Source organism: Alexandromys fortis, unplaced genomic scaffold (genome assembly GCF_014885135.2).
Source record: "Alexandromys fortis isolate MF-2015 unplaced genomic scaffold, M_Fortis_MF-2015_v1.1 scaffold_29, whole genome shotgun sequence".
Taxonomy (NCBI): domain Eukaryota; kingdom Metazoa; phylum Chordata; class Mammalia; order Rodentia; family Cricetidae; genus Alexandromys; species Alexandromys fortis.
Genome location: NW_026067891.1, coordinates 1,476,192 through 1,590,889, shown reverse-complemented (window position 1 = coordinate 1,590,889; position 114,698 = coordinate 1,476,192). Strand labels below are relative to the sequence as shown.

At 43.5% G+C, this 114,698-nt stretch overlaps 2 protein-coding genes across 6 annotated transcripts; both read right to left on the bottom strand.

The window, feature by feature from the left end:
• Nucleotides 1–24,042: 24,042 nt before the first annotated feature.
• Bnip1 (BCL2 interacting protein 1) lies at nt 24,043–36,186 on the bottom strand. The gene is made up of 6 exons (XM_050165045.1): nt 36,038–36,186; nt 33,794–33,886; nt 29,778–29,869; nt 26,959–27,060; nt 25,537–25,655; nt 24,043–24,614 (listed from the first exon to the last, which is right to left on the bottom strand). The coding sequence occupies exons 1-6, from the start codon at nt 36,119–36,121 to the stop codon at nt 24,418–24,420; spliced, it is 687 nt and encodes a 228-aa protein (XP_050021002.1). The 5' UTR covers nt 36,122–36,186; the 3' UTR covers nt 24,043–24,417.
• Nucleotides 36,180–108,232, bottom strand: Crebrf (CREB3 regulatory factor). 5 transcript variants are annotated; one of them, XM_050164777.1, is made up of 10 exons: nt 102,958–108,231; nt 79,347–79,541; nt 76,980–77,105; nt 73,642–74,737; nt 59,607–59,804; nt 57,471–57,660; nt 55,324–55,397; nt 54,202–54,324; nt 45,918–46,053; nt 36,180–36,303 (listed from the first exon to the last, which is right to left on the bottom strand). In XM_050164777.1, the coding sequence occupies exons 2-9, from the start codon at nt 79,353–79,355 to the stop codon at nt 45,938–45,940; spliced, it is 1,932 nt and encodes a 643-aa protein (XP_050020734.1). In that variant the 5' UTR covers nt 79,356–79,541; nt 102,958–108,231; the 3' UTR covers nt 36,180–36,303; nt 45,918–45,937. The 5 variants fall into 5 exon arrangements, with proteins under 5 accessions (XP_050020734.1, XP_050020575.1, XP_050020660.1 ...); XM_050164618.1 differs by lacking the exon at nt 36,180–36,303 and having other exon boundaries at nt 40,697–46,053; nt 102,958–108,229; XM_050164703.1 differs by lacking the exons at nt 36,180–36,303; nt 102,958–108,231 and adding an exon at nt 101,652–101,998 and having other exon boundaries at nt 40,697–46,053.
• Between the last annotated feature and the right edge of the window lie 6,466 nt (nt 108,233–114,698).

The window sequence follows — 114,698 nt, the reverse complement described above, 5'->3', positions numbered from 1 at the left end:
GCTTAACCGGATATAATAATAATAATAATAATAATAATAATAATAATAATAATAATAATAAGAAGAAGAAGAAGAAGAAGAAGAAGAAGAAGAAGAATTAACACTCAGAATACATAGTAAAATCCTGTAACTCTTTCCTGTCATTGACCTCTAGTCATTGCCTTCCTTGACATTAGCCCCATGAGCTGCCCCCATCCCCAAATAAATACTAGGATTGCCCTTCTCTATAGAGCTGCCTGCTGAATGTCTCCCCTTTTCACAGCTTTACTCCAATGTTACCTTATCAGAAGGTCCATCCTGGGCATTTCATCTATTTATTTTGTTTTATTTCATTTTATTTGAGACAGGGTCTATTATTATTTAGCTCTGGCTGTTCTAGATCTCACTCTGAGATCAGGCTGCCATCGAACTTACAGAGATCCACCTGCCTCAGTCTCCAAAGTGCTGGGATTAAAGGAGTGTGACACCATGCCTAGCCTTCTGGGTATTCCATTTAAAATAGCAATCTATACACGTCCTGGTAACCTCTGCTATTTTTTTCTTTATTAGCTTTTATGGCATTTGTATATTTGTATGCTGGAGATTAAGGCTTCACCACAGAGCTTAGCTTCAGTTCCTCCACCACCTTCTGACGTACTCTTTGTCCAGTGATGTAATCTAGCACCAAGAAGGTCTGGATGTGATTGATGGATGGATGGATGGATGGATGGATGGATGGATGGATGGATTGGATGGATATGATGGATGGATGGATATGATGGATGGTGGGTGAATGAGATGGATGGATGTGATGGATGGCTAGATGGATGGATATAGGAATGGATATGATGGATGGATGGATGGATGGGATGGACAGATGAATACGATGGCTGGATGGATAGGATGGATGGTGGGTGGATGTGATGGATGGATATGATGAATGGATAGATGTGATGTATGTATGTATGTATGATATGATGGATGGATGGATGGATATGATGGATGGATGGATGGATGGATGGATGGATATGATGGATGGATGGATGGATATGATGGATGGATGGATGGATGGATATGATGGATGGATGGATGGATGGATGGATGGATGGATATATGGGATGAATGGAATGGGTAGATGGGTGGCTGGGTGGCTGGGTGGGTGGGATGGATGGGTGGATGGGTGTGTGAGTTGGTGGATACATACACACAAATATTTCATACCATCATGGATATATGGGATGGATGGATGGATAGATGGATGGGTGGATGGATGGATGGATGGTGAGTGGGCAGATACATGCACACAAATATTTCATACCATCTAAGAACCACTCTTGTAGTTATCAAATGTCGCCTTTCCAACATGTGCCCATTCCTGGCTCATAATATCTGCAGGACGGATCCAGCTGCTGCTTAAACAGAAAATGGAAATGATATGGGCCAGCTGAGTCAAGGAGTTTGCAGGGCCCAGGTGAGAACTCTCTGCCTCTCTGAATTATGTCAGTCCATCACTCCAAATCAGCCTGGGGGAGAGGGCTAATTGGAGAGGCAGAGGGGAAAATCACCACATGGGCTGCTCAGTGGTAACCTCCAGCACTTCACCAGGAGAATATCCTTTAGACCTCACTTGAGTTGCCACAGGATCATATGCGAAGTTACCTCAATGCCAAGTTTATAGTACTGGCCGATGGCTGCTTTGAACCTCACTCCTTTAAATGTACATGACTCAAACCTTATACAGTGTAAATGGGCATGGTGGCACAGGCCTGGAATCCAGCACCCAGGAAGAGAAGGCAGATGGACCTTAAGATCAAGGTCGTCTAGGTTGCCTAATGAGACTTTGCCCTCAAAAAACATCATATATTACTAGGCAGTGGTAGCACATTCCTTTAATCTCAGCACTTTGGGAAGCAGAGGCAAGTGGATCTCTATGAGTTTGAGGCCAGCCTGGTCTACAGAGAGAGTTCCAGGACAGCCAGAGCTATACAGAGAAACAATGTCTCAAAAAAAATAAACAAACAAACTTCAAATAAAAGCTCCTCCTTGCTGTGGGACAATGCGTTTGTACACTGTAAAGATTTGTCACTCATATTGGTTTAATAAAACACTGATTTGCCAGTATCCAGGCAGGAAGTATAGGCAGGACAACAAGACTAGGAGAATTATGGGAAGAGGGAAGGCAGAGATGCAGTCACCAGCCAGACACAGAGGAAGCAAGATGAGCATGCCTCACTGAGAAAAGGTACCAAGCCACATGGCTAAACATAGATAAGAATTATGAATCAATTTAAGTTGTAAGAGCTAGTTAATAATAAGCCTGAGCTAATAGGACAAACAGTTTATAATTACTATAAGCCTCTGTGTGTTTGTTTGGGACTGAAGGGCTGTGGGACTGGGTGGCACAGAAACTTTCCTCCCTTATATATCTTCTACAATGTACGCCATAAACAAGATAAAGTCTTAAATGTAAGTAAGTATACAGAGCAGCATGTTTGAGAGAGACTGGGCACTATGGGCCAAGACCAGAGGAAGTGACACACTTCCTTCTCCCCAGGCCCCTGGTGCTGGTCTATGTAGCTACAGCAGAAGCTCCACACAAAGCTGCTTTGTTTGGAATCCCCAGAGCCTAGATCATTCCTGCAGAATCCAGATCAAATACTGACGACCTGACGACTTAGCACTTTATACTAATTTTTAAAAATGTGTTGTGCATGTGTGTGTGCTTGTATGTGAATGTCTATGTGTGTGCACGTGTATGTTCATGTGTGCAGTACACATTCATTTCTGCACCTGTGTGTGGAGGTCAGGAGACAACATGGGTGTCCTCCTCAAAAACACCATCTACCTTCTTTGGGACGGGTTCTCTCACTGGTCTGGACCTCAGCCGAGTGGGCTGCACTGGCTGGTCAGAGAGTCCAGGATCTACCTGTTTCTGCCACCCATCTGGATCACAACTGTGGGCCACCTCTCATGACTGCTTTTAATTTTTCCCATGGGTCTGGGATCGAATGCAGGTCCTCATGCTTACCAACTGAGCTATCTTGCCGGCCCCTGCCCTCCTTCTCAGCTTCCTAAATGTAACCACCACCCTGAGACAGCCAGCAGGATGACGGCTCTCGGCGCCTTCCTCAGGACTTGCTCATCTGGCTTCTGGGCAAGGACTCTGAAAATTAGGTTGATGAGCTGAGCCTGGGCAACACCGCGGATGAACACACCGCGGATGAACACACCGCGGATGAACACACCGCGAATGAACACACCGCGAATGAACTGCCGTCTAGGAGAATTTGGGGGGCACAACTTCTGTTCCCAGGTACTCCAGGCTTAACTCTCCTAGATGCAGGAGCTGCTCAGCCTTTGGGTTAGGGGAGCATACATTTAGCAGGTGCAAAGTGACAGTTTAGAGGGACAAAGTGCAAAAGAATGAGGCCGCCTCTCTTACAAGGCAGTTCCCTGTCTAAGCAGCCGCCCTGGAGAAATTCTCACCAGTGTGCTTCAAAGATCCCTCTAACCACAGGTGTTTGTTTGGAGCGGGCTTTCGTGGGTCTCTCAGCAGGAGTGGCCCTCCAGCACCTCTCTCAACTGTAAAACCAAAACCCAGAGAAATGCCAGGTTGGAATCTGGCAATGGGTGAGGACCGGAGGGGACGTTTCTCCAAAGAACACATACAAAGCAGCTCTCACTTTGCACATTGACTCTGGGGCAGGGGGATTGCTCTAGTGACTGGCTCCTCTCTGGGCCCACAGTGCTGCTGAGCAGGTGCTGCGTGCTGGATGGGTGACTAGAAAAAGGAGGAACCATACAGCTGCCGCCCTGGGCAAGTCCCCTTGCTGTAAGGTGCTGTGCTTGTCAACCCTATTTTGTTAGTACCTGTTGCTAAGCCATGAGCTCTGAGGGACAAAGACAGAGTGAGCATGCTCACCTCACAGAGCTGCTCATGGACTCTCTTCTCCACAAAGCGATGGTTTCTTTTCTGTACTAAAAAGTTTTGCTGGGTGGCGGTGGTGCATTCCTTTAATCCCAGCACTCGGGAGGCAGAGGCAGGTAGATCTCTGTGAGTTTGAGGCCAGCCTGGTCTACAAAGTGAGTTTCAGAAGAGCCAGGACTGTTACACAGAGAAACCCTGTCTTGAAAAACAAAATAAGCCGGGCGATGGTGGCGCACGCCTTTAATCCCAGCACTCGGGAGGCAGAGGAAGGCGGATCTCTGTGAGTTCGAGACCAGCCTGGTCTACAGAGCTAGTGCCAGGACAGGCTCCAAAGCCACAGAGAAACCCTGTCTCGAAAAACCAAAAATAAAAAATAAAAAAATAAAAGTTTCTATTTATTTATTTTCCAGACAAGGTTTCTCTTTGTAAACTTGGATGTTCCAGAACTTACTCTGTAGACCAGGCTGGCCTCAAACTCAGAGGCCCACTTGCCTCTACCTCCTGAGTGCTGGGATTAAAGGCATGTGTCACCACCACCCTGACTAAAAAATGCTTCAACTTATCATTATTGCTGTGTGCTCATATGTTCAGTGGGCACACATGTTCCTGGCATATTTTGGGGATAATTTTGTGGAGTTCAGTCTCTCCTCTAGCTTTAAATATGTTCTGGGGATCAGGTCTAGGCCCCTGGGGCAGTACTTTATCTACTAAGCCACACACTGCCCAAGAATGGGTTCGAAGTGAAAGAAACAGACTTCTATTGGTGGTAATCTAGGACTCAGGAGGCAAAAATGTAAGTTCAAGGCCTGAACTATATGGTGAGCCTCTGTCTCAAAAAGAAAGGGGAGTCGGGGAGGCACCCTTCTGGGAATGGTTTTTTTTTTATTATTTTAGTATGTGTATGCATGTGCATCTATGTACGGGTATGTACAAATGGGCGCAAGCGTCTCTGGAGGCCAGAAGGCACTGGAACTCCTACAGCTGGAGTTGCAGGTGGTTGTGAGCTACCTGATGTGGGTGCTGGGAACAGAACTCAGGCCCCCAACAAGTGCATTAACTGTCCTATTTGTTTGTTTGCTTTTGGATACAGGTTTTCTCTGTGTAGTTTTGGAGCATGTCCAGGGGCTCACCCTGTAGCCCAGGCTGGCCTTGAATTCACAGAGATCCGCCTGCCTCTGCCTCCTGAGTGCTGGTATTAAAGGTGTGCTCCACTTTCTTTAACTATACAGTTGGCTCCTCCCGCTTTGCATATTCTCTCCTCTCCTCTGCCCTGGAATTTGTTCAGCACACACTTCCCGGGCACTGCAAAGGGCATGGAGGGCCCTGTGTTTTCACTGGGGACTTCATAAGAGAGAAAAAGTTTAGAGTCAGAGATGGGTGTGACTATGAGAGCTGGGGTTGGAGTGACACAGCTGGGAGCCGTGACCTCACAGAGTGGGGAAAGTGGAAAAGGTCAAGGCAGCTTGGGACACCTGAATTTGGGCTTTCTCACTTCCAGGACTGTTAAAATCATGCATCATGATCGTTCACAGTAAGAGAAAGCAAAACCTCCCTTCCCATCTGTTCTCTGCAGGGCAGCCTGGGTGATCTGTCCAAAGTCAGCATCAGCCAGGTGTCATCTGGGGCTTGGGTGGCCAAGGCAGGAAAATCGCTATCCTGGGCTATGAGTGAGACCTAGCCTCAAAAAACAAAACCATAACAACTCCACATGAGGACCCCAGCCTGTGCACCCCAACCTCCCCATCCCCACCTCCATCCCCACCCCTGCTTCCCACTTGCAGGACCCATCGCTAGCTCACTCCTAGCCATCACCCACACCTCAGAGATCCTTTTGTTCCGAATATCCCTTCCTCCCACTTGGCCTGTATCCCTCCAGGACTCAAATGCCACTTCCTCAGGAGAAAGGTACCTGAGCCCTGTCTGACTGGGTTCTGAGTCCCGAGAGCTGCTGCCTGCTGCTGGGGACAGCAGGGACAACACGTGTCCTCAGAGCACACGCTGTTTGCAGTTACAAAGGACCAGGCTGCACCTGCCACAGTGCAGTGAGTGCTCGCAGTCACCCTGCACAGAGACACTGTCACCCTCTTCTGTTTTTACAGATGTGGCTTGAGTCTCACCCACAGGACCCAGAGAAGAGGCAGGGGCAGCAGGGATCTGACGGGGGGGGGGGGTGCTGTCTCCGAAGCCTGTGCCTTTTTGCATACAGGCCGTGGCCTCCAAGCGTTCACTGTTGCTGGGCACACAGCAGTTGTGCAATAAATACGCAGGAATGTGAGTTAGAGCTGCCCTGGGGTTTAGATGGAGTCTGTGTGAACCCCAAGTGCCACAGTCGTGCTGCCATGGTCGCAGTATTAAGAGGCAACAGTACCGTTAAATGATGGAGCCGACAGAGAGGGCGGTTTTGGGGTCGTTGAGGACATACCTTTGGAAGGGAATAACATAGTGTATGGAACCCCGGTTGCCCACTGGCATCCAGCCTCACTGCATAACCAAGCTCTTGCCATCTGCCATGACCTGATATAGCTGGGGGAAGCCTCACCAGGACCTGTGCCACGTGGTTTAGGCTTTCAGTCTCTAAAAACACTAGATAAATAAACCTATTAAGCCTATTTTCCTCATTAATTGCCAACTATGTTGTTAATTTGTTCGTTTTCAGACAGGGTCTCACTGTGTAGTCCTAACTAGGCTGAAACATTTTATGCAGATGAGACTGGCCTTGAACTCGCATATCTACCTGCCTCTGCCTCTTGGTTGTTGGATTAAAGACTTGGTCAGTCACACCTGACCCAACTGTGGTATTTTATTACACTACAACAGATGAAAAAAAAAAAGTGCCGTCTTTTTTTTTCTTTCTTTTTCTTTCCTTTTCTTTCTTTTTTCTTTTTCTTTTTCTTTCTTTCTTTCTTTCTTTCTTTTTTTTTTTTTTTTTTTTCTTGATTTCTCTGTGTAGCCCTGGCTGTTCTGGAACTTGCTTTGCAGACAAGGCTGCCCTCAAACGCACAAAGATCTGTTTGCCTCTGCTTCCCAAGTGCTGGGATTAAAGGCGTGCACCACCACCGCCTGGCTGGAAGGCGCAGTCTTAAGGTTGAGGATTTGACATATTCTATGGGGAGAGTAAGATGGGACAGGCATAGCAGCAGCTTCCGTGGAAATGAAATGCCCGGTGAAGCTCCAAAGATAGCAGCACCGAACTGTGCGGAGCCACCTGTGGCCCAACTGCCCGCCCCATGCCACTTTGTCTTCATTAAGTGCAAAGCCCAAAGAGTCTCATCTTGCTGCAACTGAAACCGCGTCCCTGAGTGGCGGTATTCCCAGACAGGGCCGAGCCACCTGGAGAAGGAGGGTTTTACCCTGACAGTCACCCTCCAGGAAATTAGCGCCCTGGCCATGCAGGAATCATCTTCAAAGCCAGAGAATCGAGTTTAAGTACACGTGAAGGTGAAGAATGGCTGATGGAGCCCCAGCCAGATGGCTGGACTGCCCATTCTCTTGTGAGACAAGGGGCCTTTTCCATGCAGCTGTCTAAGCTGTGGCCTGAAATCAAGACCTGGAATTTATCTGCTCTTTCATCCGCAGCCTCTGGGGTCTGCGGTCTGGAGTCAAGTGCAGGTTGAGCCGCTGGGACTGTGGCAGGTGAGACCCCGCAAGCAATTAGCCTCCGTGCCCTGCTACTTGCTCCTCTTTCTGCCCCTAATCATTTTAGCAGCAGCATTGCTGTCTTCCCTGAGCTATGCTAGCTGGAGCATCGTTCTCCCTAAAGGACTAGAAAGGGAGCATTTTCAAAAGCAAGGTCCCTGCTGGACTAACAAGGTCTCCCCCACTCTGTACTAACAAGTCTCCAAAACACCGCTGGGATGCCAAGAAAATGGACCTGAGCAGGGTAACAAAGAGGACTTGTAAAGAAAGAACTGGGGCAACCCCACCGCAACACAAACACGCATAGATTGGCTGCATGGAAACACATGTTTTGCATGTCAAAGGACACTGCAACAGAAAGAAGGGTCTGCGGACAGCACAGCACATCAGCTATGGATCTCAATCCAGAATATGCAGCAGCAACTCAATAGCAACCAAAAAAAACAAGCACCCGAGTTGAACAGACACCTTCCCCAAGAAGCCCGTTAAAGCTGATGCGAACATAGGAAGCTGTCCCAGCATCACTAGTCAGGGAAGGAAGGGCGGAGCCAGAGCTAGATGCCCCTCCCTCCTGTAGGATGTCTGTAGTTACAAAACCGAGAAAGACTGAGCGAGCCGGAGGATGCAGGGGAATGTGCATTCCTGTGCATTCCTGACGGAGGGACTCTAAAATGCTGCAGCTTCTCGGACAGACAGCACAAGCTTCGGACCATAAGACAGAGGTTAATCATAAGTTACAGCAAGTCCACTCACAGGTACGTGACCAAAAGAAATGGGGGGGGGGGACCAGAACAGGTGTGGGGAGACCTGGTTCACAGCAGAGTTGAAATCTCCATCAGTGATGAGAGAGAAAAGAACAGCCTAGGACTCACAGAGGATGCTCGCCACATGAAGAGGACACACGCTGTGCTACACACAGATGCACACGGCACACTCACTGCAGGCCTCACAGGCACTGTGGATGCTCACCTCATGCTCCGCATGTTGTTCTGCTGTAAAGAAAAAGAATGGAGGCTGGAGAGATGGCTCAGAGGTTAAGAGCACTGACTGTTCTTCCAAAGGTCCTGAGTTCAATTCCTAGCAACCATATGGTGTCTCACAACCATCTGTAATGAGATCTGGCGCCCTCTTCTGGCCTGCAGGCATACATGGAAGGAATGCTGTATACAAAATAAATAAATAAATAAATAAATATTTAAAAAAAAGAAAAGAAAAGAAAAAGAATGGACCTGCAACTTCCCAGGCCTGGAACCAGGGTTAAGTGTTGACCCACCCCAGCATCCACCACATCTGTGATTTGCTGGGACACAGGTGGGGAGGGGGTTGGTCCTGGGGACCTAGGGCTATGGGATCTCCATGACACAGGGCAGCAATGGGATGTTCAGGAAGAGTCCCTGAGAGGACCCACTGTAGATGGTACAGCAGAGACCAGGGTCTCAAACCAAACCCGTGATTCTTCGCATGTAAAGATGTTCTGGATAAAGGGGTTATTGTGTGACTCACTGTGTCACACTGTAACTTCTGTAACGAGATTTCCCCTTTCTTCCTCCTTTCTCCCCTTTTTTATCTCAAATTTTATTTTGATTTATTGGGGGGTTTCGGGGGCACAGGGCAGATGCGAGGGGACAGGATATGGGTGGGATTGGTAGGTATGATGTGAATGACACAAAGACTAAAAAAAAAATTTAGCCGGGCAGTGGTGGCACACGCCTTTAATCCCAGCACTCGGGAGGCAGAGGCAGGCGGATCTCTGTGAGTTCGAGGCCAGCCTGGTCTACAGAGCTAGTTCCAGGACAGGCTCCAAAGCCACATAGAAACCCTGTCTCGAAAATAAAAAAAAAAAAAAAAGAACATGACCCCGAATTCTCATTCGTGTTCTGTCATCTGAATGTGGTCACTACACTGTAACTAGTTAGCTGCAAAAAGACACCCCCAAAATGTAAGCTTAGCCTGATAGCCATATCAGGACCTGCACTCATCTGCTTTTTGTGACTTTAACAAAACACTCATGGCTGGTTACTTTTGAAAGATTTATTTGATCTCATTTCAGAGGCTTAAAGTCCAAACAGCATAGTGCAAGTCCTGGTGAGGAGGCCTCTGCCCTGGGTGTGTCACCTCACGGTGGGCGTCGCAAGGGTTGCTGTGAACTGCAGCTCTCTATAGTGACCAGCTCCTGCACATACGAACTCATAGCAACTATGGTCACCTGCACAGCATCAAGTCCGGGGTGGCAGCACTTCTACCTGATGGGCCATTTTGCCACCCTCCTCTTCAACTTCTGCAGGCATAAAACACATCACCGGCTGTGGTAGTTGGAATGTAACTGGCCCCCATAATCTCATAAGGAGTGACACTATTAGGAGGTGTGGCCTCGTTGAAGTAGGTGTGGCCTTGTTGGAGGAAGTGTGTCACTGTGAGGGTGGGCTTTGTGATCTCCTATGCTCAGGCTCTGCCTAGTTCAGACCACTTCCTGTTACCTGCTGGATCAAGATGTAGTGCCTTCTCCACTCTCGGCTCCTTCTCCAGCACCATGTCTGTCTGCATGCCACCATGACCTGCCGTGATGATAATGGACTAAACCTCTGAAAATGTAAGCTACCCAATTAAATGTTTTCCTTTATAAGAGTTCTACATCTTGATCTGGAGGCATCAGGAAGCAACTACATGCCACTCTGAGCATCGCTGGAGCACAGGAGAACTTAAAGTCTGTCCCCCACAGTGACACACTTTCTGCAGCCAGTGCATTTTCTTTCAGACCACCACAGGGATGGCAGAGTGATTGCTGCCCATGCCAGGCAGCCCTCATTCCCGCTTCCTAGCTGTGTGATCTTGATCAAGGCTCTTTACCAGTAAGCTCCCCACCCCCTCCACGGGACTGCTAGTGGTCACCCGGGGCCCACAAGCATGTCCATAGTGGCTGGTCAAGTTCTGGAAAACCACAAAATGGGTTCAGATTACAGCTGATCAGAACGATGAGGTCAGAGACTCCACCGCTGCTTCTGGACAGCAATTGGCAGTGTGAACAATTCTTACAGTGAGATCCGACTTTCTGTTCACTCCTCTGTTGATGCCCCTGGGGTACCTTGGCCACCTTTAACACACCAGAAACGAAAGGTGGAGTGGACCCATGTGGGCTGGAAGGAGTGGGTGGCAGTCCCAGGTCTGTCATATGACTGCCACACGCTGGAAGAGGGCTGGGGCCTCACTGTGGCTTTTATGTTCTATATTTACCACTACTGGTCCATCTGATCCCTGCCCAGCGCCTGACTGGCTCCCGGGGCATGGTTATCACAGGGCTGGATGCCTTATCTCCCAGCGAGGCGCAGGAGGCATTCTGCTTTCACTTTGGGACCTCCACAAATCAGACTTCAAATGCTTTCGACATGACAGCCTATGCCCGGCAGTCTTCCTGGACTTCTCACCTTGGTCTCTGCTCCTCCACTGTAGTCTGCTAATGTTGGTCTCAGCCGCTCTACAGTGGTCTCCTAATGTTGGTCTCAGCCCCTCCACTGTGCCCCCCTCATCTTGGTCTCAGCCCCTCCACTGTGGCCCCCTCACCTTGGTCTCAGCCCCTCCACAGGGGCTTCCTCATCTTGGTCTCTGCCCCTCCACAGTGTCTCAGAGGGGGCTTCCCACTCAAGCCACTCTCAATCCACTCCTTCACTCTCTGAACTTTCCCCCCAAAGTGATCAAATACAGTCAAAAGGTGTTACTACTAGTGCCATGATGAGCCATCCAAGGACTATTCTTCTGGAAGCCCATACCTCCTCTAAGAGCCACTGCAGACCCTCCCCAAGTTGAAGGATGCCCCCTCGTCCTCTGCAGATCCTCCCCAAGCTGATGGGTGCTCTTTGATTGTCCTAGACCCTCCTCAAGCTTAAGAATGTCCTGTGGTCCACTAAAGACCTTTCTCAAGCTGAAGGATGCTCTCTGACCCACTGAAGACCTTTCCCAAGATGAAGGATGCTCCCTGACCCTCTGCAGACTACTCCAGCATCTGCTATCCCTCCCAGAACTCTGAGTCCTGCCCAATAGTAACTCCTCACAGATCTCAGCAATGGAGCATACGGCTCCATCAAAAGGGCTGCCTTTGAAGCCTGTGGTAGGACTTCAAAGGAGCAGGGAGCACAGAAGATCTTGGGAGGGTCCATTAAAAGGATCCAAGCTCAGAACTAGGAAGAAGACAGAAGCAATGAGAAGGTCACACTTCTGCTAGCCAAGGACCTTGGCTCCCCACCAGCTGCAGGGCTGTGGGTCTGGAGGAGATGGCCAGGAGCAAAGGTCCAGAAACAGAGCCCTTTCCTTGCAGCTAACAGGCTGCAGCCCCTTCTTCATCCACCCCTTTCCTGTGCTTTCAGTCAAAGGATTCATGGAGGATGGGGGATGTGGCCAAGTTGGCAGTGTGTCTGTCTGGTATGAATGAAGCCCTGGGTTCAATCCTACATCCATAAAACTTGGTGTTGTGGTTCATAGCTATGAGCTCAGCACTCAGGAGTAGAGGCAGGAGGGTCAGAGAGCCAAAGTCATTCTCATCTACACAGAGACTTAGAGGCTAGCTTGGGCTACAAGAGACCCTTATCTTAAAAGAAAGCAACCCGTAGGGGGCTCACCCTGGCTCTGCTGGTGAGGTTCTGGGTGACTGGTACAAAGCTCCTCTGAGCCTCCTCCTCTGCAGACTGTCAGACCAGCCTGAGTTCACATCCTGCCTTAGCCAAACCTAAGGGTGGGAGGGGTGAATTGTGCTCCCCAAATATCTGTCTGTGTCAAATTTCTAGACCCTGTGGATGTGGCCTTCTTTTGAAAAGGTTAAGAGCGCTGGCTGCTCATCCGGAGGACCTAGGTTCAATTCCCAGCAACCACATGGTGGCTCACAACCATCTATAGTAGGATCTGGTGTCCTCTTCTGGCCTGCAGGTATACACACAGAGCATGCACGCATGCACACAGACAAACACACATGCACACACATGCACACACAGATATATATATATCTGAGATGAGATCCTCCTGCTACCCAGGGATGCTAAAGCCAATGTCCAGCATCCTTATGAAGGGTACACAGAGGGAGCCATGAGGCAGGAGACACTCACAAGTAGACTATGTAATGACGGAACAGATCAGTGAGGCAGGCATCAGAGGCTGAAAAGGCAGGAGGGCCCTCCCTCAGACCCTGCACACACCTTTCCTCCTCCTGCCTCCAGAGCTGGGAGAGCGTCATGTCGCCATTTTGTGACCCTCGGTTACAAGAACCCAGCAAACTAACACACTGAGCTAGACATCCCACCTCCCTACAGAGGGAACTTGGGACAACTCAGACACACGACCTATCACTGGATGGCTCATGCATGCCTAGCCTGGCATGGGACAGGGCTTCAGGAAAGGCAGGCCCTCCCTGCTGGAAGCAAGGCTACTCTGTAATGGGGTCCCGAAACATGAAGACATAAAGCCCTGCTCATCTACCCCCATCCTTCAAGACCACCTGTGGGGTCCTGTCAAAGGCCTTTGGGCTCCTGGACAAGAACGAATTGTAAGAGGGTGAACATCACATCCCAACATGTAAGACAAGTGACACTGGTCTGCACTTGGGCATGTGCCCTGAGCAACATATGGTGGACCTGCCTGTGGAAGCCAGCTGGGAATTTTACTTTAAAAAAAATATTTTTTTATGTGTATTGGTGTTTGGCCTGCATGTATGTCTGTGTATGGGTGCCGGGTCCCCTGGAATGGGAGTTATAGACATGTGTTGGGAATTGAATTCCTCTGAAGAACAGCCAGTGCTCCCAACTGCTGAGCCATCTCTCTAGCCCCCTGCTTTTAAATTTTATATTCGTCTGAAGTAACTGCTGCAATAAAATGACCCCTAATGACATAGTGTTATGCCCGTAGATTGGCGTCTCACTCAGCTGTTGTCAGAGAAGCTTCTCCTGGCAATGGATGGGAACTAACACATAGACCTCCAATTGGTCAGTGAGCAGAGAGTGAGAGACTTTGGAGCAATGGTCCTGAGTGGGATGTCTCTCTATCAAACTCCTCCCCTCAGGGCAGGATCTGTGCAGAAGAGGAGGCAGAAAGAGTGTAAGAGCCAGAGATGATGGCTGCCACCAAGAAATGGTCTTCCAGACACAACAGGGCAGAATCACATACGGACTCACAGAGACTGTAGCAACATGCACAAGGCCCACAGAGGGTCAAGACAGATGGAGGAAGTGGATACAGGCTCCCCACCTCATCAAGAAACTTAATGCAACTGATATCTTCTAGCAAAGGAAAAACATCAGTTTTCTCCAATGGAGCCTCACTGGGTATATCGCCATATCTCAGGGCAAGCCCCGTGCCCAAGAGTAGCTGACAAACTCGAAATGAACTCAATGGCATTTTTGTAGATGTTTTGTCACATTTTGTTCTGTTTGGACATTTTTTTTTGTCTTACCAGTTTGTTTACTTTTATTTTCATTTTTATGCTTTTATGTGTGGGAGGTGGGGAGGATCTGGGAGAACTGCGGGGTGGAAACATGATCAAAGTATATTGTATGAAAAATATTTAATAAAAAAGTTTTTAAAAGATTTTTTATTTTTCGCCAGGCAGTGGTGGCACACACCTTTAATTCCAGCACTCGGGAGGCTGAAGCAGGAGAATCTCTGTGAGTTCGAGGCCAGCCTGGTCTACAAGAACTAGTTCCAGGACAGGTTCCAAAGCTACAGAGAAACCCTGTCTCAAAAAATAAAAAAAAAAAGATTTTTATTTTTAATTATATATATGGGGGTGCATGTGAGCGCAGGTGCCCCCAGAGGACAGAGATATCAGATCCCTGCAGCTGGAGTTACTGGGGTGTGACAGATGCTGGTGCTGGGTCCTCCGCAAGAACTGCGTTCTAGTCTGCCTTCTGATAAATGCTATGACTTAGTAGAGGAAAAGTTTATTTGGTTTACAACTTACAGTTTATCATCAAAGAAGCCACCACAGGACTCGATGCAGGCACCTAGAGAACGGAGAGGCAGAAACTGAAGCAGAGACCGTGGAGGAATCCCCTTATTGGCTTGCTCTCCGTAAATCACTCAGTGACCTTTCTTATGTAATCCAGGACCGTCTGCACACAGTGGGTGGAGCCCTCCCACAATCGTTAATCAAGAAAATGTCCCATAGAAATGCCCCAGGCCACGCTGATGGGGACAAATCCTCAGCTGAGGTTCTCTCTTCCAGGTGCCTCTTGTTTGTGCAAGGTGACAATACTAACCAGGATAAGCAGTAAGCCCTCTTAACCACCTAACCAGGATAAGCAGTAAGCCCTCTTAACCACCGAGCAATCTTTCCACCCCCTGAAAAGTCATTCTACCCAAAAATGACTGTAGACTCTTAGCAAGCTGCAAAATCAGCTCATAGGAGTTTGTGTGTCCTTTACCCAGATTCCCCCAATGTCATTGTCTTAGTTACTATTCTGTTGCTACTGTGAGGAGCCACCATGAGCAAGCAAGGCAACTCCTGTAAAAGAGAGCATTTAATTGGGGGCTGGCTTACAGTTTCAGAGGGTTAGTCCATGACCACCATGGAAGGAAGCAGGCAAGTGTGGCACTGGAGCAGTAATTGAGAGCTTTACAACCTGATCTGCGAGCAACAGAGAGACAGAGAGAGAGAGACAGAGAGAGAGACAGAGAGATGGAGGAGGGGAGAGAGAGACACGGAGGGAGAGAGAGAGAGAGAGAAAGAGAGAGAGGAAAGCAAGCAGCAGGGAGAGAGAGAGACAGAGAGAGATGGAGGGAGGGAGGGAGAGAGATGGAAGGGAGAGAGAGACATGGAGGGAGAGAGAAAGACAGAGAGAGACAGAGTTAGAGAGAGAGAGAGAGAGAGAGAGAGAGAGAGAGAGAGGAGGAGGAGGAGGAGGAAGAGAAAAAGACTGGACCTGATGTGGGCTTTTGAAAGCTCAAAACCCATCCGTTGAGACATACCACCTCCAACAAGGTCACAGCTCCTAATCTTTCCCACATATTTCTACTCTCTGGTGACTAAGCATTCAAATATATGAGCCTGTTGGAGCCATTTTCTCATGGTGCCCTCTCCAGCTTTATGTCCTATACCCCCGCACCACCACACACATATACATACATATAAAAGTTAAAATCTAGGACTTGCATATGAGAGAAATCATGCAGTATCTGTTTGAGTCTGGTTTATTTTGTTTAACACAGTAACTTCTGGCTCTGTCCACTCTCTTTCTATTTATCTTTCTGTGTGGCTAAATAAAATTCCTTATTTTTTCTTATCTAGTCATCTCAGTGGACATATTGGTTAGTTTCATATACTGACTGAGGTGAACACTGTAGAAATAAACATGCCCTCTCTGTGTCAGGATTTAACATCCTTTGGGTGCATATCCAGGAGAAGTATAGCAGGATGATATGGCCATTCTTTTATTTATTTTTATGCTTATATATGTGTGTCTGTGTGAATGTATACCACATGTCAGGTGCCAAGGGAAGCCATTGGAGCTGGAGTTACAGGCTGTTGTGAGCCACTTACTACAGATGCTAGGAACTAGGTTGAGGCCTCTGCAAAAGCAGCAAGTGCTTCGAATCACTCAGCAATCTCTTCAGTTCCAGGTCATTCTATTTTTAGTATTTATTTATTTATTTTAGTTCTTTGATACGGGGTTTCTCTGTGTAGTAACTCCCTCTGTAGACCAGACCTTGAACTCTGAGATCCGCCTGCCTCTGCCTGGGACCTGCTGGAATTAAAGACACGAGCCATCACCACCTAGTATTTTTTTAGTTTTTTTGAGAGATGTCCACATTGATTTGTACCGTGATGTTCACACTCCCCCAGCAATAAGAACTCTTCTTTCTCTGCATCTTTGCCAACATTAGTTTTATTTTTGCTGTTGTCGCTTTTTCTTTTCTCTCTTTTTTAAATTTTATGTGTTTGGATGTTGTGTATGGTGTGTATGTGTTGACTGCATGTGTCTGGTGTCCACGGAGGCCAGAAAATGGAGTTAGATTTACAGATGTTTGTATGTGAGTAGCTGTGTGCCGGGAATGGTGCAGGTCTTCTGGAAGAGCAGCCAGTGCCTTTAACTCCTGAGACATTTACGTCTCCAGCTCTCGTTTGTTTTCTTGATGCTAGTCATTCTGATTTTTATCTGCATTTCCCTGATGGCTAAGGATGTTGGGCACCTTACAGAACCTTTACTGACCATCTGTGGAAGTTCGAATGTAATTGGCCCCCATAAGCTCATAGAGAGTAGCAATATGAGGAGACCTGACCTTGTTAGAGTAGCCACGGCCTTGCTGGAGGGAGTGTCTCGCTGTGGGGGCAGGCCCCTCCTCTTCTCAAGCTTTGTGCAGTGTAGAGTCAGTCACTTCCTGTTGCCTATGAGACGGGATGTAGGATGCTAATATTGCACCATGATGACAATGGACTAAACATCTGAAAATGTAAGTCACCCAAATTAAATGTTTTCCTTTGTAAGAGTTGCTGTGGTCATGGTGTCTCTTCACAGCAATAAAACCCTAACTAAGACACTGTCTATGATTCTCTTTCGAGAATCGTCTATTCAGGTTATTAGATTCTATACTGACTGGATGATTTGGGTTTTCTTCTGATGTTTAGTTTTTGAAGCTCTGTACATATTCTAGCAACTCACCTCTGTGTAAAGCAGAATCGCCGAAGGCTTCCTGTGGCTCTGCAGGCTTCTCTTTGCTCAGGCAGTTGTTCCCTTAGCTGCACGAAAGTTCTCTGTACTCTCACCTGCCAGTTCTGGGAGTCAGTTCCCATGCTGCTGGGATCTTCCAGAAAGTTCCTGCCTGTCTTGAAATGTTTTCTCCTAGAAGTTTTGGCACTTGAAGCCTTTATTAATGGCTCTGGTCCATTTTTAATTTTTTTTTTTTTTTGTGGTGGGTGAGAGATATGGACTCAGCCTCCATGGCTTTGGCTATTTGGGTGTCTTTTGTGTTTCCATATAAATTTTAGGATTTTTTTTTCTAGCTCTGTGAAAAATGTCCCTGGAATTCTGGTGGGGTTTGTTGATTCAGTAGGCCACTTTCAGTAATATAGACATTTTCATAATTTTCTGCCAACCCATGGCTGCTCATTCCTTTTGACTGCCACTTACATTTTCTAAGTGGGACAAAGATTATCCCTTTACACTCACTAGAGTCCTAGGACCCTGTAGGGCGCTTCCTACCTTCTAATGTATTTGTCTGTCTAAAAAGTCAGCAAGTCTGTTCGTCCTGAAAAGCAAGTGTGATTGTCCTCTTCCTCCTTCAGGACCCAGCAATGTTCCCCAGCTGCACACCCGTCAAGAGCAGCATGGAATGAGAGGAGTCCTTTAGGAGCCCAGTGGGTCCGCAATCACACTCTAACCCCTCTAACCCACCCACCTTCTCACCCTTCAGGGTGGAGGGAGAGGTGGCAGAGGCGATGGCTACTCCTTTTGTTTTTGTTTTTACAGTGGCAATGCTGATGACTACAGACTGTGGGCTTGAGCCAAGACAGATATGGCTGACATCTTTAAGTACTCTTTTCTTTGTTTTTTGGAGACGGGTTCTCTGTGTAGCCCTGGATGTCCTGGAACATATTCTGTAGACCAGGCTGGCCTCAAATTCAGAGATCTGCTTGCTTCTGCCTCCCAAGTGCTGGGATTAAAGTCGTGCACCACCGCTCAGCTGAGACGACATATTCTTTTTTTTTGGGGGGGGGGCGTGTTGTATACAGGCCGGCCTCAAACTCATAGAGATTCACCTGTCTATGCCTCCCAAGTACTGGGATTAAAGGTGTGTGTCACCAATACCTGAAAGGTTATTCTTGGTTATCAACTTGACTATATCTGAATTAATTAAAGCCCTGAACTGGAGCACACCTGTGAGAGGTTTTTGCTTAATTTGAAAGGGGAAGATCCACTTCCAATCCAGATCTTTGAGGTGGGATAACACACCTTTAATCCAGACTCTTGAGGTGGGAAGACTCGCCTCTAATCTAGGCCAGGCCTCCTGATGGAAGTTTATGTAAGGATACGGAAGAAGGAAGCTGCTGCTCTCTGCCTGCTAGCTTTCCCCTCAGTTGTGTGGGAAGGAGGCCGCTTGTTTGTCCCGGCCGCCTAGACTCGAAATAATTGCACAGAAAACTATATTAATTAAACCACTGCTTGGCCCATTAGCTCTAGCTTCTTATTGGTTAACTCTAGATATTAATTTAACCCATTTCTTTTAATCCGTATATCGCCACGAGGCTGTGACTTACCAGGAAAAGTTCCAGCGTCTATTTCTGGTGGGGCTACATGGCTTCTCTTTGACCCCACCCTCCTTTCTCCCAGCATTCAGTTCCATCTTCCCTGCCTACCTAAGTTCTGCCCTGCTATAGGTCCAAAGCAGTTTCTTTATTCATTAAATAATCACAGCATAGAGGGAAATCCCACATCACAGCAGCAAGTCTACTCCCTTTATCTAGGGATACCCTGGCGGCAAGAAAGATCACCAGGGAGGGAGTTATAGATTTTACCCTCCCCCTCCCATACAACAAGAAGGCTGGCAGACATTGGGCTGCTCTGGTTGGGCCCCTTCCTACCCTACCCAGGGGTATCAGTCAGGGTCTCCAGAGGAACAGAAGCAGTAGGTCGAATGCATATTCTAAAGGGCCTTTATCAGACTGGATTCTATGATACAGCCTGTGTAGTCTAGCAATGGCTACCCGCACACTGGAGAGGCTGAGAATTTGGTAGTGGCTCAGTCCACAAGGCTGGGTAGTTTAGCCATGCCTTTCCAGTGCTGAAGGCCTGGAGGATTCCTGGAGAGTCACTGGTCTTCAGTGCATGTAGGAAACTAAAGAAACTGGGCTCTGATGCCAGCGATGGAATGCAGCAGCGGCAGCAACAGGGTAGATGCACTCACCAGCAAGCAGGACAGGGGGTAGGCAAAAGAGCACAGCATTTCCCTGGTATTTCTTCAAATCTGAGCAACCTTTAAAAGGTTCTGCTCACACTGTGCCCCCACCTCAGTTAATCCTTCCCCAGGAATTTTCCTCACAGACTCACCCAGAGGTATCTTAGTTGATCTCAGATCCAGCTGACAGCCAAGATTAACCATCACAACTGGTCCTGAGTCCTCTCCAATTCCAGAAACTTCCTCTGTATGTAAGCACACTTTCCTCCAGTTGAGAAAGCAGAAGGAAGCCATTTGCTTTTGCTTGGTGGCACACAGTGACGTGAGCTGCTGGCATGTGAGCGGCTGCTGTGGTTTTTCTGTGGTCCTCCCCGGCCCCCTGAGAAACTTTTCTGCGCAGAGGGGCTCTAGTCACAGAAAAGGAAACCACAGCACAGAGGGTGATGCCTGTGACCCCTGGGGACACAGGTCAGGGAGAGCACAAATAGGACTTAAGTCTCCCTGACCACATTACCATGCCCATTTAAAGAGCCAAATGCATAAACATTATGCCCAGCACTCTGGGCCCCTGGATGCCTTGTGTAGCCTGAGCCCACTGCTGGAGGCTGCAAGGACAATGGGGTGATAACACCCCCCAGCCCCAGGCTGCAGCCCTTCATCCCTGACAGCACCGCCAGACCGTCTATCTCTTAGATAGCTACAGCTATTTTTATTCTGTCCTTGTTCAGGCGCAGCTTGGACAAAGCTGTGAGTAGGGCCCAGGGAAGACCACCATTGGCCCAGGGAAAACCATTGTAAACCCAGCAAGAAAAAATAATTTGTATTGCTGTCTTAAACACACACACACACACAACTTTAAGCCGGGGGTGAGGGTATACACCTTTAATGCCAGCACTCAGGAGGCAGAGGCAGGTAGATCTCTGAATTTAAAGCCAACCTGGTCTACAGAGCGAGTTCCAGGACAGCTAGTGCTGTGTAGAGACACCCCTGTCTCAAACCAAACAAAAATATTATCAAGATTTATGTGTACGAATGTCTGGCTTGTATGTATGTCTGTGCCTGAGCCCACAGAGGTCAGAAGAGGACTTCGGATTCCTGGAACTGAAGTTCCGGATAGCTTGAGGAGTCACGTGAGGTTGGGAACCGAACCCAGGTCCTCTGCGAGAGGACCTTAAATCTTCATTCTCCAGGAAGGAGTCTGTCTTGAGCAGCACTGGTCTCACACACTCGGATTTGGGATGACATATCCTTAGCCCTAACCAGATCCAGGAAGAAGTGTTAGGGAGAACAGAGCTGGGGAAAGGGGGCAGGGGGTGGGGTGTGGACAGAGGCACAGGTGCCTGCGGGTTCTGAGCTCCTGCGAAGGCTGCCTTGCCCTAGAACTCGGGGACTGTTGATGCTCTTCCTATAAACGACTAAGGCTGCGGGTCCATGGACCCTGGCTTTGAGACAGTACAGGACAAGGCAGAGGCAGCGAGATCTAAGTGGGCATTTAGGGTGTTCAGAAAATAAACAACAAAAGGAGTGAGAGCCGCCAGAGAAGTGGGAAAAAACAAGACGGTGTGCCATCTGGGGGCTGGTCCGGCTTCCCCAGGCCTGCTGGGCTGCTGGCCCTCATCTATCAGCTGCGTACTTCTTTCTTTTTTTTCTATTTATTTATTTATTAAAGATTTCTGTCTCTTCCCCTCCACCGCCTCCCATTTCCCTCCCACTCCCTCAACCAAGTCCCCCTCCCTCGTCAGCCCAAAGAACAATCAGGGTTCCCTGCCCTGTGGGAAGTCCAAGGACCACTCACCTCCATCCAGGTCTAGTAAGGTGAGCATCCAAACTGCCTAGGCTCCCACAAAGCCAGTACGTGCAGTAGGATCAAAAACCCATTGCCATTGTTCTTGAGGTCTCAGTAGTCCTCATTAGACAGACTTTCACCTTAACGCTCTGCCTGGAAGGGCACTCGGCATGTAGACCAGGCTGACCTGCCTCTGCCTCCTGAGCGCCGAGACTAAAAGTGTGTGCCACCACACCCGGCCCTGACCACTGCACATCTGGCCTCTCTCCTCCACCCCAGACACTGAGGCTGAGCCACTTTCCCCTGCACACTCAGTTCTTCCTTGCTATCCTGAGCAGTGTAATTGCTAGAAAAGTACTTGTTACATTGCACCATCCAGGGGATAATGGCAAGTAAAGTCTATACATATGATTTTTCTTTTTTAAATGTGAAGCTGATTGAACCTGCTTCGTTTTCTGACATAATGACATATTTAGTAAATGCATCATTTATCATCTGTTTGCCCTCGCCACACACTACAGCTCCCTGACACATTATGGGTATAGAATAGGGGCTCAGCAAATGCCTCTTGAATGAGCGTTCCCTTGAATATTCCGTTCTGGATTTTTAACACCATTACCATCTGTCAATCAAAATATAGTATATGAGCTTGCCTTATTGTTTAATTAAATATTAAAGGAACTTATGGAACATATCTCAACCTAATCACAGGGAGGTCTTACATATTTAGTTTTATTCACCCCGTCCCCCATTTTAAAAGAGGGGTATTGGAGTATTCCAGTCTGTGGAAATTATCACAACACCTACAGGAATGCAGAGTAAGTGTGGACACTGCCCCCTCCTGGCTGAGTGGGGAAGGCCGCTTTCTGCTCAGCTAAGCGGGTGAGGAAGACTCAGGCTGCTGATGGGGTTCAAGATGCATTCCAGATGACCCTCCTACAAGGCAAACCAGACTGTCTTCAGGAGGCAAATAAAAGGCATAAAGTGTAGAAGCGAGGATTTCTAGGGAGTGCGGAGCCTACATGTTTCCACATCGCGAGGATGCTGACAATTAGTGGGAAGAGTAAAGAGCAATGTTCGGGCAAGAAAACCCTTGATAACCTCCATCTGCCGCACTACAGCCGGAATCCGAGTGGGGGCTGCCCCTCAGTGCTGCGTGCTTAGCTGCATCTGACTATTTGTGTGCATAATTTGCACTAAGCGCCTTTGGAGGCCAAGAATTGTGTGTGTGTGTGTGTGAGAGAGAGAGACGAGAGAGAGAGAGAGAGAGAGAGAGAGAGAGAGAGAGAGAGATTCCTCCTATACATACCTTATCTATGATTTTGCTTTTCATGACTTTAGCTATCTATGGCCAACCACAGATGAAAATATAAAACGGAAAATTCCAGAACTGAGCAGTTCATGGGTTTTTAGTTGTATATCTTCCTTAATAGAAAATCTCACTGTTCTGCTCCAGTAGTTGACCCAGCATGTGCTCTCTGTATAGGCGACCGGCCACCACTCCCCGAGGAGCCTTCCCAGTGCCAGTGTGTAGGAGTCGGTACTATGGGGTGGCAGTTCCCATCACTCTCTGTGACACAGACACAAACGCCTTTCCATTTACAGTGGACTCAGCACGTCAGTCTAGTGCACACAGCCGGTGGCACATACTCGGTCCCAAGATGATCTGTCCCTTCGCAGCGGGTTTAACGCTGGTACCCGCTGCTCAAAGGGGTCTAAACAGAGCTGTTCCCCCCCTCCCCCCCCCGGCAGCTCCTCAAGGAAGGCTTTCTGCTGCGGCTGTCGGACCCTCAGGGTTCAGAGTCCCCAGCATTTGTGAACTGGATGAGGGCTCAGCAATGAGGGAGCCACAGCCACTACTTTGCCTCTCCCTTTCGTTCAGACTGGCCCTATGTGGACCACCACTCCCACTGTGGGTGTGGAAACCGACAGCAGCATAAGGCAGTCTGCTTGGGCCAGGTGCCTCAGTTACTCTCTGCCTCCAGGTCCTCCAGGGCTGTGAGCAGTACAGGAAAAACTTCAAGAACAAGACCGGCCAAGGTGGGGAATGCTGGCATCTGCAGGGCTGGTCTAGCTGGGAACATGTATCTGGCATGGACAGAAGTGGGCACAGCTGGGCATCAGCAGTACTGGCTTCTCTCTCTGCCACATTTAGTCTGAACCTCAAAGAGAAGGGAGCCAGCAAGCCCCTCAGTCACGATGCCCCAGGCCCTGCCAGGCTGGTGGGCTGCTCCAATGGCGGCTGTTTGTAGTCTCCCATGCTGACATCTCACTTCTGTTGCTGCTGGAGGGAGTGTGTCAGCTTAACAAGTGTGTGTGCAATGTCTGGCAATGTCGAGGAATCAGCGTGTGGCAGCTGTTCCACACTTCTTTTTCTTTTAGTTATTTGTGTATATGCAGGAACACACACACACACACCCCACAGCTGCACAGCTTCCTGCAGCTGGTTTTCTCCTTCCACCTGTGGGGCCTGTGGATGGAGCGTGAGGATGGAACCCAGGTCATCAGATTTATTGGCAAGTGCCTCTACCAGCTGCACTGTCTCACCCTCAATAAATTAAACAAAAAGTTAATGTATCTGAGTGTTTGCTTGTATGTTTGTAAGCACGCTATGTGATACCTGGGGCCTATAAGGAGCATCAGATCCCCGGGAATTGGAGTTAGAGGTGGCTGTGAATCCCCAAGAGGTACTGGGAATTGGACACTTGAGCAGCAAATGTTCTTTCTGGCCTCAGTAATTCCTTGTTGAATGAATAATCTAAGCTCATGTCCTAGGAATAGGGACACGATTAAGTAAGGGCATTCCTAGAGAGATACCTTGTAAAATTAAACATTTATCACTTCATTAAATAAATGAGGTTTATTCAGGAAACATCCATGAGCTCTCATCACCTTCTCTCCACTGATCTAGCATTTATGCCTTAGGACGCGGAGGGAGGAGGTGCATCAAACCCCAGAGTTGAGATGCTCCCTGTGGCAGCACCATGCTTGGGAGCTGAGTAACGTGGAGTGCCTCCACCCAAAGGCTTCCTTTTCCTCTAGTGCATTCGCCCTTTCCAAGCAGCTTCTTGCAGGAAACTGGAAACGGCTGTGCTTCCTCGGCTGGGTGTACTTAGCACAGGGAAAACCGCAGGGAAGGAGCAGCCCAGTTAGGCGGCCAGTCCTCGAGAGCCCTGACCTGCAATCAGGAGTATAAAGGGCCATAGCTGGCATCCCTCCCTTACAAAAATGGAAAGAGGCGCTTCTTTAAAATATAGAGCACTGTAGCAAGGAACAGGGCCAGGGCAAGGAAGATGAGAAGTTTGTCCGTCAGTTCGCGGCGGTTGTATTTTGTGATGAGCTTCCGGCCCAGCTGGATGGTCCCCGACATGGATTTAAACTCTTCATTTGCATCTAGGAGAGTCCGTGAAGAGCTGGCTGCAACAGAAGGAAAGGGGTCTGATTCAGACTGTGCCACCCAGATAAAGAGGAGCTCAATACGCTGTCTGTCTGTCTGTCAACAAGGCCAGCGCCTGAGTCAGGCAGGTAGGATTTATTTTTACTATTGCTAGGTATGTGCGTATCTGTGTGGGTATAGGTGCATGAGTTGGCAGCTGGCTGATGTGGGTGTGGTTGGGTCCTCTTCAGGAGCAGTGCTTGCTTTCAACCACTGAGCCATCTCTCCAGCCCCTCATCATTAGCTTTTAGATGTGCTGAGCTATTTTCATGGATGATGTCTCGACTAGAGGATGAAGTAAGGGTAGAAATGAAACACAGCCATGATGAAAGCAAAGTGGTAGGTTTGAGAATTTACCAAACTTCACTGTCTACTTCGGCTGCCACGTGAAATCTTGCAAAGAGCAAACTCCTTTCCTGTTTCCCACAACTGAAGGGCCCTAGAAAGACAAATTCTCTACGAAGGAGCTAAGGTGGGAAGACACTTGGCAAGAATGTGCCGGTCTCCAACAGCCTCCTCTGTGGCCTCTGGTACATTTAAAAGAAATTCACAGTAATGGTTTTGCCAGTGGTCCTAACCTGTCTGGCAATACTAAGCCCATGAGCCCACGCTAAAAACCAGATTCCCAGACCTCTTGCAAGCACTGCTGACAGACACCATCTCCAAAGAGGCCAGCCATTTCTGCTTTTCACATGAGCCTAGCAATGCTTCCTCAGGGAGGAATGATGGCACAGGGCGTGTCTAACACAGCTGCACAGCTGAAGGAGAGGAAAACAGCATCCTGCCCCGCCCCCCACAAGACCGGACAGTCTCGTCATGTCCTAAGGCACAGTTTGGGTGGGGAGAGCCGGGGGCTCCACAGAGGTGCCAGGCGTGCGTTCTGGAGCAGCATCTACTCCTTACCTAGAGTCTGAATGTTCTCTTCACTCTGCTGCACCTGCTGTGACATCATCCTGCTGATCCCCATGAGGCTCTCTGTGATGGTGCTGGATGTCTGCGCCAAACTCTCTTTGGTAGTTTTCCTGAAAGTCCAGAGGAATGAACAATAGCAACAAAAGCCGAGCTTGTGAAAAGCACCATTTTCAACCTACCACATTAGTACTTTTTCTGTTTGTGCTTTGAAACAAGGTCTCAAAATGTAGCTCAGCTTGGCCCAGAGGGCAGACTGTCATCACCTCAGCCCATCCCCCACCTGTGAGTACTAGGATTACAGATATGTACCACACAGACAGTTAGCATACATTTCTTCCTTCTTTTGTTTTTTCAAGAGAAGGTCTCACTATGAAGCCCTGGTTGTCCTGGAACTGGCTCTGTAAACCAGGCTGGACTTGACACAGAGATCCACCTGCCTCTGACTCCTGAGTGCTGGGATTAAAGGCGTGCACCACCACCACTGGGTTTGCACGTTTCTGAAACATCAGTCAGTGTGGCTAAGGCTGTATCCTGAGCCCATGTCCTCGAGTCCTGCTGGGAGGAATGGAAACCGTGCTGCCGTCTGTAAGCCAATCTGCACTATGGACCAAGAGACTCAGAAATGCCCACTCATTCCCAGAGAACTTGCTCAAAGGAACCGGACAAAAACCTGCCTTGACGCATCATACGATACTAAAAAGGTGGAAATGCAAACACGGCAACAGGACTGGTTAATAACGGACACTATGCATGTGCAGTTAAAAGAGGGGTCTTAAAAACTGTCAGGGAGGGGCTGGAGAGATGGCTCAGAGGTTAAGGACACTGACCGTTCTTCCAGGGGTCCTGAGTTCAATTCCCAGCAACCACATGGTGGCTCACAGCCATCTTAAATGAGATCTGGTGCCCTCTTCTGGCATGCAGGCATACATGGCGGCAGAACACTGTATTGTATATGTAATAAATAAAATCTTTAAAAAAAAAAAAAACTGTCAGGGAGGACCGGGAGTTAGCTCAGTGGTACAGTATTTGCCCTTCATGCATGAGGCCCTAGGTTCAACCCCATTACGACGAACAAACAAACAAACAAAATCCCTAAACCAAAAACCAATTTTAGTCAATTGGGTGTACTTGGTTGGTGGAGTGCTTGACTAGTATGCACGAAGCCTTGGTTGGATCTCCCGAACCGCATAAACTCGGTGTGGAGGTCACACCTGTGAGATCCGAAGTTCAAGGCTATCCTCAGCTACTTATAAAGTTTGAGACCAGATTGGGATGTATGAGACCCAGTTCTCAAAATAAAAAAAAAACAAAACTTATGTACTACATAAAGTACAAATGTTATGAAATCAAAAAGCCACCTCACATGGTGTTTAGATGTTATGTTATCAGAGCCAAGGGGACAAAAAAAGATACCTTTGCCTCAAGGAGTCTCCTCCCTGCAGAAGTTCTGCTTTTTCCAGGTTGTCGATGGCAATTTTGCAGGTGAGATTGGCTTTCCGCCATGAGGTCTGGTTGCTGGAAAAAGAAGGGTCACACATGAGGTCCTGGTGGCTCCACCAGGCTGCCCAGCCTAAACAGTGTGGCTCAGAGTTCAACATCACCTCCCTCCACTTCCTCCTCTTGGTAGCCCTGATAGCTACTTTAGCATAGGTCTTAACATCTTTCCTCTGAACCTCCAGAAGACGTTTCCAGAACATTCTGTCGCTATCCCTCTCCTGCTAGGCAGCTGGGAGACCAGGGACAAGGCACTCTACGAGACACAGACCCACAGTGGCTTTACTGTCTGACAAGTATCTGGGTGTTATCCTCGAGAGCCATGACCTAGCATTCCTCCTTCATCCCTAGTAATGGAATCACCATTTATCCGCCCAAAGCGGCTGTTAGAGGGGGGAACCAACATTCCTCCAAGGCTTGCTACTCTTGCTAACTCTTGTCTATTTGAACCAGTTGCAGGCACTACATATATCACAGGGCACCCTGGCTGGCATGATTGATTCACAGGGCACTGGCATGATCTATTCACATTCTTTACTTGGCAAGTGATGGCTCAAAGGTAAGCAGCACTTGAGATTAGCAATCCACCCTTCACTGACAAACAGAAAAGGCCAACCATAGCCCTCTGACAACCAAAGCCATGCGCTGGAACTCTCATGCAGCCAGTTCAAATCAACTGCGCTAAGCCCTGAACAGAGCCCTTAACCAATAGGGTGGCTTTCTTTAAATTAAAACAAAAATTTATGTGTGTATGCTTGGGGTGGAGATGCATGCCACAGTGCACACGTGGAGGTCACAGGACAATCCGGAGTCGACTTTCTCCTTTTGTTTGTTTGCTTGTTGTTTTTTTTTTTTAAAGACAGGGTTTCTCTGTGTAGCCCTGGCTGTCCTGGAACTCACTCTGTAGACCAGGCTGGCCTGAACTCACAGAGATCTGCCTGCTTCTGCCTCCCAAGTGCTGGGACTACAGGCAATCTTCAGATGGGCTCTCAGATACTGCACGCCTACCAGCCCATTCCATACCTGCCATTTCAAACAATCAACTACATCTGCAAGGCCCAGGGGTGCAGAGCTGAGAGCCTGTCTTCAGGGAGCTCACATGTATTAGGGAGGGAAGAAAGCAAGTACTAAACAGAATGATGAACCTGACAACCTGAGAAATGTAACTGCTGCTGCAACAGTAATTCCGTGCTTTCTTTCCTCAAACCTTTAACGTCACGTCACGCCAGGACAGCCAAGCTTTAAGACCCCACTAAGCTGACGGTGTTTGGTGCAGCTTACTACACTGCACGCGTGCACTCCTCGTGAGTTCATGCTTACAATCTGAGAACCCTTGTGGCATAAAAAGCCACCGTCAATGGGCCAGGCACACTTGCACCACTCACTCCCATGTCTTGGTCAGTCTCTCTTGCCAGCTGAGCCAGAGAGGAAACCACGAGCATATAGCCGTGACAAAGGAAGACCTACGGGGATTCTGATGCAGCAAAGACTACTGAGCGGGCCTTCAACACCACGGGGCTGGGAAAGGCGTGTTTGCAGTAACAAGGCCCTTTGGGTTATAGCACAAAGTCCAACCTGGAGGGAGAAACAGTGATTCATGTTCCCAGACACTGTTAAAAAAAAAAAAAGTTATAGTCCCTAATTAAGAGACTAAGAAATGGCTTTATGATCAAAGATTAGCACACAGCTGCAGTGTCACCAAAATCTCAATTCTAATATAAACTCACATTTCTGTGCATCATTCATTTCAATAATGCCACACTGGAAGCTATATTTTGGTCTATCTTGAGTATGTTCACTTTCAGTGAGCTTTCCACATACCAATTATTCTTGAATAAAATTTACCCTGTATTACAAAAGTAATCAAGTTTTTAGAAGTTTAATTTTTATTATTTTAATCGTGTGTGTGTGTGTGTGTGTGTGTGTGTGTGTGCACATAACTGCCTATTGAGGTGAGGGGCATCAGGACCCACTGGAGTTGGAGTTACAGGCAGTTGGAAGCTGTCTGATGTGGGTGCTAGGAATTGAACTTGGGTCCTCTAGAAGAGCAGTATACATTTGAAACTGCTGAGCCATCTCTCTAGCCTCCAAAAGTAATTACATTTTTGTTTTCAAATATACAAAAGATGGGTTTGGGGTGTGGTTCCATTGGTGCGGTGCTTGCCCTAGCATGCACAAAACCCTGGCTTTGATTCTCAGTACCACATAAATATGTGGGGAGCCATGCCTGTATCCCCAGCACCTGGGAAGTAGGAACAAGGGGATCAGACATCCAAGGTCATCCTAGCTACATGTTGAGTTTGAGGACAACTTGAATACAAGAGACCCTGTCTCAAAAAATAAAAGACAGAACAAGGGCCATTGAGAGGCTCAGAGGACAGAGGTGCATGTCTGCAGGCCTGACAAATGGCAGGAGAGAACCGACTCCACACACAGCTCCCACACCCACAGTATTTTAAAAACATGAATATATACAGTGCAGTGTGAGGCCAACTGTGCAAACATATCAACACTGTGAACACTTTACACACACAGCTCCAAATGTCCGTGCAGACTCCACTTATCCCCTTAGCTCCTCAGACTTGTGGTTTGAGACTGACTGATCTAGAGAACTTTCAGCCTGTGTGTTAATGATACCACTGCATCACCATTAAGCTGGGCTTATTAGATAAACACATGGACAAGCTTCACAGTCAGCATGCGACCCAGCAGAGGTGGTTGTAGGCTATCCCGCCTACCTGAGCATCTGCTTTTTGTGGTTCTCCACTTCCTGAAGTAGAAGCTGCTTCTCTGACTCCTTGTCTTGCTCCCTTGCTGATTGCTCAAGCTCCTTGGAGAGGAAAACAGCTGTTAGCCAGAGTGCTTCTGTTTCCAATAGAGACACACAAAAACAACTAAGTATCTTTTACAACAGACACTTGGGAGTGGGAGGGAGCATGTCCAAAACAATCAAATATCCTTTTAAACATATAGGCAAATCTTTAAGAAAGAGAAGGAAAAATTGGCAGCTCAAAGGTGAACAGGAAGCAGGGTGCTGGTGTGGTCAGCTCTAGAAAGGCTGCCCTCACTGGAGCAAGGGTTGCCACTCCTACAACCTTGACACTGCCTGAACTAAAGGAAAAAACCAGACACAACAAAACAAGATCCCAGCACAATGCCAGAAGGATACCACACTATTACGTGTTTCCAAACACTGCCCATGGGTTTTGACTTATTTGTGAACATAACCCTGATGCCTAAGGCCACCTGAGGCTGAAGCTGAACTGAAACTGTCACAAACCCAGGACCCACAGAAGCTTCCAGCAGCTGTACAACAGTCTGGGACGTCTACTCAACAGTAGAGCTGGTGGACACTTGTCTGGTTTATTTTATTTTGGTTGTGAAGTGAATGGCAGGGGGTACACTATGGACTTTGGGTAGGGGGATGATTTATCTTTCCTGAGTGATTTGAGAACTGCAGAGAAGAGAAATTAACAGAAACAGTATCCCTAGACTTGTGATACTCCCTGGAGACTGAGAGGTATGACCAGGCTGCAGAGGCTCCAGGAAAGGCATACAGAAATTAAGCACACATGATTCAGAATACCAAATACCAGGGAAAGAGTCTGGTGTGGGAAGTCCTTATGTATATGTGTTGCTTTTATTGTTTAATGAATAAAGAAGCTGCTTTTGACCAATGGCTTAACAGAATATAGCCAGGCTGGAAAAGATATAGAGAGAGTAGGCAGAGTCAGGGAGGTGCCATGTAGCCGCCAGCGGAGGAGACATGCCGAAACTTTGCTGGTAGGCCACAACCTCGTGGTGATGCACAGCTTAACGGAGATGGGTTAGTAGCTAAAAATATGCGTAAGCGTTGGCCAAACAGAACCACAAATAACATAGTTTCTGTGTGATCATTTTGGGTCTGAGTGGCTGGGAATGAACGAGCAGCCTCCCCAACAAGAGTCTACCATGAGCAAGGGAGAGCAGACATGATCAACAGCATCAGACCAAGAACTTGAGCTGCAGGAGCTGTCACACACACTGTAAAGAAGCCTCAGGTCCTAGCTTTAATTTACAAATCACAAGTTTCACTTTCAAGCAAGCCATAGGGCTAAAACATCAACATATTAGTTTATCTAGAGAACAATCTACTCATTCCTATATAAATTTGCACATGCTGGTTTGGAACAAGCATGTGTATCTTTGTATCATTTCAACAGCTCAGAAAGTACTTCTGAAAGTTTATTCTGCCCACCCTCCCATACTGCTAAAGAAGAAAAAAGAATAATTGACTGTGAATTAAAACAAGTATAACTAGGCATGGTGGCGCACGCCTTTAATCCCAGTACTTGAGGCAGAGGCGGTGGGATTTCAGTGAGTTTGAGGCCAGGCTGATCTACATAGTGACTTTCAGTATAGCCAGAGCTTCATAGCAAGACCCTGTCTCAAGGGGAAAAAAAATGGGGAGAAGTGCAAATATTACCAGTAATAAGACGTAATTTTTTTTAAATATTTATTTATTTATTTATTATGTATACAATAATTCTGTCTGTGTGTATGTCTGCAGGCCAGAAGAGGGCACCAGACCTCATTACAGATGGTTGTGAGCCACCATGTGGTTGCCGGGAATTGAACTCAGGACCTTTGGAAGAGCAGGCAATGCTCTTAACCACTGAGACATCTCTCCAGCCCAAGACGTAATTTTTTTTGTCTAGAATTCTCATTCCTGACAATGCAGTCACTGCCCAAAGAGCCCTGTGTTCTATTTTTTGCTACACTGATCTCAGTGAAGAATGGGTGAACAGGAAGAAGGGAGACAGGAAGAAGGAGAAATGCACAATTTCCTTAGAAGAGGCTGCTTGGAAGTTGTCACAGAAAACCTGATATCTCCGGAGAGATGAAAGGTGCACTGTTATTCTCCAGTTCCAGCTGAAGAAACACAAATGCGCAGATGGACATCTGCACACAGCCACGCCAATACCAACTGTGTAGGAACTAGCATATTCAGAAGACACAGGCCAGTTCTCCTCTGCTCACAGGCACCCTTGTTGAAATACACAAAAGAGACATTCACTCATGTGCTTTTGTGTTTTCAGGAATATACATAGCATGCAAAAGCTGAGGAAATGCAGATGAGAGCTAGGATGGTGCTAGTCACTCGCTGGCCTACACCTTGCTAGATGCTGTCTATGCTTAAGGAGAGGCTGTAACCAGCGGTTAGAGCATAACAAATATGTAAATGTATTGATGAGGATAATTACTTAAAATTAGAGGAGGAAATAAACACCAGGTAAACATGCAGGTACTTATACAACAGTAGTAGTTAAGAATTGAAGAGTTGAAGAAAGACATTAAGAAAACAAATTAGCTCTAAGAATTAAAACATGGAAGCAGTCCAGATGAATGCCTGTTGGTAGAGAAATGGTTAGAAGAGAACTACAACTTTATAAGAAGGCGGGGAGGCTGTTCAAGAGAAGGTAGGTCATCCAGACACAGGTAGGCTTAGAGACTCAATGCTGTGGCATGTCCATCCCCAGAAGGGGAAACAGTGCAAAAAATATCTGTAATCTTGAGACAAACTCTGAGAAGACATGAGAGTAATGAAACAGTGCATTTGAAAGAGGCACAGAGAACAGAGGACATTAGCAAGACACATAACCGAGACTAACAGCTGTGGGTACACACACGCACACACACAAATATAACACACAAGAAGCAGTATTTTTCAAAAGTTCAGATGTAGGAAGCCGTGCTGGAGATGGTGATCACCTAGGTACAGCCACAGTGCTGAAATTCTAAAGTCATCTCCAAAGGCAGGAATCACCTGCCCTGGAAACCCCTTCAGGAAGGGAACAAGAAGCCCTCTCAAGCTGTCAACCTGCTGACTTCCCAGTGGCTCTGCAAGAGACTTCTATCTGCTAAGCAACTCAAGAGCTAAGGACAGCTTTGGGACAAGGTCATTTACCACATGCAGCAAAACCAGGGGGTCCTCAACTAGGCCCTCTGAATGTGGGTGACAATTGTGTGGCTTAGGCAGTGAGACCAGGATTTATCCCTAGTGCATGAGTTGGCTTTTTGGAGCCTATTCTCTATGGTGAAATACTTTGCTCAGCCTAGATATAGTAGGGGAGGGCCTTGGTCCTACCTCAAAGTGATGTGTCAGACTTTATTGACTCCCCATGGGAAGCCTTACCCTCTCTAAGGACTGGCTGGGAGGTGGAGTTGGGGGGGAGGAGGTGAGGGGAGCGGGAGGAGGGGAAGGAATGGAAACTGGGATTGGTATGTAAAATGAGCAAAGATTGCTTTAAAAAGATACATAAATAAACAGAAAAAAACAAAACTCAGGTGGTCCTAGCCCCACCCAGTGATGGGCAGATTCCTAGTAGCCTTCCCGAGAGCGAGCGCAGCAGTGGACGGCTCTGCTACTCACAGGTCCCTTCCTACTCTGTGTTCTGAGACAGCACGTGCACCATGGGAAAGTCGGGTGTGATGAGCACAAGATGGAAGCTGTGACTGCAGAAACTGCAAGGCGGTGACTGAAAAAATGACAGCATGGAGAACACCCAGGACATGTTGGTGACGGACTCAGGCAGGGAACAAGTGCACAGGCTCCAATCGTTGACAGTCCAGTCACCCTAACGTAACAATGTTTACTACTATCTCCATGTGGTATGTGAGGAACCTGGTCAACTCTCACGCAAAGGCTATCCGAGGTCTGAGCTCTCACCCCAATACCCGCCCTTAGTGAAGAGCGGTGTGGAGCCTCACATACCTGTATCCTGTGTCGTAGCTGTTGAAACTTTTCCTTCACCTTAGTATTCAGTTCAGTGAGCTTGCTTAAGGGTCCAGGACAATCTCGAATATCCTAGAAGACAACGGAGAGATGAGGGGCCTTTCTCCAGGAATGACATGCACAGGGGAAAAGCTGATTCAGCCCACAGCTAAGGTTGGCCTAGCTCCACCTTGTCTTGCTCACTGCTGCTCTCCTCTGCACAAAAGCAAAAACATCATTTTCAGTTTCCTCATCCCTCTTAAGATTAACACTGAACAGAATATACAAAAGCAGACTGGACGTGCAGTTCAGTGGTACAGCATTTGCGCAACATGCTTGAGGCCCTGGGTTCCATCACCAGCAAGACACACACACACACATGATATGTATTATGTGTGTAGATAAGTAAGTAGCTAGATAAACTCAACCTTGACTTAAAAGTTTAGCAAACTGTTATCCAGCCACCATGAAAGTCTTAAGCAGCTTACATGTTCAACAAGAATGGGCATCTAAGAGATACTGTGACTTCAGATCCTTCAACTCTAAAAGTCAAGGGCCGAAATCTCTGGTAACATGTAACAAAATTAACTTAGTCTGATTTTACAAGCCTTCTATCTGTTACAAGTCATATGACATGCACAGGGGATTTGACATACTGAGGATTTGCTTCTGGAAAGAAATCCAGAATCTTCAGAGCTAAGATTTAGGAGCAGGCTCTAGACTTAGGCTACTATATTCAAATCCTGTAACATATTAGTGCAATCTTGAAAAAAACCAAAGCCTCCAATTCTTCATCTAATCTACCTCAAAGTCATATTTCTCAGCATAAAACACTTAGCAGAAGAGCTGGGAGACTATAAGAATGCAATTTTGGGGTTAAGCTTACTCCATAGTAACCACAAAACCCAAAAAAGACCTAGCCAACCAGAGAATATGAAAACGTAACTTTTCTGTTTTTAAATTTTGGATGTAGTCTGCTTTTTGTTTTTGAGGCAGGATCACTCTATGTAGCCCAGGTTAGCCTCAAATGCATGATTTTCCTACCCCTGCTTTCTAAGTGCTGGCACCAACACACTAGCCAGTTTGTTTCCTGTATGTATATGAACGTATTGTTGCATTCTGAGGACTGAAACCAGGGCCCGGAGCATGGCTAAACTTTAACTCTACACTGAGCTACGCTATCCTGGCCCCTAGTAATTTCACGTGGCATAGAATAAACGACCACTGTGGTCCGGTGTGCATCTGGCTTGTCAGAGAGCACTACTCCCCCGCCCCTTTTCCACGGGGGCTCATGTATCCCTGCAACCACAGCCCACTTCTGCAACACTGGGGATGGAACCCAGACAAGCTAGGCAAGCATTCACCAGCAGAGCTACACCCCATCCTCTCCTCCCTTGTTGTCACAGATTGTGTTCAGTCTCTTGAGATTTTTGGTTTTGTTTTCTAAACTCAGGAGCCATTTCTACATTCCCCACTGCTGCCTATGTTAATTTTCTTTTTTTCTTTGTTGTTGTTCATACAAAAACAAATGTTTTGTTGTGAGGTTTTTTGTTTGTTTTCAAGACAGGATTTCTCTGTAGCTTTGGGGCCTATTCTGAAACTCTAGATCAGGTTGGCCTCGAACTGAAAACGCTTATCTCTGCCTCCCGAGTGATGGGATTAAAGCCTTGTGCCACCATCGCCCGGCTCCCTTGTAAACTTTCTTGCACTTCTGTTTCTACTTACACCTGCTTCTAGACAAGCGCCTCACTTCCCCGTCGGCTGAACCGGGTATGGAAGATCTAAAATGCCTTTCCCAGGCTGGTTTTCCCTATCCAGTCCTAGGATAGTCAAAGGCCTTGGAACTTTGATTTTTTTCATTCAAAAAATACCCACGGTCCAGGTTTCCTGAGCTTCGGTCCGGTGACTGCCTTATCAGGTGGCCCTGGGTTCCGTGCCCCTAACACAGGGAAGTAGGTGTGCGAGGCGATGGGGGAGGTGGCAGGGCGGGGCTACTGACGAGACAGGAACAGGCTAGCCCCAACCTTTGCGGTAAAGTCAGGGAGCAGGAGAGGGGCGTGAGGGTAGCTGAGAGACGGGTGAACCAACTGTGTGCATATGAAAAGCGCTTAAGGTTCTGCGGTTCCGGAGACCCGACCGAATGGCGCCTGAGGGCCGCCTGCCTGGGAAGCTGGGCGGGTGCGAAGATTTTGGAAAATGCCGAGGCGGCTAGAGAGAGCCCGGCGGGGGCCTAAGAATCTGTACCTGGATAAGCGCCTTCACCTCCAGGTCGAATTTGACAATCTCCTGGTTACAGATCCGGACGTGGACATCCTGGGGAGCCGCCATGTTGGAGCCCGGCTATGGCGAGCGGCGGCGGCCAAACTTGAGCGCGCTCGCGTGGCGCCGGCCCGCCTTCCGTACTTCTGAATGTGGTGCCTGGAGACGCGGTACAGAGCGAACAAGGTTGCCAGCCCAGACCTGGGATTTTCCTTGACATGCCGAACACTCACAGCCTCTCTGGGCGGCTCCTACTAAACGGAAAAGTGAAAGTGACTATGAAGAACCATTAGGGTTGAAGGACACAGCTCATTTGGTGATGGGCTTGTCTGGCATACCGCATAACCTTGGGGTTCTGACCCCACTACTAGAGAAACAACAAAAAATCCGCTCAACAGTGGTCACTTTCCATCTTTCAGGCACCAGCTATTATAGTGACTTTTTGCATAGGAACAAAAAAGTACCGAATAGGATGCCACCAAAGCTGCATTTCTTTTTTAAAACTTAAAACAAAATTTCTCTGTTAAGTATGAATTATGGAGTAAGACACAAAAAAATTTGTAAAGGGGTAGAATTCAATGCAGGTCACTGGGGCACCTCCATCAGTACAAACAAGATCCTAGGGCTTTCTCTTATACAGAACTACATTGCCTTATGTGTTTCTATGGCTCTGATGTTGCCCTTTGTGTAGAATTAGATTACAAGCATCGCAGGAATTGTTCTTTCTGACTGTGTCGTGTGGTTTTGATAGAAACAATATCAGTGCTACTCATAGAAGGGTAGCGCTTTTAGGAGTACTATTTAATTATTATTATTTCTTAGTAATAATACTTTCCCTTTTCCCGGCACTCAGGCATTCTCCAGGCCCTGTAGCCTTGGGATATGGGGTTCCCTCTTTTTTAAATGGTTTTTCTCAAACTTCACACATAGCCCCTTAGTCTCCACAGTTGCCTACATTCCTAGGGCAGTTTGCATCACTTCTGAAAAGGTAGGTGCACCTCACTGCAAGTAACAAAGGCCTGGACTCCAGGCGTACACATCACCAACCCCACTCCAGTTTTCTCAAAGGCTAATGTGATCATCAGTAACATCATTCCTAAGGTTGCCTAGAGGGTGAAATGAGGTAATACATGAAGCCTTAGGTTACGTGGTATTGAACCCAATGCCTCGTTGCTATTCGTGTATTCCCAAGCAACATTCTGGAGTATGGAAGTACAGGCATTTTCTACTCGGTGCTTCGCCTGTATAATCACACTCATTAGTTTGGCGACAGGAAGTGGGAAGAGGAGGACAGAACAAATGGAATAGGTGGATATATGTGTTTTATCTTGGCTTTTCAGAGGCAGGGTTTCAGATAGGCCACGCTGGTTTCCGACTGCCTGTGTAGACAAGGACGACCTTGAACTCCTGGTCTTCTTGCCTCAAACTCCCAAGTGCTAGAATTACAGGTGTTCAACGTGAAGCTGTCAGACATGCATTTTAACTTCACACAAGCTTTCATATTTCTTTTCTCTCTAGGTATGGTGGCGCACACCTTTATCCCAGCAGATAAAGAGAACATGGTCAGTTCCAGCCTAGCCAGGACTAAACAAAAAATCTCTTCATAGTGGTCTTATCAGCTTAAGTGGCTCCAGCAAAATAGAAGAAATGCCCATTTCCTTTAGCCTACCAGCATGGTGAGCTGACATTGGGAATCTTACCATTCAGTGTTTCTTTTCTTTTTCTTCTTCTTCTTCTTTTTTTTTTTTTTTTTTTTTTTTTTTTTTTTTTTTTTTTTTTTTTTTTTTTTTCAAAACAAGGTTTCTCTGTAGTGTCCTGGAACTAGCTCTTGTAGACCAGGCTGGCCTCAAACTCACAGAGTCTGCCTGCTTCTGCCTCCTGAGTGCTGGGATTAAAGGCGTGCGCCACCACTGCCCGGCCCCATTCAGTGTTTCTTAAAAGGCCTTTAGCTTGCATCTCTTATAATGAATGAGACTGAGAATGTCTCAAAGCTACCATATTCATTTTGTGCACTTTTCTACTGGATTTGTTTTCAGGAGCCCTTTCTGTTATTAGTATTCTCACTGTAAAATCGGCAGAATTCTGACTTTGTTTATGGTAACTTTTTATCTCAAAGATGATTTAAAATTTCAGTTTCACATTGGTGAATCTTTATTTATGACTCCTGGACTTGAGTCTATGTTAAAAAAAATCCTTCCCAATCCCATAGGATTTAAGATTGTACATATTTCCTTCTGGTGCTTATGGGTTATGGGTTTTTGTTTTTGCTTTAAAAAAAAAACCTGTATCTTTGCCCATTTTGAAGTACATATTGGCTCATAGTGTGAGATGCAGAACCAACTTGACATTTTCTAGGTTTCTCGGTGACTCCAATACTAGAGAAGGGCCCAACTCATTTTACCTTGGTTCTGGATGCCACAGTAACCATGCTACCGTTTTCATCTATTTGTGTCTATTTCTAAATTCACTATTCTAATCTCCTTGCCTGTCCATTCATGCACTCAATGGCAGTTTTTATAGAGTCTTCTACAGTAGGATTAAAATACTTAATTTATCCTCTCCCCACCCCAACATGTTTCAGCTATTTTCTTCTCACAACTTGACATCCCCTTGGTTTATTTTGCTAAGATGGTATCACATTTTTAGCATGACAGCACCAGTAGCTTTTCGCTGACAGGCCCTGTTCTGGAGCCTGGTGTGTATTCTCTCATTCATTCAAGTTTCTTCTGCGCTTTTCGCTGTAAACTCTTCTTTCAAATTTGTATATTTCTGGTTTTTATTCTAAGCAGCATTTTAGGATGAAAAATGTTTAAAGAAACAGATTGACATTCAAATCACTGTTGTGTCCCGAGTAAAGTTCTCCATTTAGGACACTGGAGGACCCCAAAGGCAGTACTGGATTTTTAGCCTTTGGACCCTCACTTATCATCCTTGCTGGAAATTCCTACACAATCGGCAGTCTGCAGCAACCAGAGCAGGCAGCTTCCCATGTCTCTACTCTCCAACATGACAACCCAACCCTGCCCCCTGGCTACAGGCTAGCTTGAAGGGTGCACAGCCTGGGACCCAGAGGCCCTCATGATTCTTCCAACTCTGTCTCGCTCCTTTTGTTTAGGAACTGCCTTTGTTGGCTGCACTGAGTGGGCTTTGGATCTTTTGGACCTTCTGATTCTAAGCACCTTACTTCCCTCTGATGTGGACATTCTTCTAAATATTGCTCAAGATCTGGCCTGATTATCTGAGTAGGAATTGTCCTCAGAGTCTATCAAGCAGACTAGAGTGTGAACTGAACCTCTGCTACAATAGGCTGGAAGTAGTCCTTCATCTGAGTGCTGCTGCAGAAAGACAAGGCCACAAACCTCACTGGGCCTGATAGTAGCAGGACAACTAGATGGCTTACAGGATGCCATCCCCATACCTAAGGACATCTACTACCTTCTAATGCTCTATCTTTTAGCTGAATCAGGACATTTTCTAATTAATTAGGAATTAACTAAAAATGTTTTCTTTTTTTTTAAAGATTTATTTATTATGTATACAGTGTTCTGGCTGTATGTATGCTTGCTGGCCAGAAGAGGGCACCAGATCTCACTACAGATGGCTGTGAGCCACCATGTGGTTGCTGGGAATTGAACTCAGGACCTCAGGAAGAGCAGTCAGTGCTCTTAACCTCTGAGCCATCTCTCCAGCCCAATGTTTCTCTTTCAAATGCTTCATTGTGCTATAGCTGCACTGGCCCTGCTCCCCTGACTCCTACTTTGCCTTTTTTAAAAATGGCCTCAGTATCACTCAAATAGAGAAAAAAAAGAGTCAAGTTGTATGTGTCTATATGTAGACCAGAGGTCAACTTCAGTTGTCATCCCTTAGGTGCTGTCCTGTTTGGGGAATGGGGTCTCTCATTACTTCCCAGGTAGGCCATGCTGTGCTGGGGGCCTCAGGGATCTACGTCTGCGTCCCTGGCTGCAGACACAAGTGCCCACACCACATACTGCTGTTCATCTGAGTGCTGGGGATTGATGCTTGCTTGGCACTTTAACCTTTATCTCCCTGGCCCTCATCCTTTCTTTAGCATCCCCACAGGATGTCATACCTTCAACTTCTCTTGTGTTTTCTGCCATCCTGCCCACGTGCCACTCCCCGTGGTAGACTGATTTTGTGGCATTCTCTTCAATCCCTCTGTAACCCAGCACCTACCTAACTACACATTGTGGCAGAGTAGGTTCTCGACAGACACTTGCTGCTGAAAAACACCCACTCCTATGCCCCCTTCGCCTAGTGTGGTCCCCTTGGCAGAGGCCTTCTGTACACAGCTCCCCTAGCCTGAAGACTGTTTTGATACTTTTTCTTGAAGAAATTTCTTGTTCAAATTATCAAAGGATAAATTAAATACAAACTATTGTTTACAAACAAAGCAAATGTTTCTATCAAGTAATTTTATGGTATAGCTAAATTTCACTGAAATACTAGAAGCCCAGTTTACAATGTCAATAATCCTTAGCACTCTGTATGCCCAAAGAGGCAGTACAGTTGGCTCCCTCGCTCTGTGAAGATGGAGACTGCTTAGGAACAGTTTGTCTTGAGAAATGGATGGCTGCCGTGTCGCAGGCAACAGAAAGGAGAAAAGACAAAATATGAGGCAAACGATTCAAAACCTTTTCTTTTCATATTTTTATTTTAAATTACAACGGGTGCTGCATACACTGATGATTCTGTGTCTGACTACAGTGCTGACAGGTTAGAGGGTGACAGAAAACAAAGCGACCTGTGCATGGCCTTCTCCTGAAAGGAAAACTGCACAACTATTTACCAACGTTGAGTCATTTTTAAACAGCTCATGCGTGAACAAGATACAATTCTTTCTAGACAAGAGACAAGACTGAATCCAATAAAGTGTCACAGCTCCAGCTGGAGGTGAGGGAATAAACAAAACTACGGAGTATTTATGATCATATCACAGACAGGATCCTAGGCACAACTATTTGAAGAGGCTGCCAAAACACTGGAACAAACACTTTGTATTCTTGTCCTTCTGTGTTGGCAGCTCCGGAGTCACTGAACCACAAATGCTACGCTAAAGGACAGACTCTAGGGCAAGAAGACAATAGCAGGCAGTGAAGTACAGTGTCGTTAAACATGTGGTGGAAAGGCCAATACAGTACACGTACACAGTTTTGTTATTTAGTTCGAAAAAAACAAAGGGCAAAAGGCAAGACACAGAATCAGTCCCACTCCTGGCACCCGGAACTGAGTCAGCTACACCAGATGTTTACATTGTTGTGGAAGAGGCAAAGCCCTGTTCCCACTTGGCACGCGGAGATCTAAACCTGGGTGCTCTTCACTAGCCACTGAGTCTTCAACTCCAAAATACTATCTGGAAGTAGCTGTGAGGTTCAGTTACCTTCACCTCCTCCAAAAGTCTCTTCAAAACAAAACGGCAATTTGGCATAGTGCAGTTCCTAGGTGTCCTTTCTATTTCAGTTTACTAAGCACGGGGACTATGCTTCAACACATAATCCCACTTGCCTATGGAAGTGTGTATGTAACTCTCAGTAGTACATTTGCATCACATTCCCCCAACATGCTTATTCCTTAGGACGAAACCACCATCCCTACAGCTGACATTCAGTGTTACATCCCACTGTGTTTGAAATGTTAAAAAAAGACAAAAACAAAAACCATGAAGTCATCTTCTCATAATGCCCTTATTAAGATGACTAAGATCACGAAAGAATCCACAAGTATTACAGCACTGTGTGAGACTCGTTTGTCACGATCCAGGGAAGAACAAGACTGCAGTTCTGTGCAAAGTTGTGCAAGTGGTTGCAGTTCCATGGGAAATGGCATTCCACAAAAGACTCCACTAGAAACATAGTCGAGACCTTTTCCATTAACACTGAAATTCAATGCATTCTCAAAATTCAAGTTTCAAGATTTGGAGAGATGCTAACATTCTGTCACATAATTAATTAGAAAGTAGTTGAACAGAATTTTAGGAAGACTATGTAAAGAAAGGGAACATGAGTTTTGTTAATTCTTGCTGAAGGCAACTTGAATTCATGTCTTAGGAAATTAACTAAATCTTAGCAGCTAAAGTATTATTTAAATATGTGGAATAAAGAAGAGCACGCCCATTCTCGACATTTTGGTGAGTAAACTAACAGCTTTATTAATGAAGGCAAACATCAGATAATTGTATGAATATTATATAAAAGAAAAATTCATACCAATAGCATTGTATTTCAAAAGTACTGTACTTCTGTTTCTTTTAAAGAGACTTGTCATCTGTTGTAAAAAAAAAAAACAAACAAAATGGGTACTCTTCTAAAAAGTTCTAGAAAACAAAATCACATTCAAGCAGATGAAATGAATGCACCTTTCTATAATGCAGACTCTTGCTAAGAAGCAAATGAAGTCAAGCATCAGAGAGATGCACGACAACGTCACAAAAGCCAGAGAAGGGATGTGCAGCAAGATTACTCAAAGATCATTCAAAAGTGGTCTCTCATACAAGTATAAAATAACTACAAAGAGAGGGAACTATGGAACCACACCCATCTGAAATCCTTCATGATGCTTCTGGAATAGTTCTGATTCTCTTACAAAAAGGACAAAGTTAAGGTTTGGGAAGCAGGAGGGAATGAAGATGTTTCATTTAAGTGTACAAGTAAGGCACAATATCAAGCCACACCCAAATATCTCATGAAGGACATGGAAAGGACAAGAACCCATACATGGTACAGCACAGCAAGCAATCACACTGACAGAAAAACTCACACACGACCTCAACAGGAGCAGCCGGGCAGCCTGCTCTCATGTGGGCACAGACTAAAGAATCCAGTGTATCTGAAACCAGGAAGCAGAAGGTTCATTGTTACTTTTTTACTGTAGTAGTACTAGAGTCAGTTTATGCTTGCTTTTGGAACAATGGGTTTATCCGAGGAGAATTCACAATGCCTTCACTTAGGGGAAGGTTCTGGACTTCATGAGCTATCTGTTTACCATGTATGAACGCAGAAAACCTTTAGACAGTTCTCACTCTAATGATTTCCACCCAAAAATACATGCCACCATTTTAAAAAACAGAACATGTACAACTGTTGGGGTTTTTACGTACTCGTGAGAACTGTCTGTGATACACTAGGTGTAGGTATTTTAACAACAATAAAGGAAGCAGATCATTACTGGCATTAAAAGTACAACCATTTCTAGACGGTTTTAAATGCCACAGAGTCCCCTGGTTAAAATGTAAAGCTGCACAGCTTGCCTATGTCATCTTAAACAGCAAGAGGATTTAACTTGCACTCTACATTTTACTGCCAGGTTTTTATTTAGATCAAGTATCGCTGCAGCGTTCTGACCAGCCCAGGTTTAGCAGCAAATGGCAGGAATCATATAAAATGCAATTTTATAACAAAGTGCTTTTCTAAGATATACATACATATATAAATAGGTACAAAATAAAGTGTCAACATTAAAAAGCTCAACTATTTAAAGGCTTTCAACTATTTAACTTAAGTAGTACATATAAAACACTGAAATGCACGGGTATGGAATCTACTAAACAGATTCAAAGTCTTTTGAAATGCAAGACCAAAAAACCAAATTCTGGTTTGCAGACAGGAAAAGGGTATCAAAAACCAGAATTCCTAACAGGGCAGCTATAAATAGGGAATTTTATAAACTTTACCAAATGAATCGCTACCATGAAGCGATGTTCACTTGACTACAAAACTGCCATATTCTGAAACACTAACAATTTATCAGATATACACTGCCAAGCCTTCGTATACTTCCATTTGTGAACCTATGCTTTCTTTCTCCCAGCTAAAAGTGAACACCTGCATTCTACTAAGCATGAGATGTGAGCTCACTGTCTGTTGGGTGAGCGCACGAACAAGTACATTTCCACCAAACACATAGGAGCCTTGTCACAGTATAGCTAACATGTCATGACAGTTCTTCGTTTATGTTTCAGGATGTCAAAGAGCAAGTAAGACACATCTCTGGATTGTTACTGTGTTCTAGAATTGAACCTTCATGTGCTGTAGCTTACAAAAGGGGAGGAGGAAGAGAAAGGAAAAGAAACTACTGCAAGGCCCAAGGACAACTAGTTTAGTTCTATCAATGGGTAATGGAGAAACAGCAACTGTCTGAAATTCAGGTTTTTCTTCTAGATATGCTTGCTTTTACTTTTTAAGCTACCAGTTTTCATAGTTCCAAACACAAGATTTGAGATAAAACCATCAAGAAAGACAGATGGCAGGACATGTGGAGGTTATAACGCTGCCGTGACAGATGAGTTTCTCATCAGAGGGAAAGCCTGAGCACAGTTAAACTGACTAATACAGCCGCTTACACGAGCAAAGAAGAGCACCTAAAAACTAAACATGTTCATGTTCTCAATTCTAGAAACTACAGAAAATAAGTCACATGTAAGTTTGAAGAAAATACCTGTACAAAAATATAAAAATTTATAAATTTTTAAGCTTGTGTTGATCTTTGAAAATATTACATGCACAATAATACATCAATTGGAAAAGTGGCAACTAAAGTATTAGATATTTTTAGCTTTTTTCTTTTTATATATATATATATAATACAATAAAAATAATCTTTATTTTGGTTGTTTGGTGGAAGTATACTACAATAAGCTAAATAAACTTTAATTTTCAAAGTCAAAAACTATTTTATCAATAGCTTACTAATACGAAATATATTAAAATTTCCTACAATAAGTGCAGAAATAAAAGACACCTAAATGGCCACCAACTTATCTACTATGGAAGCAAACTAGAGGAACAGCAAAATAATATTTGTATGTATGGATGCTCCTTCTGTAGATAATTGGACCCAAACAGAAATAAAATTCACAGTTGAATAAGATCCCTAACCCTGACCTTTTAATTTTTTTCTCTTTTTTTCATACATTCATACAGTATCATGTAAGCTGTGCAAAACTTTACTTAGACTGGCAGTCTGCCATACCAGTTGCATTTGTCTTTGGTAGAAAAAATAAAACAATCGCAATGATGTGCAAGTATTTTCTTCCGGTCAAGTACCGAAATAGGAGTTTTCTAGAGCCATCTTTGTTGTTTGTTTTTGTTTCTTTTTTTTTATACAATACACAGACTCTGTGGCATATATCTACATTTCAACATAGTCCTATATACATTCAAAAAATTTGAAAAAGAGTTGGAACAAAAAGACATTTAAACCCCATAATCTTCTCATCTATATATCTTGTTTTTCCTCATTAGGGTTTTCATCATACAAAATATTACCAGTTTTAGAGTTTCCCCAAAATACAAGGCACAAAGAATATGCTTTTTCTTTCTTGCACAGACAATTATATATGTATATATATTTGTATATTTATATATCATATTGAGCTCTAAAAATAAAACATCTAAACATGGTACACACATGAGTGCTAGGTGCACCACATACAAGTGAGATTAATGGCTGTGAAAAATTAGAACAAAAAAGCAGTCATTCTAAAAACAATCTAAATGGATTTGGAAAAAATGCTTCCTCGGTATTTCTGTGTGGTTCAGAGCATAAACCCACCTTAATACTTAGCATTATATTAATATATTCACTCCTCCAAAATGCTTTGCTTGAACAGATGTTTACAATCTGTACTTCACATTTACTTAACATGAGCTTCCTTTCTAATGCCAGCAGCAGGGTCACTGGTTTATGCTCTGAATATGCAATAATCAAGTAATTTGGATCATGCTTCACTTATGCTACAAGTTCTTAAAACAATGTAACCTAATTATAAATGTTTACATAATGCTAATTGACATGCAAAACAGAATGAAAATTTACAATGGATAAAGTGACAAAAACAGACATTTCTGACCAGTGGTCCAATGAGGCTGATTACACTTTTGATGCTGGTATCCTTAGTCCTACAAGGCCTCCAGTGGGGTTGCCTTCAGCAGTCTTCCCTAACACTTGGTTAACAAATTCTGAGGTTTGCCCAGCGACTGGGAGACCTGAAGAGAATAAAAGGTACACTTTAAAATACAAATATGGAGAGGGCATAAAGGGCAGGGAAGAAATCTGAAACACTGATACTGGGCTCCACTTCTTGCTGATGCTGCCCAGAAAACCATCCTACAGGGCAGACTACATGTCCTAAAGAGACCCACACCAAGAGTCATGAAGCATTTTAAAGTGGTAGATGACACGCAGCAATATTTTTTCTTTTTTTTTCGAGACAGGGTTGAGGAAGCCAAGGCCCACTGGCAAGCACTGTTTCCTAAGTCTCTGAGTTTGCTTCCTTCAACTGTTTGGACCTCATTGTGTTCTGTTGTGGATACACACAACTACAACCGTAAGTACAAAAGATACGCCTAATGATTTCTAAAATTACTTGTATAATTTAAATTCCTCTTTCTTTACTTTAAATAAAAGTGAATGAATAAGAAAAGGTAGAATACTAGAGGTAGAGAAATTAGGAACAGCACAAGTATGCTGACTTCCTATCCTATTATTTATCTTAGATAGCTAGAAATAATTAATATTAATACTTAAACAGGGTTAAGATTTTTTTAAGTATTAAGGGAAATGAAACTAGGAATGGTGGCACATGCTGGTAATCCCAGAACTCGAGTGGTTAAGACAGGAAGATCATGAGTTTGAGGCTAGCCTGGGCTACATAGTGAGCCCTTGTCTGACAGTGAAATGGAGGAGTGGTAACCCACACAAGAAAAAGAAAATGGGGGCTGGAGAGATGGCTCAGTGGTTAAGAGCATTGCCTGCTCTTCCAGAGGTCCTGAGTTCAATTCCCAGCAACCACATGGTGGCTCACAACCATCTGTAATGAGACCTGGTGCCCTCTTCTGGTCTGCAGATGTACACACAGACAAAATATTGTATGCATAATAAATAAATAAATATTAAAAAAAGAAAAGAAAAAGAAAATGGGCTGGGCGATGGTGGCGCACGCCTTTAATCCCAGCACTCGGGGAGGCAGAGGCAGGCGGATCTCTGTGAGTTCGAGACCAGCCTGGTCTACAGAGCTAGTTCCAGGACAGGCTCCAAAGCCACAGAGAAACCCTGTCTCGAAAAAAAAAGAAAAAAGAAAAAAAAAGACTGCTATAGAAATAGAAAACACTGATTTAATCACTGATTAATATGCATACAACAAGTTGTAAAGATATCAAGGCCACCTCAACTATTCAGTCAAGCTCAGGATAATCACTAATAGGACAAACTCACGCCATGCTCTTGACTAACGGAATGAGAAAGATATGTAAATTCTTGCCAAAAATTTAACTCTTGGGCTCAGTCAGTGAATCACTTACTGCACAACCATGAGGACCTGAGTTAGATTGCAACCATGTAAAAAGTTGAGTGGGCTTGGTGGCATGTGTTTGTATATCCCAGAGCTGCAGAGTGGAGACAGAGGGATTCCTGTAGCTTGTTAGCCACCCAGCTTAGCCTAATTCGTGAAACCAGACCCCAGTGAGAAAAAAACAAGGTGGATGACTCCTAAGAAAAGATATCTGAGGCTGACCTTTGGCTTCCACACAGGCCCCCACAATATATGCATGTGTACTTGCATATGTATACACCTAAACACACACACATTTCACTTCACTTTACAAGAAGAAACAGATAAATCCAAATGTTGGGACACTTAAGAGAACCAATTACTTAGAATTTTCATTTAAAAAGAAAAAGATCTGAGAAATTATAGAGACAAAAGGAGATTAATTAAATCCAGTAATATACTCCCAAACAGAACACACACACAATGTAAAGGGTATAACTAAGCATGCAGAGGCATGTAAGCTTGAGGACCATATTGGAGATCACAGCAGTGCTCATACATCTAGATATACTGCTGGTACTGTGGCTAATAAGACATACTTGCTGGATGTAGTGGCACACACGTTTAATCTCAGCACCTATCAATCAGAGGCCAGCCTGGTCTACATAACAAGTTCCAAGACCTGTCTCAAAAACAAAGCAAAACAAAACTCCTTGTTTTTTTTTTTTTTTTTTTTTTTTTTTTAAGAGATGCATGCTGAAACAGAAATAAAGAATCATGATACTTACAAGTTAGCTCCAAACATTCCCCCAAATACACATGTATACAGGAGAAGAAATAAAACAAATAGAGTAAAATCTCAGCTATTGGCGAAATGAGGTCAGTAAAATACAGGCATACACTGTACTATTTTTTTGCTACTCTCCTACTGTAGGATTCAAATCCTAAATGCAAATGAAGATCTAGTAGTACTAACTCCTATTCAGAAACCCAACATTTAAAAGCAAAAACAACACAGGAGGTGAAACTCAAAACACATTATGAGAGCGTTTCTCAGTTTTATTCAGAATATACACAGACCCACAGGCAAAGAGAAAGACAACATAAAAAGGGGATGGTGACCTGAATAGATGCCTACAAAATATCAAATTGTAATAATATATTTGGCAGTTAAGAAAATCTCAACAAGTAATAATACTAGCAATAAACCAGAAGATCTAGTAAAACCAAAGTATTTCCTATCTCTGGGGGAATTTTATTTAACTCTATTTTGAGACAGGGTCTTTCTTGTGTAGCACAGGCTGCCCTGAACTCTCAATGTAGCTAAGGATGACCTTGAATTTTCTGATCATCTTGCCTCCACCTTTCTCTCTACATTGTAGCTTCCAGGAGGTAAATACCATGATGGGGTAATTCTGTGATGGTAACAGTTGCTTAGAGGTAACCAATGTTCCTGCAAGCAACCCCTAACTTGTCCTCTTTAAGCCAGATAAACTCATTGGTTTACCAAGATGGATGTGTGGGGAATCATTACTTTGCTCTGTTGCTGGTGTCCTTCTAGCATAAACAGATATTAGTTCACATCTCTCCAGGGAAAATGCACACAATATATAACCAACTTATTTAAGAAATAATGAACAGCACAACACACACACACACACCTACATATGTGCATATGAACAAAAAGGGTGCACCTACCATGGGGAGACTATTACTTTTGCTCAAATTTACTAAATTTAAGGTTCTGGAGGAAGAGAACTTTTTAGGACTATATAAATGATCAAACTGACTCAGAAGGGGCTGCAATGTACAGCTTTCCATAAAAGATGTACAAGATTTCTAGAAGAAAGTGTCATTAGCAGAACAGCTTCTCCAAGTGTTCTAAGCAAAGGATTAATTAATACAAAGAATAATTACAAGTAACAAACAATAACAATTAATACAAGGAAGTAATAACAAAGTAATTAATACAAAGAAACCCCAAATGCATCTAACCTGATAGAGACTCTGGGATGAATTTTCCTTGTATTTGGCCAGGATGGTCTTGAACACATGAACTCAAGTAATTGTGACTTCCACATTTGTAGTAGCAGAGATTTATTTCCAATTCTCCACATAAAACAACAGTAGCTAGGCATGAGGCATTCCTGAAATTTAGCCCTTCATGACTACATAGCAAGATCCTGTCTCAAAAAGCAAAATAAAACTCTACAAAAGTCTAGCCCCTGGAAAGCTGAGCTACTCAGGTTAAGAAATGAGGATCACTTTGGCTCAGGAGTTAGAAGCCACTGGTGGAGATATTCTGTCAACTTTCTTTTCTCTCTTTGAGAAGAGGTCTCCTTATGAAGATCTAGTTGGCTCAAAATTCCTTAGTCTAGTTATTTCTTAAAAACCTTAAGAAATTAGTAAACAAGTAAAAAGGGATCTCCATGAGAGCTGGACTCTTCTGCATTCCTAACGTTCTCAAGAGGGTGTGAACAAACTACCCAGATCTGTAAGACCCACATGGTGTCAGCATCAACAGTTTACATGGAAGACAAACCAAAAGGAACCAATAGACTTGAGAACAAAAATTCTAAATTAGCTAGCAGGTAATTACATGGAAAGCACAGAAGGTCAACAAGATCCATAGGTGAAACCATTGGGATTTTTATTCAATCAAGCAGTAAGCACTGAATAAAAGAAAGATGCAAGGAAAATTTTAAAAAACTCTGCCAGGTCACTGATAGTAGCAGGAAGCACTGGTACAAGGACTGGAAATGAAACTGACAAGAGATGGAGGAAATATGTGAAAGAACAATGTGGACCAAACAAAATAGTACAAGAAACTGTAGAAAGCAAGCTGCCATGAACTAAGAAGGGGGGCCTCCATAAAGTCAGAAAAGCTCATATGAACCAAGTCAAATGGACACTGAAAAGTTGTTGCCTGTATACAATTAAATTTATCCAGTTATAAAGAAAACTGAAATCATGATAACCTTAGAAAAATGAATGTTAAACGAGGTAATTCAGAAAGCCAAAGTCTCATGATCTAATGTCAATCCTAGTTTTTATGTCTCTATGGATGTATGGGAGTAGAGGTGAGGGGAGGTTCAGGCTATGAAATGGAGAAGGAAAAGAGGGGTTCAGGATGTGAGGGAGGACAACAGGACACAAATAACATGAAAATGGAAAAGTAGCCATGAGCAGAAAATAAAAGGGGAATAGGAAAGAAGAGGGGAAGAGAATCAAGAAGAACAAATTTGTTAGACAATGCCCCTTAGCACTGCTTTCAAAGGAAGAGAACATGAGGAAATGGGATGCTCAAGAAGGCGGAAAGACAGAGAGGGAGAGCAAGGAAAAAGATATCTTGACTGAGGGAGCCATCAAAGGGCTAGTGTGAAACATGGCACCAGGGAAATTCCCAAGAACCCACAAGGATGGCCCCAGTTAAGACTCTAAACAACAATGGAGAGGACGTCTAAACTGGCCTTGCCCAGTAATCAAATTGATGACTACCTTAACTGTCATCATAGCTCCTTCAACCAGCAACTTATGGAAGCAGATACATAGATCTACAGCAAAGCACTGGGCCAAGGTACCAGAGACCAGTACAAGAGAGGGAGGAGCAATAATATGAGCAAAGGGGTCAAGACCATGATGGTGATGCCCATAGAAACAGCTGACCTGAGCTAGTGAGAGCTCCCTGACTCTGGACAGATAGCAGGGGAACCTGAATAGGACCAACCTAGGCCCAATGAATGTGGGGAACAGTTGTGAGGTTTGAGCAGTCTGTGGGGCCACTGTCAGTGGGACCAGGACTTATCTCTAGTGTTTGAACTAGCATCTTGGAGTTCATTCTCTTTGGAGGGACACCTTGCTCAGCCTAGATATACGGGGAGAGGGCCTTGGTCTTGCTTCAAAGTGAGGTGTCACACCTGGCTGACTCCCGATAGGAAGCCTTACCCTTTCTAAGGAATGGATGGTGGGGTGGAGGAATAAGAGTGAGGTGGGAGGAGGGGAGGTAATGGGAATGGGAATAGCTATGTAAAATGAGAAAAGATTGTATTAAAAAATTCTTAATAAAAAATACCCATACACATAAAAATAAAATAGAAAGCAAATTGAAAAAAAAATGGCCTAACAAAACCTAGTATGTTTTTTGTGCTAATTAATTTTTAAATAAATTTTCAGGAAAAAAAGGCAACAGAATAGTACCAAGAATAAATGCCATTGTCTCAGGATTAGTGTATAAGCGCTGGAGAGATGGCTCAGCAGTTAAGCGTACTGACTGCTCTTCTGTAGGACCCCCGATTTAGGTCCTAGGATCACAAGGAAGTTCACACCATCTGTAACCCCAATTCCAGGGGCGCCCTCTTCTGAAGGCAACAGGTACTCATGTGATAAACAGATATACAAACAAGCAAAATACTCATACACATAAACAAATCTTTTAAAAAGATTAGCATATGAAAGAAAACAACAGCAGAGAAAAAGATTGGAATGCCACCCCCATCACCACTCCCCCATGGGCTACATGTGAGGAAAAAAACATGTGAGAGAAAAACTCATGTCATGCAAATATGGTACACAGTGGGTACTACATAAATGACCCATAAAAGGCTACATCTATAAAATCAATAAAAAGAAAAAAAAAAGAAAGGCTACGTCTATCCTCAAAAGTGACTAAACTTTTTTTCTGTCCATATCTCTGTTCTGGACCTAAGAACCTAGCAAGTCTAGAAGGTGCCTAAAATACCATGAAAGAGTTGTTTTAAGAAAAGAGGAAGCAGGGTGGTGGTGGCACACACCTTTAATCCCAGCACTTGGGAGACAGAGGCAGGCAGATCTCTGTGAGTTTGAGGCCAACTGGTCTACAAAGCGAGTTCTAGGACAGCCAGGGCTATACAGAGAAACCCTGTCTCAAAGAAAGAGAGAAAGAGAGAGAGATAGACAGACAGACAGACAGAAGAGGAGACAAAGAAAGAAAATAAGAAAGAAGAAAGAAAGAAAGAAAGAAAGAAAGAAAGAAAGAAAGAAAGACAGACAGACAGACAGACCAGATGATATCTAAAAACAATGAAAGGCATACCTAAAGACTGGATCATAAATGTCATAACCTAGCCCACTGTTATTTCAAAATAAACTAAACAATAGTGAAGAAAATGCCATAAGACATGAAAGAGGAAGAAGGCTCAGTGTATATAAAGGCACTTGCCACCAAGACTGATAATCTGAGTTCCATCTATGGAACCTACATGATGTAAGTCCTCTGACCTCCATATTCATGTCATAAGAAGGGAGGATTGCCTGAGTTTGAGGTCAGTTTGAACTACATTAGAAAGACCATCAAAAAGTGGAAGGGAGATGTTAAGATGGTTCAGTGGGTAAAGGTGTTTGCTGCCAAGCCTGATAACTTGAGTTTTTGCCCTAGGACCCACATGGTAGGAGAGAGCCACTTCTCCAAGTTGTCCTCTGACCTGGTAAACAATGAAAATAAAAGGAATTCCTTAAGCTAACAAACAAACAAAAGTAACAAGAAAAGGTGAGGCTGTGGCTCAGGGGTAGCAGTATTGTTGAGTGTGTTTGAGACCCTGACTTCCATGACCCCCACACCCCACAACATGACACAAGAGCACTAAGAGGAAAGTGAAAATGAAAAAAAAAAAAAAAGAAATGAGGAGACAAAAGTGGTTCAAGAGGAAGTAACAAAGAGCAGAGATGAGCAAGGCAGATCTGACATACAGGTGCTCAGCTGTCCTCAGGGGAAGCAGAAGAAGCCCAATAACACAGAAACCTCAAAGCACACTGAGAGAAACAAGGGAGCAGGAATCTTATGTATCTAATGCAAGGGTAACAAACAACCCATCAAGAAACACTAATGCAGGGATCAGTTCTTTAACAAAAACACTTTATGCCAGAAGAGAAGGAAAAACATCCTCAGAACATTCAAGGGAAGAAAATATATGCCAAGCACTTTGCAAAAGGTCAAACTGTCTGTCTAGTAGTATAAGAGAACACATACTTAATGGGTATGCAAAAGCTTTTAAATAAAAAACCAAAAAGGTAAATAGTAATTTTATGATATTAAGTTCTCCCTCAAACTAACACATGAAAACTGGGATGCTTTTAAAGAATACTGGAAGTTCTTTGAAAGAATACATAAAATCAGCTGGAGTGGTGGTGGCGCATGCCTTTAATCCCACCCAGCACTCGGGGAGGCAGAGGCAGGCAGATCTCTATGAGTTCGAGGCCAACCTGATCTAAAAGAGCTAGATCCAGGACAGGCTCCAAAGATACAGAGAAACCCTGTCTCGAAAAAAAACAAAAAACAACAACAAAAAAAAGACTGCTATAAAATCGTCCATCTACTTAGGTCAAGCAAACTGCCTTACTGCTTTCTGTGTGCAATTTCACAGGCAAACAGTGACTGTCTAGGAAAGTACTTGTTTTTGGACCTATTTTTCATCTGAGATTGTTTTTGATTATACTCAAGATGAACACTAGCTTTTTACTGTGACAAGTCTGGAGCTTTCTGGGACAGCAATAAGTTGTGCAGCCCTTGTGATTCACTCTTAGTGCACCTCCTGGCCCTGCAGTATCTCATATGTCCTAGTCATTCCTCCCACAAGCCACCAACCAGCCTGGCCTCTCTAGTCCTCTCCACTGTGTACAACCTGGTCAGGGATGAGAATCCAGAGGCACAAGTTTGTTAGGCTCTCGTAAAAATACTGACAGTGATAAATCCCGGGGCAGGGTGGGAGGTGATGAGGCAGGAATGAAGTGGGGAGAGCACTGAGAACACGAGTTTCCTTAAAATGACAGAACTCTTTGACTCTGGCACCACATAGTGCAAGCTGTTACTATCTAATAATGTTCTCCTTACCGAGTGTGTCCTTAATGAGGATTTCAAGTTTCTGCCCCATGCTGGGTTCTCTCTCTTCTCTTGGATTCTGAACTCGGTTTACAATGTCTTGTTTGATGGAGTTGATTACAAACAATAAATTGTCTAGAAGACAGAAGCAAACACTTAGAATATGTCACCAACAAGGGGGAGTTTGCTTTTAATTATGTAACAAACTATATTTGATAAAAAGGAAGGGCTATGCACACGGCTCAGGGGTTGAACACTCACCTCACTAGCATGCACAAAACCCCGGGTTGGATTCTTAACTATGTAAAAAATACATAAGAAAACAACAAAATAACCTAGAATATGAGGCATGTCAAAAATATGAATTCTGTTGGATATGATGGTGCAGATCTTTAACTCAATACTCAGAAAACAGAAGCAGAAGAACCTCTGTAAATGTGTGGCTAGCCTGGTCTATAACAGCAAATTCTAGGCTAGCTAAGCCTACAATGTTGAAATATTCAACAATGGCAAAATAAAAAAAAATAAAAAAGAAGAAAGGAGAGAAAGAAAAGAGAGGAGTCTTAAATTCTCATGCAATTCTTGAGATCTAAGAAATTCCAGAAATCCTTATTTTAATAGATATAGAGGGATTTCAATATGTAACCAATGTGAACAATACAGACCTACAAAAATCCACACAACTGAAAAGAAGGGAAATAGTAAAAATCAATAGGCCACACTGGCTAACCTAGAAATACAACCATAACAAGGAAAACTGGACCATGAATTAGCATATGTCAACAGTAGTGTCATTTGTCTAAGGAACCACAAATCTTGTCACTCTTGAAGACAAGAATGAATTGACAGTGGGCATGTGACTTTCTAAATAGATAAATGCAAATGAGGAGTGCCAACCTGGATGGTGGTGGCTCACACCTTTAATCCCAGCACTTGGGAGGCAGAGACAGGTGGATTTCTGTGAGTTTCAGGCCAGCCTGATTTACACAGTGAGCTCCAGGACAACTGTGGCTGTGTTGTCTCAAACCCTCTCCTCTCACAAAAGAACAACAAAAGAGGAGAGCCAAATAGTATGCTCAAGGAGGAGAATATGCAAACCAAGGAGAAAGAGTGAAACTGAAGACTGGGGCTTACCGTATTCAGTGTTGAGGCCCCACAACTTCACTTTATTAGCTTCATATTGAGCTTTCTTCTTTAGTCTACAAGCTCTGTGAAAGGAAGAGCTACTATCAGTTTATTTTTCACTTCAAGAGCTGTCAGAATACATTTCCATAAATAAAAGATTTTTTAAAAAAAGAATGATAGTAGCAAAAGGATTTGCTATTATTAAACACCCTTCTTTGAAATTGCCTTCTTTTTCTTCTGGTATGTGCGTGCATTAGAGAGTGTGCATGAGTATGTGGGTGTGTGTGCACATGCATGTTAGAGAGCAAGAGAGTGTATGTGAAGGTGTGCATGTGTGGAGGTCAGAGGACAGGCTTTAGAAGTTGGTTCTCTTCTTCTACTGTGGGATCTGGAGACCACACCTGCTTCATGAAGCTTGTTCTTGTACTTGCTGAAGTCACCTCTCTGGCATCCATAAGGCGTTTTTTAAAAATTTATTTTTATTTACATGTATGTCAATATTGAGTAAAAAGCCTTACGTATGTAGGTGCCTGCAGAGGCCAGAAGTCACTGGATCCTTGTGGAGCTGGAGTTACAGGCAGTTTTGAGCACCATGTGGGTGCTGGGAACAGAATTTAGGTGTTCCCTGGAAGAGCAAATATTCTTATCCTCTGAGCCATTCTCCAGTCCCTAATGTTCCTAATAGTAACTCTAAGTCACTTGTTTAATGATATCTATCAAAGAACTGAATTATAAAGCACACATCACCATTTATCCAAATCAACATTTAAAAATTAAGCACACATTCAAAAACTAGAGCTGTTATGTAGATACTTATTAAAGTAACTTTAACAAAATAAGCAAACAACAACAGACAACACTCCAACTGCTGTAGAAGATTTGAAGAAAGTAAAGCCCCATCTGTCGTGGTGGATGTAAAACACTTCTCAGTTACTCTGGAAGGCAGCATGGTTGATAGCTTTTTTACAAAGATAAACCATACAATATAGACCTGGGCATTTATCCAAAAGGAATGTAACTCATACCCACACAAACACCTGTAAGTCAATGTTTAGAGTAGCTTTATTCAAACATGCCAAAATCTGGAAGGAACTCAAAGGTCCTTCACAGCAGGTAAGCAGATAAACTGTGTGATACTCCTATAAAGACTGACTATACAGTAATAAAAGAAATCAGTAGCCCACCATTTGAGACGCCATGGGTGGTTCTCAAATGTGTCACATTAAGCTAAAGACAGACAGACTCAAGACTACTACAGTACATTATCCCTATGACATTCTGGAAAAGGACAGATCACTATGAGATACTGTTAATTTAAAAAGAAGAGGAAGAAGAGGAGGAAGAGGAAGAAGAAAAATCAACAGGGTCTTGAGAGACGGCTCAGCAGTTCAAAGCACTGGCTGTTCTTCTAGAGCTCCCTGGGTTCAATTCCCAGCACCCATCCAATGTCACACAACCATCTGTGGATCCAACACTCTCTTCAGGCTTCTATGGATGCCAGGCCTGCAAGTGGTATATGGACATACATGCAGGCAAAACACCCATACACATAAAATAAAATAGATCAATGGTTGTGAAAGGCCTAGGGTGAGGAATTTGTTTTTATCATTTTCTAAGGTGATAAAAACGTTAATGTATCTCATCTTGATCATGTTGGTAGTTAGTTATTATGTTCCTCAAGCTTATAATATCATACCTAAATGGGTGAATTTTACTTTTAACTATCTTCAATCAACCTCACTTAGCAAAAAAGCAAACCTGAGTTTTAAGGCTTTCAAGTTATACCATAATACAATGCACTGACTCTGTCTGTCTCATCCCCAATACTTTTACCTAAGAGCATAAATGCCATCTTCACTTAAAACATCAACAAACCTTGCTATAGTGGTGGCGCATGCCTTTAATCCCAGCACTTGGGAGGCAGAGGCAGGCGGATCTCTGTGAGTTCGAGACCAGCCTGGTCTACAAGAGCTAGTTCCAGGACAGGCTCCAAAACCACAGAGAAACCCTGTCTCGAAAAACAAAACGAAACAAAAAACCTTGCTATAGTAGCTATTTAGCAAATAATTTCTGAAAGTCACCTGTTCTACAAAATCTCAAGGTCTAATCTTACCCCCTAGAGACTACTCACATGGGTGAACATCATTAGAATTTACCTGGAAGCCAGTTTATTTTTTTCCTTCCTTGACCTTGGCCGGGCTGTTAAGGGAAGCTCACTGACTGGAGTCAGGTCACTAATCACCTTATTCAGCTTTCGTAGTTCATTACCAATCTGGAGCAGTTTTTTAGGGTTTGGAGTCAGGTCTTCCACATCAGTTCTCCGTGACTTCTTAACTGCATATTTCCCTACAGGTCATTTGAAGGGAGTTTAAGTTAGATCATTTTAGTGAACAAGATATGCAATTTCTATAGTCACCATCAGTCACTTTTCATTTTAGATGCCCTGGCACATTTCAAGAGATACAGAATGTTTAACTTCCTAACTTAGAAGGGCTAGCCTCTCCCTCTGCCTAGTCCTGCTGCTAGAGAAATGGAAGTACCCTAGGGATACATCTCAGTGAGTGGCAGAATTACTGACTGGATGCATGAAGCCCTGGATTAAACACTATCAATCAGTGCTACTCTCCTCTAGGTTTGAACTCCTGTGCATCAAAGTCCTAACTCTCTGCATAGAAGGACTAAGTATCTGACACAAAAACCCAGGTAAGTTTACCTAAACCAATTCATGATTCTAAGAATAAATAAGCTATTAGACAAAAAAAGAAAAGAAAAAAAAAGAGGGGGGTCACCTTGTTTTAAAAGCTCTTCTTCAGCTTCCTCCTTCACTTCCCTCTCTTCTCTCCATCTCCTAAATGCCCAATCCAGTGAACCCTAGGGCCTCACGCATACTAGGTAAGCATGACCACTGAGCCAAACCCCAGTCCCAGTTCATTCCTCTCAAGTATTACCGTATGCCCAACAGCTTTCCTAAGACTCATCACAAGCTACCTGGAATTATTGACTGGACTTCATTTTTTCATTTCTGTTTTTTTTAAGTCTGAATATAAAAATTCACTGAAGGTAGTATAGATCTGTGACTAGAAAAACAAGGCCCCAGTATCAGAGAGACTGGGGATCAGTTCTTGTCTTCCAAAATGCTCAGCCAGTGAAGTTTGTGGCATGAGTGTGCACTCTTTACTGATCTCACTCATACCTTCTGTCTTTTTGGCAGACTATCTGGAGCTACTGTGAAAACAACAGAAGAAATTCTATTTAATCACAGCTTTCTGGATTCATAATTCCAGTCCTGATCTACTGTACTAGGAAGTTTTGTAGGTCAACTTGACAGAAGCTAGAGTCATTAGAGAAGAAGGAGCCTCAGTTGAGGAAATGCCTCCATGAGATCCAGCTGTAAGGTGTTTACTTAGTGATCAATGGAGGAGGGCCTAGCCCACTGTGGGTGGGGTCATCCCTGAGCTGGTGTTCCTGGGTTCTGTGAAAGGAGGTTGAGTAAACCATACAAAGCAAGTAGGCAGCACTCCTCTATGGCCTCTGCATCAGCTCCTACCTCCAGAATCCTATCCTGTTTGAGTTCCTGTCCTGATTTCCTCCAGTGATGAATAGCAATGCTAAAATGCAACCCTTTCCTCCACAACTTGCCTTTTGGTCATGGTGTTTCCTCACAGCAATAGAAACCCTAACTAAGGTATCTACTGAAACCATTAACTTCTCCTGATTTCTATAAACTCCCCTTCTCCACTTTTTCCCCTTTTCTTTTCTTCCCGTCACCTTTTACAGTTCAATCTTCCCATTAAATTAAGTCTGCGGTAGAAGAAAATGAGAGTGATGAGGAAGTTCTTCTGCTTTCTCCCTAGTGTGTTGCTTGTTTTTGGACAGGTCAAGAAGTAGCAGTCTCTTGGCCATTTCTTGGAGTGGAGGAAAAGGGGACCAGAAATGATGGCTCTCCACCCCGACGGAAGCTTTGTGTAAGAAGGAGCAATTGTGACTAAAAAGCTCTCTTCAATGCCCTCTCTAGCTGACTGTGAAGGGCTGAAAACCCAAGCACACTAAGCATTAGGGTACATTATCACTGTTTACAGTGACACCAGACAGGTATGGTGGCATATACCTATAGTCCTACAATCTGGAAGAAAGAGGTAGAGGGATTCAAAGCTCAAGGCCACACTGGGTTACAGAGTTAGAGGTCAGTCTAGATTACATACCAAGAGCCCATCTCAAAGGCTCAAAATAAAAAAATACCTCCACCCCTAAAAAAGAGAAATGGGCACTAAATATTTTTGAACCCCTCTTACCATGATGTAAACCATTTCTCTGGTACATATTACTTGGCAAGGTGTCTCGGTTCCACTCAGATGGCCTCAGAATCCTCTCTTGTTGTGATTGTGTAAGTTGTTCACTGTATTCCCAGAAGTATCTCCTTTTCCCTCTCTTCCGAGAAGATGCGGAGGAAGCCATCTCTTTCAAGTCCTCTACAGAGTCGTTTTCATAGCCTTAAAAAAAAATGATTCCACAACATCAAGCTCCATACATTCACTAAGTCTCTCAGAACAAACGAAAAGATCCTTGTATTGGTAACTTGAGACATTGTCTTTCATCTGAAGCATAACTAACATGTTAAAAACACTAAATCAAGTTTGTACAGTCCAGTATGTAAATCTCAAACTCATAAACATACAGAAATTAATAAACATTAATATAACATATATTAATAAACTACACAGCTCTCTGACACGTGCTTCCCTTTGATTTTGGAATTTAGCAGGAGATACTGCAGTATCATCACAAGATTAAGAAGATAATTAAATACAATTGTAGGACTTAAAGTGCCTTTATACTAAGAAACTCATAAAAGATGGAACCAGGCACCACAACAGAAACATAACTTTGCTGATGTCTGGCTTTTTAAAAATCAAGTATGCTGGATGTCTCTCTAACTCTGTTCAGATGATGCAAAGCTTGGAAGAGATGCCACCACTGGTGCTACACACTGGCCTTTCCACGGAAGTACTTACACACGTGTATAACTTGAATTGCTGGAAAGTTTAATGTTGTTGTCAAGTATGGAAGAAAATTATCCCAGTTTACCATGTTGGTTTGGGGTTAGAAAGAACTGGTCTAGAAGAGTTCAAGTACATTTATTCCATGTGTACAAGAGTACTGCACTGTATTAATTATGTAAGGCCTTATCTATATGAGGTTGGTTAAAGAAACTAATAGTCTGTAAAAAAAAAAAGGAGCCATTATAGAATGGTACTTAGGTACTGCACCTGTGGTTTCTACATGTCTGCTCACAAAGAGCGGTGCACACGGCTACAGTGCCATCCTAGCTTCATAAGCAGCACTGATTTTCCTCTACATTTTATTCTACTCCTTTTGAAAAAGTACAAAATGACTAGCAAATAATGTACAGGTCCATTCTAGGTCATTCTTTAGTGGACTTGGTACTTCCTATACATTGAAGGGTATATTTCCCTTACTAATGAGAAGTTCCTTAAAATACTTAATTCTGAGCTGCTGGGACCAAAATCAGCATAGGATGCATAGTAACCTAAAATACCTTTAGAGAATGATCATAATAGATGAACTCCACAAGGCAGTGGAAGTAAGGGATGGGTACATGCCAAGTAAAATGACCACATTTTCCTTCTGAAACATGACTCTGGAACTATCCCTAGAAAGTGATAACACCTTTTCATTGGGGAAAAACTTTGAACATTAGAATTTTATCAAGGTTTCTTCAGCGTCACAATCAGGAGAGTATGATTCTATTTACATAAAATCTAGAACAGACGGAAGGAGATCCAGTAGCTCTCGGGGGTTCGGGTGGAGTAAGAGTATGACTATAAGGGAATACAAAGGAATTTAAGGAATAATGAAAGCAGTTTCTGTACCAATTGTGGAGGTTGTTACACAAATGACTACATGTATCTGTCAAAACTCATACAAACAAGGTACTCTTACAGGGCACACTACAAGCAGAGTCGGTTTTATTGTGTGACAACTGCACTTCAACAAACAGAATTTTAGAAAGAAATCTGGATTGTGACTCAGTGGTTGAGTACTTGCTTGGCATGTGTAAAGCTGAAGGTCTGTACTAAAAAAAGATAAATATTAAAAAAAGATGAATTCAAAGATTAAAAAAAATAAAGTCAAAGAGCAGGATGTCTCTGAGCAATGGTTCAGATAAACCATGCATGTCATTCTGCACATTTACAGTACATTCCTGTGTGGCTAACAACAATGAATGTAATGTTAGGTTTCCTTCTTTTCTGACCCTTAAAAAGTGTATACCTACACAGAAATAAGGTCTATGCTACTGCTTATGCTGCATGTGCTTCACCTCACCACTGCCCAAATATGTCACAACCATAATACAATTTCAAAGTGCAGAACACACCATGACAATGAAGCTTAGGTTCTTCTCTTAAAAAAAGAAGTGCATGGGCAAGTGTGACGATCACTTGCTATCCACCTTGAGCCTGACCCCCAAGACCCACACGGTGTATAGAGAGAACTGACTGCTACAAACTGTCCTCTGACCTCTTCAAATTACTGTGGCACGCCCACATACACAATAAATAAATATAATGAAAAATTTTAAAACGGTGTACAAGATAAGTGTGTTGGGTACACAAATAATAGCTTTGACCTATTTATTTGTGCATATATTTTATTTTCAATTAAAGGATTTTACCTATTGTAGTTATCAACCCACCTTTAGAAAAGAGGCAAGGGTCACACTGTGCCACCAACTGAGGCATTTTTAACTGGCACTTGCTTCACAGTGGCTACACAAAAAAATTACTGGCTCATAGAGATCTCTCACCCTAAAACATATGGATAACCAAAACAATCCTGTCTCCCTACTACCACCATTCATAACAAGTGTTTTATACATTTAATTTTACTCTAGTCCAAAGCAGAGGAACAGACTTTATTCCACTTCCTCAAGCAATTCCCTTTTCCCTCCATATTTCCATATGTTCCCTTAGACAGCATCTACCTACCAGTGTGCAGGTCGCTCATTCACTCAATACTTGGGCAATTTATTTGACATTTCTAAGACCCTGGGAGGAAGAGATTGCCTCAGTTGCACAAGTTAACATGATGAGAGGGGCCTGGCATGATTAGCAGACCTGAGGTGAGTCAGGTCTTATGACTCAAGGAGCCTTGCTCTGAGTCCACATCTTACTCCCCTGCCTAACTGGTTGAATGATCTAAAAAGTCTTGCTAACTTTTAGATCAGTGTCAAAACAACGTTTATTTCTTCATCCCACCTAAACCAAGTATTAGATTTACTTATGTGTTCAATCTTTTCCCAAGGAGCAGTTAAGATGCCAGCTTTCTGGCCCAGCCTTGGCTAGTAACATGTCCCATAAATTTATCACCACCCCACCCCCAACTCACAGAGTGTCTCTAGCCATATGCTTGTCAATATAAAGAGCACGGTGACCAAGTAGAATGCAGAAAAATGACATGCTCACATCACTGATCTAACATTCTGGGCCGTTCGTTTGTCTCTCAAAATATGCCCTAAGAAAAACATTCCTGTAACAGAAGTCTCACTACCACCACCACCCAAAAGAATCTGTGGCTAAGTTAAGTTTTACAAAACTATGATCCTATTTCTTTGGCTGGCCAAGCCACACAGCGCATAAGCATATGAAGAGACTAATGTAGTGGTGCACAGCTTTAATCCCAGTACTGAGGCAAGCAGATCACTTTGAGCTTGAGGACAGTCTGGTCTGCTATAGAGAGGCCCTGTCTCAAAAAAGAAAGATAATAATAAAAGAGAAAGACCCTGAGAGGATCTGGGGAGGCTGCTCCATGGTAGCATTAGCTACCGTATACCATGCAGAAGGCCCAAGGTTCCATTCCCAGCACTGCAATGGTATGGAGGTATTACTGAGAAATTCTAAGAGCAAATAAATCTGTACAACTTTAAATTCCATTAAGGTAAGGATTGTGTTAATCTCCATATAGCTAATACCTAAAATACACAATGTCAAACATAAAACAGACACTAAAACATATTTTGATAAATGATTTTTTCTTTTCTTTTTTTTTTTTTTTTTTTGACACAAGGTTTCTCTGTAGCTTTGGAGTCTGTCCTGGAACTCATCCTGTCGACCAGGCTGGTCTCGAACTCAGAGATCCACCTGCCTCCGCCTCCCGAGTGCTGGGATTAAAGCTGATAAATGATTTCTTGAGTCCCTTCTCCATCCTCCTTCTCCGATCTATCACCATAATGCTGTAACTCACTCCCTGCTGATATGATAAAAAGGAAGTTAAGCTTGATACAGTTAAGTACTTTATCATGGTACTTGGGAAGTGGAGGTGAGAGGATCAGGAGTTCAAAGTCACCTGTAGTTGTAAGTCATAGGCCAGCCTGGACTATAGTAAATCATGTCTCAAAAACAAAACGATGACAACAAAACGGAAGTTAAAAACGCCACATTTGGGTCTCTGTCTCTATCTCCATCCATCGCCAGATGAAGGTTCTATGGTGATATGCAAGATATGGCTATAGGATAGGGCCATTTCAGGCTCTCTCTCCTCAGCTGCCCAAGGACCTAGTTGGGAACATCTCTCTGGACCCCTGGGAAACCCTCTAGAGCCAAGGCTCTTGCCAACCCTAAAATGGCTCCCTTAATTAAGATATATACTTCCCTGCTCCCATATCCATCCTTCCATTATCCCAACCATCCCATTCCCCCAAGCTCTCCCCATCCTCCCCTTTCCCCCATCCCACCACACCCTCCAGTTCCCAATTCTTGCCCAGCAATCTTGTCTACTTCCAATATCCAGGAGGATAACTATATGTTTTTCTTTGGGTTCACCTTCTTATTTAGCTTCTCTAGGATCGCGAATTATAGGCTCAATGTCCTATATTTATAGCTAAAAACCAATTATGAGTGAGTACATCCCATGTTCATCTTTTTGGGTCTGGGTTACCTCACTCAGGATAGTGTTTTCTATTTCCATCTATTTGGATGCAAAATTCAAGAAGTCATTGTTTTTTACCGCTGAGTAGTACTCTAATATGTATATATTCCACACTTTCTTCATCCATTCTTCCATGGAAGGGCATCTAGGTTGTTTCCAGGTTCTGGCTATTAAAAAAAATGCTGCTATGAACATAGTTGAACAAATACTTTTGTAGTATGATAGGGCATCTCTTGGGTATATTCCCAAGAGTGGTATTGCTGGGTCCTGGAGTAGGTTGATCCCAAATTTCCTGAGAAACCGCCACACTGATTTCCAAAGTGGATGCACAAGTTTGCATTCCCACCAGCAATGGATGAGTGTTCCCCTTACTCCACAACCTCTCCAGCAAAGGCTATCATTGGTGTTTTTTATTTTAGCCATTCTGACTGGTGTAAGATGGTATCTCAAAGTTGTTTTGATTTGCATTTCCCTGATCGCTAAGGAGGTTGAGCATGACCTTAAGTCAAGACCAAGTGGCACCCACCCACTGAGACGGTGGGGCTGATCTATTGGGAGCTCACCAAGGCCAGCTGGACTGGGACTGAAAACGCATGGGATAAAACCGGACTCTCTGAACATGGTGGACAATGAGGGCTGATGAGAAGCCAAGGACAATGGCACTGGGTTTTGATCCTACTGCATGTACTGGCTTTGTGGGAGCCTAGCCTGTTTGGATGCTCACCTTCCTAGACCCGGATGGAGAGGGGAGGACCTTGGACTGCCCACAGGGCAGGGAACCCTGACTGCTCTTTGGACTGAAGAGGGAGGGAGAGGGTGGGGAGGTGGAGGGTGGGGGGAGGGGGAGGGAAAAAGGGAGGCGGGGAGGAGGCGGAAATTTTTAATAAAAATAAAAAACAAAAAACGCCATATTTACAAACTTCAAACCACACATCTCTAGTTTGTGCAGATTACAGGTAAAGTCAACTGTGAAAAATGCTCGGTGAGAATTACAAAATTTTAGAAGAGTGAGTTCTTGTTCTTGAACCATGTAATTTTACAACCCCAAACAGTTGTAGCCAGTCTATAGCATAGACTCTATTAACATTAGGCAGTCCAGAAGAGGGGCTGAAACTCTATTTTGCTCCTCTCCTGGAACTTTGCAGGCTCATCAACTGCACGACCATTTGCCAAAAAAAAAAAAAAAAAAAAAAAAACCACAGCATCTGGCAGCTACTAATCACAAAAACTTCGAAAACCAATCACCCAACCCCGGCACACACCTTCAATCCCAGCACTGAGACAGAGGCAGGTGGATCTCTCTGAGTTCAAGGCCACCCTGGGTCTACTAGTGAGATTCAAAACAGCCAGAGTTATATAGTGAGACCTTGTTTCAAGGGAAAGAAAAAGCTTGCCCACCCAAAGACCTTTGGTGAACCGTACTCTCAAAAAACACAGGACAGAAGTTACCAGACTATATCCTAAAATCCGACAAGCACACTGACTAAAAACGTGAGAAAGTCTGCATCAGAACCAAAGAGTACTCAACAAGAAACGTAGCTGGAGTCAGAGTTGGCAAAAGCACACAGACATAGGTTCCAAGCAGTCTCAGACACTAGAAGAACCATCCAAAGACAGACCAATGACCTGTGAACCCTATCTGTGAAGGACCATACATCTGAGAGAGCAGGAAGGACCACTGAGAGTTGAGACTGCATCCGGCAATCAGGGCAGACTGCATTCAGACTCCACACCCCACCAAGCTCTCCCCTTTACATTTAATACTTCTTTATTCAATACCCAGTGTCAATAGCAAAGTCAGTTCTGTCCTTCTGTTCTCTTACTCCTATTCCTTCAAACCTCTTTCCATCCCCCCCCCCCACCAAGCCTATATTCTTTGCCTTTTTATTTTCCACTTGATAGGTTTTCCCAAAGAACATATGTTAGCCTGATTTGCAGGGTCTCCTTACCTCAATACCCTGAGACCTGGGAATCTTTTACATTATTTGATTGCATTTCTTTTTTTTTCTTCCTTCTTTTCTTCCTTTCTATTTTGTTTTGTTTTTTAATTTCTGTTTTTTGAGACAAGGTTTCTCTGTATAGCCCTGGCTGTCCTGGAACTCACTCTGTAGATCAGGCTGGCCTCAAACTCAGAGATCTGCCTGCCTCTGTTTCCAGAGTGCTAGGATTAAAAATGTGTGCCACCACTGCCTGGCCCTGACAGCATTTCTTTTTATTTATTTATTTATATTGTATTTATGAGTGTTTTACATGTATACCTGCAGGCCAGAAGAGGGCATCATATCCTATTACAGATGGTTGTGAGCCACCATATGGTTGCTGGGAATTAAAACTCAGGACCTCTAGAAGAGCAGCCAGTGCTCTTAACTGCTGAGCCATCTCTCCAGCCTCCTGATTGCATTGCTTTATATCTTTCTTTTTCATTCTGCTTTAGGTAAACTGCCCCACTGTATTTACTTTTTTATTTTACCTTCTCTATTTACTTTTCATTCTTCTATTTTTTTCTTTATCAACCCAATATTAACTACTAACTCTTCTTTTCCCATTCTTACTCATCTGACAGAAACTAACATTTCATTTGCCACGCTGTCAGTGTTACTTATCTCCTAAAACAATAAGAGCTTAAGGGAAATTGTTACTTGGCTATTCCTATGAATTCACAGTGGGACTATATTTTGCTAGTGACTTTTTCTGTAGACAATATTTTATTTTCAGAAATACAAACAACAGTATAGCAGAGCAAAATGACATCTCAATCCTATCACAACCTAATCTCTTTCAAATGTTTTTAACACTCCTGCTGAAAGAACCAGTGATTTTAAAAAGAAAAAAACAAAGATAAGCAACAACCTAATCCCTAGGCATATATCCCAATGCAAAAATATGAAAACAAACAAAGAGGGACACATGACCCCCTACAAAATTTACCATTCCCACAGTAATGCCCTCCAATGACATTGAATTAGATGAAATCCCAAAGAATTCCAGAGAAAATTATAAGTATGTTTAAGAGACAAAGAGGATTTAAATAAATTTCTGAATGAATTCCAAAAAAACACAAACAGCTAAGTGAAGAAGTCAACATAGGATTGTTTCTAAATGATAAAAACATACTAAAGTAATTTATGACCACCAAACTAGCTCTACAGAAGGTATCTGGAGGAATTCTCTGAACTAAAGAGAAAGATAAATCCCACGGAGGGATTGGCCAGTCGTGGGGTGCCTAGATTTTTACACAGATTCATAAACTACGTATGTATCTATAACACGAAAACACAAGTGACACCAGGAGAACAAGGGGAACTAAAAAGGAAGGAGAAGACTGGAGGTAAGGGACAGTAGTCGGGCAGTGGTTTTCAACCTTCCTGATGCTGCTGCGCTTTAATAAGTTATTCATGATGTGGTGATCCCGGATCATAAAATTATTTTTGTTGCTACTTCATAACTGTTATTCTGATACTGCTATGAATCATAATATCAATATTGGATATGTAGGACATCAGATATGCTATCCCCAAAGGGGTTACCACTCACAGGTTGAGAACTGCTGAGGTAAAGTATGGAGGGAATATATTCAGTATATATTCTTGTGTGTAGATGTGGGAGAGAGAGGAAGAATATGAATAAGAATATTAAAGAACTACAAATAAGGATTGGGAGTGTACTGCAGTGGTAGATCACTTTTCTAGCATATGTAAGTTCCTAGAGGTTTGTTCCCAGAACCTCAAAACTACATTCAGACAGTCAGAAACCAACAAATTAAGTAGATCCTTACCTATCAACACTCGACAAAATTACAAAGTTAAGTGTGGTATGAAAATGCCTCTAATCCATAACTTGGGAGAGTGAGACAGGAGGACACAAGTTCAATGCCAGACTAATGTACAAAGTAAACTTTAGGCAAAAAAGACCCTGATGCCCAAGTGAGATGCGAAGGTGGTCTATGACACTGTGGGTGCTAGACTTGGAAGTAAGATGGGAAGGTGGTTCATGGACTTGGAGCAGACTTTAAGCAACAAGCTATCACTAAAGATAAAGATGAGCTGTGCATATTGATAAAGGCAACTCATCAAGAAGACATAAGACTTATAAATGTACCCACATCAAAACACCTAAAGATATAAAGCAAATAGTAACATTACTGACAAGAAAAATGTGTAATTTAGTAGTGATGCACTTTAGTATTCCCATCTTTGCTAAGGGATAGATCAAAAAAATGAATAAGGGTACAGCAGACTTGAACAACATTAAAGCAAAATGGACATACACAGAAGCTTCCATCCCGCAACAGTGAACTACACATTCATTCAGAGAATAAAGAACATTTTACAGGACAAACTGGAGCATTCTACAAGACAAACTGTCATGCTACAAAACGAGTATGAAAAACTTATGAAGAATGCAACATATCTTTTATTTCTGAAATACACACACAAAAAACCAAGACAATAACAAAAACCAAAAGTATTTTAAAAATTTAATGGTAGGCATGATGGTTTTTGTCTCTAATCCCAGAATTCAACTGGCTGTGGCAGGAGGACTGAAAAACCTGTGCTACATAGCAAGTACCAGGCCAGTCAGGACAACACAGCAAGACCCTACAGAAAGAGAGAAAACAGGAGCAGGGAGCAGATATGTACTACAGAAGAACAGCAAGGACCAACTGAAGATCTTTTCCCTTTTAATTCTTTTTACACAAGTGCAGAGCACTGCATATTTAACGCACAAAAGTTGTTTGGTTTAGGAAGAGTTTAAGTAAAGCCACTTGGGAGGCAGAGGCAGGCGGATCTCTGTGAGTTCAAGGCCAGCCTGGTATACAAGAGCTAGTGCCAGGACAGGCTCCAAAGCTATAGAGAAACCCTGTCTCGAAAAACTAAAAAAAAAAAAAAAAAGTTTAAGTAAAAAGTACCTTAAGTTTAATGTGGAGAAAAATAACAGAGGAAGAAGAGGAGGTGGTACAGAGAAGGAAATAAGAGAAGGTAGAAGAGAGAGGAGGAGGAGGAAGAAGGAGAAAGTGAGGAAGAGACAGAGGCAGAAGGAGAAAGCCATAGATCCACCTCAAATAACAAAACTGATAGAAGAAAACATGGGGGAAGCTTCTTGATATTGACCTGGTTGATGAAGATCTTAGGGGTAAGACTCCACAAGCATAGGTGTTGAACTAGAAACAGAGGAATGGAGTTTTATCAAACTAAAAAGCTTGAAAACAACAAAACCAACCAAAACAGTGAAGAGACAGCTTATAAAACAGAGTATGTGTTAACAATATATCCAATAGTTACTATCCAAATAGAAACCAAACTTAAAAATAGGATTAAGTACTTAAGTAGGTTATTTCCCCCAAAATATCCAAATGATCAGCAAGTATATGAAAACTTTCTCAAGACTACTAATTATCAATAAAAATCAAAGAGGTACTATACCACACTAGTCACAATGATTCATTTGAAGTTGGACAGCAACTGTTGTCAAGGAGATGGGGAAGAGAAAACCCTTGTTTCATTGTCAGTGAAAGTGTAAACTGGTATAGTCATTTTGGAAGTTCTTCAAAAAAAACTTAAAATAACCTAGCATGTCAGCATAAACCTGTATTCCCAGGGCTCAGGAGGCTGTGTGGCAAGAGGACTCCAAGTCAGAAACCAGTCAAGACTATTACATACTTACTTCAGTGCCAATCTAAAGTAGATAGCCAGACTGTAGCTTAGAAAAGGCAGGCCAGAGCCTGTGGGATGTGGTTCAGTGGTACGGAACTTGTCTAGTACATGCAATGGCCAGGGTTTGATGGCCAAGGTTTGATGCTCAGTATAGAAAAACAAAACAAAAACAACAAAGAAACTTAAGAGCTACAGATATAGCTCAGCGACAGAGTATAGTTGCCCAGCATAAAATACACAAGGCCCCGAGTTTGAGCACCAGCATCTAAAATAGCTAAGTAAAAGTAAAAATACCAAATGACCCAACAACCCTACTTCTCTGAAAGAGGGCTGGAGAAATGGCTCAGTTCTCAAGAGCACTTTCTGCTCTTTCTGAAGACCCAAGTTTGATTCCCAGTATCCAGGTCAGGAGGCTCACAGCTGCCTGTAACTCCAAGTCCAGGGAATCTGACACCTCTGGCCTTTGAAAGCACCTGATCTCAGGTGAACATACCCACATGCAGACACACACCACATAATTAAAAATTTTTTAAATTTATTTTGCACGTATGAGTATTCTGCCTGCATGTACACATGCACACCACATGTGTGCCTGGTGTTCAAAGAGGTCAGGAGGGCATTGGACATCCTAAACTGGAGTTACAAATGGTTATGAGCCACTGCTTGGGTGCTGAGAGCTAAGTCCAGGTCCTCTGCAAGAGCAACAAAAATGCTCCTAACCCTTGAGACATATTTCCAGCCTCTTGCAAACATAATTTAAAATAATAAAAATAAATCTCTTTTCTGGTTTGTTTTAAAAGACCATGTGTGTACCTTTAACCTCAGCACTCAGGAGGCAGAAGCATGGCGATCTCCTGTGAGGTGGAGGCAAGGCTGGTCTGCACAGCGAGTTCATATCATTCATGGATACATACTAAGATCATGTCTCAAAAAAAGAGAAAGTTCTTGAAATCTACATGCACTCCTATATTCACCACACTCCCTAACATCTGAGGCAAAGGTAGAGATACAAAACATCATGTATGCAAATATATACAATATTACTTATCTTTTTAAAAAAGATTTGTTTTATTTATTTTTAATATATTTATTATGTATATAGAGTTCTGGGCACCAGATCTCATTATAGATGGGTGTGAGCTATCATGTGTTTGCTGGGAATTAAACTCAGGACCTCCGGAACAGCAGTCAGTTCTCTTAACCTTTGAGCCATCTCTCCAGCCCAAGATTACACTGCATGTGTCCCTGAAGGCCAGAAGAGGGCACCAAATCTCATTACAGATGGTTGTGAGCACATGTGGTTGCCGGGAATTGAACTCAGGACCTTTGGAAGAGCAGGCAGGCAAAGCTCTTAACCACTGAGCCATCTCTCCAGCCCCTATATTACTTATCCTTTAAGGCTTACATTTATGGTAAGATGAATTTACTTGTGATGCCAAGTAAAGTAGCACAGACAGAGAAAGACAACTGCAAAGTTCACATGTGGAATCTAAAGTCAAACATAGAGAAGTAGAGAGCACGGTTGCCAGGTGCTAGAGACCTGTAGACATGTGAAGTGTTGCTCAAAGAGCAATTTCTGTTTTGCAGAGTACGTCTAGAGATCTAATTTACAGACAGAATAGCACATGTAATTAATACTATAATGCTGGGCTGGAGAGATGGCTCAGAGGTTAGGAGCACTGGCTGCTCTTCCAGAGGTCCTGAGTTCAATTCCCAGTAACCACATGATGGTTCACAACCATCTGTGATGAGATCTAGTGCCCTCTTATGACATGCAGGCAGAATACTGTATACATAATAAATAACTAAGTCTTAAAAAAAGCCAGGCAGTGGTGGCGCACACCTTTAAAAAAAATACTATACTGCTAACAGAGTAAGTCTCGAAAAAAGAAAAGAAGATAATTATGTCAAGTGGTAGGTGTTAACATGTGATAACCACAATATAATAAATATATATCCGCCGGGTAGTGGTGGCGCACACCTTTAATCGCAGCACTCGGGAGACAGAGGCAGGTGGATCTCTGGGAGTTCGAGGCCAGTCTGTTCTATGTAGTGAGTTCCAGGACAGGTTCCAAAACTACACAGAGAAACCCTGTCTTGAAACACCTCCCCCCCAAAAAAATGAAAAAGAAAACCTACCCAAATCAAACAACTTGTGGTATCAAATAAATCTAAGCACCTGAATTTTAAAAAAAATTTCTAAACAGGGAAAAACTTTCATAAATAGAAGTGCTTTGGAAGGATATAGCTCAGTGGCAGGCTTACCTAGCATGTGTGAAGGCCAAGGTTTAACCCAACACTGCAGCAACCATACCCACCCACTCGTGCATACATGCACTATGTGTGCATGCATGCATACAAGGAGTGCTGCACTAGCTATGACATAGTTACTGTCCATGTTCAGAATAATGTCAACATTTAGAGTGCCTGAAATGCCAGCAATCACCGTTTTAAACAAAGGGGCTCTTTGATAACTTACGAAATTTCATTTTTATCTGGTTTTATGCAGAATTGTTAATATCAAAACTAATTTTGAAGCTGGGCGGTGGTGGTGCATGCCTTTAATCCCAGCACTTGGGAGGCAGAGGCAGGTCTCTGTAGGTTCGAGACCAGCCTGGTCTACAAGAGCTAGTTCCAGGACAGGAACCAAAGCTACAGAGAAACCCTGTCTTGAAAAACCAAAAACTAATTTTGAAGCAAGTAACTTTTGCTTAAACTTCACTTCTTTGTGCATTTTTAACTGTGTGTCACTTGGCCATAAGATTTTTATAAATAGTGTCAGCCAATAGTGGCTACAGTCCAAACATGTAGATGTTAAGGTGAAGCAGCTCCCCACAGAGTCTGTTTCTTTTTCTCTTTGATTTATATGTACTATACACTAAATGAAGCATCCTCCTTCATGTTCTTCAAGCTGTATGTTTTTCTATTTGTTGTTTTTATTTTTTTTAATTTTTTATAATTTATTTATTTGTACTTTATGTACACTGGTGTTCTGCCTGCATGTCTATCTGTGTGAGGGTGCTGGATGCCCTGGTACAGGAGTTATAGACAGTTATGAGTTGCCAAGTGGGTGCTGGGAATTGAACCAAGGTCCAGCTCCCAACCACTGGAGCCATCTCTCCAGCTTCTATTGGTTGCTTTTTAGAAACAGGCTCTCATTATGTAGTCTGACTGGCCTGGAACCAACTACATAGACCAGTCTGACCTCAAACTTGTGGTGATCCTCCTGCCTCTGTCTCCAAGTGTTGGGATTATAGGCATTGACCACATCTGGTATAGTATATATTTTCTTACTAAAATACAGCAGACACAAAGAAAAGGCTTGCCTTCAAACTATTCACTAAGGAGGTTTTTGCTAGGTATGAGTGATAAGAGCTGACATCACTTGGTTCACTATTCTACATGCACCTTAGCCACAGGAGGAGGACAAGCAAAAGAGAGCAATGTATTTTAAATCTTCACTTAAGTGTTCAAGAGGGTGGCAAAGTAGGTCACTTAACAAAAAATGATTAAGAATAAGTACTCATAGAATCAAGTCACAAATTATGACATAGGCACAAAAGATCATAAGCATAAATAATGGCTTTAGAACTATGTGAATAGAAAGATACTTTTGATCTAAACAAAGACACAGTTATTTAATCTACCAAATAAACAAACCATCCAAAAAGCCTTCTATCTCAAACAGTAAATAGAAAGGTCAATTTAATAAGCTGCAGAGTTATACCTGGTTCAGAGAATGTGTCGCTAATATCATCGTCTCTGTCATCCTCATAATCCTCTTCCTCCTCCTCCTCCTCCTCCTCTTCTTCATTTTCAGAAAGCTCATGCTCACTGCCAAACCCTTCATCATGGTCTTCATCATCAATATCATCTTCATCATCCTCATCATCTTCAGGACTGCATTTGGTTGGGTATTCTCTCATATTGTCAGAGACAAAAAGAGAATAATTGTGCTCTTCTTTTTTCTGGGATGACTCTGAAATAGAAGTGCTGGCAGAAAGGCTGCCACTCTCTGCTGTGGCAACTGACCCAGGACCTCTCTGGGACAGAGGACTAAGTAATAGCTCCTGGGATTCTCTGAAAGGCAAAGCAGGAGTGCCATGACCCCGATGAGGCTCCATTCCCCTTTTCTCCTGTCTCTTAGCCACAGTTCCACAATAGCAGGTGTTCTCCTTGGTTGCATCTGTGTGTGCCTGGCTCAGCAAAGGCCAGCCCTGTTGTACAGGGCTGATCTTGACCTTTGCTTTTTTTACATAGTCTTTACATTCAACATGAAAATTTACCTTTTCATTATGATACAAGTTGGTCTTCACCATGATCTGTGTGCTTGAAGTAGGTTTACTTGCTTTTTGGACACAGTCTGACAATGGGACCTCAGCCTGAAGTGTCTTTGAAGAACACACAGGGGCAGCTGCTCTACTTGTGATCTTTTTACTAGGGAATGATGGGGGCAAGGGATTTTGTTTGACACTGAAGAGGGAATCGGGATAATAAAGGGAATCAGAAACAGACTGAGAGTCCTCACTATTAAGCTGGGCCAAGGTTGGAGTTTTACTTATGACCTCTTCATCTTGGTAAGGGCTAGAAAAGTCATCAAGACCCAGGTAGTCCACTTCTTTTGTCCCCCAGATGTCACAGCTGGTTAGTTTGGTGTACTTAGTTAAGTCTTCACAGTATGTATCCCACTGTTCCCAGTTTGAGGTTAAAGCATCCTCATTATCCAGGACATCTGTGAAAGACTCCAGATTTTCAATGTCTTTGCAGTCTTCCAAAGAAAGTAAGTTGTCTCTAGGATTCTGTTGATAATTCATCTCTCTATCCTAAGGAAGGTTTAAAATGGGAAATCACATACCATGCTTTAGGAAGAAAATATTCACCTCCATCCATACCTGCAAATATCAAAACAAATACTCTACCTCTGGTCTGTTTTAAAATAAAAGCTACTGACATGATACCTTCCCCTTACATCTATCTAAACACCTTCATTTCAATGAACAAGAAAAAGTAGGAAAATACACTCTTTGAAAAACTAAAGTACTAAAGTATGGGTCCAAACATCAAAGCCTCTTGTGATCTTAGAAGTTCTCTTTAGAAATTAAATTCAAGTAAGAAGCAAATATTGAAGACCTAATCTTCATTACAGAATACCTCAACTTAAGTAAATATGGAGGCAAAGAGCCCAGAGACTGCCAAAAGTTGACTGTAAAATTGTAAAACCTAGGTATTAATTCTTGGCATGGGAAGTTAGATATCCCTCAGCACTGCAAAGATGTGACTTTACAATGTAGCAAAAACATTCATAGAGTGGAAGCACACACCATTAATGCACTCAGAAGGGAGAAACAGGACTGTCTCTGGGAGTTTGGGGCCAGGCTGGTTTACATAGTAAGTTCCAGGCTAGCCAGAGTTAAATGGTAAAACTGTCTCAAAGATAAATAAAGTAAAATAAAATGTAGTTACATTCTACAGTCATGGAAAAAGAAGTTGAGCCCTAATGCACTAACACAAAAGGCTATCCATCATACATTTTTATGTTTAGAAAAAGCAAACTCCAGCTAAAAGAAGGCTCAGTGGGTAAAGGCTTGACGCCAAGCCTGACCACCTCAATCAAACCCCTGGGATCCATATGATGCAAGGAGAAAACCATCACCTAAACACATACACACAGACTAAATAAACTGGGGGGGGCAAACTAAAGTATACAAATACATTATCCACTCAAAGTAAAAAATATGTTCAAATGTGTACATATTCATCCTATCTGCTGGCATTAGTTACCTTTGGGGGAAAATCTGAAGAGTGGAGGCTCAGAAAGGGAATGGATTTTCAGTGTTCCAGTTTACTTTGTTCCATTTAATTTATAGTTTGCATTTATTTTGTGTTGGATTGTGTATGTCTGTATGTGTGAGTAGTCTCACTTAAGTAGTTTATATATACCATACCCCAGTTTTATTAGGCATAAAATTCAATTGTTTTTAATGAATTCACAGATGTGCACTCAAATTCACAATTTTTCAGCATTTCTGTGTTGTTTAAATTACATATAATTAAAATTATATTGGGGGTAGAAAAAAGATGGCACAGCAGTTTTTTACTGCTCTTCTAAAGGAACCAAACCAGTTTCCCAGGATGTTGTCTGGAAGCTCACAACCACATTTAACTCTCAGCTCCAGGGGAGATTTGACACCTCTGGCATCTTTGGGCACCTTCACTCATGTGCACTGTTAAAAAATAAATTATTTCCCCCCTTTGGGCTAGGCATGGTGGCATAAAAGTTTAATCTCAGCACTCATGAAGCCAAAGTAGGCAGGTTATCTGTGAGGTTTGAGGCCAGTCTACACAGAAAGCTCCAGGCCAGCCAAAGCTACAAAGTGAGATCCTGCCTTACAAAAAGAAAAGAAAAGAAGAGGAAAGGTGGGGTTGCAGAGATGGCTACAATTAAGAGCACTTGCTGCTCTTGAAAAATACCTCGGTTCCATTCCTAGCATCCACATGGTGGCTCACAAATGTCCAGTTCCACAGAATCAGACATCCTCTTCTGGCCTCTATGGACACGCGTACATGTAGTGCATAGTACCCCATACTCAAAATAAATTATTTTTCCCTGTGGGAATTTTTTATCTACCTCAAAAAGCTGGAGAAGCTTGGAGCTGCTAATTTGTCTTGCCATCTCTACCACACATCTTACGTATACATCAGTTCTTAGTTTGTGAGCTAAAAAGCCCTTTAACACACAGCTTACTCTCCTTGTGAACAACTAGACTTGAGGACAGACAACCTCTTCACATGCTACTTCAATCAATTTGGGTATCTTTCAGAAATTACTAGACTTAGTCACAAGAATCAGCCTGACTCCTAGTTATATCCTTTTCCTTTTCTTAAAATCTATTCTGTATGGTCCCCGCAATCCTTCTTCCTCAGCCTCTCAGGTAATGGTTTTACCTGTGTGAGCCTCCATATCATGTTCATTATTTTCTCTTTTCAGACATTTATAAATAAAAACTCTATGACATCATTTTGATCTCAAATCAATTAAAACTAAAACCAAGAAAAGTTGCTTACCAGCTCATACATGAAATCTGGATCAGAACTGTTGGCTAAGAGATCTGTGCTCATCAAAGTCTGTTCTGAAAAGGTGTGGCTTCGAAAGGCATCCCCAAAAGGCGGGTCCATTCCGCTTACGCTGGGCTACAACAAAACCATTTTCACTTTAGGAGGTTAAAGACAGCTTCAAGTCCAACTTACTACACACGCCTGTCCTTATCCCAGCACATAATTTATTTCAGGAAATAATTCTGTCTCTTCTATAGGGCACACCAAGAGTTTTAACTAGCACTGAGCATGGACCTGTCTGTGAGGAAAACAGCCAAGATGTATAGAAAAAAGTCAGAACAGCGATTCTTAAAAACAACTCCTAAAAACTGAAGCTGAGTCACTAGAGATGCCATTTGTTTGTTTGTTTGGCTACTTAAATTTAAGTTTTATAAACATTTCTTAAAATCTTTCTCTAACAAGACTGTTCTAATTTCCCTGAAGTAGAAATGTTCTCCCGTTTTCTTAGGGCTGAAGCAGTAGTAAGTCAGATTTAACTATATTCCTGAATCCAATATCTTACTTTCCAAAAAAAAAAAAGATAATCATGGACATCTTTTTATAATTTTAATTTGAGGGGTGGGGAGAGATGTGGAGGTCAGAGGACAACTTGCAGAAGTCAGTTCTCTCTTTTCATCATGTGGGATAGGAGACTGAACTCAAGCCAATTGGCTCTGTGGCAAGAGCCTTTAACCCACTAAGCCATCTTGCCAGCCCAATTTAGGTATCTTCAGTCCAACCAACATGAACAACACAAGGGCCTCCTAAGTCTCCAAGACACAGCTAGAAAAGTGGGCTTGATCTTTAGATTTCTCTCTTCTTTTTACATTTCATCACCTATCCAAACCACCTCAGCTGTACACCCTGGCACAAATAAAAGCCACATTCTGAAATGTAACTCCAATAAAGAAATGAGCCCAGGTGGAGGTGACGCACGCCTTTAATCCCAGCACTCGGGCGTCAGAGGCAAGCAGATCTCTATGAGTTTGAGGCTAGCCTGGTCTAGAGAGCATCTCAGCTCCAAGACAGGCTCCAAAGCTACAGAGAAACCTTGTCTCGAAAAATCAAAAAATAAAGAAAAGAAAAAAAAATAAAGGAAGGAAGGAGAAAGCGAGAAACACTACAAACATTCTTCTTACTCTCCCACAAGGTGGTACAGCAAAGAGTTCTATAAGGCATTAGCGGTCTATGCACCTACGTTCTCCTTCCACACTGCTCATCTACCCTAACCTGCCTTCTCACTGCTCTCCTAGATACTCCCACATCAGCCGCTTTGTTTATAGTTTCCCCAGACCTTCTAAAACTTTGGGGTCTTTCTTCCTAGAAAAATTTTGTTTAAGAACAAGTTTTAATATCCTAATTCAAGTAGTCAATAAACAGCAAGCCATACCTTGTTTATTTAGACACAAACTCTAAAAAGGGACATGTGGTCCTTTTGTCACAGATCTTGGGATGGACACCAGCCTCTGATCTTTTAAGTGTCAGTTACCAAGTCCTCTTCCTTACACTCTGCTGCAAAGTCACTAAACCATCCTAACAATTATTTTAGCCCTGTGCTCAGGGGACAGTCCTACACAGTCCCTCCTAGGTGTCCCTAACTGTTCATTATTTCTAGACTTCTTTCCAGCACTCACTCTGGGAGTGAGGGTGAAAATTAACTATGAGAAAGGAAAAGGGGAAAGTCTGAAGAAGAAGAATGGGGACAAATGAGCTTCCAGTTCTTATTTCAGTGATTGCCTCAAACCCAAAGAGACCAATTAAAAGAGTTGTCTCAGCTCGGTGTAGTACTGTATGTCTATGATTTAGGCATTTTCAGGGCCAAAGCAGTAAGACTGCTATATTGAAACCAGTTTCACCTACACAGCAAGACCAGGTCAAGAAAGAGAGAGAATGAGAATATGAATATGAATGAGACTATATACCACTCTTAGACATGTTTACAGAACATATAGATGTGTGTGCGTCCATGTGTAAAACAGAATCACCACTTCTGAACTGTTGTAAAAGAAAATGAAGAGTTGGGAAGCAAAATACCAGAATCAAAAACGGGATTTGGGTGGCAGATTAAATTTCTGGGTAATTCATTCTGTCCTCATAAACAAAGATGTAGCAACTAACCTACGTACTCACCATGCTCCTTGTGTCAAGCTCATTGAAATATTCAAGGCTACAGCAAATGAGGAACAAGAGAGCATGTACTCACATCTAGGTGAAGGCGGAAATAAGCTGTCTTTGAAGCTAGTGTGTCAAGCTGTGTTAAGATGCAGAAAGGGCAACACTGTGCCCTTTCTACCAGCACAGAGAATCAAACTGTATACTCCTCCACATGTGGTTTACCTGAGGCATTTCCAAGCCCAGATCCTGTGAGTCCAATTCCAAACTTCTTCTTTGTCTTGTTTGTAAATTTCTTTCCAGCTTTACTTTTAATTCCAAGATCAAAGATGATTCTCACAATAAACAGCACGTTTTCCCAGAATGCCTTCAGTTCAACTGCTTGGGTCACCACTTTTTTAAAAAAATAATTTTGTAGTTCTGTCAAATAACAGAAAGTAATTTCACTGAGCTCCATTGAAAACAAGTTGACCTTTCAAAAGAACATTAATAAAGAACACTGTGCTTTAAATAAGTCTTATAGTTGAATTTTCAAGATTTTTTTTCATTTTGTAGTATCTACTATTCTGAAGTATACCCTTTAACATTGTTTATTTCTAAAATAAGGTTGGTCAATAATCAATCAGCAGCCTAAAGCAATGACATACACCTATAATCCCAGCACTCTGGAGATAGATAAAAAGATCACAGGGTTGGGCTACCCTGAGCTACAGAAGGTTACTCAGAAAGACTCCGTATCAAATAAGCAAGCATGTAAATAAATAAATCTGTAACAGTCTTTTTAAAACACTTTGATATATCCTCATCCTTTCTGTGATTTGAAAACTATTTTAGAGTCAAGCTCTCATTCCCTCCATCATCTTTTGAAAACCCATCGTAACATTTACTATATACTGACTATGAAAGTGAACTCCAGTTTCATCTCTTGTAACTCTACACCTGTCATACAAACAGGAAGAGAATTTAACATACCTTCTACATTAAACATCACATCTATAAGTTCACGAACATTATCCTTTGATTTAGACATAAAAGCTGTCCTTTAAAAGTTACTATTTTAGGCTACAAGGTGCTCTCTAGTTACTGCCTAGCCCAGTGACTTCATGAAGTATACGCAAACTATTGCCTCCAAAGGGAAAAATTGCTCCATTTTTAATGGCCTGCATGTGGTAAATGGGACAAGAACTACTTTGCACAGTATTTCCAAGGGGTGGGCTAAGCTGACTGCAATCACTGGGCATGACATCTTGAAGTGGAGGCTTTCTTCCCTTGTTTATGAAAACCTTAATGGAGAGAAACTGAAAAGCTACACCCAACTGCATCCTTTCTGGAAAGCGATTCTCAGAGTATGATCCTAGAACCATCAACATCCACCCGGATGCATCAGAAATGCAGAATTACAGGTCTTAACCTTACCAGCAGGACATAAACTGAAGGTGTGGAGCTCAGCAGTGCACTTTAATAGATCCTCCTCATCTCCCTAGAGCTAAAAACCAGTGACCTGCTCTTGCTTTCATTCAGTCCAGACACAATGTCACTTCTTAAAAAAAAAAAAAAAAAAAAAANAAAAAAAAAAAAAAAAAAAAAAAAAAAAAAAAAAGAAAAGCCATCACTCCTTAAATTGAACTGTCTTCTTAGGTTCTCACATTCAGGAGATTAGAGGAAAAGAGAGAACACTGTTCAAGACTGACTGCTTGAACAAATGAGAGAAGAGACTAATTGTTCTACTTAATTAGGCTAATGAACTAACAGTCATTTGTATTTCCTGGATGTCTGTTGGCCCTTCCACAGCTGGCTCTCACATCTACTTATACTGGTCCAGCTGAGGAAACACTGGCAAACGTGGTAGGCCCAGAAACAGAGTCCACAATGCTTTTCAGTCCAGTCAACAGTCTAAGACAGCCGTTCTCAATCTGTGGGTTGCAACTCCTTTGGTCTTTGACAAATCTCTATCTCCATAAATACTGACATTACGGTTCATAAGAGTAGCAAAATTACAGCTATGAAGTATCAACAAAAATAATTTTATGATTGGAGGTCACCACAACATGAGGAACTATATTAATGGTCACAACATTAGAAAGGTTGAGAACTGCTGGTCTAAGGAGATAAAATATTATGCAGAACCCTGACAGACAAGCTTTTTTTTGCTCAGGTAACCTGATGGGGCCCAGCAGGTATACAGCCTACCACTACTCTCCCTCTGATTACTCTGGGAAGAAAGTCATGTCATCTTTTCTAGACCTATTATTTAGTTCCAAGAAGGCAATTTCTTCATGCTACGCCTCTCAACTAAATTGACTAGTAAAATCTTGGCAATCTACATAACCTGACTATGGGGCTGTTACTTACTAAAATCTGAAACTTACCATTACAAGCACCAAGGTTTGAAACTGTGGGAAGAATGAAGTCCTAGTCAACATATACTTACTGGTGTCTACTAATGATGCTACCCTAATAGCCTGATCTAGCAGAGAAGCCAAAAAAGGGCAGACTTTGTTAGTCACAGTTTTCACCTGGATATTACACAGCACTGGGCGATAATAACAATTTTAGGACTCAGTTTTGTCATCTCTAAAAAGGGAAAAAGGAAAGGAGAAGAGAAGGAGAAAGGAAGGAAAGGGAAGGAAAAGAAAACATTAATTGGTATGATTTCATGTTAGTAATGCCAGCTACCCAGAAAGCCTGAAGCAGAGGGTAGTGAATTCAAGGCCAGCTTGGGAAGTATACATAACAAGAGACTCTAGCTCAGAGAGAGGGAGGGAGGGAAAGAAGGAGGGAGGAAGAAAGGACAATGGATTATATGATACAAAAGCAGAAGGGGGAATTATTTAGAAGCATGAATGAATAGAACACTGGGATAAATGAATAAGAACGAAGTATAATTACACATATATACAAAAGTGGTTTAATAAAACACATTACATTGTAAGCAAAGGCTGACCAGATAGTTTAGTGGGCAAAGGCACTTGCTTCTCAAGCCTGAGTTTCATCCACAGATTAAGTAGAAGGAGAGAAGTGACTTCAAAAAGTTGTCCTCCCAACATCCATCCACATGTACCCCTTGGAGCATGTACGTGAGAGTGCAAACACAAACACACACACACACACACACACAGAGTGAGAGAAAGAAATTTTTTAAAAATTGAAAGCCAAGGACAGGGCATGGTGCACAAAGTTTTAATACCAACTCTCAGGAGATAGAGGCAGGCAGATCTCTTTGAGTTCAGCCAGCCTGTCTACATAGTGAGTTCCAGGTCTGCCAAGGCTACACAATGAAACCTTGCCTTAAAATAAAATTTTATCTTATCTCTTACATCTGCAGTACAGGCTATTTTCCTTAATTATGTAACAGGAGTGGAAGACACAGGTATCTTCTCTAAGAATTACCATCACACAGCATCTCCCATGAGACATTGCTCTAAAACTGTATAATCTAATCCTTTTCCAGATAAAAGACAAACAAGGAAGTGGTTGCAGTTTCCCAGTCACTCTTCCTTTTGCTCACAGCACTGGCTTACCAGTTCTCAGGGAAGTTATGTGCATTTTTCAGGGGAGACAAAACTGGACCATCGGTATATCTGCCTAAAGAGGTTCTGGACCTGGGTTTTAAAAAAAATATTCAGCAACTTTTTCTAGGTATCATAATCAATTCTGCACTGGAGCCCAGCTCTGTTGAGACAGGGAGGTGGGCTCAGTAAACGTTGAACAGCAATGGAACCTGAAGAAAAGATAGTTCCAATCACTTTTACAGCCCTGCCAGGTCCAGCTCTCGGGTCTTTGGTTCTCTAGACACAGGCTAAGGCTTACTATGCACATCAGATAGGGCAACAGCTAAAGTAACATAGTACACACAGTCAAAAGACAGCTTACAGAAGTTCATCCCTAACTCCATGCAAACAATTCATCATAAATGACTTCAAAAACAAAACCCAAGAGTTGACTGGTGAGCTCCAGGCCCCTGTGTCCCTGAAAGTTTTGGCTACTCCCTAGTCACATCAAGAAACACAGAAGCCTCTTTATAGACTAATTGAAATGTGGTGGCTCATGCCAATAATCTCAGCACTTCGGTAACTGAGGCAGGGGGATCATTGCTCAAATTCCAGGCTAATCTGGATTACGTAACAAGTCAGTGTCAGTCTGTCTCTCAGCATAAAAAAGGAAAGAATCATATACATAAACACACACACACATCCTCTTTAAAATGAGTAAGCAGATCTACACATGACAGTCAGAATGCCTTTTTACTACAGTAGTTTAGGCCACTCACTCCTTTTAGTAATTCGAAAATAGCTCCCCTCAGTAGTAAACTGCCTTCTGAGTAATCCAACATCACCAGAGCAATGTTTAAAATGTTTGACACACCCAAGTGTATAGCTATTATCTAAAAAATGGAGAATAACAAGTGTTGAAAAGGACAGAAATAATCAGAACCCTCATGAACTGCTAGTAGAGATGTAAAATGGTACAGACGATAAGGGAGAGTCTGGTAGTTTCTCAGTAAGTTAAAGGATTATCACACGATCCAGAAAACTCTATTCTTGACTTAAACAGCAAACACCCACATTCATAGCAGCATTAAACATAATATCCAAGAGGTAAAAACAATTGAAATAGCCATCCATGTATACACAACAGAACAAGGACAAATGCAATTCTAACAGACATTACAACAAACCTTAAAAACACTATATTAAGTAAATTAAGTCTGATATAAAAGAACAGTTACAGTTTCACTTACATCAAGTGCCTAGAACAGAGAAAATTCATAAAGACAGGAAGTAGAACAGAGGGATTGGAGTTGTGATTTAAAGGACAGAGTTTCTGTTTGAGATAGTTAAATGTTTGGAAACAGTGGTGCTGGCTACACAACACAATTAATATACATACTTAAAAATGGTAAACTGGTTCCAAGAATGTTGGCTTATGCCTGTAGCCCCAGCACTCATGAGGCTGAGGAAGGAAACTGCCACAAGTTTGAAGTAAGCCTTAACTACACAGCAAGTAACACACCAGCCAGAATCACACAGTGAGAATGCGTAACAAACGTGAAACGCTTTTATGTGTATTTTGTATTTCTAAATTATTGCTCTTTAATTAAAATTTTATTGTAAAGAACTTGTAAATAAAAGGTATCACACAGCAAGTCAGGCAGTGGTGGTGCACACCTTTAATCCCAGCACTCAAGAGACAAAAGCAGGTGGTTCTCTGTGAGTTCAAGGCCAGTTTGGTCTACAAGAACTAATTCCAGGACAGGCACCAACGCTACACAGAAAAACCCTGCTAAATGGGAGGCGGTGGCGGAGAGGAGTCAGAAATCTTTAATAATAAATAACAACAACAACAAAAAAACCCTGCTTTGAAAAACCAAAAAATAGAAAATTAAAAAATAAAGATATCACATAGCAAGATTAGACAGAGTCTAATCCATTCAATGAACTAAAGTTAGAGTAGCCACACCGAAGCTATGCGGTTCACTTTGGATTTACATTTTCACAATCCTTTGTATTTTTACGCGCTTACCCATCACACAGAAACAAAAAAAGTTCTTGACAAAGCTAAAACCAGGAATTTGGTTTTATATCTTTTTTCCTAACTCATGTTCCATTACTTAAATTCCATTCTTTCTTATCACCTCATTACATATTTGTCCTTTCTTGATCTCCTTTCTTCATGTTTTATTACACCCATATGTACATAATGTGCATATGCACACATATGCATATTATAGGCTAGGAACTACATGAGGAACATGTGGATTCCTTCTGAATTGTGTGGCCTTGATTAATATTATACATAGTAACCCACTTTATACATTTTCACTATCCATCTACCTGTTGATGGTGTAGTGATTCGAATAGGTATGGCCACCATAGACTCATGTTTTGAATACTTGACCTACAGGGAGTTGGCACTATTAGGAGATGTGGTCTTGTTGCAGTAGGTGTGGCCTTGTTGGAAGAAGTCTTTCACTAAGGAGGTGGGCTCTGAGATCTCACATATGCTCAAGCCACGCCCAGTATGACAGTTCACTTCATGCTGCCTGTGGATCTAGATGTAGACCTCTCAGCTACCTCTTCAGCAACATGTCTGCCTGCATGCTGTCTTGCTTCCCACCATGACATAATGGACTAAATCTCTGAAACTGCAAGCCTGCCCCAAATAAATGTTTTTCTTTATTAAGAGTTGCCATGGTCTCTTCACAGCAATAGCAACACTAAGACAGATTGACAACTAGGTTGCTTCCAATTCCTTGCTATAGTGAATAAAGCAATAAACACGGGGTTACAAATTTCCAAGTATTTTAGACGAGAAATATCAATGCACTATATACTATTATGTAATCCACAGGACATTGTTAATTTGTTCTGTCCTAATCTTTACTAGTCTGTACTCCAAATTTTTTTAAGTCTTTAAACTATAGAGATAAACCATTCTAAAATACGGAGACTGACACTGGGCACATTGGCTCACATCTGCTATAGCAGCTTTCAGTAGGCAGAGGTAAGATCTCTGAATCTGAGGCCAGCATAGTCTACACAGCAAGTTCTGAAACAGTCAAGGTATGAATAGAGAGATTCATAAAAACAAATGAAAAACAGGTGGAACTGTCCCAAGAACTAATTTAAATAATGGGTTTCTCCAGAAGCTTAAAGGAAGAAAGAAAGCAAACAAAGGAAGGATGGAAAGAGACAGATGTGAGGAAAGGAGAGAGAAGGGGAGGAAGACAGAAGGAGACACTAAGGCTAAACTACTGATTTAGTCACATATAAAGCTTACACAATGAGTGCACCCAAGGAGACCTCTCTTGTTTGGCAAGAAAGGCAGCTTACCAACCACCTGTGTACCTTAGCCAACCAGAACCCATCTGTCACACATGGTTCACTTCACTCACTCTCTTCAAAAGTTCTTTCCCCTTTGAAAACCACTCTACTCTGGTCAAAATAATCCCTTTCAACATTAATCAAGCCACTACTTGCTGGTACAGCAGAGCTAAGAGCTCCCAAGACCTTCACACCATTGAGGAAGCAAAAGCTTCTGCAAGAATGCACTGGGGGAAGTTCCCTCACAATGCAGTCCTGCTCTTGTATAAGAACTTCAGGAAAATCACATTTTACACTTCAATAGCATACTTTAGATTCAAAATTTTACAGGTATATAAATTCCAAAATATACTATTACAGTTTGAGCCAAGAATTCCCCCCTCCCCTGACCCAACACACTGGGCTTCTCTGTGTAACAGCTCTGGCTGTCCTGAAACTATGCTCTGTAGCCCAGGCTGGCCTTGAACTCAACAGAGATATGCCTGCCATCATTACCTTCTGAGTGCTGGGATTAAAGGCATGCACCACCCAGCAAAAATTATTAGTGTAAGACCCTTATTATTTCTCAAGTCTTGCAGTCCCACTGCTAACAGCTCTTAAAGATAAAAGACAGACACAAAAAGATGAGACTAAGAAGACAGATTAGATTTTGTTCTTAAAGATCAAGGGAGTGAATAGGAGAGCTGAGGTGAATATGAACAAATGCAGTGTATGCATGTATTAAATTCTCAAAGAATAAATATTATTAAATATAAAGATCAAAAGATATTTGAGTGGCCCAAACAGCACTGAGCCCCTGTGATCCTTCTGCACTTCTACCCTGTAAAACCCCTTTATTGAACAGTCAATTCAAGTCTTCTATTAGCTTCACAAGAGTTTTTAAAATATAAGGGCTGAATGAGGTTTGCAACCAAAAAATAAATAAAAAGAATAAATAAAAGTCACATTCTGCTGATAATTCTGAGGACCTGAGATAATCTAAATCTCAAAACTGCTCTCTCAGGGCTGAAGAGATGGATCACTGGTTAAGGGCACTTGTTATTGCACAGGTTCAATCTCATCATGGCAGCACACAGTCATCTGTAACTCCAGTTCCAGGGGATCTAAAGCTCTCATCTGACATCTGTGCATATTAGACATATATACTGTGCACCAACATACATGTAGTCAAAACACTCACACACATAAGATAATATTTTTTTTAAAAAGTGATCTTTATCCTTGAACTGAGGTCTTGAAGACACAAGATTTCTCATACATTTGTTCAATTCCTTTAAAAGACTGGGGGGGGGGAGTCCTTTTAACCAATAGAGAAGATATCAACACACCTTTCTGAAATAATTTAAGTTAGAAGGAAGAGTTACTTTTTTTTATATTTATTTCTTTATTATGTATACAATATTCTGTCTGTGTGTCTGCCTGCAGGCCAGAAGAGAGCACCAGACCCCATTTCAGATGGTTGTAAGGCGCCATGTGGATGCTGGGAATTGAGCTCAGGACCTTTGGAAGAGCAGGCAATGCTCTTAACCTCTGAGCCATCTCTCCAGCCCCCGAAGAGTTACTTTTTTAAAAAAAAATATTTATTTATTTTTATTATGCATACAATATTCTGTCTGTGTGTATGTCTGCAGGCCAGAAGAGGGCACCAGACCTCATTACAGACGGTTGTGAGCCACCATGTGGTTGCCGGGAATTGAACTCAGGACCTTTGGAAGAGCAGGCAACCACTGAGCCATCTCTCCAGCCCAAGTTACTTTTTTTTGAATATTTGAAATTTTTATTTAGTCATTTTAACAAAAAGGAATTTTTAACCACACACCCTGCTATTACACTATGGCAAAAACAGTCTACAGTATAAAAAAGTCCAGATGATCCCTTAACTAAACCCCAACTGTCTTAGTCAGGGCTACTATTGTTGTAATAAAACCCCATGACCAAAGCAACTTGAGAAGGAAAGTACTTATTTGGCTGATACATCCACATCACTATTCATCATGAAAGAAGTCAGAAAAGGAACTCAAGCAGGGTAGGAACCTGGAGGCAGAGGCCATGGATGAGTGCTGCATACCGGCCTGCTCAACCTGCTTTCTTTCTCAACCAGCCCAGGGGTGGCTCCATCACAATGGGTTAAGCCAAGCTGGAAGGGCTACTTATTTCTCAAAACCACTGACTAGAAGACTTTAGGGGTATTCTGTAGCCTGGGTTTACGCATTTTAATTGTTCCAGAGCATAGGGCCACTGAAAAAAATCTTGACAGAAGCAGAGACTGCATTTCCAACCCAGAGACTTTTAGTGATCACTATGGACAAAATATTCAGCTTATATTTGTGCCACTGTTTACAGATTCAAGGCGCAAGACAAAATCTGGAGAAGTAACAGGAGTCAGCATTTTGGTAAAATTATTCTGGTCAAAGTATATCGTTGTCTATTTTATATGAATTAAAAAAAAAACACTTCAGCAAGAGTAAAAGATCTGCCTAAGGTCATTAACTAATGATGCCTCTCAACAAATCTACCACCACAGACACTCTTCTCTCAATCCTAAATTTCCCTCAGCTTCCAAATATGCATGCATGTGCCTACCACCTTCAGCTAGGGTATCTTTGCTAACACCCCACCACCTCATAGACACTATGCCAGCAACTCCATCCAAGTGCTCCTGTTTCAAATTAGAACCATCTCTCTGACAGTCAGATGTGGAGGACTGATGTCAGATTCAACTCTTCCTTAACCATTTTACTAATTTATGCTACACGTTTTTTTATTAATAAATATATACTGAACACTTACCTAACAATGCACACAAATAATCTAAGTTTAACCTTTACTGGCTCTCACTACCCTGAATCATTCCAACATTTGCCTATACAATTTTCCTCTCTCTAGGTCTTAGGCTTCAGTTTTTTTTTTCTTTTTCCTCTCCCCCGACCTCGTTATTTTAAGATACAGTTTCATTGTGTAGTCCTGACTGGCCTGGAACTCACTATGTTCATCAGGCTAGACAACTCAGAGATCCATCCTCCCACCTCTACCACTGTACCCAGCCCTATTTTCCTAAAGAAAATCAGGCTGCCCTCCAACTCAATCCTTTGGTCTGTGCCAGCTGAATGCTGGAATCACAGGTAAATGCTACCACACCAGGCATGAGGCCCTGTTTTGAAGTTATCCTCTCCCTTGCCTGCCAGATCTTAGTACTGTACTTCTAAGTCTGTGTAATGTCTAAAATATTCAAGATAACAAGTGAAACAATCTTCCCAACCGTGTCTTCCACTTTAAATAAGCATGACTATTAGACTGACCTTACCACCTCCCTAGCACCCTTCAGATGCTTACAATCTGACCTTGCCCCCTGAAGTCTCTCCAACAGAGAGACTTGGCTTGTGTTATGTTTGTTCACAGCTTTCTTCTTCCTTGCTTTCACTGATAGTGACATCTCTGACTAACCATCATATTCCTATTTCATTATAGTTCCAAAACTAATGTCTTTTGTGGGACAGAAATTGGGTAGCTTGGCTTACAATGAATGAAAAATCTCCAAGACCACAGATCCTTGGGGACAATGAGTCAGAAGTAAAGCACTCTTCATACGCAATGAGGTCATTAAAAAGAAGTCTGACATTCAATACTTACTTATTGAGCGCAGCACTCCACGTGTGCCAAGTTATCTTACAATAGCTTCCTAATTTGTATTAAAAACACTAATATCAGATAATAAAAATATCAAAAGTTGAATTCTTTTTTATTTCCCAGAAAACTCTGTATGAACTTGAGTATTTAGAGGCCTACAATAATTTTTGTTTAGGGAGAACAGGATGAAGAAATATAATTTAAAATGTAAATAAAGTAGGCAAAGGTCCATAGCTTTAATCCTAGCACTCAGAAGGCAGAGGCAGGTGGGTCTTTGTGAATTCAAGGTCAGCCTGGTCTACAGAGTAGATTCCAGGACAGTCAGGACTACACAGAGACCCTGTCTCAGGAGAAAAAAAAAAAAAAAAAAAAGGAAAAAACCAACTCAATCCAGGCTTTGAACTGACATAAAATTCATTTATTCCAATTGTTTAAGAGAATCCAGCTCCTTCAACAGATGATTTTCTCAAGTGTTCTACAGAAATCTATAAAACTCATGAAGAGGAATAAGAGCAGCAGCTTGAAAATTCACACTGGTGCAAGCTTCAATAAATACAGAGTATACACCAAGACCAGGAAATTCCTGAAGGTAGCCTACCAACTCTAGCACTCCTGTCTTCTGGACTCTAGCTGCTCTTCAAAACTTACTATGCCGTTCTTTTTGGATTTCACCCCTTTTCAATAATGAAACTGGCTGTATCATAAGCATGATACTAAGGCAGCAGGTTTATAAACACAGGGCTAGAGGAACTACTGAGTGATCTTTGCAGTTGCCTCTTTTCAAGTCAAACACAAAAGCTAAGTGTCACTTTAGTTTATTGCCCAGAAAAAACTTTTATAAAAAGGAGATTTTAGATTAAATACTCTACTTAAGATGAACACTGTGGTAGCATAGCAGCATGATGATTTGAAGCCATCTTAGATGACCACTGAGTTTCACAGTCTGGGCTACATTAAGATCTTGTCTGAGAAACTAACACTAGGGGCTGGAGAAATGGCTCAACAAAACAGGTTGGGCCTCTTCCAGAGGTCTGGGGTTTGGGTTCCAGAACCCACTTTGAGTGGCTCAAAACTGACTATAACTTCAGCTCACGGGGATCCAACAACCTTTTTTTGTCCTCCATCAAAACCCATATGCATGTGGCATACACAGGTAAAAATAAAACTTCAGGGAAAAAACCTGGCCTAGTGAGATGGCTCCGTGGTCATTTGTTCTTACAGAGAACCTGAGTTTGGTTCCTAGAACCATATCAGAAACCTTATAACCACTTCTAACTCCTGCTCCAGAGGTTCCCATGCCCTCTTCTGGCCTCAGTGGGCACATGGCACACGTACAATACAGAGCTTTTCTTTCTTTCTTCCTTTCTTTCTTTCTTTCTTTCTTTCTTTCTTTCTTTCTTTCTTTTTCTCTCTCTTTTTTTTTTGTTTGTTTTTAAACTGGGTTTCTATGTATCTCTGAAGCCTGTCCTGAAACTAGCTCTTATAGACCAGGCTGGCCCTGAATTCACAGAGATCCGCCTGCCTCTGCTTCCCGAGTGCTGGGATTAAAGGTGTGCGCCACCACCGCCTGGCTTAACCTCTATTTCTTTTATTTTTACCTTTAATTTTTGGCTTTTTGACACAGGTTCTCTGTGCATCTTTGGCTGTCCTTGAACTCACAGAGATCTGCCCCAGCTACATTTTTAATCTTTAAACAATAACAACAATAAAATCTAAAAGCAGTGGCTCAAGCCTATATTCCAAAGCTCAAGAGGCTGAGACAGAAACAGTGCAAAGTTGAAGGTTGGTCTTACATAGTACTTACTCATTTTTTTGTTCTTGCTGTTCCTTTTTTTTTTTATAGTCGCACTATTACATAGCCCAGTCTGGCCTCAAACTAATGATCCTTCTGCTTTTCTGCTTGTGATTATAGACAAGCACCACCATGTCAGGAAAAGGTTGTATTTCCTAAGTAAATATTGGGAACATCTTTCCAGATACTTAATTGCCTTTTTATGTAAGGATTGCTCTCTCATTGCAGGGATATTGTGATCCTGTGACTAAACTGTATAGCCAGAACACAAAATAGGCAATCAACAAATGTCTATTTCCTCAGATTCCTTCTTTGGTATTTAATCAAATTCCTGGGATTCTGCTGTTGTAAAGGTAAAAACCTGAATCAAGGACAGAATCTAATTCCCAAACTTCTCACAAAAATTCAGCTGCCTGGAATTAAAGTTAGTAAGGGATACTCAAGAGCTGAGACTGGAGGCACAGACCTACAATCCAATCTTCTACGGCAGTGGTTCTAAACCTATGGGTCATGACCCCTTTAGAGGTCTTAAGGGCCCTTTTGCAGGGGTCGAATAGCAGATATTCTGTATATCAGATATTTTCATTATGATTCATAACAATAGCAGAATTACAGTTATGAAGTAGCAGTGAAAATAATTTTATGGTTGTGAGTTATCACAACATGAGAAAATGTATTAAAGGATTGAAGCATTAGGAAGGTTGAGAAACACTGTTCTAGGGAATGGGTAGAGGAGAATTGCAAGTTCAAGACACAGTTCAGGCACTCAAACCAGATTTCTCTCAAGAAGTTTAAAAAGGAGGCTTGGGGTATATCTCAGTAGTAGAGCACTTACTAGCATGTAGAAGACACAAAGTGCAATCCCAGTTCTCAAAAACAAAATACCTTTACTCAGGCCATTCAAGGTTATTTAACACCCTTGTCCGTTTTCTCAGGGCCACTGAATTATGCTGGCTAAATCAGCAAAACGATCTTGGAACTCACAAAACAGTTCACAAACCTGCCAGCTAATTATCTCTGTAACATGAAAGAATTAGCAGATAGATTACCAGGGAAAAGAGCCTCTTCACTGCTCTTATTACTCCAACAGCTGCACATGAAGCTTTTTTTTAATAGTTATACTACCTTCACCACAGATTCTGGGCAACTCACATCTAGTTAATATAGTTTCTAATAAATGGGAAGTTTGGTCTATACCATACTTATCTCCAAAGGTGTTGAAATAAACTAAATAAGTGAAACAGACTATTCCAACTGTCAAGAAAACAGCAATTTGAATAGAATCAGCAGTTATCCAAGGAAAAAAAGCACAGAATAACCAGAACCTGGTGTCAACCGTCCTTCAGGCAGGTACTCAATACTCTTAATAGCTCTACAACCAGAAGGATAAAATCTCTTTTTAGTAATTTGCTAGTTCTAACCTTGAAGATCTATGATCAGCAGGATGGCCCAGCAGGTAAAGGAATCTATCACCAAACCTGACCACCATACTTAAACCCCTAGAATCCACATTTTGTCCTCTTACCTCCAGACATGCCACTATGAGCTCATGTAAATAAAATAAAATGTTAACTTGTGGATCTGGACAATAAGCAAGTTATATGCTCAGTTATTTAAAAAAGGGGAGGGGGAACAACCTAACTAATGCATTCTACCAGAAGAAAGTACATTTCAAAGCGGAAGACTGGGCTGAGGATGTAGCTCAGTGGGAATGTAGCTCTGCTGGCAGACTGAGTACTAGTACAGCATACACAAAACCCAAATAAACCAGATATGGCAGTGCATGCCTGTAATCCCAACACAGGGAGGAGTTCCAAAATCAGCCTCAATTACACAGTAAATTCAAGGACAGCCTAAGATATGTGAGAGATTGTCTGGAAAAGAAGTAAAACTAAAAGCGGAAGACTCAAAATGTCAGATTTCAGTTTTGGGTTTTTTTTAACATTTTAAAATTTAATTGGTGGGGGGAGGGGAAAGGCAGGGAGGGGAGCAGAGAAAAATGTAGAGCTCAATAAAAATCAATTTTAAAAAAGTGAGTAAACCTGTGAGGGTGCCAAAAATTTTTAATTGGCAGCACTTAATTTGGAAATTTCAATCACATTTCTAATTCCTATTATCATTCTCTTGCGGGGGGGGGGGGGGGGGGGGGGGGGGGGTTCACACGAGGAAAGAGGAGCGAACTTAGGACCTTAAAGAGGGAGCTGGCACCTGGGCAGACCTAACCACACTGGGCACATACTCCCAAGAGGATGACCACTGAACCCTGGTGAGACTTCCTCTAAACTATGCTCCCTAGTTTGCTGTACTCTCTCCCCAGACCGTTCATACATAGGCATCTAAGCTGATAGATGCTCTAACTATTGATCTTACAAACAGTCAATTTATGAAGGTAGCCAACTTTAGGAATTTTCTCACAGCAGTTTTTTTGCATGGATGTCAAGTAAAAGGTGGCTAATATCAGAAAAGTTATTTAAAAGACTAGCACAGCTGGGTGGTGGCAGTGGCACATGTCTTTAATCAATCCCTGCACTTGGGAGGCAGAGGCAGGTGGATCTCTGTTGAGTTTGAGGACAGCCTGGTCTATAAATCAAGTTCCAGGATAGCCAGGGCTACACAGAGAAACCCTGTTTCTAAAAACTAAAAATACTAGTACAAAAATGTTTTCACCCAGGCTGGAGAGATAGATGGTTCACTGGTTAAGAGCACTGACTGTTCTTCCAGAGGACCTGGGTTCAATTCCCAGCACCCACATGGGCGCTCACAACTGTCTATAATTCCAGTTCCAGGGAACCCGACACCCATGGCAAAACACCAATGCACACAAAGTAAGTTAAAAAATGTTCTTTCCAGTCCTTAAAAAAAAATGTTTTCACCCACCATTCACAATGGTCTAAAATCTGGATCAACTCAACCACCAAAAACTGGTGAGCAGACAATCACTGATATGGCCACAGGATAACTTACGAGGACCGAACTGACACACAGGGAGGGCCTCCTCTCAAGTGCATTAGCAGCCAGAGTCTGCAGTGCATGGCTTCATTTATATGACATTCCATTGCTGACCATAACATGACAAAGCAATTTCATGCCTGGGGTCTGGAGCCTGGGACCTGTGGTGAGGAAGGAGGGCTAACCTCAAAGGAGGCACTGTACAATGACAGGAATATTACAGATATAATCACAGCAGTGGCTAGATGGTAGCATTTATTAAAACTCAAAATTCTGTTAACTTTTTTCCCCCACTTCCATTTTTTGGGGGGAATGGGAAGTATTGAATCTGAATGAAATTTCATTTATGTGACCTTCTTTAATACTAATTTAAAACAGGTATCTATCTGGGCATAGTAGCCCATCCCTGTAACCTCAACACTCAAAGAGACTCAGGCATGTGGATTACCACGAGTTAAAGGCCAGCTTGGGCTACAGAGTATTTCTCACCAGCCTGGGTCACATTATGAGACCCTGTGTCAAAAAGCAAAATAAGGTGGATGTGGTGGCAAACTTATTTAGTCCCAGTACTCAGAAGACAGGTGGATCTCTGGGAGTTCTAGGCCAGTCTGAGCTACATAGTGAGCGCAAGGCTAGCTAAGGCTACATAATAAGGCTCTGTCTCAAAAAAAAAAAAAAAAAATTTAAGTTAAAAAAAACAAAACAAAATAACAACAACAACAAAAAAACGAAGGCTGGATAGACAGCTCTCTTGCCACCAGGCTTGATGATCTGAGTTTAATTACTGCAGACCTACATAGTAGAAAAAGAGAACTGATGCCTAAGACTTTCCTCCATAAACACGCCATTGCATATATGCACACAGGTACACATTCATAAACAAATGCAACAGAAATAAAAGTAAATTTAGAAAGGGTAAAAAATATAAGTACAGCAGAAAAAATGAAAAAGCAAAATAAAATGAAAGAGGCCGGGCGATGGTGGCGCACGCCTTTAATCCCAGCACTCGGGAGGCAGAGGCAGGCGGATCTCTGTGAGTTCGAGACCAACCTGGTCTACAGAGCTAGTTCCAGGACAGGCTCCAAAGCCATAGAGAAACCCTGTCTCGAAAAAAAAAAAAAAAAAAGAGTAAAAGTAAAACCTAAAAGTAGAAGAAATGAGGATAAGGGTCAAAAATCACAGGTATTTAGGTACCTATAAGTAAGAAGCAAAAGGTGGGTGGGTCAGATACTAGCCAGAGACTTAAAAGAAAAACTAAAAACTAGGGAAGAAACCAAATGTGCTGGAACATGCCTAAAATCCTAGCACCTGAAGTAGGAAAAATGGCACAAGTTTGTGGCCCTTCTGAGGTCACTGTCTAAAACACACACACACACACACACACACACACCCCTCCCAAAAGAAAGCATTGTGAAAAGAGAACAACTAATCAAAGTTATAGTATGTCGGAGTGAGATGACAGAGGGAGAAAAGAGAGACAAACCAGGAACTTAACCATTCAGAGCAGACCTCAAGAAAATTAGAGGACTCTGTGGAAGTAAAAGTTCTTCCTCCTAAATCTCCCATATCTGCTCCCATGCCACAGCCCCAGTGTCTACACATCTTGTATACTTTCTCAATGAGACCAGAATGCTTCCCTTATCATTCCTTAGAACTTAGGTCAGTCCCACCCACCATTTCTGTGAAGACTCTCCAACTTCAACAGAGTTAAACACTAAGTTCTGAAATGCTGCCTTAACACTGGCTGCAGCAGTCACTGTCTCCCCTACTCTATGGACAACCTGTTTCCAAGAGTAAGAGCAAAAACTTCACTGAAAATAAGTCTAAAAACCTGTTAAATGGGCCAGGCAATGTATTCGCAGCACTTGGGAGGCAGAAGTAGGTAGATCTCTGTGAGTTAAGGGCCAGCTTGGTCTACAGAATGAGTTCCAGGACAGCCATGACTCTATAATGAAAACCTGATTCGAAAAGCCAAAAACCAACCACCAAACAAACAAAAAACCCTCTAAAAGTTGGGTTCAAAAAATGGCTCAGTGGCTAAAATGTCTGCTGTATAAGCACAAAGACCTGAGTTCATATCCCCAGTGCTCATGTAAAAGCAGGTATGGGTGCTGTATCTGTAACGGCAGCCTTGCGACTAAGTCTGGTCAGGGGAAACAGTAGTTTCCTAGAGTTCACTAGCCAGTCAGTTAGCCAACTCTAGGTTCAGTGGTAAGTTCTGTCTTAAAGTAGTCTACTTTGTGAAATCCCTACAATCATGCACATGCACACTCTTGGGAATTCTTTCTTTCCTTTCCTTAATAAATCTGTTCATTCTACTGCAAAAAAAAAAAAAAAAAAGGAAAGTGGGAGGATAATGATAGCTCAGTAAGTAAAGGTGTTTGCTATGCAAACCGGTTACTCTGAGGTCAATCCCTGAAACCCACATAAAAGTGGAAGGAGAGAACCAACTTCATAAAGTTGTCACACGAAAATACACATAGCCACATCATGCACAAGGGCATAATGTGAGAGTGACTGAGGAAGACACTTCAACATCTGACTCCACAGCCACCTACACATACACCACATATACACACACACCACACAAAATAGTAGCATTGTAAAATTCCACATAATTCTTTTTGTTTGTTTTGTTTCGTTTTTCGAGACAGGGTTTCTCTGGGTAGCTTTGGAGTATGACCTGAAACTCACTCTGTAGACCAGGCTGGCCTTGAACTCTCAGACATCCACCCGCCTCAGCCTCCCCAGTGCTGGGATTAAAGGCTTGCGTCACCACCACCAGGGAGACATTTACAATTTCTTATAACATTTGTGTGTGTGCATGCACAAATAAGTCAGAGAAATCTTGTAGGAATCTGTTCTCTTCCCACCAGTGGACTGAACTCAGGTAGGTTATCAAGTTTGGTGGTAAGCACCTTTACCCACTAAGCCAGCTCCTCAGTGCCCCCCATTTGACAACATGGATAGAAGGCCCCCTTGCTGTTTTAAGATAGTGAGTCTCTGTCAAAAAGATTAATTATTTTTATGTGTACGAGTGTTTTGCCTGGATGTATGCCTGTACCCACATGTAGGAAGTGGCTGCAGCAGTCTGAAGAGAGTATAGGAATCTGCTGAACTGGAGTTACAGATACTTGTGAGCTGCCATGTGGGTGCTGGGAACTATACGGGGTTCCTCACAAGCACAACCAGTGCTCTTAGCCACTGAGCCATCTCTCCAGCCCCTCTACATGAATCTTATGAACAGAAGTACATCCACCCTCTAATTCTTCCCTATCATCATAAGAACTTCTAAAAAAATTTATTCTTGTAGTGTTTCAAAGTCCTCAGTGAATGGCAAGTCTGTGATAGAGAAGGTTGCAGGTTCATTAGGAAGAGCAAGCAGCAGCAAAGGTTTATTTAGAGCAGCACCTCAAGGCACACGGAAACACCCAAGAAACCCAAAGGGTAAAATCAGTAAGCTTGACCAGGCAGGTAGAGCTCTGAGTTCAAGGCCAGCATGGTCTACAGAATGAGTTCTAGGACAGCGAGAGAGATACCCTGTCTAGAAAAAGATAAAGGAACAGCAAGCTTAGCCAAGCATCCTGACACACACCTTTAGTCACAGTACTCAGAGGCGGAGGCAGGTGGAGCTTTTTGAGCTCAAGGCCAGGCACCATTACATAATTAGATCCTATTTTAAGAAAAAAAAGAAAATTAAGTGAAAATACAATCCTGAAACAAAAGGTATCAAAGCACTGTTGGTGTTAAAAGTACAAAATAATTGGACATTGGTGTCTCATGTCTGTAATCACAGCACCTGAGAGGTGGAGGCAAGAATATCAGGAATTCGAGGCCAGTTTTAGCTACACAGAGAGTGCAAGCCTAGCCTGAGACTGTCTCAAAAGAGAGACATGGGAAGAAGAACTGGATAACTAGAATTAGTAAATCAATAGCAGTTTAGAGAACAGCTTACAGATTTTGGAGGGGAAGGTCAGAATCTGGTAAAAAGCAGACACGATGTGGCTAGTGACGGAACAGAGGAGTACTACAGTCAGGAAGTAACATGGAAGTCCTCTGCATCTCTCCTAGTCTACTTTGTCTCACAAGTACGAATCAGAGTAGCCAGCAAGAATGATTTTACAGGCCAAGCAAGTCAGCTCAGTGAACAAAGGCACTTGCCACCAAACATGACAACCCGTGACAGGACACACAGTGGAATAGGAAGGAAAGACTCCTGAAAGCTGGATCTCATCTTCATGTGCATGCTCTAGCACACTTGTGCCTGGACACACAAATGCAATACAAATCTTTGTAAAAAAGAATTTTTGTATTTCTCTCCCCCACAAAAGGGACCTTGTTATAAAAATTATCTTAGCCGGGCAGTGGTGGCGCACTCCTTTAATCCCAGCACTCGGGAGGCAGAGGCAGGCAGATCTCTGTGAGTTCGAGGCCAGCCTGGTCTACAAGAGCTCGTTCCAGGACAGGAACCAAAAGCTATGGAGAAACACTGTCTCGAAAATAAAAAAAAAAAAATCTTAAACCAGATGTGGTATGGTGGTGCATTCCTTTAATCCCAACACTTAGGAGACAGAAGAAAGCAGATCTCTGTGAGTTCAAGACCAGTCTAGTCTACACAGTATGTTCCAAGACAGCCAGAGTTATGTAGAGACCCTGGCTCAACCCCCAATGTCACCATTCAAAACCCCAATTATGACAAACCAATAATATACACGGCTGCTTATAATTCCCTATTGGGAAAGGAAGGCGGCAGAATTAGGAATCAAGGTCATATTTCTGGCCAACAAGAGACCCTATCTCAACAAACTAACAAAAATCACACAACAACAACAAAACAAGTTGTAGCCCAGGCTGGGCAACATAGTGGAGTTCAAGGCCAGCTTGGCTAAAAACCAAGGCGCAAGTCTCAAAAAAGAAAGGGAAAAAAAAAAGCACCTTTAAAACAAACAGAACTAAACCAATAGCTACCTAAAAGTTTCAAAACATCTACATGAGCGGGAGGGAAATGGGAGGCGGTGGCGGGGAAGAGACAGAAATCTCAAATAAATAAATAAAAAAATAAATAAATTAAAAAACAAAACAAAACATCTACATGGCTGTAAAATTCTAAAATAGGATGTGCCCTGTGTTCCTCTAGTGAAACTTTTCAAGGCAGGAGATTCTAACATTAGACTATTGAGCCAATACTATCTGAAGTGTTTATTTACATCTCCTGCAATTCCTTACACCTGAGCACTTCAGAGGTTATCAATGGCCATGGGCTACCAGTAGGCACAGCTTGCTCCTATAAACAAAGTTTTATTGGAATATAGCTAAAATGCATTCTCTATGGTGTCTTCTTATCAATCATCACCATGCAGAGGTGAACAGTCATTACAGAGATGATTAAATATTAACTACTTAATTCTATGCAATAAGAAGTTCAGTTACTCCTGTCCTGGATAATTAAAACCAACAACTAGGCACTGCGGCATATCTCTATGATTCCAGTAACGCTGGAGGCTGAGGCAGGAAGATCAAAGCATTCAAAGCCAACCTGGGCAACAATGGAAAGACCGTAAGACTGTACCTCACAGGACCAAACAAAAACAGTGTGACAAATTTTGAGTGGGAATGTTTCCCTTGGAATGAAACATTACTGAATGTCAGTGAGACCTTTCCCCAAAAAGTCAGGTACAAACCTAACTGAAAATAAAACTACTAATGAATCTCAAAATACCATTGTTAGTCTTGACTAAAAATTACACTTTAAAAGTAACAATGAACTTTATTTACTGTTTTAAAAGCCACTACTCTGTCAAGTGTGGTGGCTAGCACCTTTAATCCCAGCAATCTGGAGGAAGAGACTTAGTGCTCTGTGAGCTCAAGGCCATTCTGATTAACACACAGTGAGTTCTAGGACAGTCAGGGCTTCCTAACTGAGAGACCCTGTCTCAAAAATAAACAAAGAAGCAAACAGAAATAAAAATCACTACACTAACTCAATAAAGATACAGTGTCTCTGGACTCGCTGTCTCTGGACTCCCACGATCCCTTGTTCCTGTCCCCAACATCAGGGACTTTTATCAATTATCCTTTTGCTCTGGAACTCAGACCAACCAAATAGGTTATTTTCTTCATAAAAGTTTGTTTTCACTTTGTTATAAAACATTCAGAATGACAAGATAAATGAAGAACCCAAAATTGGTATTCTTACTATACTAAAAATTCCAGAGCTAGGCACAAGGTACTTGTCTGTAGTCCCAGCATGAAGAAATACCTGATGCTCTGGAGTTCAAAACTAACTGGGCTACAAAGTGAAAAACCTTGTCTCAACAATAATAATGATTCTTTAAGCCCCAACGCTTACTAATTTACTTACTTACAATTTCTTAAACCCTAAAGTATACTAAGCATATAAAAGAATTTTAATCAAAATAAGTTCTGGTGTAAATATTTGTCATTCTTAAGAAATTACTACATAAGCAAGTGAAAACTGTCTTGAATATAAGTATTCTAGGTATCGGTGAAACAATTAGTTATATCCTTTTATAACTGACCATGGCATTATGGCAGATTGGAACTTAGCAATACAATATTAAGTCATAGAATATAGGGCTAATATTTCATCTACTAGAAAAATTATACTTAGCGCGGCAGTGGTGGCGCATGACTTAATCCCAACACTTGGGAGATAGAGGCAGGCAAATCTCTGAGTTTGAGGCAGCCTGGTCTACAGAGTGAGTTCCAGGACAGTCAGGGCTACATAGAGAAATCCTGTTTCAAAAACAAACAAACAAAAAACAAATAAACAATAAATAAATAAATAAAAATTAGGCTCAATTTTTAAAATATATCAAATAATTTAGGGTTATATTTTTACAGTGTTTTAACAAAACCGAGGGTCAGTCACATAAAACTAATATTAAAGTTGATGAATAATTTATTTCCCATTTGTTAAGATTTTTCTTCAGCTCAACTCTTGAAGAGCATCCCAGGATAATATATCTGCAGTGTGTTCCTACTTCTAAGTGCTCAAAGACGCATCAGTAGCCTGGTACCTTTGACAATACAAATGTGGTCGCAGGTTGTAAGCTCACGGTAATAGAAACTTAAATAAGCATTTAACAGGGCTAGCATGGAACCAAAACAATCCCAACACAAATAAGTGATTTTCTAATTCCATAACCACACCATTTTCTCCTTGTGCATCTCTCCGTTATTTTAGATTAGATAACACTGAAAAATGCTATTTTAAAGTACAATGAAATGGCAGTCATTTATTTTACCATAGATCACGAGATTTACAAAAAACCTCTTCTGCTTTTTAAAAATTCAGACTTTGATCCTCTTTCTCACCTGCTGGTACTGGAAAGACAAAAGTCCTAAAGATCTTTCAAACCTAAATACTTTTCTCACGAATTAGTTTTCTCATGAAGTTGATGTATGTCAGCTTCCAATGTGTTTGAGCAAGAGAGGAGACGCACAGGGGCCTGATCTTTGGGAGGCGTCCACATGAAAAAAATGGGAACCCCGCCCAGCCCTCAACTTTCTCTGCTTTTCCAGTCCCCGGTTTTCTCTTTGCAAAACCCAGAGATGCCAAAGTTCCTGATTGACTGCCTCTACCCGAGGCCTGGTAGAGAAACAAACCGCTAGTTACCCAAATACCTCCTTAAGGTAGTCCTAAGACTCAAGCCTGCTCAGAAACAGCAGAAAGGTTTGCTTTCTTGGGTTAAAGGAGGGCGGTTACAGGGTTTGGCGGCAGGATTTGTCAAGCAAGCGGAGGGCCGAGCAAGAGAGAGAAGCCAGAGACTAAGCTCCATCTAGTCCCAGGAACCGCCCCCTGGGAGGCTAGACTGCCCTCGGTACTTCCCGGCCACCTCCACTCCGGGAGCAGCCGAGCCGGGTCGGGCTCCTCCGGGCGGTTTCCGGGTCCGCTGGGACTCCAGCCGACACCCGGCCCGCCCCCGGCCCGGCTCCCCCCGATCCCCGTCCCCTCCCATCTAATATGGCCGCCCCGCCCGCCCCACCCCCAGCACAGCCTAACCTCCTGGGGGCCCGTGGCACCGCCCCCCCGCGCCCATTGGACGCAAGGTCCCCGCTCCCCTCCTCCATTGGACAGCACCGGCCGCCACTCGCCTGCGAGGGCTCCGCCTCCGGGCCGTTCAAGCTGCTTAGAGAGGACATATAAACAAATCCCGAGAGGGAGGCCCCCGTCGCCCGCCGCCCCCGAGGAGGGGCGGGGGGGGGGAAGCCGCGGCCCTACGACGCCCCTGCCCGGAGTTCGCCAGGCCCGCGCCTGTCCCCAGCCCTCCGAGCGCCAGCCGTGCCGGCCTCCCTCACACGCCCCTCTCCTCCCCTCCCGCCCGGCCCCTCCCACCCGCTCGCCGCTCTGACAGGCCGGCTGCCGGCAGCCGCGGCCCCCCGCTCCCGGGCGCGCAAAGGGCCGGACACCGGAGGGGACGGACCCCCGTCCGCGCGCCCGCCTTTTAGGTAACCGTCGGCCGCGGCAGCAGCCTGGCCCGGCTCGCACCGGCGGCCTCGTCCCGCGCGCCCTCGGCCCGGCGGCCCCCGCCCCGCTCGGCCAGAGCCGGACACCCGCGCCCCACGCTCGTAACTCTCGGCCGCCGCATCCCGCTCTCCCGTGCGAACGCTCGGCGCTCACCTGAAGCTGAGGGTCTCTCAAGCGCTGGGTTCGACCGCGCTGCCGCAGCCGCGGCCCCTCTCCATGCTGCCTCGGGTTTGTTTTGTTTATGTCCTTCCTGACGGGTTCCCGGAAATCGCGTGACTCGCCCCCCTCACGTGGGCCGCGGCGAGGAGGAGGAGGGAGGCGGGGGCCCGCCGCCCCGGGCCAATCGCGAGGCGTCCTGAAGCCCGGCCAATCGGGGGCTCAGTCCGGCCGGCGCCCTGTCACGTGACTCCAGAGGGGCGGGTTGCTGGGGAAAACCAGGAAGAGAGGGCAGAGCGGGGGCTCCGAGACTGCTGCTGAGCGTGGGCGTGGGCCGCGGGGACTGGCGAGCTGCAAACTCGCGTGCGCGAATGATGTTCTTTTCAGAGGCTTCCATATTCAGCCTGTAGGCTCAGAACTAAGATGAGGCCCGAATGCTCACTTTACAGCTAGCTGAACCACAGGGGACTAAAGGAATTAGTTAGTAGGTGGCTGCATAGATCTTGTTTCGTAAATGACATCCCGTTTCCCCGATAGAATTGGCCTTATTCATCGACTAATATTTTTAAGTCTGGATCCCAAGATCTTGGATCAGGTGCGTGCACCTTTGAGATCGGAGCTGTATTCAGCTGAACAAACTGTTACTCGATGCTCTCCAAACAGGCCTGTCTCACCAGTGATCCTGTAATTTGCTTACGACTCTTAATCCCGTTGACAGTTTATTGGATGTGAATTACGTGGTAGATTCATTATCTCAATAGTTCTCCCAACAGGCATGCAATAAGAGAACCATTTTTCAAAAGGAAAAAAAAAACCTCAGAGGAATCGTTTGAGGAAATAACCTACCTAGTTATTACAGCTGTTTCCAGAATTCTCTTTATACTGAGGATCCTCCTGTCTTAGTCTTCTGAGTGTGGGGTTACAAGTCTGCACAGCGCGCTCGCGCGCGCGCGCACACACACACATGAACACAGAAAACGTATTTTCTTAAACAGGAAAGAAGATTAAAGGTCAGAGAAACTTCATCAGATTCCCTCCAAATACCAGTTCTTCCTTGGGAGTACCCACCACTGAAAATGTGGCTTCAAAGCTGGGGATAGTGGTTGACCCTGGTTATTCCAGCACTCAGGAGGTGGAGGCAGGAGGATGTGACATTTATACTTAGCTATCCTAAGTTGCATGACAGTCAAGTCTTCATGAGACGAGGTTTCAACTCACCCTTACACCCCCCCATCAAAAGAACCCCCCACCCACGGAGGCATGCAAGCACGTTGTAGAGTCTCAATGTCACAGTCATGTACTGGGATGGGATGTGGTGGCATGCATCTGTGGCTCCAGTACTGGGAAGCCTGGGGCAGGTGGATCTTCAAAGCAAGCCCGAGCTACATTGTGATGGACTCCCTGATTCAAAAGCAAACAACCATGGATTTGGAAATAAAAACGATTTGCCTAGATCATGATCCTGAGGAAGGCGGAGTGGGAGTAGCAATGTCATTCCTCCTCTGCCCTCCATGCCAGACATACAGCCGGTCACTATGCTACTGACTTAGTAACAGTCTGGATCGGAATCCTTGTTTCACCACCTGTGAACCAGTACAAATGATGTTTGATGAAGCTGAATTTCTCCCTTTGTAAAACTGGAATTGGTGTGAGAACTGAGTGAAATAATTGGCATAGGGTTGGTAAAATGGCTTAGTGGGTTCAGCACTTGTCACAAATGTGAGGACCTGAATTCAAATGCCCAAAACCTGTGCAAAAGCTGGCTGTGTATCAGGAACATCTGTAATCCCAGCATTCTTGCAGGGAGATGGGAGTCTGAGATAGGAGAATCTCCAGAGACTCAGGCCAGCCAGTGATAATGAGACCCTGTCTCAAACAGGGTGGAAAGCAAGAACGAACACCCAAGGCTGGACACCATGACACGTGTGCATGCCCACATTCACACACGAGTGCAAGCATGCATGCACATATGCTGTATACACACATGCATATATAAAATAAAAAGATTGTTTAAAAAACAAGTCATATAAAGCACTTACCAGAATGCCTGGCATATAGCTAGTACACAACGCACAGTAGTACTATTAGACTATTTTAAGAGCATCATTTAGAAGGCCAGCTGTAAACTAAATAGCAAGTAAGGATAACTCTAGACAACTCAGCAATTTAACAGCCACTAGACCAGACCAACCTTAAACTCATGGCACTCCTGCCTCTGCCTCCTGAATACATGTATTACAAGCATGAACCACCATACTAGGCTAAAACAATTTTTGGACACCAGATTAATAGGTAACTATGGATGCATAGGAAAAAAAGGAAAACAGTATGTCTCTCTCCCAGAATGCCAACCACACTGTAGGACCCCCAATACCCAATGATGCAATGAGTATTTACCACATGGTACCTTAGCAAATTCTAATTATCTTGGTAAGTCTGACCATAGCTCTTTTGAACTTCCCCCATTAGGTGGAATAGGAAATTGGAAATCCAGTAGGAAAACATTGACTTGAGAAGTTGAAGCCACATCCCTGGGCTTGTATATGTGATGTTCATGCTTTAAATCTCCAGAAGTTTGGCAGCTGTCCAGCAGATGGCTCGCCCTTCTGTGATCACACTACCTTTCAGACATAGGCATTTGCATACCTATCAGGCAGCAGGTTCATATCCTAGCACAAGGCTCTGCCATCAGTGGCACCTGCTGGTCAGTTAGACTGTGGTGCCTTTGTGTTTTCCGTTGTCTAGGAAGGGGCAGAGTTCTGTGCAGTGGAGACTTTCCATCAAGGTTTGTTACTGACTATGTCCTGCTCTGAACTGAATGAAATCACAGGCTCCTGATTGATCTGTGTTTCTTTGGGCTTTATGCAGCCAGATTCTACCACAAAGTTGGCAGGCAGATTCAGGGATAGTGTTGACTTGAGGGTTGGGAGGCTTGTATTCTAGCCACAAAGTGGTGGCCAGCTGGCATTATCACTTCCAAAGCATGTAACAGTGCTTGCTCCCCAGAAAAATTGATGTAGTAGAACAGCTTGAATCATAAAAACAAGACTTTACACAAAGATGAGACAATGGTACAAAAACAAAACAAAACAAAAGATACATAGGATGCCACTAAATTCCTCAAAGTAATTTATTTTTCAATAGGTAGCAATCGTGTATGGTATAACATTCAAAAGCTCAAAAAGATCCAGGCATGGTGGGTTGGACCTCCATTCCAGTAGGTCAGTCTGGGCTACATAGTGAGTATGTACCTTGTCTCAAGAAACAAAAGTGCAAAACTGTTTCTGGTGACTATCAAGTTGTTCAGGCTCCATGGAGACTTCCCCATAACCCCCTCACTTTAAACCTTAATGTGCAGGAGGCTGAAGCGAGCAAGTTGCTTGACTTCAGGGCTTTTGAGGCCAGCCCGGGTGACACAGAGTGTCCCTCTTTCAAAAATAAAATGACTTGGGGAATGGAGGTGCACGCCTTTAACCCCAGCACACAGGAGGCAGAGGCAGGCAGATCTCTGTGAGTTCGAGGCCAGCCAGGACTACACAGTGAGATACTGTCTCAAAAACAAACAAACAAACTCTGGCCAAGACCCTGATTTAAGCTACGATATCCAAGGTGACCAGGGTTCCAGACTGTTTCCCACAAGAAATTTGGACAGAGCGGATCATGCTTTAAGATCCTGTTTGCTCTAACAGAGCACCCAGCCATGCATAGCCATGCTGGCAAGGGTGACCGAAAATTCAAATGACAAGAAAAACAGAGAAAAGAGCCGGGAGGTGGTGGCACACACCTTTAATTCCAGCACTTGGGAGGCAGAGGCAGGCGGATCTCTGTGAGTTCAAGACCAGCCTGGTCTACAAGAGCTAGTTCCAGGACAGGCTCAAAAAACAAAAAAAAAAAAAAAAAAGAAAAACTGAGAAAAGTTGTCAAAAGCCTTGCATTTTCTTACTATTTCTGTTTGTTTGGAGACAGGGTCTTATGTGGTTAAGTCTAGCCTTGAACTCCTGATCCTCCTGCTTTTGCATCCCAAGTGCTGGGATTACAGATGGGCAGATGGGCACCCCCACACCCAGCGCTATATTGCCCCATGACCTGAAGTTTGCACTCTGTGTGACTCCTCCTTAGAGCGGACTGGGTCCTGCTTACTGGTTCCACACACATCTTAGGTGTCAACCTTTTGGGAATAAGTGCTTCTTCTCTGGACAGCTCTCGGCTGTGGGATACAGTCAGGAGTCACAGCTTCAAAAGTGAGAACAATTAACTCAAAGCTGGAAGATCTCCAGGAAAAGCTGTGTCCCTCTGACACTAGGCACTGACTTTTTCCCGAGAAGATGGCAGTATTGCTGAGTAGTCTAAAAGAGACTTATTGATGCTGGCGACTGGATCACATCCCTCATTCATCTCATCTAAACAGCATTCTTTGGAGGGAGATGTTATTCCCACCGTCATATGGGACAGTGTCCTTATGTGATAGCTCTAAGCCTCGGTTTCTTATTTTTCCCTGAAAACACCAAGTTCAGCCCCCAAATACCCCATTACTTATCTATCCTGATTTCCCAGCCTATCCCATACTCAGCACCAGGCCTGCCAAGGTAGAGGGCAGACTTTTAGATTTGATGAGCAGATCGAAACCCCATCCCATCTTCCCAGGTTCAAGACTTCTTCCTCCTCTGTGCAGTCCACTTTCCCCCACTCCTCCCCTTTCTTCAGCTACCCATTTAAGCACAGTAAATACTTAACTGCCTTGGATTATTCGTGCCATGTGTATCAGTGTTATTTCTTCAGTGAATTACCTGGGCATACATACACTCTTGAATGCCACCAAGCCTATCTTTATTCAGCATGAGTTACACATCCCAGCCTGTCTTTATTGACAGAAGAGGGAGGGAGAGGAAAGAAATCGATATTTGGAAAGTCCTGAATGTATACATGAGACAACACCCTCGTCCTGCAGGACCTCAGAACCTAGTGAGGGAGAATGAACGAACTCATGAGCCGGGACCCTTGTGCTGGTGCGAAGAGCAGGACCCAGACCTCAGCGCCCCTCTGTGTTAGCTTACTTGGACAAACTACTAACCCGTCTGACACTTCATTCCTCTTCTCACCTGCCTCACAGGTTAATCTGAAGGGCCCAGTGGAGGACTTCAGTGCATAAGCAGGTCCCCATCTCTCCCTGCTTAGGAGGAATGTGACTCGGGAACTTGTTAGAAGAGAGGCAGTAGAAAAATGTCTCCTGGCAGAGAGGCGGCAGCAAGCAGCTGGGATTGTTCCCTTATCTTCCAGTGCAGCATTCTCGACAAAATTGTTTCATCTCTCTTGCTGACTGAACACTTCTGGGACAATGCATTGGGTCTTTAATTTTGTTTTATCAGGACCGAGCTGAACATACACTGGCCGGATCAGTGGCTGTAAGTGATAGCAAACCAGGAGGCCAGGGAGCGAGAACAATCTAGCGTTTGTTGAAGAAAGACTCCCTACACACAGGTATAATAAGACATTCTGTTGGCGAGGCCAGAGTGGGAGGATGAAAGCCGAAAGCGGGAGGGACAGATGATAAGACGCAGGAACCCAGACCCAAAGCCATAATGGCTTGTTGGATTAGGAGAGGAGGCGTGTTCCTAAACAACCCCAAACTGGTATAACACTGCAAGGCTAGCTTCTCAAGGGCAGGAAGTAAACAATTCAGAAGGTTTCTAAGGGAAAGAAGTGAGACAGAGCTAGGAGAGGGGAGGGTGGAGCCAGGGTCCTCTGCAACCAGAGGTTTGATTTAATGCAAGCTTACAAACTCACAAATTTCCCTGAGCTATGGAAAAACTCAGGACATACCCATGCGCTTGTTTTTTAGGTTTCAGTTTTCATTTTGTTTCCACAAAGCCTAGGCGGTGTGATTAATGGGGTCGGCATTCCACAACTGCAGCAGCAGGGTCACAAAGCAGGATTAGCAGACTCAGTAACAGACCCAGACTTTGTCAAGAGAGGCAATGCGAGGAGGAGGAAGGACCAAGGCTCCTTCTCAGTGCTTAGCCAGCCCCCTAGGGTATCTCTCTAGGTTCCTAAAGGGCAGCCTGCCTTTCCAAACAGATCCGAAATGCACCTGCTAGTACGGCAACTAGCTCCTGTCTGCCAGAGGGAGTCCCCTCTTCCCAGCCTGACTAAGGAGGAAGCCACCGCCGGGAAAGTGGAATACTGATGGACCTGAAGTGGGAATAAGAGCAAGCAGACAGTGGCTACCCTCCTCTAAACAAAGGCAGTAGGGACAGGGTTTGGGCTTCTGCAAACACCACGGGAGAAGAGAGGGTCCAGCGGTGGGTTCCTCCTGTTCTGAGGTCAGTAGCTAAAAGATTGGGAATACCTGGAAGGAAGCTCTGCTCCAATCCAGTGAGCCTAGCAACATATGCAACAGGCCTGGCACATGGCAACACTGCCTAAACGTTAGCTACTAGTACTGTAATTATTATTTCGAGGTACAAAGGCTTGAACCCCATCCCAGGGCTCTGCCATGATAGGCAAGTCCCCCAGATCCTTTTTAGTTTTAATTTGGAACAGGGGCTCACTAAGTTGCACAAGCCAGCCTCGAACTTGTATTCTTTCTGCCACAGCCTTCTGAGAAGCTTGAAGTAAGGCATGTACCACCACAACTGGGTATTACTAACAAAAATGGTTTTGAACATTTCTGGGGGACTAAAGAAAGCCATAGACATAGGGATTTGTGGATCTCAGATAGGAACCTTGAATATGAGTTCCAGGCCAGCCTGGTCTACAGAGTGAATTCCAGTACAGCCAGGGCTACAGAGAGAAACCCTGTCTTGATAAACAACAAAACAAAGCAAACAAACAAGAATCCTTGCTCAAAACTGATTGAGAGATTGCAACTGTCCCAGCTGATGCACGCCTGTGGTCTTGATACTAGAGATGCTGGGGTAGGAAAAGTACAAGTTCAAAGCCAGGCAGAGGAGGGAGGGTGGGGAGTACAGCTCAGTGACTAAGCAGCTGCCTCACAAAACACATGCACCAAGTTCTTGTTCCGTACTCAGCCCCATAAAAACAAAAGGAAAAAAAAAGGGGATCATCACAAGTTTCAACACAGGGAAGAGCACTGGAGAATCTTTGTAACTTTAGACACTTGTGGCATTGTGTTATATAAACTAAATTCCCAAAGATTGGAATTCACCAAAGAAAGAAAGAAAGAAAGAAAGAAAGAAAGAAAGAAAGAAAGAAAGAAAGAAAGAAAGAAAGAAAGAAAGGAATCATCTCCCTTGGGATTCTTTTTCCCCATGCTGACTCTAAGTAAACGAGCATCACTAAATAGCTCCTCCATGCAAGATTGTGGGGATCAAATCCCTGAACAGCCTTTAATCCCAGCACTCGGGAGGCAGAGGCAGGCGGATCTCTGTGAGTTCGAGGCCAGCCTGGACTACAAGAGCTAGTTCCAGGACAGGAACCAAAAGCTACGGAGAAACCCTGTCTCGAAAATCAAAAAAAAAAAAAAAAAACAAAAAAAAAACAAAAACAAAAAAACAAATCCCTGAACAGGTAGCTGTGGTGGCTTACTCCTGGAATCCAGGCAGTATTTCTAAGTGTTCAAGGCCAGATTCAACTACACCATGAGTTCTAGGACAGCTGGGGCTAGAGCTTGTCTCAAAGCAACCAAACCAAAGACAAGTGTGTTGGCAGAGATAAGCAAAGATTGCTTGAGAACCCAGAGGGACCAAGTACCTCCTGGCCAGAACCTGGGCTGGACAGAGCTAAGCTGAGAGGAGGGAGGTGTTCCCACCCAGGGAGGAGATGCTTTTGCCAACTCTAAGGGCACCGCCGGTTCCATCCTGATTCTGCCTTTCAGGATTGACTACAGACAGATCAATATTGCCTTGTACTTGGACGTGCAGGTTCAAGATGGCTGTGGCTATACTGTGGGATTTCATAGACATTCACCAGGGTCTGTGGGAGCAACTCACAGCCTAGCCGACTTGGGGGGGGGGGAGGACGCAGGGCACCCTTTTATTTGCCTGAGGTCATGGAAAAGTCACAAAAAGAAAAAAAAAAACTGCTTTGAGGCCCAGCATTGGCCTCAAGGTCAGGAGGAAGCAGGGGAGTAGAGGGGATAGGATGTCTGGGTTAACAGGAAACCCACTCAGAAGCTATCTAGAATGAGAACCTGCCCATCCCAGGCTGGGTTTCCTAACAGCGCCTGGCCTTTGCAGGGATCTTTGGCTTTCCCCACCCACACTCCTGCCCTACAACCTTCTCTGGCACTGGGCTCTATGCCAAGGCCTCATGCTAAGTACCTTATCTCTACCACTGAGTCACACCACTCAGCCCTGTTGGCTTGTTTTAATTTTTGAGACAGGGTATCGCTGTGTAGCCCATGCTGGCCTAGAACTCCCTCCTCCTAGACCCTCCCCTCAGCCTCCTTGAGTAGCTGGGATTACAGGCATGTGCTACTATGTTCAGCCCCTGTAAAAGGCTTCCAAAAGGAGGTATTGCCTATGTTTAGGTACAGGGGATCTGTCTGAGCCAGGGGAAGCTGTAAGCACCAAGTCTCTGAGAGTGAAAACTATGAGTGAAGGGAGGAGTTTGACCCTGGAAGAATGACAAGGACACGCAATGGCAACTCTGGGCCCTAAGATCAGGCTCTCCTGGGTTTCAATTTATTTATTATTTATTTATGTTCTATTATGTGTGTGTCTATATGTAGGTGTGTGAACGTGAGTGTGGGGGTCCACAGAGATCAGAATAGGGCATTGGCTCCTGTGGAGCTGGAGCCGCAGGAGTTATAAGCCACCTGAGGTGGGCGTCAGGAACCAAGCGCAAGCTTTCTGCGAGAGCTTAACCATCGAGCCATCTCTCCAGCCATTTCCTCAGCTGCTGCTGCACCCGAAGCCCAAGCACTGGCAAAGGGAACTGCTGTATTGCTACCACCCAGACAACAAGGAGCAACGGCAACCACAAAACCAGCTCTAAAAGAGGCCAAGAGCCCAGAAATGAGAACAGACATGGGCATGGGGCAAGCTGAAGAGGAGCTGGTTGGAAGCCTTGTTTATTTATGGTTTAAATGTTCCCTAAAACTTCTTTTGTATCACTACTAATATTCATTTCAATTGAAGGGTATTAAGAAGGTAGGGACTTAATTGCAATGTTGAGATGCCTTTGGGAAGTGGTAGGGATTCAAACGTGTAGGGCGCAGCGTCTAGACTGAGTCTCCTAGTTTTGTGGGCAGGATGTCCTAGCTCTTGTCACGGGATGCACTGTGCTGCTTTTGTTACCAACAGATGTGAGTCCTACACATTCAGCCCCCAGAAGTGTAAGCTAAATTAACCCCCCTTTCCTTATACAGTAGCCTGCTTGGGTATTTCATTACAGCCCCCAAATGGACTAATACACTTTCTATAACTTATATGAACTAGTGGCAGCTAGGTCTCTGAAGGAGAACTCCAGGTGCCATTGACTTGTTTTTCTAGCTACACTAAGAGTCTGTTCTATTTACTGCATAGGGATAATGTATATAACATTTCTGGTAAGGTGGAGGGGAGGGTGGTGCTGACAGCTACCTGAGCCGTGGTCCTTTCAGACGGCTCTTCCTTACATACTCCTTCCTTGGCCTGCCTCTTGGGTGCATGAGAGTGAGGGAGCCCCAGGAGTCTGTGTCAGCCCCTTGCATTCTCATCTCCAGCTAGTCTTCCCTGCCCTCCAGACACCTGGGATCTGTCAGCATGAATGGTGTAGTGCTGAACTTGACTGCGCCGAGGGAACTGTATCCCTGTGTCCTGCCCTCCATCGAAATAGTGCAGGTTCTACACCAGGAACCTGGATGTGGTTCCTAGCACCTCCTGTGTTTTCCATCCCTGCATCCCTGCAACCAAGCCATCACCACAGTTGAGCTGACAGCCATGACCAAGCTAGCTGCTCCTTAGCTCCCGTTTATTTCGGTTCACCACACCCTTAACGTTTGCCTCTTCTGGGCCCTGCAACCTCTTCCCCAGTCCGCCTGGAGGCCTTCAAGCTTCCTCCTGTGAGTTCACCACTAAAGGCCATTTTTTTTTCTTCAAAATACTTTCCCTGAACATTAGTTTAGTGGTTTTGGTGCCCTTACTTAGTAAATGCATTTTGGTGAAAGTGGGTATGAATATGTAAAGTAAAAAGATTTACTTTAAATTTTTCGGTTATGTGTACATGTATGTGTCTGATATGTATGGGTGCCAGCAGAGGTCAGAAGAGGGTGTCAGATCTTCTGCAGTTAGGAGTTACAGGCAATTTTGAGCCACCCAACGTGGGTGCTGGGAACTGAACTTGGGTCCTCTGGAAGAACAGGAAATACTCATAACTGCTGCACTATCTCTAGCCACTTCCCATTCCCAACACCCCCCCCCCCCCCCCCCCCCCCCCCCCCCGCAAAAAAAATCTTTAAAAAAAAAAAAAGACTGATGGGGACCAAACTGAGTCTAAGCTTGCTAGGCAAGCTCTCTATCACTGAAATGCCCCTCCAGCCCTATAAACAATGCTTTATTATGTGTCTTCCTCACAGCACAACACAGGGACAGTATCTTGTTTACAAGATACAGTTTGCACGCAAGCTCCTTCTGTACAAACAGGTGCTGGAAATAGCTGTTGAAAAGCATGGGGGATGGGCTGGAGAGATGACTCAGAGGTTAAGAGCACTGGCTGCCCTTCCAGAGGTCCTGAGTTCAACTCCCAGCAACCACACGGTGGCTCACAACCATCTGTAATGAGATCCTGATGTACTCTTTTTGCACGCTGGTTACATGCAGGCAGAACACTGTTTACATAATAAATAAATATTTAAAAAAAAAGCACTGGGGGCTTAGAGCGTTATTCTCAGCTTCATAAGTCATACCTCTTCAAACACCGGCTTACTTTTACAAAAGTCTACCCTGCTTGTTCCATTTGGGGTGGCAGCCCATGGTAGTGGCGCTCTTGGACCAGTGTGAAGACACTTTGAAAACCATGCCAAAATCCTGATGATAGTCTCTGAAGAGACTCTTGTTTGGAAGGAAGAACACTGGGGCTTTCTTTAACCCGTGTGGGACCCCGGCACTTCATGGCCCTACATTTCCACTTTCTACGTGGGCAGAATCCACATCAATGCTCCCCTTTCATCGTCCCACATGGTCACTGTGAGCACCTGCACAAAAGGAAGCCAGAAAGAGGCCTCACGCCCTGAAGGGGCTGGACTGGCCAGCCAATGCTGTTCACACGTTCTCTGTGAATCGACCACTTTCTCCTGACTCAGAATAGTTGCTGTGTCTCCGTAAACCTGAGCTCACTTCCCGTGATCCTGAATGCTTGGGGTGGAAGACGGGGAACGGGATGTGCTTACACAGCTTGAGGGAAGTGCTAACTTTCTGACAACAGTCCGTAAGAAACTCAACCCCCTCCCCAAACGTGAGAGTAATGCACGCTCGGTAACAACCTGAAAACTAGAGGAAACTATGAAAGAAGTGATCGCGGTGATCCTGGGGACAACTTCCTATCACACAGTTTTCTGTGGCCAGACACTGACAATATTGAAGGGCTGTCTTTTAATATTCTGTTATCTTTAGTTGGTAAAGTAGTTGCCGTGGTTTCCTTTTATTAAGTTGCTACATTTGTGTTTGTTGAGACAGGGTCTTGCTATGTAGTACAGGCTGGTCTGGAATTTACTCTGCAGCCCAGGATGTCCCAAATTTGAGACCCTCATATTTCCAAAGGGCTTTTTTTTGTATGTATGTATGTATGTATGTATGTAT

Excerpts from the sequence above, each read along its gene's own strand:
- Bnip1 (XM_050165045.1), bottom strand. The coding sequence starts at position 36,121 with ATGGCGGCTCCCCAGGATGTCCACGTCCGGATCTGTAACCAGGAGATT. Across the intron at positions 33,887-36,037 it reads AGGTGAAGGCGCTTATCCAG|GATATTCGAGATTGTCCTGG; the intron begins GTACAGATTCTT and ends GTTGTCTTCTAG. Across the intron at positions 24,615-25,536 it reads AGAGAACATTCAGACTCTAG|CCAGCTCTTCACGGACTCTC; the intron begins GTAAGGAGTAGA and ends CTTCTGTTGCAG.
- Crebrf (XM_050164777.1), bottom strand. Across the intron at positions 74,738-76,979 it reads CAGATTTCATGTATGAGCTG|GATAGAGAGATGAATTATCA; the intron begins GTAAGCAACTTT and ends AACCTTCCTTAG. Across the intron at positions 57,661-59,606 it reads GAGAAATGGTTTACATCATG|GGAAATATGCAGTTAAGAAG; the intron begins GTAAGAGGGGTT and ends AATGACCTGTAG.